The sequence below is a fragment of the Podarcis pityusensis genome, assembly GCF_964106645.2.
Source record: "Podarcis pityusensis genome assembly, chromosome: 13".
Classification (NCBI taxonomy): Eukaryota; Metazoa; Chordata; class Lepidosauria; order Squamata; family Lacertidae; genus Podarcis; species Podarcis pityusensis.
In genome coordinates this window covers 24,276,315-24,417,613 of record NC_138038.1, presented here as the reverse complement: position 1 = coordinate 24,417,613, position 141,299 = coordinate 24,276,315, and the positions used below count along the sequence as shown (strand labels likewise).

Sequence of the window (141,299 nt, the reverse complement as noted above, 5' to 3'; positions counted from 1 at the left end):
TTGTTCTGTCAGCCCCGCAAGTCCATTTAACCACTCCTTTGTTACACATTGCACTTCTCTCCAAGTCCGTCTTCCACAGAAATATGCTGAATATTCTTGGAATAAAGTGAGTGTGCTTCATGAGTCACACCTATATTATTATTATTATTATTATTTATTTATTTATTTATTTATTTATTAATTATTTGTACCCCAGCCACTCTTGGCGCTTCCAACAAAGATTAAAAATACATAGAAATGTCACACATTAAAAACTTCCCTAAACAGATGTCTTCTAAATGTCAGGTAGTTGTTTACCTCTGGGCGTTCCACAGGGCGGGCGTCACTACCGAGAAGGCCCTCTGCCTGGTTTCCTGTAACTTTACTTCTTGCAGTGAGGGAACCGCCAGAAGGACCTCGGCGCTGGACCTCAGTGTCCGGGTTGAACGATGGGGGTGGAGATGCTCCTTCAGGTATACTGGACCAAAGCAGTTTAGGGCTTTAAAGGTCAACACCAACACTTTGAATTGTGCTCAGAAATGTATTGGGAGCCAATGTCGGTCTTTCAAGACCAGTGTTATATGGTATTGGCGGCTGCTCCCAGTCACCAGTCTAGCTGCCGCATTCTGGATTAGCTGTAGTTTCCGGGTCACCTTCAAAGGCAGCCCAACGTAGAGCGCATTGCAGTAGTCCAAGCAAGAAATAACTGGAGTATGCACCACTCTGGCGAGACAGTCTGGCTGGTAGGGTCTCAGCCTGCGTACCAGATGGAGCTGGTAGACAGCTGCCCTGGATACAGAACTGACCTGCACCTCCATGGACAGCTGTGAGTCCAAAATGACTCCCAGGCTGCGCACCTAGTCCTTCAGGGCACAGTTACCCCATTCAGGACCAGGGAGTCCTCCACACCAGTGCCCCCCCCCCCCGTCCCTCAAGAACAGCACTTCTGTCTTGTCAGAATTCAACCTCAATCCATTAGCTGCCATCCGTCCTCCAGCCGCCTCCAGGCACTCACACAGAACCTTCACTGCCTTCACTGGTTCCTATTTAAAAGAGAGAGCTGGGTATCATCCGCATATTGATAGACACCCAGCCCAAACCCCCCTGATGATCTTTCCCAGCAGCTTCGTGTAGATGTTAGAAAGCATGGGGGAAAGCAAGTGAGGGCCCAGGGGTCTGAACACTCGTCCCCCACACCACTTTCTGGACATGGCCCAGGAGGAAGGAGACAGGAACTCAGCAGTAATATAAACTAATATTGTACTTTGCGTCTCCAATATGTAACAGAGGGACAGCAAGAAGGGCTCACATTTGCAGGGGTGGCTGTAAGTGTTTCTGAGAAAATATGTTTGACGCTTGAAATGCATGGTGGCTGTCATTGTTGCGTGTTTGAAATTCCTTTTATTTTTGGCTTGTTGTCCCACCCCGCTCCCTATCCCACTGTGCCAGGAATCAGCTCAGGAATATCGTGAGCAGGTGGCGGTGGGGAGGTCTTGCGAAGCACAGACTGCTTTTCTCCGAGCTGCAGAGCAGCCATAGGTGTTTGGGGGGAAGGCCAGGACTTCCTCAGCTTGGGATACGACTTCCAAATGAGATTGATTTCTGTCCCTTAGGGTAAGAAATTAAATCAAACTCTCCACGCACAGTGAATAAGTGAAACTTCCTGGTGCTGTGATCTTATTCATCCCATGCACACACACACTTTTTGTTTCAAAGCCGTTTCCGTTTCTGTGCAAATCGCTTTCTTGCTCTTAGCTCCCAGTATGTTCCTGAAGCCTCAAGCTCTTTTCCCTGCTTCATCAAAGAGCTTGTTGCCAACCTGCCAGGAGAATCTGGGGACCACAGCAGCTACATCTAAATACAAGAGATGAACAAAGAAATTAATCTCTCCTTTTGTTTGGATTGATTTTTGAGGCCAGAACAGAGAGGAGATCAGAATTATATTGTGCTATTATCCTCTTTTTAAAAATAAAATAAAATAAAATCCAACAGACCATAGTTTCTTATTGAATGTCACGCTGCCTCTTTGAAGGAATGGACTCTTCTTCCCTCTGATTCCCCCATCCTCCCCACTGTGAAATGCCCTTAAGGGGTCTGACTTGGTATTATAACAGATAACTTGATGCTTTGAAAAAACACTATTGGCTTCTGACCTGTAGGCTTCACAGGGACTTTTGTGTTGGCAGCCACCTCAGTTTTGCAGGAGCATTGTTGTAATCTTTGCAGTGCTCCTCAAATGAGGAAAGCTGCATATTAACCCTTCTAGGGAAGAAGTGGAATGAGGGAACTCAAAGAGTAGCATATGAAGACATTCCTTTCCTGGATCTATATACCAGGCATACATATCCTGCGATCATGCTGCAGAATTATAGAATTTATCACAGAGCATATAATACCACCAACAATCAGTGTTTGAAACTAACAAGGCACGTTTTCCTACTGGCACAGGTCAAATTGCAACTATGTGGAGGTTTCTGGGCACCAGGTTGGTGACCACAGTTTAAAAACCTCTGCCATAGTTAATACCATTTCTACTGTGTATGTTTCTCCATCTTGCTTACTGGGACAAGTGAATTGTTGTAAGAGCAAGCTACAGTCAAGCAATGAACAGTGGTACCTCGGGTTAAGTACTTAATTTGTTCTGGAGGTCCTTTCTTAACCCGAAACTGTTCTTAACCTGAGATACCACTTTAGCTAATGGGGCCTCCCACTGCCGCAGCACGATTTCTGTTCTCATCCTGAAGCAAAGTTCTTAACCCGAGATACTATTTCTGGGTTTGCGGAGTCTGTAACCTGAAGGTATGTAACCCGAGGTACCACTGTAGTTGAAGTCACAGAATCATAGAATCGTAGCATTGAAAGGGACCCAGGGATCATCTAGTCTAACCCCCTGGCTGATAAACATTCAGTTGTGGTGACAGTGACCTAAGTTTAAGGTGCCATTTGGCACCTAGCTTATGTATCTAGTTTCTAACACTGCCAACAATCCTAAAAATCTTGGCTTTCGTTAAAATCCCAGATGGGCAATTTTAGCTAAGCTGCCTTTGAAATAGCGGGGTAGATAGAAGAAGATTTGATCAGCCTTCTTGTGGTCAGGGTTTTTATATTCTAATTTTATGTCTTGAACTGCCCTGAGATCTGTGGATGAAGGGTGTGGTATACACATTTAATAAAAAAAGATGAACTACGAAACTCCTTTCCCCCCTCTGTGACGGGAACCAGCACAATCACAGCTAAGAAAATTTACTGTGTATTTACATTACTTTAAGTTGCAGAACTCTGCTTTCATAGCAAAAGAATTTTGAGTTTAAAAGAGAAATGGTAAAATTTAGAAGCGCCTCCTTGTAGATTATGTACGTAGCTGGCAGGGCCAGGCTCCAAGTGGTAAACACAGTGGTGATGAGGTAGACAAAACCTCTTGGGCGAAAGAGCAAGCCAGAGTCCAGAAAAACACAGGGAAATCTAGGATGCAGATGGAATTGAAGCTAGGCGGGAAGCATGTGCTATAACCACGCATGTTTGCTGTCAGAATCTAAGCAGGAACTAGAAACATGGAAGGAGCTGGCCAAGGGCAAGCAGAAGATGAAAAGAAATGAAAAGTCCCTGAAAGTAACTCCTACAAGGCTGTTTTCAGGGCAGCAGCAAAGACAGTAAAGCCACAATGGGGTGAACATGACTGTGAAATCAAAGTTAGCCTCACCTACCTCACAGGGTGGTTGTGAGGATAAAAAAGGGAAGAGAGTGAACGAACAAACAAACGAATGAATAGTACTTCTGTCTCCCCTGCCCAAGGCAGCACCATTAATCCTCAGGTATTCTAACTCACCGGAGGCATGGGTTAAAATCACTTGGCTGCCAGCATGAGGACTAGAAACGTACTTTTTCTGTGGAAGTTAAATTTTCTGGAATTCTGCTGAACCTGCCTGCCGTGTTCCACACTTCCCTAGGAGTTATGGTGCCATGCACAGGCTTCTGGAGCCTCCCTTGCTTTATGCTTCAGTCAGCACGGACGGTGCCGCCTCTAGGCTGCTTTTGTCTGGCCAGCTTGAAACGGCTACCTCGTTCTAGAGAGAGAACAATAGGCTGCTCACAGTCCACCGTCACATGTTATGTTGCGGTGCCTGAAAAGGGAGCAAGGAAGCCCTGTGGGGTTTTGGTTCTCCCCAGCAATTAGAAGGGATGTTTTGTTTGTGCAGGGCAATGGCAGCTAATTTCAACTCCCAGCTTCCACTTTCTAGCCCCTTGTCTTGTTTAACTGTTTTGAGCTGGCTGGCTTAGGTGCAGCAACCTGTGAGTTTTTCTACACAGCTCAGGGACACCAAACAGGTTTGTGTGTGAAGTAATTTAACCTCACGATGATCCTATTCTGCATCTTACCTTCCTATTCCTGCCACCTTAGATCATGAAACTCTTGACATAGTAAAAGTCTCTCTGAGTGTCTGAGAGATTGACTTCACTTGCTCTGAATGTCTGTGATTTCATAAAGTGTCACATACAGCGTTTCATACATATCCAGTGTATGGTTTTTAAAACCTGACTTGTCCAGAGCAGCGGGCAAGGGGGAAGCTGCAGAACAACAACAACATAGAGGAGGAGGGTGTCTTTTTTGGTGCAAGATCTTTAAAAAAATAAATAGGGACAAGGAATTTGCTGTGCAGATGTTCTCAGCAAGCTGCTTTTTCGTTTTCATGGAGCTACCAGTTTTACCCAGTGGGAACAGTGCATGGATCTCCTTCAGCCAGGTGGCAGTCTCTCTAAGCAAGGAGCCTCTTGCCTTTGCTTGGCAGTGGCTGCTGCTAACAGCTGCTCCCACACTGCATATGTAGCTAAGATAAGCTGTGCATGAGTGTGGGCGTCGGGTGTGGGAAAAGTTGACCCTTTCAGGGAGCTTTGGCATATCTCATCTGCTTTTATAATGTGCGCATGCTCTAGCTTATTTACCAGCTTTTGCATGGGGTGGCTGGAAATCTCTCCCCAGAGATCTAGTTCCCTGTGGAATTGGACAGACTCACTTGATTGCATGCTGTATGCTGATACGCATGGTTTTGTGGCTAAGGCTGACCGTAGCAAACCACAGGCGACTAACTTGCTCCCCCTCCAGATGTTATTGGACCCCAGCACCCATCTGCCCTACCAGCATGGCCAATGATCAGAGGTGATGCAAGCTGTAGTCTAATGGCATCCAGAGGGCTGCAGGTTCCCAACCCGTGCCTTTAAAGAATTTGGAACCTAAGGAAATCAAAAGTAAATGTTCAGAATTTCTAAAATCATCAGCACTGGGTTTCTAGGTGCCATCCCTGTGCAGGGAGAAAAGGGTTTAAATCGAGCCATTTCTCAGCAGTGGGGCTGGGCCAGATCTTTTGATGAATCCACAGTCTGGTTAGTGCCGGGAGTTCTGCTCCTAGTTGGCTTGACAATCTGCGGGAGGTACTCCTTGAGGTATTTGCCTGGAAGGAACAGGCTATTGTTGCTTCTCAGTCCTGGTGTCTCTTCTAGGTCTGGATTTCTGATTCAACTCAACCCTTGCTGGAGACAAGGGGGAGGAGGGAGGAAGCTGGAATGTGTTTTACAGAATAGGATAAAACTCTTGAGTTCAGCTGTCTCAGCATGTCCATAAAAGGAAGCTCCTTGGTTTAGTCAGCCATGGGAGTTTCTTCCCTTCCTTTCTCCCCCTCCCTCCCTCTCCACCCACCAATCCCAATCACTGACCTGATTAATCCGAGCTCCCCCATTGGAATATGTAGAACCAGGAAGCACTGTAATTCCCCCAGGTGGTTCTGAAACCAGCTTCCTGAATAAAGGAGTTGGGCCATATCTTACAGCTCAGCCTGGAATGAGGAACAAAAGTCAACAAGCCTGGCTGTCTTCCTCTTCCCAAGAGGACCCAATCTGGTGCCCTCCAGACGTTGCTGGACTACAACTCCCATCACCCCTAACTCTTGACCATGCTGGCTGGGGCTGATGGAAGTTGTAGTACTACAATAGCACCTGGAGAGTGCCACTTTGATACCCCTGGTCCAGATACTTGGCCTTTGCTTTTCTCTGTCTCTTCAAAAGTGCATTACACCCTGGAGGGTGTAGCAAGCCTGCTGAGCCTCGTTGCTCTTTTGTGTCTTTGCAAGAGGGTGCCACTAAGGCAAAATGGCCTTGGTCCAAACCTCACACATCTGAAGGCGATAAAGCAACCCGTGGCCTGCAAAAGTTTGGCAGTACAGTGGAGGATGAGCTGGGTTTTTAAATAGGTGAGAACTTAAAGGCAAGGGGGTATGCAAACCACACGCCAGGACTGCTTCATCTAACTTGAATAGCTCAGTTGGTTGGGGTGTAGGGCTGATAACACCAAGGTTGCAGGTTCTAAGGCGACAGCTGCATTTTCCTGCATTGCAGGGGGTTGGACTAGATGATTCTCAGGGTCCCTTCCAGCTCTATGATCACCTCTCACATAGGCAAATGTACATAAGGACATTCTGCTGGATCAGAACCATGGTCCATCCTGTAGTGTTCTTCCGTGATGGTCTTAAACTTCTCTTTTGAAACCATTTTGGACTTGCTGTATTACCATTGCCGAAAATATCCTTTAAATTTGATGAAGGAAAAGTGAGAGGTGGCTGTTTCCTTCCAACAACTAATAACAGCTACGGTTTCTTAAACTGTAAGCCGTTGCATACTCAAGACAAGGCATGATAATAACAGCAACCTTCCAGGCTGCCTGTGTGCCACAAATAGACAGTCCAGATATATTTGTGGGTAGGCCAGCCAATAGTTTTTGAAGGTTAGTAACTGTGGATTAATTGCAAAACCACCCAGTGCTATCTCATTCAAGTACATCACAAAAGTGCCTGTTTGCAATACTTAAAATGTAATCAACCTAATGAATCGCTAAAGCGTAGATGACTTTTTCGAAAAATAATACAGATACACATGGGAATTGTATTAGGGCTTCAAAAGTATTTTTGGGGCTGATCCGAAAATGGGCTGTCTCATGCTGTTCTCTTCTTCAAGTACTCTACAGTGTTGGCCGCTCTGTGTTGTCGGCTCTTGTTGCATTCTTGTTTGTGTTTTGCACGCCAGGCAAAGGTAGATGTTAAAAATAGCCGTGCTGTACTTAAACTCCCATTTTGAAGGGCCAGAAACATTAGAAATGAATTGGCTTTTTATATACAGCTGGTAAGCATCTGAAGCTCTGGAAAATGAAAAATTTAAAATTCAGCTATGAGCTCTCTAAACTCAAGAGGGAATTGTTTGTTAAGCTAAACCTTGCCCCCCCCCCCCCGCCCCCCGGTATGCTAGGATATGTGCTTGAAACCTGTCCTTGAAACCTTTAGGTATGTAATGCCTGTAAGTCAACTAATGTAAGGCAGCATTTCTTCTCGGAGTCTAGCGTTACTTTATTCCCTCCCCTTTTTTCCACTTTTGCAAACTGCTGATGCCGTTTGAAAATGGCTCGGGAGCTCAAAGCGCTACCCTGCAACATGGCTGAGTTTTGCTTGGTGCACAGCTTTGAGATAGTGAAACACCCGGAAGAAATGGATTCTACATATCTTCTTGCCAAGGGCTCATTCTTTATGGGGCAGATCCAGTTGGTTAACTAGCTGCCATATGGCTCCCGTACCAGATGAAGGAGAGGATTTACCTGCGGGAAGAACATAACTCTTTACGGTTTTAAAAACTAATTGCATAAACTGGAGAGCTAGGGACAGAGTGTCAGGTTTGGTTCTCATATTGGCTTTGTGTGTGTATGTGTATGATTGCTGCTGCCGCCGCCACTGTGCTAAACTATGTGGGAACAGCTTCGCTATGGGGTGTGGTGATTTCAATCATGTCAGCACAACTACCTGCAAATGAGTGGCTCTGCTGACTTGGTTAAAACTGCCCTACCCCCACATCAGAGCCAGTTACTACATGTGCTGAGGCCTGTGCACAGCTCCCTGTGTGGTTCTCCCTCCCACCACCTTCATTACAGCAGCAGCAATTAACACCACAAAGAGAACCTGCAAATCGAACTTGGAGGTGGACTTGTGAGAATGAGACAAATTCATGGAGGATAAGGCTACTAGCCACAGTAGCTTGGTTCTACCTCGGAAGCAGCAGCAGTTACTGGAAATTGTAGGAGAGGGCGCTGTTGTGCTCAAATCCTACTTTGGGGCTTCCCATAGGTGTCTGGTTGGCCACTGTGAGAACAGGATGCTGGTCTAGGTGGGCTATTGGCTGATCCAGCAGGCTCTTACGTTTTTGCAACTCTGTGTGTATAAAATATATGTGTACACACAAAATATATGTATACACACACACACACCATACATTCCTTTCGGTGAAAGGCCGTGTGTGTACATGTCATAGGCGCCAACTCTATGGGGTGAACTCCCCCCAAAGTATGTGGGAACAGGGCTGAGCCCCCACAATCTTGAGGGGCCGGGCCTTGCTGGGTCTTCCTATGACAAGCGCCCCCCCCACCCAGTGTTGCATGGAACTTGACGCCGCTGATACATGTGGACAGGTGGTTAGTCTGATGCACAGATGTACTTTTTGCATTGATGTTTGTTTTATGGAATACACATTTGTTAATGAATTATTGTAACCCTGAGTTTCTTTTCATTAAGAGTGGGTTTAATTTTTTTTAAAAAATGGAAAATATTGTGACTACAACTGCACACATGTCTGTATTGCTGCATGTAGGTTAAGCGTAATTGTAAAACCTTGTACCCCTTTTGGAAGCGTTTTCGATATAGGAAAGCAAATAATGCTTGAAGTGGCCTGGAAGTGAGTGGCTCAGGGGCATCTAGCAAACTTCACAGCCAAGAAGTTACAGTCATACCTCGAGTTGCGAATGTGATCTGTGCGGGAGGCACGTTCGCAACCCACAGCGCTGTGTCTGCGCATGCGTGTGATGCAATTCGGCACTTCTGTGCATGTTCGTGACGTCATTTTGCGGTTCTGCGCATGTGCGAGAGCCGAAACCCAGAAGTAACCCGTTCCGGTACTTTCCAGTTTGGCACGGTCCGTAACCCGAAAACATGCAACCTGCAGCGTTCGCAACCTGAGGTATGACTGTATCTGGACCCGGGTGGATATTTCCATCTTAGCCCAGTTCATTATATAGTGAATTGCATTGACCTGCCTGGATGCTGGCAAAGGGAGTGCCAGGCTGAGAAGCTCCTTTCCCCCAGGAATATGTCCTCCACTTTTCCTCATCTCTCTGCACCTGGAGGGAGGAACCTGCCTGACTGGCTTTCCTGGAGAAGGAGGTGGCAGTTCACCATCATTCCTAACGTGGGTGTGGTGTGGTAGCTGTTCTTAACTTTCTGTTTGAAGGGAGGCACCTTCGCTAACCACAGACGTAGCATAAAGCTACATTTTGCTGGTGTGCAATCCAGTTGCTTCAATACCAGAGTTTTACCTTGTTCTATCAGTGTTCTTAGTAGGTATTGGCCATGTTTTATTCCCAGCCAGTTTGATGATGCACATACTTAAGAATGCAGTTATGTTTAGCAGCCACAAAAAAATGTTGCATTTCTGCGAGATCCCCTTCCCCCCCTCCATCTGAATTCTCAGCATTGCTGCAGAACTGTGATCCCCATGTTTCTTTGGGAGAAGTAATGACAGTTAAGGACAGCTGAGATTTATGACATACGTGTTCCTGTCTTGTCTGTGGTGCTGTCAGTTACTAGAATTGTTTTTTTACTTAAGGTCGCAATCGGCAGAATCAAGTGTTAAAGCTTTTCCTGGACTTAATCATTGCAGACAGGGAGTGGGATTGTTTGCCTGAACTCTCCCGCCCACAGGAACCAGACTGAACAAAAAATAAGTGGGAGAGAGCATGCTAATTTTCAGCCTGCGTAGTGTATTCGTGGGGAGAATGTTCAGATATGTGAACTTTGCTTCCCCCAGATAGTGAGGTTGCCTAGATCAGCTTGACCGCACAATCCTGCTAATTGCATCCGTTGACTCCTAGGCTGCGTACTCGCCATACATTTTAAAGCACATTACTTCCCCTCCTCCAAAGGATCCTAGGAACTGTGCTTTGTTAAAGGTGCTGGGAATTGTAGCTGGGGGGGGGGTGTAAACTGCACCTCCCAGGATTCTTTGTGGGGAAAAAAGTGCTTTAAATGGATGCTGTGTATGCAACCTTAGACCCTGGTTCAAGCCCCTGACAGATAGCCATTGCGTGAGGCAAGTCAGTCCCTCTTACAAAATGCCTGTTAATCACGATGGCTCTTCCTGTTTGTATCACAGCATTGTTGTGAGGCCAGAATGAGATACAGGCATGTATCATGCACAGAGCTCCTTGGAGGAGGGCCAGCATTACAGATGTGGGGATAATAATTATGGATACTGTGCTGGTTGCAGCTCTGGATAGGATTGGCAAGATGTGACAACTTTTACCCTGTGATGGAGCTGGAAGATAAATATCTTTAAGGTCTTACTGTCGTGGTCCACTAAAATAGTGGCTCCTTTGATTTTTGATTTTTTTAAAAATCCAGTTTTTCTCACACAAGAGTCTCCCTTGGATATTCATCTTCAGAAAGCTGTTTCTCAGGCGCTCAGCATGTAGTCGTGATTAACCTAGCATAGCAGCTGCTATTTAGGTCTCAAGCTTCCTAGCAGTTCTTGCCACAGGCAGCCAGTCAAGGGTTTGTGAGCATGGCTTACGTGTGCTGCCCCGAAACTTGATGCTGGGCAGGCAGTGGGAGGCACATCTGCAATTTGACTGCATCGGGGTTTTGCTCAATTTATTGTACTTCCAGGTGTTCAAATACACAGGAGGTTTTTCTTTGCAGGGTGGCAGCTGTTGGAAATGAATGACATGTACATAAATTAGTATTAGCTGGGCTGCAGGGTAGGAACAAGGAACAGTGCAAGACGCTTCAGTCTTTCTGCCTGCTCGCATCCCCGCTTCTGGCTTCTGAAAGTTTGCCTGCACCCCTCAGGCTTTTCAAAAGCAAGAGCGCCGAAAAGCTGTATTCTTAAGATACGGCATCATTTGCCCTCCAGATGTTCTGGGCTGCAATTCCCATCATGCCCGTTCAGCACATCTGGAACATCTGGAGGGCACCAGGTTGCTGAGGCCTAGAGAGAGTTTTTATTTATTTTGCTAGGTTTTGCTGGCTTGAAGCAAAACAAACGTGCAATACACTGCTACTGTGCAAAGTGTTAGGAGAGGGGTTGCCATTTTGGAAAGAGGTGATCTGATTTGTCATGGGCACTTTTTGGCTAGTGCCTGCTGAGCAGCAGGAGGAGCTCTTCCGCCCCTGTCCTCCCCCCAGTTCTCAGATCAGGCTGAATTCTGTTTTAGGGTCATAACATATGTAGAGTGAAGATGGACCCTTCTCAAGGCAGCATGTAGCAAAAAGAAAAAAAAGCCTCGTCTGTTATTTCCCCCCCTTTACGAATGTCCTTACCCATATCCTCACACCCACATGAAATTCATGCACAGGAGAATAAAGAAACATTGGCTTACTACATGAAATGAAAGACAGGATATGTGGATGTTGCTTCAGGCAGCAGCGTTATAATATTAGCAGGCAACAAACCTTGACACCACAGACACACCTTGATCGAAAGAGTAAAAGAATCCCTAACTATTCCTGCTTTGCAGAGGCTTGGATTAGATGACCCTCGGTGTCCTTTCCAACTCTGTGATTCTGTGAGCGGTTGACACTGACAAGGCTTTAGGAATACTTTCCCCTAATAGCGGCTGTCGAGTCTCAAGTGCGAGTCTCCTCCTCCACCACCGCATTCAGTTGTTTTCGAAAAGTATGCACACAATTCCTTTCATAAAAACCGTGCCCCCCCCCCCCGTCAGTATAGAATGCATTCCGGCCTGTCCTCTTTGGTTTGTTCTTACGTGTTGTGTGGTCAGGAGCATGGCAGCAGCTCCCTCCCTTCGCAGCAAGGTCCTCTCCTCTCCTCCCACCCTGCACTAGAGGTCAGGTTGACTTTTGAACTGGCCCCTGCTGGGTTCTCCCAGGCAGGCTGAAGATGCATGAGGATGCTTTGAACAGATTGGCTGCATGGGTCCTGCTACTCCCCCGCCCCCAGATGGTGAAGCCCGTCCAAGATACTAAACATCTTGCCTTCAAATTGCACGGGGAAAGCACTCTGCCCAGCCTCACTCGTGATGACTCAGCTGCACATACCCACACACCCCGGGCTTTGTGGAAACTTGAGTTGGTGATTTGTGCATGTACCTCCTTTCTCCTTCAGATGTGATGCATGTGTTGACTTGCACAGCGTTCATTCTCTTTCTCATAGATACACTCACTCACTCTACTTTTATCTTGGTAATCATCCTTGACTGTCACCCTGGCATCAGCGCTTCCCTCTCACATTCCTATCCTGTAGAATTAGCATAGCGCTGCCTCAGAGGGCGAGGTTACTATCTTCTTTTGGGGGGGGGGTGACTTAACAGGTATTTCTCTAGCATCACACCCTTTCCTAGGAAAGCAGGCGGAGTCTGGAGCAGGCTTCCAACCAGCCCTGTCTCCAGACTTCCAGGGCAAGCTTCTTGGGAGAGGCAGATACCATCTCGGTGAGTGGTGTGTTTATGCCTTTCGCTTCCCCTCTTTCCAATGCCCCCCCATGTCTCCTCTGGCAATTGCCCATGGCTTCCAAAAGCAAACAAGGCAGAGGTACATTCCACGGTGTATGCTTATTTTTAGGCTTTTGGCTTGGCTGGGCTAGAGATGAGTTCCTTTCCAGAGTGCTTTTGTTGTGCTACCTTTCAAAGCCTCGTTCTTCTCTCGGGGTGCCTTGGGGTTTCTCTGCTTTAATAAAAGAGCCACATTTAAAGGTTCCCCCCAGCGTGCATAGAAGCTGCTCCATCTCCTGCCTGCAAGGGAGCCCATGTCAACTGGCGTATTCTCGGTTCTTCAAACCCTGCTTCCTTCTCTCTTGCCCTCCCTTGCTGCATACTGTACAGGCCAGGAAGTAGCAGAATCTCTTGAGTTCCCTTACCAAAATTGCCTTCCTGGCTGCAGACTCCTCCACATTACGTCTCCGCATGAGCCTCAAAGTGTACAGTTGTGAGGATCTGCCATATAGTCGTGGCCTTCTGCATGGCCTCTTCCCACCCTCCTTTAAAATATATATAATTTCCAGGAGAACTTCATTCTGAAAGGAGGGAGTGGCAGCGGGCTTAAGTGAAAGGGTGGAAAGGTGGAAAGAATGAAGATCTAGCCCTTTTATTTACTGTCAAAAAGTTAAGGGTGCAGGTTAAAACAGTCCCATGGAGTAAAGTAGACATTGTCATTACATGGTTTCTTTTAATCCTACGTGGCATATTTGAAAGCAAGATGGGCGCAATAATAAAAAAGGCACAGACTCCTACTTTGAGGAGAATGCATGTTTAAAATAAGATGGAGGCAGATCGTTTATTCCAGTGCAAAAACAATATGATCCAACAGTAGTATGCACTACAGTGGTACCTTGGTTTATGAACTTAATCTGTTCCTGAAGTCCGTTCTTAAACCAAAACCGTTCTTAAACTGAGGTGCGCTTTCCCTAATGAGGTCTCCCGCTGTCGGTGCCTGTACGTAAACTTTGAAAGTGGACATAAAGGCTTTTTGAAGAGTTTTATGTTCCTGGAAATAGCTTTGTGTGTGGATGTTTCCCTGGATCCTTGTTGCGTTAAAAATGTCAGAGCCCTTCCTGAGCCCAAATAAGTTTGACTATGGGCTTCTTATACTTTAGTTAGTCCTTGGTGGTTTGTTTTGCAATCAGTTGATATAGTCCTTACATGGAGTGGTTCCACATTTACGTCGCATCGAACACACATTTAAACCATATAACTTTCCCCAAAGAATCATGGGAACTATAGTTTCCCCTCACAGAGCTACAGTTCTCAGCACCCTTAAACTACAGTTCCCATAAGTCTTTGGAGGAAGTCATGTGCTTTAAATGTGTGTTGTATGTTCTTCAAAGGTATGGTGTGTATCTGCATGGGGATTCTGTTGAATGTATAAACTATCTCCCTTAAAGGACTGTGCTGGAGTTGGCATTTGGTGCCCGTGAAAGATCTTCCTGTGATGATTTGTGAGGTTTACCTGCATATGCAAATCAAGATTTCATGATGTCACACCCTCTGTGAGTCTGTATCCTAAACTGTGTTCCCTTGACCCTAGACCCTAAAATTCAGCATTCATAAGGCTTCTTCTTCCTTCTTATATTGACTTGCGGAACACTCTGCCACAAGGAATAGCAAGCATGTTACGGTGTACCGTATACAGTAGTTGAGTTCAAAAGAGAGTGAGGCAAAACTGTGAAACATGGTCATTTCAGAGAGAACTCCCATCAGGTAAAGGTCTACAGTGAGAAGACAGCAGAGCATTTTCCAATTTGTATCTGCTGTTCCTTTGTGCCACGTGGTGTAAACACAGCTTGTGTCATCCTGTATTTGGTGAGCAAGAGTGTGTTGCCTCTACAAAGCTTGTACATTTGCCCAGAAAATGCAAAAGCTGTGGGAACGTGCTGTAGATTTTTGTCCTGGTGTTAATATGCAAAATATATAGAGCAGCGCTGTGCAGTACACATATTAAGGCCAAGGAACTGCTACATTCTGAAGGCTATCGTGAGTTCTAGAAGTTATCCTTGTTCTAATAAAAAAAAGTTGGAATTCATTGGATGTGGTGGACAAAAGTATTTTTGGTGGGGTGGGGCTGTGTGACATTACTTCTTGTATGGGGAATTCCGAAGCTAAATGTGCAGGTCACATACTCTGTTAGTTGATTGCAGTATGAAGAGGCACCCAAGTTTGACTTACTTTCCTGAACTTGATACAGGGGGATTTCAGCTGTTGGTGTGACTCATTATGGCTGTGGTTTAACTCTGGTGGATCTTCTTGCAGAGCAGCCATGGAGGTGGTGAACATGATGGAGCAACCCATCAAGGTGACGGAATGGCAGCAGACATACACCTATGACTCGGGCATCCATTCCGGGATGAACACCCAGGTGCCATCGGTGAGCAGCAAGTGTTTGGTGGACGACGACGACCTGTATGGCAAGCAGTACACCATTAAGAAGACCACCACTTACAGCCAGGCTGGAGCTGGGCAAGCCCAAGCCCAGGCACAAGGTGAAACTTTACTTATATGCTTATTACGTGAATCCTACATGATGGGAGTCAATCGAGTTTCTATTGAGTCAATCTGCGGTTTCTATTGAATAACAAAAGGAAGTCTCGCATCTGGGTACTGACTCAGACCAGCTTAGCTTGAGCAAGGCTGCTGCAGTGGGAGACATTTCAGTGGTGCTCTGTGCAACACTCAAATTTGGCGCCCCCACCTTTCACACTCTGTTCTGAATCGTTGTGGTTCCCTCCAGCAGCCAGTGTTACAAGCTGGGATAGTAAAGCCAGGAGCCAATGGCTTCTGGGACCTGGGTTATAGGCTCCAAAACAGAATGTCTAGTCGCCATTTGGGGGGGGGGGGTTGGCTCGGCAACACTTTTTATTTTTTATTTTGATAAGCATGAACTAATACACAATTCACATAAGTGACACATTGTTAATTTCACATTTTTAGCAGAAATTGTGAATACGTGTTTAATTTGGTGTTTCCAATAAAAATATTGGTACCAAACTTCAAAACACTCTACCCTTCATTGTTAAACATAATTTCTATCCTTAACATATTCTTTGATGCTTCAAAGCACATATATTTCAGTAATCCTTGAATGTCAGGCAGGCTCAAAAAGTGGCTTCCAGATTTTTTGAGGTGCTCACAAATGAAGAACCTTTAGGCGCAAAATGCACCTGGCACCCTGCTATTTTTGAACCCTGCCTGCAGTGTGGAGCCCAGTGCGACTGCACTGGTCACCCTACCCTAAAACCACCTCTGGTTGCTGCACCATGAACCTTCAGGCCACGCCCTTGCCTCAGGTCATGTGATGAAGCAGCGTTGCATATTGCCTCTTCACCCTGTTGCGTCTCCCGAGGAGGTTTACAAGGCAAACACGAAATACAATACTGAAGTCACCTCCATTGTAAAAGAGAGAGACACAGACCGGGTGTTATAGTGCCAGATTAAATCTCACCAGCACTGTATCCGAACACTCTCCAGACTCCAATGCCATTTTTTTTAAAAAAAAGCCAATAAGAAGGGGGGCGGGAATTGGGAGCTAAACTTTCCAACCGCATAGGTAGGGAATCTGAAAAACAGGCACTGCAGCAGGGGGAAAAGAAGCTCTGCTGTTGGTAACTGACAGCCTGGTTGCAGAAAGCATAGGTGGTTTGGGTGATATGGAAGAAGGCATTCCATAAAGAAGGTAGGCTCCTCAGAACTGGACCTACCTTTTTCTACCATAATTTTTGTATGGGTAGCAGCGCTGCTGTTGCAACCAACCAACCCACCCTGGCTCAGGCTGTAACTCTTTACTTTATGATGATGATCGTACTAAAAATTCTTACTTGCCATCAGTGGGTCCCAACACTAGTGTGCTCTAAGAGGCTAGGACTCTGGATGTGTAGGGCTTTAAAGGTTAAATCAGCGCTCAGAAATTACTAACACAGACCCAAGAGACGCCTTGCTCCAGCAGGGCAGTATATCCAGACAGTTCTTACATTTTTGCAAGAATGCCGCTTCTGTGTGATTACTTCCTATGCTGTGATTAGTTCCCATGAGAGTGCATGTTAGTGGCTAGTTTAACCACGATGTTGTCACAGAAAACAGAACGTTTCAGTTCATTCCACATGAACTGGTGGCATCTGAATCTTGGGACGTGACCTCACTGCTCGTGTAGCATAAGAACTGGTCCTCAGCCTTGTGAGCTGGGAAATCTGGATTCAAATCCAAATTCTGCCATACCGTAGTCCCATTGGGTGGGACAAGTAACATTGCCTCAGCTGTGGTTCTCTGGCTATGAAATGGAAAGAGTACCTCCTGGTAGGATGTTGTGAAGGTGGACTTGGACAAGGATGGAGAAGTCTGTAGCTCAAGGGTGTTTCCACAGTAACCCAGAGAAGCTAATTCTTCTTTGTTCTTTTCACTTTGCTACATGGGAACTGCAACTTGAAGTATGAACAAACCCATGCCTATTGAAAGTACCAAAGGGTATGCATTTTTGTGATTTTTTTGCAAAAAAAAATACATACTCTTGCTCAGGCTTCTTTGGGGAAATGTTCTTCTTTTGCGAAGAACGCATATTGCAAGTGACTGACATCACAGATTTTGCAAAACAAATTCGGTGCCTGTAAAATTTGGCAATGTGATTTCGGTAAAATGGAAGAGGATCAGGAAACGGGGAGAGCAAATTTTGTCCTGTCTTTTCACTGAGATAAATACAGAAGAGACTTGTAGGAGACTGCAGCGAGACAGTCACATCTGCAGGTAGAGGCAGCAAACGGCTGTGATTCTCTGCGTAGCACAGCAATCCAGGTTGCTGCAATAATTTAGGCACGTCAACACCCCCCCCAAATCCCTGTGTATATTTTTCCAGTGCAAACCAGTCCCCATTTCCCACCTCCCTTTCATGTTTTTAATTAAGCAGCTTTGTGTTACAACTGCCTAATCGCACTGGCTAATTAACTCCTGCCTTATCTCTTGGCTCACATGTGAGGACTCCTGCACCTCGCAGAGCTGAAGCAGTTTCATGAACCTCCCTGCGAGGTGGATGGAAATCCTGGTTGGGATTTCCTCTGTGCTAATCCTGTCCCGCTCACCCTCTTTTGCAGCGGATTTGGAGTCCCACCTTGCCATGACCCGTGCCCAGCGCGTCCGGGCTGCCATGTACCCGGAGACGGTAGAGGACCGCTCCCTTCTCATCACCACCCAAGTGGAAGGGCAGCAGACAAATGTTCAGCGACTGGCCGAGCCCTCCCAGATGCTCAAGTCGGCCATTGTGCATCTCATCAACTACCAGGATGATGCTGAGCTGGCCACCCGCGCCATCCCCGAACTCACCAAACTCTTGAATGACGAGGATCCGGTAAGGCTCTGGACCTCTGCGGCTTGTTGGAGTCGGTTTGCCTAGCAGAGTGGGTGGTCTGGAGTGTAGTTGGCATGTCAGTGATCCCATAGATGAAATGGTGTATTCTGTGCTTCCACTGAAATTCTGCAACTTCTCTGCACCGGAGTCTTCAGTTCCAGTCTTCTTCAATTTACCACCCCACAAAAAATTACCAAGTGTGCCTAGGTCTTACAACTGCAAAGTTTTTGGCAATCTCTGGTGAAATCCTGGAAGCCCAAGAGGCTGATGAATAGCATTGTTAGCACATAGAACTACTTCAGGACCCTTGACACCCCCCCCCCCCATGACTCGCAGAAGCGGACTGGATCATGTAAAGAGATAAATGATTCTGATTTGTGTAACTAACACAGGGTGCAGAATTCAGCCACGCTTAGTGTTGAACGCTGGAGCTTTTAGGGCTGTCATCATCACCAGCGATGTGTAATATGCAGCATAAAGAGAGGAGTGTCATTTTTAATGTAAATAAGTATATAGGGAATTTTTAATTTTGTCTGCCGCGTCCGCCCCTTGGTGTTGATGTACTACATCTTGTCTGGTCTTTGACTGCAATAAAGATTGATTGCAGCACAATAGAACTGGGTGTTCGGCAGAACTCACTGCAGCTCCCTGTTTCGTCCTTTCAGCTCACCTCTTACCTTCATTCCTTTTAAATTCATTGCCTCCATTCCTTCCAGGTCGTGGTCAGCAAAGCAGCCATGATTGTGAACCAGCTGTCCAAGAAGGAGGCCTCGCGCCGTGCTCTGATGCAGTCCCCTCAGATAGTCGCTGCCGTGGTCCGAACCATGCACAGCACGAGCGACCTAGACACAGCCCGCTGCACCACCAGCATCCTCCACAACCTGTCCCACCACCGCGAGGGCCTGCTGTCCATCTTTAAGTCCGGGGGCATCCCAGCTCTTGTGCGCATGCTCAGGTGAATTTGCAGCCCTTGGCGCACCCCATGGATGCCTTTAAAATCATAGGAATGTGGGACACTGCCCTATGCAGAGTCAGACCCTTGGTCCATCTATTGTCTACACTTGGCTGGCAGCAGCTCTCTGGGCTTTATCCAGGGTTCTGTCCCAGTCGTACTTCTAGATGCCAAGGATCCAACCTGGGAGCTTCTGCATACAAATCAGATGCTCTGCTGTGAACTACAGCCCTTCCCCAACCCTACAGGACTTTCTGAATTTCCAACACTTGGCAGAGCTTGACCCTCACTTCCCCCATTTTTGGAAGAGCTTTTTCCAAGAGTAAAGCTTGGAAACAATATATAGGACGCCTCTCTGGGCTGCATTTGCACTAGGTATTCAGCTCAGGTTTTTGGTGGGTTGTGGTTGCAGAAGTTTAGGGTGGTATTCAACTAAGTTCATGTGCTAGCCCAACAGGATTTCTTTTCCCCCTGCACCACTCCCAGATCTGCTCTGGTAGGTCAGGAGAAAGTCCAGAACATATTTAAAAAGGTGTGGGAGTGGGGAGCAGAAATCCTTGCACTGATGGAGCATCAACCATAGCAATACTTTAAATCTTTGGTTTGTGCCAGGGCTCAGCCCTGAAACCTGTCCTGTCCCATTGTGCATGTACATAATCCTCTATATTACCAACAAGTAATTACAAGCAACCCACCCACACCTGATATTACAGGGCAGGGCCATATTTACTTGATCCTTCTCTACCTCTTAGCTTTACAAATAGCTGACCATGTCCCGGTGGCCGGTTAACTGTCTCTTGAGTTGCGCAAATAGAACTAAAGCGTACTAACTTCAGCCACCCCCAAATTCCCAGGCACACCTGAGCAGTATGCTGCCAGCCGCGCTCTCTTCTCTTATGCACGTCCTGCTATTCCTTTGCTATGCAAGCCTTGCTAGGCACCTGAGCTGCCGTGGCAGCTTGCCAGGTGAACGTCCACACCCAGCTGGCATAAAATGGAGCTGATGAGCAGTTGCCTTAACATGGAGGCGTTGCCTTTGTTTTTTGAAGCACAAGCCTCGGCGTGCCATAGCTGAGCCTTGCTCGGTTTCCACTACTGCTTTTCCAGTTTAGAAGTCCTGCAACCACTGCACCCTCTTCGTACCTTGGCACCTTCTTTAATAGCCTCTCTGTGTGCCACGGTGGGACCGCCAGAGCACAGGGCTTCATCCTCTGTGGCAGCCCCACAACTGAGTTGGCAGCAAAATGGTCCCATCGTCTTGGTGTTGCTCTCAACTGAGCACCCTGAGAAAGGAGAGGAGAAGCCAGGAAGTGGGGATATAACTTAGGTGGCTGGCAAGTGCATAGCTTGATGGCAGAGCATATGACTGCTAAGCCAGCGGGCTTTAAGTATGTTCAGTGAGTCCCACTCTTTTTCCACTGCAGTTCATGTATGAATCATTGCCTGTCTTGACCCCCTTTGGCTGGGAATTCAAATAATAGAATTTTTTGTCTTCCAATGTTTCCCACCCCTTGACGCACAGCTCTCCCGTGGAGTCAGTCCTGTTTTATGCCATCACCACCCTTCACAACCTGCTGCTGTACCAGGAAGGTGCCAAGATGGCCGTGCGCCTGGCAGATGGCCTTCAGAAGATGGTTCCCCTGCTGACCAAGAACAACCCAAAATTTCTTGCCATCACCACCGACTGCCTGCAGCTGCTTGCCTATGGGAACCAGGAAAGCAAGGTAAAGGGGGAGCCGTGCCACTAAACTAGGATGCTTCTCTTACATGGAGTGCAGAGCAGGAGAGACCCTGGGATCCAGTAACATAGGGCCTGAATTGGTGCTCAAAATATAATCAAGTCTTCCCTACTCATGTTTGAGTTTGGGTTGCGTCAGTTCTGTCTACAAACAGCAAGGAAAAGGCTACATTTCATGGGCTTGGGGGGGGGAGGATGAAATGGAGAAAACATGCCCTAAGATCTGGGAAAACAATTGAATGGACAGGTGCCATTCTCTGTGCACGCCCAGAGAAGCAGGAGATCATCGCTCTGTGTGTTTTCTTCTGTAGCTCATCATCCTGGCCAACGGAGGCCCCCAAGCCCTTGTTCAGATTATGCGCAGCTACTCATATGAGAAACTGCTGTGGACCACCAGCCGCGTCCTCAAGGTCCTTTCCGTCTGCCCCAGCAACAAGCCAGCCATCGTGGAAGCCGGTGAGTGGTTACAGTGGTGGAACGCTTTGTTAGGAGTCTGGAAAAGGGGTGGTTCATCTGGCGTCACACTTTGCCATCTTCAGCAGCTGATGCCTCAAGAGTGCGCTGTGGCAATTGGTTCTCTTCATTAACTGTGCAAAGTATGTTCCCTAAATTTGCACTTTGCATTTGAGAACGTGCAAAGCGATACAGGAATGCTCAGCTTTCAGTACCTTCCCAGGAACTAGTTCAGCATGTACAAATTGATTAGAGGATACTGTTTCTTTAAAAGCTCAGAGCAACCATGGGTCTTGCAAGTGGGGTTTCCCAGGCACTGATCAGGGGAACACCATCGTTGTTTCATCTTTGCTATAGACTGGGCAAATAGCTAGCCTTTCAGTTACAGTAAGACCTGTGCACGGTCATTCTACTAGTAAGCAAAGAACATCACACCACCGTCTAGTGCTAAAAGAGTTAGACTTAGAACTTGAACAAGATCTTTGCCTTCCACATTCTTAAATCCTAAGCCCCTGTGGGCAGGACCTGACTTCTTACTTGTGTACGGTGCCTGGTTATTGTAAGGATTTTAACATAATGCAGCATTTGGCAAGTCACTTCGCTAGCCTTGGTTTCCTTACCTGTATAATTGAAAAAAGCAGTGATCGGACTTCCTCTTGAGCATAGTCTTGAACACACAACAAAGATTTGTGTCAAGGAAATGCTCTTAGTGTTGCTTCATTATATATATCAACCCGCAAAACATTAATTAGAGCTGTCGGACTCCCTCTCGCAGCTTGTCTTGGCAGTTTGTGCCGTGCATGATAGCATTGCTGCAGCTGTTCTGTGAGCTACATCCAGCTTCCTTTCCAGGAGGAAAGACAGGGTTTAAATGCTAGTTATTTAGTGGTGGTTTAACACTGTTTGGACACACACTCCTGCTTGTCCAAGTAACCAAAGTAAAAATAAATAAATTACAATTTTATATCTCTTTTCTTCTTCTTCTTCCTCTCCCCGCCCCCCAACACATCCCAACAGGAGGCATGCAAGCTCTGGGAAAGCACCTGACCAGCTCCAGCCCAAGGCTTGTGCAGAACTGCCTGTGGACTCTGAGGAACCTCTCAGATGTGGCCACAAAGCAGGTGAGCAAGACTGGGCAGGGCCTCATGCATTCTGCAGCAGTCTATTTTCCACGGGCACCTTTAATTTGAACCACGCGTAAGCCCCACCCAGTAATTGTGCCTAATAGTTGCAGAGTCATGACCAGTAATCTGCTTCTGTTGGAGGATCACTTGGAGAAGGGAGTGGAGGAGTGGGGAATAGGGCAAGGCTCCATCCCCAAAGGGCTGCGGAAAAGCCTCGATGATCCTTCACTCCTCTTTTTTGCTCTTGCGTTAGCAACTAGGGGGCCAAGTGACATTCCTCTGTGGCCATATTTGGCTTAGGGGATTCCAGCAGACGACCCTGGCCTTAGGGTCTAGCTAGCTTCTGATCTGGAGAGGTTGTAGCAAAATTTCATGACACTCCTGTTTGAGAAAGGGGAGTTTGAGAGACAAACATGTTGGAATACTTCTCCCCACACTCCTTTCTTCCCTTTAACAAAATTGTCTGGCCCCGTGGTGTCATCTCATGACCTTTTCTATCCCACCCACAGGAGGGTCTTGATGGTGTCCTGAAGATCCTGGTGAACCAGTTGAGTTCGGACGACATCAACGTGCTGACCTGTGCCACAGGCACCCTCTCCAACTTGACCTGCAACAACAGCAAGAACAAGACCCTGGTCACCCAGTCGAATGGAGTGGAAGCCCTGATACACACCATCCTCCGGGCGGGAGACAAAGAGGATATCACCGAGCCGGCTGTCTGTGCTCTGAGGCACCTCACCAGCCGGCACCCAGAGGCTGAGATGGCCCAGAATTCCGTGCGGCTGAACTATGGCATCCCCGCCATCGTCAAGCTGCTTAACCAGCCCAATCAGTGGCCGTTGATCAAGGTATGAGTGGAGGGAGGCCATTGGCTGAGCAGTTATGCATATACATACATAGTGTACATTACTTCAACCGTATCAGGCTCAGATTGCTAAAGCAGTGGCTTTTCACATGTTCAGGGAAACAGTCTAGCACAGTCCTAGGAGGCTGTGCCACGTCAGAAAGGGCGATCATGGTTAAATCTTTCTCCATGTCAGAAACTCTCTGACCATCACGGAAAGCTACTGTATTAGGGATTGTATTAGTTTAGCTTTCTCCTATGCGCTTCTCTCTTGACTGTGCCAAGAGGTTTCATCAACACCAGAGAGCATTTGATCACATGGGTCTCCAATATTTTTAAAATATCATTTTTTCTTTATTGAAAGTTTAAAAAGTACGTAATCACAAGTGCACAGAGGAAGATAAGACGTAAAAGAAGAAGAAGAAGAAAAAGAAGCAGCACCGATGTAGAAAACAAAACAGAGTGGGAGTGGGGGATTTGCATACATTACAAGAAATGGTTATTGTAGTTAACCAGACCATAACCTATTACGGTATTTATATTGTTGATTTTGTCCATGGCAAGTTTATGTTTCTACCCAACCTGTTCATGTGTAGTGAGTTTGTACTTATCTTCAATCTAATTGTGGAAGGGAGCTGCATTTTTATTTTTCCAGTTCATCAATACCCGACTTTTTGCCGCAGTAAGGGTGCAGAGAGTCAATTCATATTGTCCCTTTGTTAGATTCCATGTATTGGGTTTATAATTCAAAATCACATGGTCTCCATTAAGGTGGTACAGCCCGCCTAATACTACTTTCAGCTAAGCTACAGGGGGCTCTTTGCCGCACTGTGGAATTTGAATTTGTGTGCTGGGGAATGATGCTGTGGATGTAGGAACGATGGGAGCAATCTGCTTAGATGTCCAAGTTGGTATACCGCAGTGGCTAAGTGCATTTACCTGTTCGCTAGGAAGGCTTTGCTTCCAAATTGCAGCTCAGCTGCAAGATAATTGGGCAGCCTTCGACAGAGCAGCCTCCTCTGTAATATGGGGGTGATGAATAACACCAGCCAACCTTTCATGCTGGTTGTGCCGATTGCTTAGATGACGCAAGTGCTGAAGGACGTGGTGCTTTTCCCTTATATGATCTTATAGCAGGCATGGGGTCTCTAGGTGCAGATGGGAGAAGAGAGTCTTCCTCCTGGAAGAAGGTTGAGGGAAGGGGGTTGGTGGGTATGAGAGAGAGGAATTGCTCTGTTGGCTAGCCTAATCCAGTGGTGCTCTTGTGTTTGGTATTAATTGGAGCAAAGGCACAGGGACTGCATTTTTCTGCTCTGTTTTCTGACTTCAAATGCCAAGGGTGGGGTAGGGATGGCGAACACCAGCACCTTGCAGAACTACCTGGTTTTGCCCTTGGCCAGCGTCCTCAAGGTGTGCCTCTTTCCTCCTTCTCCATGCTCATAGGCTACCATCGGCCTCATCCGCAACCTGGCTTTGTGCCCAGCCAACCACGCCCCCTTGCAGGAAGCCGCCGTCATCCCGCGCCTGGTTCAGCTGCTGGTGAAGGCTCACCAAGACGCCCAGCGCCACGCAGCCGCCGGCACACAGCAGCCCTACACGGTGAGAGGCCATGGAGGGTTCTGGCTTGGGCATGGGAACCTAGCTGACTGAAAGCCCCCTTAATACAGCTGGTCCCTGTTTTCGTTTCATTTTGCACCTCTGGAGCAATAGTTACCTTCAGTGTAGCAATAACGTGGGGTGCAAGCCAAGGAGCAGGCTGCTCTGCATATCCAGCCCCTAACAGATTTCTTTCTCCTTCAGGATGGGGTAAAGATGGAGGAGATCGTGGAAGGCTGTACGGGGGCATTGCACATCTTGGCTCGCGACCCCATGAACCGAATGGAGATCTTCCGCCTGAACACCATCCCGCTCTTTGTGCAGGTGGGCGCATCCAAGAGGAGGGGAGGAATGCCATAGGGATGTGTGGGTGGGACTTGGCACCCTTGAGTCGGGTAAACTAGACTTGGAGCAGAGAGAAGCAAATCCCCATGAAGCTTTCTTGGTGGCTCTTGTCCAAATTGCCCACCCCCCCATCTCAGCCTAGTGTTTCCTGCATTCTAACTTCCATTTCCATTCTAACTTCCTCAAAAGAAAGGCAGGATACTTGGGTGATGTAATCATAAGGTCCTTTGAAAGCACCACCTGTATTCTCCTTTCAAAAAAATATTTTTTATTTGGTTTCACTTTTAACATTTGCATTCATATATAAATCATGGTCATATACAAATAGGATTCTCTGAATCCCTAGAGTTCCCTTCACGGGTTCCATAGTTACCGTATTTTTCGCACCATTGGACGCACTTTTTCCCTCCTAAAAAGGAAGGGAAAATGTCTGTGCGTCTTATGGAGCGAATGTGTGGTCCCTGAGCCAAATCGCTGTTGCCCTGCGCTGCTGGGGCACTCTTCGGGGGTGGGGGGAGGAGCCACGGTGCTCTGCCGGCAGCCTCTGCTTTCCCCTGAAGCTCTGACAAGGTTTGCAAGCAGAGGGAAGGCTGTGCGCCTTTGCCCCGCGCTCCTGGGGTGCTCTTTGGGGGGGGGAGGAGCCACACTGCTCTGCCTACAGCCTTTGCTTTCCCCTGAAGCTCTGACAAGGTTTGCAAGCAGAGGGAAGGCTGTGTGCTCCTGGTGTGCTCGGTGGGGGTGGGGGTGGGGGTGGGGAGCAGCAAATTGCTGTCTCTCAGTGCCTCCTAATTCAACTGCAAAGGATTGCCTAACTGGATTCTGAGCTCCATTTGAAGTTTAAAAATATTAAGTTTGGGGATTTCTTCAAGTAGCAGTTTTGCAGAAATAGTCATAAATACATGCAAAGCATCTCCACAAACCAGTAATAGTGAGTTCAGCTAGAACCGAGCAGGCATCTGGCTCAGGAACAGTTTAAACTACACAACTATAACCGGACATCCTGTGTGTTTGTGTGTGGACCATGTTCCTAGCAGCTAATCTTTATTGCTGAAAAGAGGCACTGATATTCCACTCCAAATCTATAATTTATTATACAAATTCTTACAAGTACAGTCCACCTATATACCAAACCAAAAACATTGTGTTCTCTTGTTATTGAATGGAAGCTATTTATCTGCCCTCTTTTCCTCCTCTGTTCTTTGCTGAGTAACCCCATTTTGAATCTTCCTTTCAAAACAACCATGCCTGTTTTGAGAAAACTTCAGAGATTTAGGAACTGGAGCACAATCATTTGATCTCTTTGCTGTTCCTCCATACTCCAAACACTTCTCATTTGCACAGCCCTGGTTTCTCTCCCTGACTATTAATATTCTTGATTAATAACAGTAAAATGCTCAAATTTTAGTTTTTGTGACTGCTGCCAATACTGACTTCCCAGTGATAATGAAAACAGCTACATTATAATGGAATGTCTGTCCTTTTTCCATTCTCTTCATTATATACCGTGGCTCGCTTTAAAGCAGCAAAGTGGACAGGAGCCACACACTTTGCTGTTTTAAATAGTTTAGTACAACATTTGAGTCAGATTTTTTTCTTCTTATTTTCCTGCTCTAAAAACTTGGTGTGTCTTTTGGTCAGGTGCGTCCTATGGAGCGAAAAATACGGTATTCTTTTTTCAACTGCATCGTATAATGTTCTCTGTATTTCCTTAAAACTCAATTGTTACCATAGTTCTTGATACATTGCAAGTGTTGTTAAAATCCTGCCAATGTTTTTAATCGTTTATAGTGTTCTTCTAAATAGCTTATAAATTTCCCCCATTCTTCATTGAATTTGTTGTCTTCTTGGTTTCTGATCTTCCCAGTCATTTTTGCCATTTTGGCATAGTCTGTCATCTTTGTTAACCATTCTTCTCTAGTAGGGACTTTGTCTTCCTTCCGTCTCTGGGCCAGAAGTAGCCTCGCTGCGTACATAAACAGTCTTTTCTGCTCCTTTGGTATTTCTGGACCTAACATTCCTAATAAAAAAGCTGCTTCTTTTTTTACAAAAGTTATTTTAAACTTTTTTTCAACTCATTATAAATCATTTCCCAATATGCTTTCGTTATCTTGCACGTCCACCACATATGGTAGGATGCGCCTTCTTTCTCTGCATTTCCAGCTGATATTTGTAGCTGTTCTATATATTTTTGTTAATTTAGTAGGAGTTAGGTACCGTTGGTACCTAGCATCACCTGTATTCTCAAGGCCTTGCTCATCTCCCTATCTTGCTTGTGTAGTTTGGCTTGAATCAGGTTTTTTTTTGTGTGTGTGTGTTCTTGCCATTTAATAACAACAACAATTGAATGTTTGCCATGCACCCACCGCACCTAGGCATTGTACGTAAAGTAGGGTTTCGTAGTCCTTTGCTAGCAGGGACACGATACACAAGGAACGTTGAGGAAGGGCAGGGAGCAAAACGGAATGAAATAGAAAACATTCTCTTGCTTACACTTCCTGCCTTTGTTCGCTTCCCCCCTGACCGCAGCTCCTGTACTCTCCAGTGGAAAACATCCAGCGTGTGGCAGCTGGTGTTCTGTGTGAACTGGCGCAAGATAAGGAAGCAGCTGACGCCATTGACGCAGAGGGGGCCTCAGCACCGCTGATGGAGCTCCTCCACTCCCGGAATGAAGGCACAGGTAATAGGCTGTGTGCGCGCATTTCTCCCTCTAAGATACAGAGTTCTGTGTGGTTCCCTTTGCTGTTGCATGCTCCAGCTTCCTCCATTCAACAGTTCAATTAGCTTAATTACCTAGTGTTGATGCGTTAGAACAAACATTACAAGAGTGATTAAATGTGTGAGAGTGGCAAATGGTTTGGGGTTTGTATATAAAAGGCAGCATGGGCTTACTCAGAGTTAAGTGATTCCAAGCAGGCAACTGTTTCCTCTCTGAGAAAGGAAAATGCAGCATTTGACTTTTCCAGTGAAATGGAATCCATTAAAAGAAAGATGAACAAGGACTGTGTTGGAGCTCAAGCTCGTCCGTAGTTTAGCACGACACAGACAGGGCCAAACAAATTCCAGCAAGCCTTAGATTGCATGCTCCCCTTTCTCTCATCCTCCTTCTGAGTTGCTGGGAGGAAAAGGTTTGGAAGCTTTCACTTCAGCTTTTGCATAACTGCTTCCTTTTGTCCAAACATGGTATTGTGGTTAGTATTAACTGAAGCAATGATTTCAAGTTGGCTTATTACAAACAAGCTATAGTTATTGTTCACATTGCACTAAACTATGGCTTAGTGTGAAGCCTGAATACAGCCAACGTTTTTTCTCTGGGAACATGTCCAGCTTGGAGAAAAACAACTGATGAAAGTTGTTCCATGGTCTGGTCCAGTCCTATTTTATTCACTATTTTCGTTGGAGATAAAAATTGGAAGAGACTTGTTGGTGACCAGTGATCTTTTTAATGCGATAAAGGATCCAGGAGTTATGCAAGGATTTAGCTGGGTGACCTCATGAACTGAGCAATAGAAATTTGACAGTGAATAGTACAGAGTATGAGGGTGTGTATTTTATGACAGTCAGCTGGCTGAAAAGTCAGATGAAGAAAGGATATTGGTTGCAAAATGCCTGTGAGCTACTGATGTGATGTAGCAGACATTGAAGGCAGTTCTCGGATTCACTGGGCTTTTCTAGCAAGGATAGATGAGGCAAAGGAAAAGGAAGCCGAGAAAATTAAAAAGGAATAACATCCACCAAGGTGGTAAAACACAGCCATTGCCAACATAGGTGTTAACAAAATGGGAGATTTGCTAAAGGGCCTCTTGATTTCACCCCCTCTCTCCCTCCAGCTACATACGCAGCAGCTGTGCTGTTCCGCATCTCGGAAGACAAGAACCCGGACTATCGGAAACGCGTCTCTGTAGAACTTACCAATTCACTCTTCAAACACGATCCTGCCGCTTGGGAAGCAGTGAGTGTCTATAATGTTTTGGCAGGGAAGGGCTAGTGTGACAACTTGGAGCCAGAGCAGACCTTGCCCCCCACCTTCCCCCAGTCTTCTTACTCACCTTCAGTTTGCTTGCAAAATGTATATTCTTATTTTGGACATTTGATGAATGACTTCTGGAAAATCAAGGTGCGCAGAGTACTTAAAGTTGATGGTAGTGTTATAACATTCAGTATTGGGACTTTAGGAATAAACTACCCCACAGCATTCAAAACTTGAAGATATTTTGGAATCTCAGGCACCTGAATCTCACTTCATACTTGTGCAATTTGGTCCTAACATACCGTATTTTTTCGTCTATAAGACACCCCCTATTTTTGGGGACTCTGATTTAAGAAAAAATATGTGTATTTTACTATCCGTGTATAAGACACTGTGTATAAGATGCCCCCAAATTTTTGACATTATTTTTTTTTGGGGGGGGACCTAGACTTATACACGGAAAAATACGGTAATTGGTCATAAGAGAACCGGAAGGGGTTACTGGGTCATCAAGACAAACCCTTTGCCTGTTGCAGGGACCCTGCTTCAAGCAGTGTTATTAGAGAGAGAGAAATGCCCCACCTCTTCATGTTCAGTGGTGTTAACAGCCTTGGACAAGGGTTCAAAATTTAACTTGTGTTTGGCCCAAGACAATCGCCTCATGAGGTGACTCCCACCATAGCAGTGTTGTTCCAGCTGTGTTCTAGGAAAACCTATATTTGTTCCTGCATCACTCTTGGGACCAAAGAACACATTTCCCAGGAAACTACCTTTCGATCTAGCGATTTATTTATTTATTTTTAAATTAAGTCCAGCAGTGGTTTCGGGAGGGAGGGGTGTTGGGTGCTCTCCTCCAGGACAAATGGCGCCTGTGGGAGCAATTTCCATCAGGAGAACAGCATGAGAGTAAAAGGCTTGCCCTCCTCTCCTTTCCCTCCACCAAACTGCTTCACTGCTCCAATCAGTTTGGCACCTGCTCTTGATTAGAAACTAAAATGCTAGGCCATGCAGCCATAGCTGCCTGTATGACATGTGAATCAGCCCTCACTTCACATGGGCCAGCGGCAAGACATAAAATACCCTGGTCAGCATCCCATGTGATCTTGAATGTACCCAACTTCCTTAAAATAACCTAGTTGGATGTTTGATGTTTGCCCAACCCATTGTTTGGTGGCGTCCAGTGACCTGTTGTCATCATCCTTTCCCTGAAGCTCTTGTTTCCGTGTTTTGTTACCCACTAAAGTTAATGTGTTTTTTTCTGCCTGGCGAACAATCTAAACCTGATTGGCCAAGTTCAGGACAGTGGTTGGAATCATTTTAGAGAGCTTCACTTGCATGAATAATTTGAAAATGGTCAAAGTGGCCAAAGGGAGTAACAGTACATTAAAAACAGTCAGAGAGGCCTGCTCATGGTGGACCACTTGCTTAGCAAGTATAGCCTCCAAGCCTCTACCCCGGGACAGAAAAGCCTGTGTCTCTCTATGTTACACCCATCATGCCTGATCATTGACCAGCCATCTGGGGCTGATGGGAGTTGGAATCCCATCTGGAGGGCACAAGTTCCCCACCTCTGCTGTATCCCATCAACTCTGGTTTTGGGATGGTCACTTACTCATGGGCTAGGAGTTCAGCAGACTGGGTTTTCTCTCATCAAGCATTTGTGGATCCAGGGAATCCACTCCCACCCTGGTTTCTGGGCACGGGCAACCCAGATGTTTGCAGCTCTCTCAGTGGCACAAACTCAGCTAAAGAAGATACTGGCCCACAAAGTGGTTGTCCTGAGGTTGCCATGGGAAACCTGAGTTTAGAATACCCCAAGAGCATCTTTGGGTTAACTTGTGGTCTCAGCAAGGCTTCTGCTACCATGTTGTGTGAACATCTGTCTCTTCTCCACAGGCCCAGAGCATGATACCCATTCATGAGCCATACGCAGATGGTAAGTACGAGCTGCCAGCCTTCCTGTCCCCAGGTCCCAATTTCTAGGAGGTGGGGAGGTGGGAGCTGGCTCAGAGCAAAGGAAGCTTGGTGAGGCACTGCCCAACTTTCATCAAAAGACCAGCCTTCACTGCCTGCTCTCCTATAACATTTAAGCACATGGGACCTTCTCCTTTTCCGTTGCAATAGAGCTGGATGGAGGTTACCGCAGCATGTACCCCTCCGACATCCCCATGGATCCTATGCATATGGACATGGACATGGACGGGGACTATCCCATGGATGCGTACAGTGATGGCGTGCGGGGCGCTTACCCGGACCATGTTCTTTCCTAAGGTGCTCTTTGGGCAGGGCTCAAGGTAAGAGCATCTCCAGATGCATTTTGGAACCGGACAGTGAGTTGAATCAAAATCCAACAGAGAATGGAGACAGTATGCTTGTTCCTGGGGGAACAAACACTCTGCGCCCTTTTTATTTGCCTGCAAAAATGACTCTCTGTTGTTGTGTTTTCTCTGCTCCAAATGAAAATTGATAACCTGCAGGTGTGATTTCTCTAGAGAGGCCTGGAGAAAATCCTGAGCTAAAATCAAGGGAGACACGAGGATTAATTTTTAAGCCCAGTTCAAATGGCATGGTAAATGAGAATTCGTCTAGACTCACTCACACACACCATTTTTCTCCTGTGCAACCGCAGCAAGAAGTTTGAAGTTTTTGCTTAACCGTAGCATGTTGTGTCTTCTGAACCAAGAAACTACCGTATTTTTTGCTCTATAAGACTAACTTTTTCCCTCCTAAAAAGTAAGGGGAAATGTGTGTGCGTCTTATGGAGTGAATGCAGGCTGTGCAGCTATCCCAGAAGCCAGAACAGCAAGAGGGATCACTGCTTTCGCTGTGCAGCGATCCCTCTTGTTGTTCTGGCTTCTGAGATTCAGAATATTTTTTTTCTTGTTTTCCTCCTCCAAAAACTAGGTGCGTCTTATGGTCTTGTGCGTCTTATAGAGTGAAAAATACGGTAAATGACATTGACTATCATATGTTTGAAACAAGTCAGCTTCCAAATGTGGCACATGAAACTTGGCTTGCTCTGCAAACCTTGGTCAAACGTTAGCCGCAGTTGTTAGGATTCGGATGTAACACTAAACTGTGGTTAACTGAAATTGGAAGGAACAGCTTTCAAGATCCTGCTGGCTATGCTGGAGGGGAGAAGAAAGGAGGGGGAGCCTTGGCTTGTTTCCTGTCATGGTATCCAAGCATGGCCTTTGTTTGGTGGTCTCTCCCCACCCCCAATTCCTAGACAAAATAAAGCTTTGCAGGTTTGCTACAAGCAGAATATTTTGTTGGGTCAGACCAAATGTCCGCCTGCTCCAACCATTTATCTCCCAGCAGCCTCCATCCAGTTGCCCCTCTAAGACATGGTAGGGCTCCTGCGACTTGTCCCTAGCTTCTAGTACGAAGAGAAATAAATACTGCTGTTTCACTTTTGGCTGCTGTGGCTAATGCTCATTAGTAGACAAGTCCTTTGCAAATTTGTCCAAAAGTTCTCCCATTGTGTTGCCTCCAGAGTTGCTTATTTTCAACACCTACTGGTGGAACGGCTATTCCGAAAGAGAGAGAAATCTTTGCGCCTGAGATCTAGAAATTTGCCAGTGCCTAAAAACAAAAGGGGTTGTTCTTGATAACTTGACTGCCAAACTGTCTTCCTGGCAAAAATGGAGGTTGCTACTCAATTGACAAGGAAGCAAGAGACCTTTTGGTCATCAGACAAGGCTACTGGGCTTGATGGACCAAGCAGTTTGACCCTGATATATAAAGCAGCTTCCTATATCACAAACAGAGACGTGCTCTCTAGCATTGCTGAGTTCTTTGTATCTTGCAAATCTGACATGCCCTTCTCTCCCCCCCCCCTTTCTCTTGCTCCACAGATGTTTTCTTAACACAGAAGAGGGCAGCCTCAGTGCTCAACTCCGGGGCACTTGGGAGACAGAAGTGCCTGAGAAAGATGACAAACTCTTCCTTTCCCTGCGAGGAGGTTTTATTTTCTAAAACGAAACCATTTCCCCCTCCTGTGGGCCTATGGGAAAGACCTTCCCCCCAGACCCCCCTACCCAGGACTGCTTCTAACAATCTTGTAATAACTTTTTATCGGCAGTCAGCTCCTTTCCCCCCGACTTTAATCAACCTCTCCCGTTTATCCCCTCTGCCGCTTCACCAAACTTTCCCTAAATCTGGGAAGCATTCTCAAAACTGCCATTGGGTCCTTATACGAGTATTTTTCAAGCACACACACACACACAAACTCCCCTCACCCCAGCCATTTGTGGTGCAAAACTAACTCTTTGCCATTTTAGATATATATATATATTCTCCCTTGTTTGTACTTCTAATGCGTTGTCGGCTAGGAAGTGAAGAAAACAATTTCCCCTTTCTCTCTTCTACTTTTTTTTTTAACTTTCTGGGTTTTATTTTTAAATAAAGAGCAGCCAATGGGCGTGAGAGTTTGCCAAGAAACGAACAGCTTTGCATTTCCCAGCGTCTTCATTTGTTTTTTAGCCCTTGACAAATGTCTCTGTGGGCTTTGGCGCCCCAGCTGAAGAATCTCTTAAGCCCTCCTGCAAAGAGGAACAACTAACCATTTTAAGAAAGCTGTCCTTCTACTGACCATCTCTTGCACATTTTTAACCCTGAGTTGTCCTCCTTTTCCTCTCTCCTCCCCTCCCCCCACCCTTCCTGGTGATTGGCGTGTTTCTCTTCCTCCTCCCCCCTCCCCCAACCCCCAAGCCTCTTCCTCCTTCTAATGCATTTTTAAAAGCAGCTCTCTCAATGTGATGGCTTAAGGCTTCCACTGGAAAAGGGATCGATGTAGCTGCAAATGTACTTCAGAAGATTTTATTATTATTTCTCTAAGGGATTTTTTTGTATAGACCAAAGCTTAAAAAACAAATAAAAACTTAAACCCAACCCTGCAATGCAAATGGGCTTGATTTCTTTGTGTTAACATTAGCTTCTGAGTGGCAGACTGGGATTCTGAAGAGGGGAAGACGGCTGAGTGGAAGGAAGGGAGAAAGGACAATGGAAGAATATGCCCGGATGCAGTTTATAAGTGCTCAGGCCCTGTTTCATTGGGGAAATGTAGGGTTGGCCCAACAGCCTAGTGGAAGAGGCGACTTTGAGGAGAGAGAACTAACTAGGATTGTAATAGATACATATATTGGGAAGCTGATCGACTTGCTTGATTAGGCCAGGGGAAATTTATTGGAGAGAGAATGAAAAAAAGCATGGGCCTCTCTGAATGGTGCGCTTTGTGTGCGAGCTTGTAAATAGTTTGAGTTTCTCAAAAATAAATCAACATTGAGGTTTGGGGCACGCTAAACATTCTGACTTTAACTGGTTTTAAATGCAGGTTAAATAATTTTTTGGGTGCATTGGCTTAACTCGTCAGGTGTGCAAGAGTAGAACTTTCAGAATCAGAAGCAGCTGTTGGAATATGTGAATTTTCTTTTTTCACGTAATCGACTTTAGTGGTAACATTACCTTCCTGAAGGTGGAGTTCCATATAGCCCAAACCACACTGGGACTTTTTTTATTACTTTTAATTCCATCAGCTGTCCATAAACCTTTGCACCAACCAACCCTGTTAACTGTTCTTCCCAAGGAGAGGCTGTCAATTAAAAATGTGTAAAGTTGGTAAGGAGGGGGAAGAGTTTAACAAGGCCAGGTATCAGGGAGGTCTGCCTGTTAATCCTTAAAATAAGCAGGATTTGGTGACTGCAGCAGTGAGAGAAATGCATGCCGTTCACTATGCATTTTAGGATTCAGCTCTTGATGCTGGAAATGGGGTTCAAGAGCTTGGCTCTGCTGATGTCCTTGGGATACCGTTGAAGAAACTGTGTGTTTAGGCTTCCCATAAGAATTGTGTCACATATATAGAACAAAAGTTGCTACACCAGTCTGCACCTTGCAGTAGTATGGTTGAACGTTAACCAGTCTCCTGGTGCCCTGCCAACCTGTGAAGTCATCTGTTTGATTGTAGTTCTGGTCTCTGCACACCATTTCCGGAGCGATGCTGGCTGAAGGTCATCTCACTCCCTTTCCTGTTCCTGGCCTTAAAAGCCATGGTTATTTTTTTCACTTTTATCCACTCTTCCATGTTGACACTGGATCTCCCACCCAGTGCAGGTATGGGTGGACTAGATGCTACACTTAAACCACACACCATAATTGCCCACTAAAGTTGTCCAAATCCTGTGTCACAGAAAGAATTCTACAAACCGGTACAAAGGATGCAAATGAACAGATGGGTAGGCTTGCTTGGCATAGTTTTCTGCCCTGAGATCTTTTGATGAAGGGTGGATAGGAATATAATAAATAAAAATAAAATAGTTTATTATGCAGAGCTCTTTGTCCCATAACTTACTCGCCCACGGAAGGTCCCACCTCCATATCCCTGAAATCAGTCTGTTCATATAGCTGCGACTTCTGAAACTTCACCAGACATTCCTCGCATAAATCTCTGGCTCTACACCTGTCTCCAAGCAGCGAGTGCGAGTGGCGCCATGCTTTCGCCAGCAATTGCATTTTTGGGGTGGGTGGGAGGAGACACATGTACATCTAGCAGACAGTAAGGATATACATCTTTTGCTCACACTTTACAAACACCCAGGTAAATGCAGGGGGGACCACAGGTGTTTCGGGGTGCTATTGCTTGTGCTTTTGTGGCGTTTGCTGCCGGAAACAGCTATTTGTGGCAAACGATTGCGTAAAGCGTGGAGCTGCCATTACCCTGTGAAAAACCACCACACTCGAGTGGCAACTGTGTCCACGTTTAACAAGGTAACATCCGCTAATAATAAAAATAAAAATTAATTTATTATTTATACCCCACCCACCTGACTGGGTTTCCCCAGCCACTCTGGGCGGCTATCAACAAAAAAATACAACAAAGCATCAAACATGAAAAACTTCCCTAAACAGGACTGCCTTCAGATGTCTTCTAAAAGTCAAATGGTTGCATATTGCCTTGACATCTGATGGGAGGGTGTTCCATATGGCAGGCGCCACTACCGAGAAGGCCCTCTGCCTGGTTCCCTGTAGCTTCACTTCTTGCAGTGAGGGAACTGCCAGAAGGCCCTCGGAGCTGGACCTCTGTGTCCGGGCTGAAGTGCCTCTGCTGCATTAACCCAGGGGTCAAGGCAGTCTAGCATTCTGTCTGCTGAGAAGCTCACAAAGGAGAGCAAGAGAGGCAAATACAACAAAGTTAAGTGTGTGCAGACTTCTTTGTGGTTGGGTATTTACCTGCACTTAATTCAGTGACCTGGTTCTTGGGATTAAGCGTGAGGGTGCTGATGCAGAGCCTCCCCCCGTCTCCCAACCAGCTCCTCAGCTTCTTATCTCCGCCTCCCCAAGTGCACCTTATTCCTCAAGCCTGCTGGAGCAAGTTTTCCCCCCTCCATATCCTGTGAACTCCTTAATCCCTGCAGCATGGCAGAAGGATGGAGTTAGGATCAAAGGGAGCTGGAGAGTAAAAGCTGTCTCCATGCATGCCTTGTTTTCCAGCATCAAACGGCTTTCCCTCTGTCCTGCCGGCTTTCTAGCATGAATGGGATTTGATTTTGCAGAGAGTGGATATGGGTGTAACGGAACAGGAGGAGACGAGCAAGACGAGTAACAAAAACGAGAAGGAACGTAGTTGGGGTTCCTTCTTCAGCTATGAAAAAATGCCAGATGATGCTATAATTATGATGCTAAACAAAGTTTTATTTATTCTATTCCTTATGAACCAGACATGTAAACACCTTAAAAAAAAAAGTAAGATTTCAAGGTCAGATGAAAGTGACGAAAGTATACCACAATTTTGTTGGCACACAGAAAAATCAGTGTCATGCAGGAGTGCAGAATTCGGCTTAATACCAATCTCTGCTTTGACATAACAGCAAACTGCCAACTCTTACGACTGCAGAGATGTGTGTGAAATGAAATGTCAGGAGCCAGACAGGTGACTCAATGAGATTTCAAAGGGTTGAGGAGGGAGGGGTGCCCCACATTCTTTCTTAATTCCTTTCCAGCAGTAGCAGAACCAGCAAATTAGTGTGGATGCAGAATAAATTGCAGAATAAATTAGGCGACATTTTTAAGAAGTTACCCACTTCTTAAAAGTGGGTAGGTCGTTAATGCTGCAACCCAGTTGAAGGTGGGTTAACTCTCCAAGCTGGGTTTAAAATCCACACTTAAATAATCTTCTTGTCCTTGATTAATTGTTGGGCTAGCCAACAAGTAAAACTGGGACTGTGCGAAAGTCCCAGCTCTCCAGTGTTTTACATTTGATTTGATTTGATTTTTTAAAAGGAATGGCTTTTTCTTCCACCTTGTATCCCAAGCCAGTGGATGATAGCTTCACCTTGAAAGGAAAAGTAAGGGTGACATGGGCACATATCAATGTGCACTGTAAATCAAGACTGGCTTGTCCTCCAGATGTTACTAGACTATTTTCTATTATCCCTCACCATTGCCTTTGCAAGCTGGGGCTGATGGGAATTGGCATTGTGGCAAACATATGGAGAGCCACAGATGCCTCGTTCCAGCTGTGCATGAGGTTCTGGCTTGAAGCTGACCTCATGAACCAACTGGTGAGAGGAGATACCCCATTCCTAATGTCAAAGCAAGATTCAACTCCATCCTGAGCTGGCCCCGCTGCCTGGGAGTCCCACATCCACTGCCTTGCGTTTGGGTGAAGAGTGGCAGAATGTGAAAGTGCTGGTAATAAATATATTTGCACAATGTTCTGTTTTTGAATTAGCGGGGCTGTACCTAGACTACCTTGCTAACCCGAATCTGCAATAGCATCCTCTAGCCTTGCGCAGGACTTCAGCTCGTTGCCTTGGCTGTTCTGTTCTGCCCTGGCCTGTCAGTTAATACATTCTTCTCCTCACCTGGGAGACAGGACCTGTCAGTTCCTGTTAATCAGGCTACAGCAAGGCAGAGAAGGAGAACTATTCCTGGCAGAACGAGCAACATGTTGTCCTGGTAGAAATAAGGTGCTGTGGATGAGAAACATTAAAATGGTGCATGAGTGCGATGCTGGAATTCATGGACCCAGATAAAACTCCCCGGCTGCTTGTGTTCCGCGGCCGATAAGAAGGTTGGAAATTAAACTTGCAGGGAGATCCCCTGGGGAAATGAGCTTTCGCTCCCCAACTTGGGCACGTGCTCGTTCTCTGGGTGGCTGCAGGTGCTGCCACCCACCTGAAGCGAGCATAAGTGTATGTGTTTACATCACCTTGTTCTCTTTCCCTAGGTGAAACGAAGCAGTTTCCATTCTGCCTGCCAAAACATTGTGAATAGTACAAACCTCTTGTATGCCTTCCTGCCCACAGTCAACTCTGGCAGGCCTAGTTAAAGCAGAATTTTAAAAAGCAGAATGTTGGTGCTTTCATGCAGCACTTGGCACCCTGAGAAGTTTATCTCCAGAATATATTTTTTTTCCTCTCTGGAACAGAGACCCTCTGTAGGGTGCTTGGGAGCAGGCAGAAGCAATGCCCAGGACCATAGGTGTGCTTAGCACATTTCACGTGCACCTAGGGATTCTAAGGCGAACATTTACTGAACACAAACTCATACTCATAAATGACATTATTTTTATTCATCCTCACCAGAATCCCTGGTTTTTTTGGGACATTGGGGTGTATGTGGGCACACCCAGGACACCCTGTGAGGTCACCTATGCCCAGGATGATGAATAAGAATTGAGACTGTCCAGAGAGGAGGGGGGCAGGAAGAGAAGATAGGGCAATGGCCTAGAGCTTTATCCTTCTAGTGATGGATCAGGAGAAAGAGAATGGCTCTCCAAAAGCATGTTTGGGTTAAAGGCGCGTCCCAGGCTTGAAAGCAAGATTACAACTGGGCCTTAGCCCAGTAAATTACATACCTTCCAGCATCTGGGGGATCCAAATTGGCATGCTCGCTTTTTTGGTCCTGATATCTTGCAGGAACCAGCTGACTCATGCCGGACCAAAAAATGGGACATTCCAGGATCCAGTCAGAAACCGGAATGCCTCCTGTAATAATAATAATAATACTAATAATTTATTACTTATACCCTGCCCATCTGACTGTGCCTCCCCAGCCACTCTGGGCAGCTCCCAGCAGATTATTAAAAACTCGATAAAACATCAAACATTAACAACTTCCCTAAACAAGGCTGCCTTCAGATGTCTTCTAAAAGTCAGATAGTTGTTTATCTCCTTGACATCTGATGGGAGGGCGTTCCACAGGGAGGGCGCCACTACTGAGAAGGCTGGTTCCAGGATGTCCTGCTTAAATCAGTACGGTTGAGGAATGTGAATTAAAATCAATCTCACTGCACAGCTATCACTCTCACATAAGCCCAGTTGAAAGTGAGCAGGCTTCCTCCTGAGCGACCTCAGGCAAACTGGTATTCTTCCCAGCTAAGAATAATTTTTAATAATAATTTTATTATTTATACCCTGCCCATCTGGCTGGGATTCCCCAGGCACTCTGGGTGGCTTCCAGAACATATAAAATAATAATAAAACATCAAATATTAAAAACTTACTGTTACAGGGCTGCCTTCAAATGCTTTCTAAAAGTTGTATAGTTCTTTATCTCCTTGACATCTGATGGGAGGGTGTTCCACAGGGAGGGTGCCAATGCTGAGAAGGACCTCTGCCTGGTTCCTTGTAACTTCACTTCTCACAGTGAGGGAACCACCAGAAGACCCTCAGAGGTAGACCTCAGTGTCTGGGCTGAGTGATGGGGGTGGAGATGCTCCTTTAGATATATTGGGCCAAGGCCTTTTAGGGCTTTAAAGGTCAACACCAACACTTTGAATTGTGCTCGGAAACGTACTGGGAGCCAATCTAGGTCTTTCAGGACCAGTGTTATATGTTCTCGGCGGCCACTCCCAGTCACCAGTCTAGCTGCTGCATTCTGGATTAGTTGTAGTTTCTGGGTCACCTTCAAAGGTAGCCCCACGTAGAGCACATTGCAGTAGTCCAGGAGGGAGATAACCAGAGCATGCACCACTCTGGCGAGACAGTCCGTGGGCAGGTTGGGTCTCAGCCTGCGTACCAGATGGAGCTGGTAGACAGCTGCCCCAGACACAGAATTGACCTGCGCCTCCATGGACAGCTGTAAGTCCAAAATGACTCCCAGGCTGCGCACCTGGTCCTTTAGGGGCACAGTTACCCTATTCAGGCCCAGGGAGTCCCTTACACCCACCCTCCCTCTGTCGCCCCCAAGAAAAGTACTTCTGTCTTGTCAGGATTCAACCTCAATCTGTTAGCCACCATCCATCCTCCTACCGCCTCCAGACGCTCAGCTTCACCCCTCTGTGTTATAATGGCGATAATAATACTAGTCACCTTCATACAGAAGCAGAGTGCTCTCCTTTTAGCTTCTTCTATGGAATGGAACCCCCATCTTCAGAGATGGCATGGCCTTTCTGGCAGATGCCAGGAGACCAACAGCAGCAGGAGGAGAAGGGCGGGCGGGCGAGGTTGAAGATGAAACAGGGGGTGCCATTTTTCCTGCTTCTGTATTGTTCAGAACAAACAACAGGCGAGGAAGGAGCCCATTAGGCATTGTGCAAAATACATAATTTTGCGGTTAGATATTGAAGGTTCTTAAAAACACACAAACTTGTAAAAAAAAAAAAAGGAGAAATACAGTAAGTAATCTGCTGGGAAAAGAAATGTTAGCAAAAACTTCATTTGTGAAAGAGACATGCTCGCATGAAGGGGGAAGGAAAAAACGAGAGACAGCATTTTCTTCTGATAATCTGGTTGATGCAAAGCTTGCTGTTGCCACACAGTGGGTCCTTTGGAACACAGCAACTGAACTAATCAAATAAGTGCTTTCATTTTGAGGGTTTTATGGTAAGGAAATAGCACAGGGAAGAGCTTGGGGGGGAGGTTGCTCTTCTTGGTATACTTTTTCCCTCCCCAATGCCAGGGCACCAGGAATCAACTTGAATACATGTACCTTATGCCACTTCCAGAAGATGTACAGCAGGAATGGGTACACCTGTTTGTTCAAGAGTATAAAGGGGAATTTCCTGGATGTCAAGATGCAGGTTTGGGGCAAATGCTTTTTGGTGAGAGGAGTCCAGCAGAGATTAAACATCACAAAATATGCAGCCAATTAAATCCTGAAAATATAGGTTGTTAGACCTTTAAAATATGCCCTTCCAACTTTCTTCCAAAGTTTCCCACTTCCCCTAGCACAGAGGAAAAAAGAGCACACATTTGGTAAGTTAAAAAATGGTTTACTTACAAACTCTTCAAAGGTCAGGTTCATGGGCTTCAGAAAAATTGCACAGGCAGTAAAACCTGGTTTCGTTACAAAGTGGTGAAAGTTCAGGACAGAAGGCTATTTGGAAAGGGAGAAGGGTGTGACAGGGGTTTATAACATTATGAATGATTGGCTATATATTAGATTTTTGTGGGGACACCCACCATAATTGACTGTCAGGATGGACAAAATAAAGTAGTTCTTCACAAAGCATATAAATACCAACATATGGAGTCGTCAAGTGTGTTGAGAGTCACTAGCTTAGATGGCTTCGAAAAGGGATTAGGCAAATTCACGGAGAGCAAATCTATGGCGGGCTTTTGAAAATATTTGGCTTTTGCCAACTGTTTCAGTAGATTCCAGATACTATTGCATTGCTTGAAAGCATCAGAACTCCTTCATGCAGCAGGAAGTAAGGGCACTTCTAGACAAACTGTTAATCAAGGCTTCATCCCTGTCCATTTGAGGGGAGACTAGATGATTTCTCGTCAAAGCAATTGTCGTCCCACACTTTCTGCTGCATTTCCCTGTCACTTTCCTTATTGCAAAATCCTTTGGGGAATCTTGTTTGTTGCACGAGACCTCTCCATCCACTGCAACTGACAGCCCTGAATCTGCCACTACGTAACTGAATAGTGACAGCCTGGACGTGCCCCAAGTCCCGCGAAACTCCGTTCAGAGTACAGTGGTACCTCGGGTTAAGAACTTAATTCGTTCCGGAGGTCCGTTCTTAACCTGAAACTGTTCTTAACCTGAAGCACCACTTTAGCTAATGGGGCCTCCTGCTGCTGCTGTGTTGCCGGAGCACGATTTCTGTTCTCATCCTGAAGCAAAGTTCTTAACCTGAGGTACTATTTCTGGGTTAGCGGAGTCTGTAACCTGAAGCGTATGTAACCTGAAGTGTACGTAACCCGAGGTACCACTGTTGTCATGCTGGGGCTGTGAGTTGCACTGCCCGACCCACAGACACCTTCTCTCAACCTCCAAAGGGATGTTTCCCCCCCATAAGTCAGGTGATGCTCAAAATGTTGGAAGCAAAGAACTAGAAAAAATAGAATATGCAGCAGTAATAGATAATTACTTAGTGAATTGGTTGATTATGTGTATTGTATTTTTCCCCCTTTTAAATGTATTGCATTTTTTATTTTTCTGTTTGTGTTTATTTTGGATAAATAAACAAATACCCAAAATCTTGGAAGCAAGCTTTCAGTTTTGACAACACTCAGGAAAGGTGTGAATGCTCAAAAGTAAGAAAAAGCACCCAGGCAAAACACGATGCTACATGCACAAACCAGCAACACTGAATATTCTTTAAAATAAATATTATAAATACAGATATGGGAAATACTGGAGGTGGGGAGTTTGTATTAAAAATAATAATATGAAAGCATTTTCCTGCTTGACAGGATCACAAACTCTGTCACTTACCTGACCCTCCCCCCCCCCCCCAGCAAAGCCAGATATGCACACGAACAAATCAGAGGTTCGAGGAATAAGGTTCCAGCTAGGAACGATAAATAACCTCGTTTGCTCCCGTCTGGACTACAATTCCCAGCAGGCAGTGGGGCTAGCCCTCTCTGCCTTCGCACCTGCTGGAGGAGAGGCTTTGTTCACCAGGCTGGAGGAAAGAGAAAGGAGAGGCGAAAGTTTTCAGCAGTTCATTCTGGGCTGTATCTGGCGCACGGAGGAGAAGGAGGAGAGCTTCGGGCACAAGAAGTAAGTCAAATTTGCTTAAGCTGTGATTTTTTTATTTTTTGCTAAAGCAACTAACTTGCAAGAGAAGAAGGGAAGAAGAAAAGGGATGGGTGTGTGTGTGTTTTCATAACGGCAGGAAGAGAGATGTACATTGCTGCACACTGAATTTGCAAGCATCCCAAGGGCCTCGCCTAAGTTTTAGGCTGGAGGTGTGTGTGTGTGTTCAAGTGGGACCCTCTGCCTTGAGCCGCAGCAGGACGGACAGGAATTCAACAGGTGCAGCTTCCCCATAACTCCCCATCGCCATGACGGGACAGCGGTCGAGGAGCTGTCTTTCATGTTGGCTATGAAAAGCACGGGTAATCTTCTCGCATAGAAATAAAAGAGGATAAACCCTCAACCTTTTCACAGCCTCTCCCCTCCACACCTTAGGATCTCATCACTCGACAAAAGTTCTGCAAACTTGTATGGAATACATAGGAGAGAAACTCGGGGAAAGTGAGGATCTGTGAGCTGTAAGAGATCAGCAATATTTGGGTTGTTCAGATGTCAGCGCTATAACATTCCCAGATCCTCGCAGCCACCCCTCCACCCCAAATGCACACAAAGAGGTTTTTGCCTTTTCTTTCCATTTATGCAAAGCAGCAATAGAAAAGAAGATAGTGGAAAATGTCCTGTTCCCCTTGGCTATCTCCTTCCTGCGAATTAGAAATGCTTCTCCTAATTTTCATTAATCTGTCTTAACTTTTTGAAAGGGAGAGAGAGAGAAAGCAAGAAAGAACAAGTTTGCTTCCCTTTCCCTCTTGGCTAAAAAGTTTGATTAGCCGGGACGTAGTTAATAGCTTTTCACGGTTCATTAGTAGCATTCATAATAAGGCCCCGGGTGAAATATGAATAGGCTTGCGTGCCAGAGGATGTTTCTCCAATGGCGGGAGGGGAGGTGGGGGTTCACATTGGATGACTTTGGTGGGCGCTCAGCCTTAGCCAGCAGAAGTGGCTGCTGTGTCCCAGGCAGCCCAGAACTGTGTGGCAGAATCGATCCTTTTGGATCATTAGGAATGTTCGGAAATTGCCTTAATATTGAGTCAGAGCATTGGTCCATCTGGCTCAGTGTTTCCTACACTGGCTGGCAGCAGCTCTCTTTCAGGGTCTCCCCACCTGGAGATAACTGAACCTGGGAACTTTTCGGTGCACGGCTGAGATTGCAGCAGCGCATAGCTAAAAAGATGCCTCAAGTCCTTTATCAGATTGCCGTCCGTTTATGCTTGGATTCTGCAGTCCCGTTGCTGCTCTGTGCGTGGATAGAATGACTTATTTGTTGAAACACTCGGCATGATAACAATCTCTGCTTTCATTTAAAACCGTGTATATCAAGTTGCTAGTCCTTAGGATTACGGGGACCGACACAGAAGTATGTAGGCAGGGCACTGTGCAGTCTGCAAAATAAGAATGGGGCCACGCAGAAATTCCAGGTGTCAGTTGTAGGACTTCAGCATTCTGTACAACTCATTGTCTCTGTTCCCCATTTCTGGTGATGGCTCCTAAATCAAACTGGGGGTTTTTTGTGTGTAGCAGGAGGTCTTTTCCTTTTCTACTTTCACCACCCCCCTGTTTAGACAATGGCCAGGCATTTTATTCTGGGTGCAGTCAGCTTGGAGCTATTAAGCAGTTGATCTTTTTTCTGGCTGGCAGGGAGACTGCTATTTAGCAACAGGTACATTGGCTTAAGGGCAAGAAGGCTGACACCTGGGGATGGCTCCACGGGCTGAGCGCAAACCGCTATGTTGACACCAAGGGCGTCAAAGATGTCTATCGCTTTGAATGCTGCTAAAGAACTATGCAAGCTTTGCCGCCGCACAGAATTCTTCAGCAGACAGAATGGAAAAGCGTCTGCATCTTGGCTGTAGAGAAAGCTGATCTTTCCATTGCCGCACAGAATTCTTCAGCAGACAGAATGGAAAAGCGTCTGCATCTTGGCTGTAGAGAAAGCTGATCTTTCCATTGTTTTCATTGGGCAAAAATACACATACACATTAGGACAGAAAACAAAGAAATGCCAGGCTTTGTTATTGTTTAGTCGTTTAGTCGTGTCCGACTCTTCGTGACCCCATGGACCAGAACACGCCAGGCACTCCTGTCTTCCACTGCCTCCCGCAGTTGGGTCAAACTCATGCTGGTAGCTTCGAGAATACTATCCAACCATCTCGTCCTCTGTCGTCCTCTTCTCCTTGTGCCCTCCATCTTTCCCAACATCAGGGTCTTTTCCAGGGAGTCTTCTCTTCTCATGAGGTGGCCAAAGTATTGGAGCCTCAGCTTCACGATCTGTCCTTCCAGTGAGCACTCAGGGCTGATTTCCTTAAGAATGGATGGGTTTGATCTTCTTGCAGTCCATGGGACTCTCAAGAGTCTCCTCCAGCACCATAATTCAAAAGCATCAATTCTTCAGCGATCAGCCTTCTTTATGGTCCAGCTCTCACTTCCATACATCACTACTGGGAAAACCATGGCTTTAACTATACGTACCTTTGTCAGCAAGGTGATGTCTCTGCCAGGCTACATGGGGGCTATGCGGGATTTTTTTGCCCCAGGTGAAGCCTCCAGAGGAGCACCACTGAGGTTCCCAGCCTGTGTGTGTGCGCGCAAATGTTTGGGGTGGGTGGGTGCCTAACTGGGTCTTTAACCTGGGTGAAATAAAGCCTGGTTTTGCCCCTGATGCCAGGACTGTTCAGTGTTCACTGGCCCAGTTAAACCTCAGCAGTGGAGTCTCCTTACTCCTCAGTGAGCCTGACGTGGAAGTTATTCTAGAGTAACTCTGGCCTCCTGTTCTTCAGATGCTTTCTTACAGGCCTGACTGGCCTCCTTGCAGCAGGGATGCAGAATCTGCGACCCTCTAGACATTGTTGGACCACAACTCTCACCAACCCTAGTCAGCATGGCCAATGGCCAGGAATGATGGGAGTTGTAGTTTAGGGATGAGGAATCTGTAGCCCTCTAGATGTTGTTTGACCACAACTCCTATCAGCTCCAGCCTGCATAGACAATGGTCAGGGATGATGGGAGTTGTAGTCTAAGAACATCCAGAAAGTCACAGGTTCCTCAACCTGCCTTCCAGGTCTAGTAGTTTGGGCAGAGAGATGACGGTTAGTGGGTAGCTGGATCTTATCAGCACCAAGCTCTGACAATCCCCCCAATACTAGCATCAGGACTCTCTGTGGTTTCAAATCTTGTCACAACCTTAGTTTTATTTTGATTTTAAAAAAAAGATATATATTTATTAAATTTTCAGATATACATTTTCCACCATTCCACAACAGTACACCCAACGACTTCCCTTCTTATCCTCCCATGGTTCCTGTACTTCCAAAAGTAACTGCATATTCTGTTTCCTCCATCTATTTCTTTCCATTATATCTTAATCTACATTATGTTGTTGAATTTACAATAATCCCGCTAGCATATTCACTTGCTTACAATTGTTTTCTAAATACTCCACAAATAATTCCCATTCCTCTTTATACACCCGTTCTTCTTGTTCTCTTAACCTGCTACTTAGGCCTGTATTTCCATCAATTTGCAGCTGCCATTACTTCTTCCTTTGATATATATATATATATATATATATATATATATATATATATGTTTAAAAATCATTAATTGACTCTTTCAAATTGTGGATGAGCCTTGGGAGCTATATACTGCTCAGAATTGTGAATATTCTGACAACCGACTGCAGAAGGCAGATGTAGGAAGCCCACAGGAAAAAGCAATAATATACATAATTGCATTGTATTAGGGGCAATTGCTTACAAAAATGTATATGCTGGTCAAAACAGCATACCAAAAAAAAAAAAAAAAGGGGGGGGAAAAGTAGTAAGAGAAATTCATCCCCAAAATGTTGACAAATTTTGATAAGGGCTTTTTAAAAAACAAAACAAAAAAACCCCAACAACAACAAATTACTGTGGAAATGTGGAGAACTGAATTTAAGTTTGGAAAAATGAAAGAAACCAAAACCAACATATTCATCCTTAACAATGGCCACTGGTCAGCATTTGGCCAGATCAGTCACCAGCTCAGAAGAGCTAATACCCTGACCAGACTGTGCCATTTACCACCCTCCTCTCTGGTACCCCAGATAGATGTCTTAGCAGTGGGTGGGCAGCAAAGCAAGTTTCGGCTCCCTTCCACCATGGCTGCCCGTCATTTTAATTTACCCCAGATGTAGTGCTTTGGCCCACAGATATGCAAAAGTTGGTGTTGCTGCTTCTGCTGTGGCAGAATAAATGGGGCCCATTGGCAGCCCTGGCTGAAGGCTTCCCAGAAGTCTGGTGCCAGCCCTGAAAGACCAGGCCAGTCAGCCTCTGCACATGGTTTGGAAGGGGGGGGTACCATCTTGTCCTCTGCCTCAGGCAGCAAAATGTCTTGGGCTCTCCCTGCAGGCTGAGCGAACATGCCAACAGGAACCAGGCCAAGCAAAGCTGCAAAGCCACACAACACTGGCAGCCAAGGAATCTGAGAGCTGACTCACAGAAGACACCACCTCATTCCCAGGGGGAGACAGACACCGGAGCCTGCAGAGGCACAAGGAGCAGCTCGGTCTGTGCCCTTCCTTCTCCTTGAGCAGTTAAGATGGGGGAAAGGGAGGCTGGGAGGGAGGAATGGATGGGTAGGATGGACAGAAGCGAAGGAAGGAGACCGGGGAGAGAGGGGGGGGGAAGCTCTCTTCCTCTCTAATAGCCTTTCCTAGCAGCAAAAACAACTCTGCAAAGTTACAGAGACAACCACAGCTCAGGGGGCCGTGCAGCTGGGTTGCTGGCTATAATTTGGAACATCCAGTATGGCGGCCAATCGGTGGGGAACCTTCGGCACTCTAGACATTGCTGGACTACAACTCCCAGACCGTTGGCCATACTGGCAGGAGCTAATGGGTTTTAGAGTCCGACGACATCTGAAGGGCTGCAGGCTGTGCATACCCCTGAGGTGTGGAGTCCTGGCTTGTCCTGTTATCCCACCTGACAGCAAACGTCCCGCACCAAGAGGCTGGTTGGCTGCCAAGATTCCCATTCCTGAGGCTGCACCGTTTTCTCTGCCCGTGCAGCCCTTTTGCAGACAGGAAGCTCAGGAAGACTCCTGCCTGCTTGCTGCTTCGCACCGTTGGACGGGCTTTGCTGCAGCGTGCCCAGATCACGTAGCTGTCATTTTGCCCTTGTAAGCGAAGTCGCTGTGTAGCTTTCTAGGCCGCAGTATGAGGTGGGTCGGGGCAGGGTGGGGTGAAATAATTGATTCTTAAAGAAAAAGAATTGGAGGGGGGGAAATGTTTTATTTTAAAAGGGGGCAAATGGTATCTTTCCCCACATACAGGGTAGTGGTTAGAGTGTTCCATTAGGACAGAGCAGGAGAGAATCTTTTGCCTGTGGGTCAAATTAAGCCTGTTAGGACTCCCCTGTTGACCAATGAGGTCATTAGGGTGAATAGGTAAAGGTAAAGGGATACCTGACCATTAGGTCCAGTCGTGGATGACTCTGGGGTTGCGGCGCTCATCTCACTTTTTTGGCCGAGGGAGCCAGTGTACAGCTTCCAGGTCATGTGGCCAGCATGACTAAGCCTCTTCGGACGAACCAGAGCAGCACACGGAAACGCCGTTTACCCCCCCGCCGGAGCGGTACCTATTTATCTACTTGCACTTGATGTGCTTTCGAACTGCTAGGTTGGCAGGAGCAGGGACCAAACAACGGGAGCTCACCCCACTGCGGGGATTCGAACCGCCGACCTTTTGATCGGCAAGTCCTAGACTCTGTGGTTTAACCCACAGCGCCACCTGTGTCCCTTAGGGTGAATATATGACATCAAAGGTGGGACAGGTAAAGGCGGGGTTTTGGATGAAAGACACTTTGCAGGCACTGACGATCAGTGGGTGGGAGGTGCCTGCAAAGCACTTTGTGCAGCATTTTCCCAAGCATTGCCCACAGGACTTCCCAGGAGTCCACCGGCAGCTCATTCTCAATGCCTGGATAGCGCTGCACGCAAGACTTCTCCCAGGGCTGATAACCTGTAGAAATTTGGTGCTAGGAAGTAGTGCCTGCCCGATTTTATTTCAGAGCACATGGGGACGAAACAGGCCAACTGATGCCATTGTGACATCAGGTGATTGGCAGCTGGGTGGCCCCACCCAGATGCCAAAGAGGGCCCTGCGGAGGTGTGTGGAGATCAGGATCTGGTCCAGGGCTGGCCCAAGACATTTGGCCACCTGAGGCAAACCACAAAATAGTGACTCCCTTTCCCGGACTGGGAAGAAGGCATAAGTGAAGATCTACATTGGGAACAAAGTGGGAAGTAAATCACCCTTCCCTGAAGTTTGAAGTGGGAATCCAAGGCCATTGTGGGGAGAAAAAGGGCCTGCTCTGAATCACACCAGGTAGGTGCAGACCCCAGGAGTACCTAGAGGGCAGTTCCTGCCATTTGCTCCCTAGGGGTGGGAGGAAACCACCAGCACCTTCTCTTTCCCAAGAGTTCACTGTAGGGTCAGCATTGTGGGGGCTTCCAAGGAAAAAGAAGATCCAGGCTCCAAGGAATTTGCCACAGCTGTTGCTGCTACTGCAGCAGTGGGCAGTTCATTCCTTGGAAGCCAGATCTGCTGTCCCTGTGGCTCCTGCCGCCCGAGGCAACCACCTCACCTTGACTCATGGGTGGGCCGGCCCTGATTGAGTCTGCCAGCCAGATCCAATTCCTCACTCCTCGGACTGAGACCTGGGAGACCACCACTCGGCCATGAAGCTCCCTGGGTGACCTTGGGCCAGTTGTCATCTCTTGGCCTAACCTACCTCACAGGATTGTTGTTGAAGATGCAGTGGGAAGGTGCAGCTCCTGTGAAGAAAGGTGGGTTAGGAAAGTGATACCTAAAGGACGGCTGTGCCGTGCCTGCTATTGTGGACTCGACACAGTGGGATATACTCCCAGTAAAAGCACAATATCCCACCCAAGTGTGGAAGAAAGTCCATTGCAAACCCACTTGGTGCTGATGACAGAAGAGCAATTATTCAGTTTGCTCTGGGACCCTGGGAGCACACCAGGACTGCGGACTTAACAGTGTTCGGAATCTGTTGTTTAAGAACCTCGGCTTAGCTGATGGGAAGGCCACCTCTGCAACTGCGAGGGATAAAGGAAGAAGAAGGAATTGAAATTCAGCCGAAGTTCTAAGCGGGAGACAGCTGTCTGAGAGCATCTGATAATAACCTACCCTGCTGATGATGCCTTGTGGCTCCAAACGGCAGTCACAAGGCAGACGAGGAAGAGGAGCGGCTGTTGGCTTGGATAATAAACAAACATGATGGGTTGAGGCCTTTGTGCCCTAGGAGAGAGTTTCTGTCAGGGAGTTGCCCTTGTCGTAAAAGGCTCCTTTATTGCGCTTCTCCAAATATAAGCAGAACACGTGAGTTCAGTTGAGCTCTGAGGAGAAAAGCTTGGGTTCCCCTTTTGGTTGGCTAGCGAATCTCTTTGCCAGGGGCTTCAAGCTTTGAAATTGGGCCCAGAGGCAAATTGGCAGCCAGTGCAGCTGCTTCGAAACAGGTGGAAACAAAGGGAAAGAAGGCAAAGCCCCGACCAGATTAAGTTGATGGATTATGCCGAAATGGCAAAAATGACCAGAAGAATCAGGAATCAGGAAGACCAAAATTTTAATAAGGAATGGGGAAAATTGATAATTCACCATAAAAACCATTGTAAACAGTTAAAATCATTGGTAGAATTGGAATAACACTTGTAGTTTAATGGTGAATTTTGGATATGATGGAGATGTAAAAGATTTGGATTATTATAAAAGAGGAAGGAGGAAATGATTAATAATAGGACCCACAAAAGGGGAGGAGAGAAGTCCAGCAGATTCTGTGGAATCTTGTTTTTATGTTGTATGATGGATATGTGATTGTAAAATTCTAATCTGAAAAACCAAATAAATAAATTTATTAAAAAAATTAAAAAGATAGATGGAAAAAAAAGATGGGTCTGCGTCATCCGAGGCCCTTCTTTGTGTGTTTCCCCCTTTATGGGAGGTTTGGATAGATGGGCAACGCAACAGCCTTTTCAGTGGTGGCCCCTTGCTTGTGGAGTGCTCTCTCCAGGGAGGCGTGTCTGATGGCATATTTATTTTTAGGCACCTTTACCTGGGATTCTGGGCCTTTAATTTGAAGGGTGGCATTGTGGCCTTTTATCTGCATAGCTGTGTTTTTGTTTAACCTCGCAAGTAGTTTAGTCCTCAAATCTGCTTGCTCAAGACCCCAGCAAGGAGAGAATGAACGGAATTGGGGGGAAGAAGTGCTAAGGTATGATTTAACTCAGTAGCTGACACTCCCCTCTAGTTCCTTATTTTGATCTGTATTGTGATGCCTAGCTCTCTGGAGCCTCGTGACCTAGGGAGGAAAGTCCACCTTCCTTCAACCTTGCCACCTGGTACGTGATGTTTTACGCATCTGCAACAACCCTCACTCCCACGTCACACCCACAGCTGTTTGTGCTATAAATCCAGCACAAGACCAGCAATAAATCTCCAATGTTGTGCCAGTGTCCAAGCGAGCACATCCTAGCCAGGAAAGCAACCTCAAACAGCTCATTTCGTTTTGTTCCTATATAAAGAACTGCCAACCTAGCAGTTCAAAAGCATGCCAGTGCAAGTAGATAAATAGGTACCACTGCAGCGGGAAGGTAAACGGCATTTCTGTGCGCTCTGGTTTCTGTCACGGTGTTCTGTTGTGCCAGAAGCGGCTCAGTCTTGCTGGCCACATGACCCGGAAAGCTGTCTGTGAACAAATGCCCGCTCCCTCGGCCTGAAAGTGAGATGAGCGCCGCAACCCCATAGTTGCCTTTGACTAAACCGTCCAGGGGTCATTTACCTTATTTATATATATATAGAGAGAGAGAGAGATACCAGGAGCACCTTGGAAGAGGAAGAACAGGATGCCCTGCCTTTGGTGCCTTGAAAGTTTATCTTGATGAAGTGACAGGGAACCAAGTCGATGTCATGCTCCTGGTTTATTATTTTTGTCTGCCTCTCTGTCTGTTCACCTGTCTTCCATTTAAGGCATTCATTCACTCAAGGGATTCCCCAGGGTTCAGTTCCCTGCTTTGGAGGAATCTCTCTGAGCATTGGAGAGGTCACTTTATTTTGTCTTTGCTAACCACATCAATCAGAGGCTGAACACAGTCACGCCATATATACAGTGCACATTTTCTCCCCCCCCCCTCAAGATTCCTGGGAACTGTAGTTTGTTCAGTGTGCTGGGAATTGTAGCTCTGTGAGGGGCAAACGACAAGGGCCAGGCAAAAACTTTCCTCTACAACTAGGCCTTTAACTACCTGTGGCCTTTTGGAAGTGAGTGGGATGTTTTTAATGTATTTATCCCCCCTCCACTGGTTTTAAAGTATCTATGTGAATTTTTTTGTTTGTTTGTTAGCTTGCTTGCTTGGTTGTAAGTCACTTTGGGTTGTTCTGGGCAAGGTAAAGTGACTAATACATTTAATAAATAATAATACTAATAAAACAACCAGGCAGTTGGTGCTAGAGCATGGTGCTGATAACACCAAGGTTGCAGGTTCGATCCCCTTAAGGGACAGCTGCAGATTCCTGCATCGCAGGAGATTGGACTAGATGATCCTCAGGGTCCCTTCTAACTCTACAATTCTTTAATCTCTAAAAAATCTATGAACTACAGTTTCCAGAATTCTTTGGTTGGGGGAGGGAGAAATGTGTTTTAAATGTAGGGTTGCCACCTGTACTGCATAATACAGGATTGTCCCGTATTTCAATGTAAAATGCTACATTCTGTATTGATGCAGTTTTGTCCTGTATTTCAGGTCTCCCCCCCACCCTTTCTCTGAGGCAAGTTGGGGATCTTCTCTAAATGCATGTCTTTGAAAGCGTGTGTGAAAGGTCATTCATTTAAGCTCTGGGTAGCCAAGCACAGACAGATTTGCAGATTCATGTGTGCGTGCATGCGTGCATGCATGTGTATGTGTGACAAATTCCTGAGGGGCCATCCTGTTAGGCTGCAATAGATTGCAATGGCTTGCTCTGAAGTCACTTCGCTACATCGCCGCTTGGAACGAGTGCCGGCTCATCCTTCTCTCAGAGCTCAGCGGCAATGGAAATAGGGACATTCCGGGTTCAAATCAGAAGCTGGGATGATAGCTTTCATAATTCTGGGACTGTTCCTGCAAAAACAGGACACTCGGAGGGTATGCTAACTCTGCTTCTTTTCCTTTCCCCAGGTGTGGAGCAGAGGTAGAGTCCTGCACCATTCTCCCTTACGCACGCCTGGTACTGTGTGGCGCACGTGACAGCTACATCCTGCCCCACCCCTACCCCCCGTGACACCAGCCAAACTGGACACATCAGCTTTGGAGCAGGCACAGCCAGGCCGGAGCCTTCCTGATAGTAACCAGCCCGTTTTCCTCCTCAGCGAAGCACCGGCAGCTTCTGCCTCAACCCCGGATGGGCGACGGAAGCAACATGATGCAACCACCCTCACTGGTGGGTACTGCCAGGGGAACAGGTTCAGGGGAGCACGCCTGTATTTTGACAACCAACCTCTCTTCACAGGGAACTCTGGGAATTGCAGCTCTGTGAGGGGAACAGGGGTCTCCTCACAACGCTTAGCCCCCTTAACAAACTACAGTTCCCAGCATTCTTTGAGGGAAGCCATGACTGTTTAAAGTGCTATCAGAGAGTGCTTTTCTTTCCTCAGGGAATTCAGGGAAATGTAGTTCTAGAAGGAGGGCAGTGCTAGAGATGTACAATAAAGGATTCTTAGAAGCCTCCTGAAATTCTCGGTGTGTGTGTGTGTGAGTGTGTGTGTGTGTGTTGGAAGAAGCCTTAGCTGTTATATGAGTATAAATTCAATATACAGTGGAACCTTCTCAAATGGCTTAGTTGACAAACAAATCAGCTCCCGAATGGTGAAAACCCGGAAGTGTTTCGGTTTTCAAACGTTTTTCGGAAGCCGAACATCCAATGCGGCTTCTGATTGAGTGCAGGAAGCTCCTGCACTCAATCAGAAGCCGCGCCTTGGTTTTCGAACAGTTTCAGGAGTCAAACAGACTCCCGGAACGGATTACATTCAAGAATTAAGGTACCACTGTAAAGTTGTATATGCCCTTTAAAAAAGTACTCAGAATAACTCCTATTTTCCTATTTTAATTGAACTGGAATAGTTTATTTTGCATGTGTTCTTATTCAGCGCAATCTTATGCATGTCTACTCAGAAGTAAGTCTCCTTAGGGGCATTCACGTGAAATGTGTTAAGCCACTCCTGTTGCATTTGGGGGGGGGGCATCCTGCTCATTCTTCTCAGTGGGGCTCAGGACATCGATCCGATGGTACCACCGCAGCCAGAAATATTATCTCACACATTATCTCACGCATAAAGAGGAAGGTCCGTATTATTATCTTTGCATTGCAAGTTCAGGACTAAGGCTGAGATAACAGCAACTCGCCTAAAGTTTATGCTCGGGGTGCAATATGAGCTAGGGACTTCCTGGTTCACAGCTTGCCCACTTAAACTCTCCACTATTACACAAGCACTCTTTGGGAATGGAAGGGCATTGCACTGTCTTCAATTAAGGAAATGAAATGATGCTTTATGGAAATATGACCTTTCTGCCGACAGCAGGGACAGTCCCAAAGTTGGGGTCCTTATCCTATTTGGCCCATGCACCAATGCAGAAAACCTGGAATCTAACTTGATGCCCACTGGAGAGACCCTTCCCCCCATGGCAATTTCTGTCCACTTGTAAATACAATGGCAACTAACTTAGAAAAAAGACCACCCTAGGCTGCTGCTTTGCCTTGTACAGTAGCTTTATTGACAGCAAGGATGGAGGCACTCTGGATCCTGCTGGACTTTTGTCCAATGCTGACCGGCGTTCGTGCCAATTAGGGTTGATTGGAGTTCAACAAAACCTGTAGGTTGAACTTGCAACCTCCTCAACCCTGTTTTACAGCATGGAGATTGCGTCATTGCCTTCTGCAGTTTGCAGATCACTACACAGGAGAAGTGGCTGACTTAAAAGCAGCTGTAAAAAAAAAAAAAATTGCAGCTGTAGATGTAATGCACCAGGATAGCAAAACAAGAACTGTAGAAGCAAGAACTCCAGCTCTTATAAGCCACACCTATTTCACAGAATTGTAGAGTTGGAAGGGACCATGAGCGTCATCTAGTCCTGCGATGCAGCAATCTTTTGCCCAGCATGAGGCTCGAACCCACAACCCTGAGATTAAGAGTCTTGTGCTCTGCTGACTGAGCCAGCCCAGCTTTAAAAGGGACTTTAGAGTTGGGTAGGAACATGGCTTAGGACTGTTTCTAAGGGAGGCAGAATTTAGTGGGTGCAACATTTCCCCTGCACAAAGTTGCAGCGATGGGAAGTCTGTTGAATTTCTACCCATTGTGCAACTGTTAGAGATACAGGAACCTTGCTAGAGTGAAAAGAAAGTTGGCAGAGAGAGACAGTCCTGCCTGTGGGCATGGGATTCGCCAGAAAATTTTGCTCTGGTTCCAGCAGCTGTGGCTGCTCTCAATCTTTGCCACCTTAAAGAAGCTCTGAACAATTTCCTGTAGGAAAGGGAACCCGTTGTTGGGATACTGCCAGGGAGATAAAGTCCATCATGGCCCCCAAGCCGTGTCCGGACGTCCATCGATCTCCCGTAGACACGCAGTATCAGCAATTAGCGACATGAGCTCCAGAAATAGCTTGCCACAGTTCAGAGCTCATGCACGCTCTATCAGCAGATAATGCACATCGAAAGTTGCACGCAGGAGAGCATTATTTACAAGTTTTATTCAACGTTGATCAGAACAAAGAAAAACATGACTGCCTGCTTCAGTGTCTCCAGACACAGAGAGAGAGACGAAAGCAATAGAAAACATAAACTTCCTGTGAACAGGAAATACGCAGACTCTGTGACTCACAAAGCCTGCTCCCTTTTAAGGTGGAACGGAAATATCCTAACACCCAGATCCCGAGAACAGTCTTCACAAGTACAGGCCTGCAGTTCTCCAGGAGATCAGACTGCGCCACTCCCTGCAAAGATAGCTGGTTTGGCTCCAATCACGCCTAAGCAACTTCTGATTAAAATGAAATCGAACCATCGTGCCTGGGTGGAGCCGATATGAAAAAAAAAGGATGCCTGTTTGCCATCGGGACTAGTGCTGGCAAGCACAATGGGCTGTGCTGAGTCTGTCTTTCAGTTCAAGCTGCCCTGGTTTCCCCAATGAATCATTCTCCACCGGCTGCCGCCTGTTACAATGAGGCTCCCAGGATACGGGACAACTGTGGACCTTCCTTCTGTGTGGATTTCTAAGGTCTCTGTGTAGCAGGGGAAGGTACATGTTGATGCCAATGAGATGGAAGGCACCAGCTGGCATCTGTGGTGGCTGCTGCACAAGGCAGACCTTCTCTTCCTGCTGCCTCTTGCTAAACCAGTTTTGCAGCTTTTCGGAACAGTTACAAAACCTTGCAGCAGCTGCTTGACGGAAAACAAGGCTGGATGAGTGTTCACACGCAGGAGCAGCAACTCCTCATTCAAACCAACTTCCGTCCCTCTGGAATAGTTGTTACCTGACTCCAGTTCTCTCCCTCTGAAAACCTCCAGTTTCTTTCTCGCCGCGTTATCTACCCACATCCGCCCACAAGGAGGCAGCAGTTCTCTTTCAGTCGGAGAGAAAGCAGCGGTTTATTGCTGGTTCAAAGAGGCAAAGAAGAAGCAGAGCTGCTCTCTTTGCAATTGCTAGGCTAGAGACTCTCGAAAAAGGGGACGTGTGTGGCCCTTCTGCACACCCTCACGCTCCAGGTTTAGCAAGTGGGTCAGAATTAGTATTGTGGATTCATTACATTGCAGAAAATTTCCGATACCATGCTAATTATTCCAGATCTCGAGCAAGTGAGTCAACTCACAAACTGCAAAGGAAGCCAGCTCCCCCACTCACAAACCCCCAAAAGTTCTTTTTTTTTATTTTAAAAAAAGACCTCCATATTTTTATGGAATGTATGTATGCATTACATTTATATCTCAGCTTTATTTCAAGGAGCTCAAGGTAGTGTCTCTCTCCTTTCCCATTTTATCCTCACACAACAACCCTGTGAGGTAGCTTAAGATAAGCACCTGTGACTGGCCCAAGGCCACCCAGGGAGTTTCACAGCTGAGCGGGGATTTGAACCCTGGTCACCCTAATCTGACACGCTAACCACGCCGCCACACTGGGCTAGATGATTCTGTATGTTCCGCAGAGCCACTGGTGCAGCCACATACCTGCAGTATGGACTCCCCCAGTTGGATGGTGTTTCCCAGGTAGAATAGCCAGGTGACAGGGTTGGGTGGGGAAGGGCAGGGTTCCTGCACACCCTTTTATTTGTTGTGTAGAAAGGGGGGGGTTTAGCAAGTCCCCTTATCCTCTCCGCTCCATCCCTGGCTACCCTAATCCCAGGGCTGATATTTTAATGGAGATATGGGAGCAATCACTTTGGGAAGCAGCAAAAGTGTGGGGCCCTGTCTCATTCCTGCTTCTGCTCTGCCTCTCTTTGTACTGGTGAGCTAGTCCAAAACAGGGGTGCATGTGGGAAACCTCACTTTGGGTGTGTAAACGCTTAAAGCTGGCACTGGGGCCACATATGGTGGTTCTATCTTTGGCAGTGGGGAACCTGTGGCTCTAGCTTCTTTCTTGACTACCATCAGGCCTGTGACTGTTGGGACTGGGGAGTCCAGCAGCATCTCAGAGAGCCAAAGGTTCTCCAGGGCTGATCTGTCAGACTGGAGCTGATGGGAGTCAGAAACACCTGAACTGCATCAGGTTGGCAGAGGCTGATCTGAGGCAACCCTGGGCTCAAGACCCCTTTTCTGCCCTTCCCAACCCTTTTTGGCTGAAGCCATAATATTTCTTTACTCTTCCCCACAGAGCTCTGCAGTAGCACCAATGTCCCCGAGGTTGAAATCATCAGCTTGCTGGGAGAGCAGCTACCCCTGTACCAACTCCGGGCAGACACCGTCTTTGGGTACGATCACGGTGATTGGATTCACACGCCGCTCGTCGCTCTCGACGCTGCCAGCAGCCTCACGCCGCAACAGACTGAGGAGACCCTGGAGTATTTCTGTAAGTGACCTTCAGGAAAACCGGGACCCTAGGGGGCGTACGCACACTGTGGGATAATGTGAACACAGTACCGGATGCAGGCGACTTTTCGGGGTACTGTACGCATGATCTCACCCTCTCCATGTCAACCCTGTCCCGGTTATTTGTCAATCTAAGGCTCATTCTGCTGGAATGGCTATAATTTGTCTGGTGCTGAGAATGCCCTCACTGCCTCCATGTGTATGCAGAGTGCTTTCTCAAGCCACTTCCTGGTAGGGCAGACCTACTGGCGCTGCAGGGATGTGCCACTCCCCCTCGCCATGTTTAACTCGTCTAGGAATCGAATAGGCAAAAGAGGAAGCAGGACAGTAACTTGGCCACCTCTGCAAAATACAGACATGGTATAGATATGAAGGTCTGTGTATACGTGCATTGAGGGGATAGGTTGCACACTACTGAAAACACACCTCCCCGTGTGTACAGACAACTCTTGAGAGCCTGTGTGGTGCAGTGGTCAGAGGGTTGGACTAGGACATGGGCAGGCAAACTAAGGCCCGTGGGCCAGATCCGGCCCAATCGCCTTCTAAATCCGGCCCGCAGACGGTCCGGGAATCAGCATGCTTTTACATGAGTAGAATGTGTGCTTTTATTTAAAATGCATCTCTGGGTTATTTGTGGGGCATAGGAATTCTTTCATTCCCCCCCCCCCAAAATATAGTCCGGCTCCCACAAGGTCTGAGGGACAGTGGACCAGCCCCCTGCTGAAAAAGTTTCTGACCCCTGTACTAGGATCTGGATAGGCCAGACTTCAAATCCCCACTTGGCTCAAAATTTGGAGAAATGTGCATTTCAAAAGATGGCTGCATTTTGGTTTGCATATTCTTCTGGTAAAATGCGAATTTGGTTGGTTGGCCTTTAAATGTGAACTGAATCAAATTTCTCCCTAAGCCCTAGACACTTTTCAGTCTGGGTTTGGCACTGAAATGGCCTTGCTCCCTCTGGTTGATTACCTTTACTGGGAGGGTGTGACCTTGTTGATTCTCCTTGATCCCTCTGTGGCTTAGGGTGCCATCGACCCATGGCTTCATCCTGGATCCGATCTGCTGGCTTCCACATATTTTCCACAAGCTTCCAGCTTGTTTCCAGGGCTTTTCAACATCTCTGTGTGTGCAGCTGCCATCCAGGTGTATGGAGTGTTGGCAGTACGAAGATGATACCCAACCCTATCTCTCAATTCCACCTGAGTTGTCGTCGTTGTTTAGTCGTTTAGTTGTGTCCAACTCTTCGTGACCCCATGGACCAGAGCAGGCCAGGCACTCCTGTCTTCCACTGCCTCCCGCAGTTTTGTCAGACTCATGTTTGTAGCTTTGAGAACACTGTCCAACCATCTCGTCCTCTGTTGTCCCCTTCTCCTTGTGCCCTCCATCTTTCCCAACATCAGGGTCTTTTCCAGGGAGTCTTCTCTCTTCTCCACCTGAGTTAGGAAAGGCCATTCAGATGCAGGACCAGTGTCTCAAGGCAGTCATGGGGGCTTTGAGACTGAATCCCAGTGGCTCCTGGATTCAGGAGTTGGGTAGGCAGCCTTCTGTGGATAGAGCTGCACTTCTCCTGAAGAACAGGTGTGCAGCTTGGGGGGGGGGTACTCCCTGAACAGGTTGGTGGGGAACCCCTTCTCAGCCTGAGGGCCACATACCTTCATGAACAATCTTTTGGAGGCCACATGCTAAAGGTGGGTGGGACCAGAGACAAGACCAGGCATGGCCAGATGAAAAAAAGGAGCACAGCAATAGCTGTGGCTCTTAGCTTTGTACAGCAGGTACCATCCCAGCTATGAACAACTGAGAGGTTTCTCCTTCTACTTGCCAGCCCCTGCTTTGAGATCTGCAGAAGAGGCACTGCTTGTGGTTCCACCAGTGGGAGTGATCCATAGGGTGGTGGCACAAGCCAGGGCCTTTTCTGTGGTGGCCCCTATATGTGGAACTCCCTCCCTGGGGAAGTCTGCTTCTTCCCTCTCCCTGATGGCTTTTCAGTGTCAATTAAAAGCATTGTAGTTTATTCAAGCCTCTGGCACGTAGTTTGAGGAATGCGAGTCTACCCAGGTCTGACTGCTAGATATTGTGCTTATGTTTATACGCAGTGGATTCTGCTATAGGTTTTTAACTAATGCTTTATAGTTTTCTTGTGATGGCTGCTTAGGGGTGGGTGGGATAACTTTGTGGGCGGCTCTGAGTTTCCACGGGAGGAAAGGTGAAAACAAGGAAGCCCAACAAATGAATGGATATTCACTAACATATGCCTGGTTAATTCCTTTGGCTAGCCTCTGGTTGGAGATTCTGAGAAGAGAACTCTGGGCTAAAATGGTGGTCCAGAAGGAGCTGTTCTTATGTCCTTGCCTAGGAAACTCGTTCTGAGGTGGAAGCGCCCCCTCCAGCTCAAATGAAAGCCAGCTGGACAGCTCTGCTGGTGGCCCTAAATCAGTATCCACCCTACTTACCCTCTGGACAAGGTCACCGAGAGCTAATCATGTCTTAACAAGGTTGGCCAGGGAGATTTCCGGACTCCTAGAACATCCCTGCTATTTCTGAGTCTGAGCTGTGGCATCTTCTTACTATCAGCTATTAAATACACACACCCCACCACCCTCCTGCTGCTCTGCCCTTCCTGATTCCACAAGGGACTAGGAAATTACATTAAAGGGGGGAGGGCGCGCTCTGAAGGACAATGAACAAGCGGTCCCCCCTTCCCAGCTGTCTAAAGCACTCTCCCCATTCAACAAAGGTGGCCTGCCTTCCTATAAATGGAATCCCAGATAAGCATATAACGGTAGGTGGGGTTTAGCAATGTGTGCCTGGACTCTGCCACTGTGCTCACATGAATCATAGAACCATAGAATTGTAGAGCTGGAAGGGACCTCAAGGGTCATCTAGCCCAACCCCCCCCCCCCCTGCAATGCAGGAATCTCATTCAATCATGTGAGCAGACTGAAGTGGCACAACCCAGGCATGGATACACACGGGACTCAGCTGTACAGCTGCAAATAGAACGTTTTAAGTGTGTTTAAAGTGCATTATACAAATGTGACACCAGATGGTTGATGGTGAGCTAATGGCAAATTCAATATAATTTTTTTTTTTTTAAAGCATTTTCACAGTGGGGTTTTTTCCCTCATGTGTCTAGATTCAGCCACACACCCCTCCCCATCCCTGTCAGGGAAAAGGCTGGAAAACTCTGCTACATTACTGTGTGCGAGGACTTTTTTTTGTACTAGAGGGTTTGTTTGGAGGATACTTTTTTTGCTTTCGCTGTGACATGACCTCCTACCGGCAGTCTCAAGTAGTACAGCTCAGACACAGACTGCTAGCTGTTGCGTTTTATATTGTGAACTTCCCTGAGAACTGTGGGTACAGGGCGGTGTTCAAATTTAATAAAGAAGGAGGGGGAGGTTGAGGAAGAGGAGGAACGGCTTGAATTGGCATTAGCTTCGCATGTAGGATCCATTGTTGCCTTCTTACCATTTGGGGGGCTGTTCACGCAGCACTTTCCGCATCCGCATGAGCAGTTTGGGGGACTTGTTCCTTGGGCGTAAACTTGTGGCGTGCAGAGAAAACATGTTGTGTGAACAGCCCTCCACTTACAGGTATGGTCCAGCACCATAATAAAGATCTGCTGCTTTCTCCAGTTGCCGCAGTCACCAGAATTGCCACCGGCTGCCTCCGTACCGGGAGGGTTCATGTTCTGCTCTTCAGCCGAAGATGTATTGCTGCCCTAGGCCAAAATTACCTTGTTCCTCTCTTTGCGTTATCTTTAGTATGCTGTGTGTTCTTTCTCTCTGAGTGGGTGGGCGCATTTGAGGCTGTGCATGTGTAGGATCATGTGCTCGAAAGCATGGCTTGCATTGTGACACCCCCCTCCCCAAACTGAGCTCTCCAACTAATCTTCCTCTGCAAAGATCCCCTGGGTAGCTAAGCAGATTGCACGGTAACCGAAACAGTGCAACTAATTATGGAGGGGGATTACCTGCCTCCTGTGCGCCACTTACCTCTGTCCATATTTGCTTCTATCTATAGCTGTCTCAGCCACACAGGGCCTTCTGCTTCCCTTCTGTGCAGTGCTGGGGAAGGGTTGTAGCTCAGCAGGAGAGCATATGCTTGGCATGCAGAATGTCACAGGTTCAATCCCCGGGGAAGTTTATCTGGCACCTTCATTTTTGATCCCCTCGAAATCCAAACCTCCTTCTAAAATAGAGGGTGGCTAACCCATGGCCCTGGATCCACATATTATGGGACTCCAGCTCACATCTGCCTTAACTAGCAGAGCCCAATGGTCAGGGATTATGGGAGTTGTAGTCCACCAGACACATGGAGAGCCACAGGTGAGCTGCCTCTTCTCTAAAATGCAAACCTTGGTGATGTTGCTGTCTTTCCTGCTGCCCTGTCATTCTCCACAATCCTTGGCAAGAGCTCCCTTCCTCCTTCTTCCAGCAAAAATGTCTTCCATTATTAAAGCCCCTACGTAAATTATTCAGGACTCCCTCGAAACCTTTTCACGCTGCCTGAAATGCCACGTCTGATGGAAGCTCTGTAGCTGCCAAAACCCTTCGCTATGCAATATGTAGGTGACCTGGACATAGGGGACTGGTATTGAGCCAACAGAACCATATAAAGTGATAGCAGCAGTACTAGCAGTTCCCCAAGGGTGGGGAAAAACTGATCATGATGGATTACTTTTATACAAAAAGGTGGGGGTGCTTAAATAATTCCTAGCTAACTCCAAAGGCAGATTGTTGGTGAGAGTCTGCCTAGGGTTTGCACAATGGGCTGCAGCGAAGTTGCAGCAACAAGAACACCAGCTTGACATGAACAGGCTCTTCCTAGAGACCCCCGTTTAACCACTTCTCAAATGCTTAACCTGATCAGACTGGGATCCGCTTCAGTCTCCTGTAACTGTCCCTAAAATACATCACAGGAAAGTCCCAGTCATGCCACACTGACTTATTTCACTCCCCACAAAGTGCCTATGGAAATCTGATTGCTCTCTTTTTAGAAACTACCCTAGTCCCTCTAACACAGATTGAAATCCTTCTCAAGAGGCGCTGCCCGTATGCTGTACTGTTGTTAAGTACCACACCATGCATTCACACCAAAGTTAGGGTCACCAGCTTTTTTTTGTTTTGTTTTCTCCAGCTCCTTTGCCTTTAACAACAGCCCAAACTGCACGCAGTAGCAGGTGATAATGCTGATCAGTATTCCATTAAAGGATTCCTCCACATACAAGCCCAGGAAGGGCTCAGAGACTGGAAACTACTACCAGATCTCTAGTCCTTGACAATTTCTAGTAAAGGCAGACTGCCAATACCTTATGTGTGTAAACATGCTTACATAAGTCCTTACACACTTTCCAGCCTCCTTTGCTCAGACGCATGTAACACTGAGACGATTAAATATGGCTATCTATCTATCTATCCTTCCCCTCCCCAATGTATTGTTATGCATGGGGCAAAGATTTCGACTGATCTATGCTACTGAGTACAAAATCAGCGTGTGGCGGTTATTTTGGGTGAATTGATCCAGAGAGAGAGAGAGAAAGCGTGTCTGTGGTGAAATAGCTGAAACCACACCAACCCACACCCTCCCATTCAGAAAAAAATACTGCATAAAGATGGAGCTGGGAGTGGGATAGACCATTCTGCTGCATAACAACAGGGGGAGGCTGGCTGCTTCTCCCCCCCCCGTCCCCCGCCCACTCCCCATTTTCCATTTGCAACTCTACTACCCAAGCTTCGGTTCTCAGCTAGCAAGCTGCGCCCTCTGTGCTTTGCGCCGCTCTTTTGACGAGATGCTCTGAGCTATGCGAATAGTCTATTTCCGCCCCTCCCTCCCTCCTGTAGACCCCCCCTATTTGTTGAAGCCACAGTGGACTCTTCCCAAGCAGGTGGACAGCAGACTCTATAAATAGGGGTGGTAGGGGCAAGTAGAGGCTGCATTGCAAAACAGCGCAGGAGGGGAGCGTGGGTTGGGTCTGTTGCGCTTATACACGCGTTTGCAGCCCCTCTGCTTGCTTTGCACAACTGTTTGGCCTCTTGCTGGGAGGAAGGGAAGAGGCGCGTGTCCTCCTGTTAGATTCATGTTGCCCACGGAGGTCGGGGAATTGCTGGTCTCGCAGGGGATGGAATTCTGGACCAGCCCTGCCTCTTACGACGAAGTCAACGGGAACACGGAGCTGGCTGATAACACGGACTTGATATCCCAGGAGCTGGAGGAGGGTAAGAAGGCAGGGGGATAAATGGGAGGTAGGGTTGGGAAGAGAGGGCAGCGCGGGTGCGAGGCTTGGGCTCGCAGATTGATGTTGCGGTCTCTGACCTTCAGTCTCCTTTGAGCTCCTGAAGATGTTTGTGAGCAGACGACCTGACCTGGTGGTGGTGGGGAGATTGGAAAGCATTGTCCAATCTGCTATAAGCATTGCCCAGATGCTATATGGTAGGGATAGACGATGGGTTTCTGGTGGGTATATATATAAAAAATTCTTTATCCACCTGTGTGCTGAGATGGAACAGAGTTGTTGAAAGGCTTGCCTGTTATTATTTTACTTAATGGACTTACGCATCACTTTTTTTTCTCCCTTTACAAAATGTAAAGCGACTTACAATATAATGCAATGCAAAAATTAAAAGCGAGATGAAACCAAAACAAAAGGAAAACTAAAAACAGTGATAGACATTTAAAAAGCAGGCCAACAAATCCGAGCCACCCAGAGAGAGGCTGCAGTGTCTGGACCCTGCTCTACCTGACTGCAATAGATGCTGGGCAAGTGTGTGTCTGGGAGAAGCTGTCAGTTACTGCCTGTAACCCACTTTTCTTCCAGAAGGTTATCAAGGAAGTGTGACTGTTCTTTTCCGCTTTCTGTAGGGCTGGCATTCCCAACCCCACCCAGGCTCTGCCCCTGTGGCTTCAGCATCCACCTGACACACACTTGCAGGTGTGTGCTTTCTTCACCACTTGGTTGTCACAGCTGAAATAGCCTCCCTGGTTTTGTTCCTGCTTTTCAGGGATGCTCTTGAAGGCCCCAGGAGCTCAGCCAGTTTTAAGGGACAAAGCTGGCTCCTAGCTCGATGGTTTAATCCACTTTGTTGGAGCTTGCCTCTTCAGGCTGAGAAAAGAACCCAGAAGTCCCGACTGACTCTCACTTTACTCCTCTGAGTTCTTGCTTGTTTTATTTAGCATTGCACTTCTATCCCACTTTTCCTGCAAGGAGCGCAAGGTGGTGCACATGGCTCTTCCCCCCTCCCTGTTTTCAGCCTCGCAACCATCCTGTGAGGGAGGTTGTATAGAGAAACAAGGCCTGGCCCAAGGTCACCCAAGTGGCTGAGTCAGGATGCGAACTCTGGTACCCCAGGTACTGGTTGGACACTGTAACCGCTACACTGACACCTTCCTCAGTTGGGAGTAGAGGGAAATCTAGAGTCTGGGATCACCATTGTAGGTAGATGGTCTGTCCTGCCTTTCAACAGGTGAATTAGATCAAATGACCTTTGCAGATTTTCCCATCTTAATTCCCACTTCGTTCTCTTCTCCACTCACCAAAGTGAAGCTGGAAGTGAAACTTCATGATATTTGGAGTTTAAGATCCCATGCAGACAGTTAAACAAAAATTCTATGGGTGTGTGGCAATTCATAACTGTTTACTGGCATCTCATAGGGAGGAATGGGGCAAGGCCTGATAGTTTAAAGAGCTCTGGAAGTGTTTTTTTTGGAGTGAGGGAGGAGCAGAATAGCTGTTTTCTTCCCCTCAGAGTTGCCTCTCTATTAAAATGACAAAGAAGTGTTCCTATTAGACCCTTGTTTAAATGTAATTAAGCATGGTGATTTTGAGGGGCTGGGTGGTCTCCCTTGTGTGAAAAACAATGAAATGTTTGAGGTGAGCAGAGGGTTCCCTGATCTATAGAGAGAGTTTTGTAAATAAGAGTTTTAATCAACATTTCCTTTAGAAGAATGTTGGCCCTCTAAATGCAGGGCAATCAAGGACAACAGACTTCGAAAAGGGAGGCGCTTCGTTTTCTGTTAAAAAATAAATGAGGCGTCTGAGGATCTGCACCATCGCTGGGCCTCATATGTTCTTTCATACATATTTGTATAGGAATAAGACCTGGCTTTCGGAGAAAAATGTATTATGCAGAATCACTTGCTAAGAGAACTGGGGACAGACTGTAGTTCCTTTTGTTGTTGAATATATACATTTTTTTCTGTGTTCATATACAAAATTGCCATGTGTGCAATGGGACGCTGGGAGTTCAATAGAGCTGAATTAACATATGCCTCTCTTGATGACTCACCATTAGATTTCCTGCACCTGCACTTATGGCTGCCTTGTCGGAAAATAAATTATCTTGTGGTTGAAAGGATTCCAGGTGATGGGGGAGTACCTCCTTTGAAGTTTGAAATGCAATGGCTCTTTCCCACATGCAATGCCATGGTTGGGTTATGATCGAACCGTTGAACTTGCTTGTGTGAACTTGGCTTCATATTATTTTTTCCATGGGTTTTTAATGAACTTGGGGGTAGAAATGTCCACTCGATGATTCATAGGAATGCTCTGCAAAAAGCAGGTGTCCTACCAATCGTGTGGTGGTCCCTGGGCAGGATAAGGTAGACCAGCCTTGCAAATAAGACCATGAAACTCACTAGTCGAAGTCTTGGGTAATTTGTCTGAATGTGCTGCATTGTTTGTAGGTATTGTAGTATATCAGCCTTGGTGTGACCAAGGCCCCTTGCACCTCCAGTAGTTTAGCATCACTGTTAGGCTTTAATAGCTGGCTTCTTTCTTTCAATTGGTGCTGGCTGGTGTCCTTTGGGGACAGGTAGAGCAGAAGACAGGGAGAAGGTGGAGCTGGTGCAAATGGGGACTGGTAGGGTGGGAGGCAGGGAGACCAACAGTAGGGGGCGCCAGAGCTAATGCCACCACTCCTTGATTGGTTGCAAGAAAGAAGGTAGTCAGGTAGGGGCTGGCTGAGCCTGAGAACAAACTCAGGTGGGTGGGGCAGGCTCTCATTCACTCTAATGCACCATCCTTCTCTGCTAATTTGATAGCATGCGTGTGTAAGATTGGTCGCTCTTTTTGTGTGTGTGTAAGATGCCTTGGCATTCTATCTATATCATCTCTGTATCTATATATATATATATATATATATATATATTAGACTACACTGTACTGTTATTATTTTCTAAAACATCATTGGGGCAGTGTTCATGAGATCAGCCAATACGCTCATACCTATGTAGGATCTGGAATATCCACCAATACTTAAACCAACATCCAAACAATTCTGTTCCCAGCTACCTGTTTCCTCCTTTTCCTTGCGGCTTTTGTGTCTCGAGTCGACCTGCTTCGTGGGCCGAGATTTGGGTTGACCGTCTGGCTGTGAAAGGGATCAAGGGTGCCTTCTGCCCGCATCCCATTTTGAAGTTTACCTCACGATAGCTGCCCATTGTTTCCTTTATCACTATTAAGCTCCTGGATTAAGGCCTAAATAAAGGCCTTAATCCGAAAGCTCAATAAAGATAAAATGAATACTGATCATTTATCTTCCTTCTGAAGTATTGAGGGGGTATTTTCTCTCCAAGGTATTTCAGGACAGTTACAATGAGGGACAGGAGGACAATATTTCTGTTTTAGAGCTTATTGATTTATTTTTTATATATATAGAAAATGTCAGTTTTATTGCTGTGTCCTGCCCTGAGATCATTTGACAGTGAAGGGAGGAAAGGAAGTTTTGTAAATAAACTAAAATAATGCTGAAACAGAAATTGATTTCCTTTTGGGGAGACCTAGTGGCTGTGTTTTGCTTGATGCTTAAGAATTCTAATTCTGCTTTATGTGGGGTGAGGGAGTCATTTTCCTTCCAGCACACTGACTCTGGGTTTGGGGCTGCAGATTTTTCTTTCAGCTTGCCGTTCTTAAGCCTATTGAAAGTTTCCTGGCTTGCTTGAACTGTATGGTGTTATGTTATCTTGTGCTGTGTACTATATAGATTATTTGGTGTGATGTATGCGATGTGTGTGTGTAGGATTTAGCCCGGAGGCAAGACTTGAACTTGTTGATCTGAGCTCTGTGGACCCACTGGAAGCCATATTCCACCATGGCTGCAAGGATTTCACCTGTTTAAAAGCCTTGATGAAGTGCTTAAAAAACAATGTTATTCATTAATCACTTAAACATGCCCTTCTTTCAGGCTTGGACAGTTTTCGAAATTCACCAGGTGCATTTTGCAATTGCCATGGGTCCAAATGTGACCACATGAAAATCTCTCGATGCCAGGTTGCCAACTGGGGAAAGCAAAACTTACCTAGAGAACCTGAAATTTTTTCCTTGAAGCTTGAACTAGTTTTATTCTGGATTGTTTTGTTTAATGTTTTAATGTGTTGTAAACCACTTTGAGATTTGTTCCTTAAAAGATAAAGAGGTATAGAAATTAGCAATATTATCAATATTCATCCAGCGGGGAGGGGAAATGGCACCTGGACGTTCCATAGGGGCGATGGTGCCTAGCTTATATATCTGAGTTTCTAGCACTGCTATTTGGTGATGCCAGGGGTTGAACATTCCCACATCCTCCTGCAGACTGAGTTGTGATCTATGGATCATGAGTATTGCCAGCATTCTGATTCTTGTTCATCAGGTCACTCTTATCTCCCCTGTGCACCAATCACACCAGAAAGGGAGCGACTTGTAATAGCAAAATTGTCGGGAGCAGACATGTCTGAAAGTTGGGGGTGTACCAATGTTTAGAGTAAATAATGGAAGCTGCCTGATATGTGTAATGACCCACCCTTTGACAACAGGGTGCTCTCCATGCGCTAGCTATAATGTGTAGACCAGCCTTTCCGATGGACGGCAAAAAACGGAAGCGGATAAAAGTGAAGCATATTAGCAACATGCCCCTAAAGACTTCAGTTTTGGAAATCCCACTAGCAATGGCGCTTCACATGCCTTGCACTTAGTGATCCTCACCACACCCCTGCAAAGTAGGTCAATACTGCTTACTTGAATGTTACGGCTTATAACAGGAGGCTGCCTGATGTGTTTTCAAAGGGAGCATATTTTGTCATGCTAGACCCGGAAGACTGGAATGTCCGAATCCTTAAAATCTTGGACACTGACTTGTTTCCTGTGTTTGTTGTACAGAAGTAAAGGAGATGGTAGAACTGCAAGTCCTTGCTGGCTATGCACGGGAATAGCTAGGTGAACAAGGGCCTTGGGCGTCTACGCAGCTGTCTTGTTTATCCCTGCTCTGCTGGAATTCATGCTCCAATTATTTCCAATTATGGCTCACATGGATGATGAGGTGCCAAAGGGAGGGGGTCCCCGTATGGCACAAAGGGGGCTGGGCAGGCAGGGCGGCATGCCGACTGCAGGACCATCATGGCGTCTCCCCGCTGTGCAGACATGCCACTAGGCACGCACGCAAGAAAGGAGGTGGGGCTAGCTGGCTGGCTTGATTTAATGGCAGCCGGGCGGGGAAGGACTGGACGTCCCGCCTGGCTGGGTGGGGGAGTGGACAGGCATCATAACTGCTTTGACTGTGGCCCGACTCCATTGCATAACAGCCTCATCTGAGAAGTGCATAATGGGATTTGATGTCGTCTCTGATAGTTCCAGCTAACCTACTTTCCTTGCGTCAGACGGCTGTGGCTGGGAACAGATAGGCTTAGCTCTGCAGGGCAATGATCTGCACTTGCTTGAACCCAGCAGTGTAAGGGTGAGAAGCCGAGGTGAGCAGGAGGACTTATTTGGGACCGTGGCTCTGAGGGAAACCTTCGGAGCGTTCTGGATCTCTGGCGTCCCCTTGCTTGGACATTTCTCTGCTCCCTTTATTTCAGACTACAGTGGTACCTCGGGTTACATACACTTCAGGTTACATACGCTTCAGGTTACAGACTCTGCTAACCCAGAAATATTACCTCGGGTTAAGAACTTTGCTTCAGGATGAGAACAGAAATCGTGCTCTGGCAGCACGGCGGCAGCGGGAGGCCCCATTAGCTAAAGTGGTGCTTCAGGTTAAGAACAGTTTCAGGTTAAGAGAGGACCTCTGGAACAAATTAAGTACTTAACCCAAGGTACCACTGTATTAGCACAGTGCATAACTCCTGTTGGAACGGTTGCAGGGGCAAAAGCCCCCAAGCAGGGCAACGTGGTTCCTGGATCTTAGATCTCGATTTGATCCGGTGGAATGTGAAATATTCATTTCCCCCACCTACAGAAGATTGTGCTTGAACAAAATGGAAATTTAGAGGCAACCGTTTACAACTGATTTCCTAGTGGGACGGGTCGTATCTCTGAGTTGGATCACATGGTTTGCCTGAATAAGGTCCCAGGTTGAACCCTGGTGTTTCCAGGCAGGGCAGCGAATCACTCCTGTCAGTCTGCATAGACCATAGGTGGCCAATGTGTTTTCCTCCAGATGTGGTTGGACTCCAGCTGCCATAATCCCTAGCTGTTGGTCATGCTGGGAGTCAGAAGACCAACGTCGGCAGGACAACAGCTATCCTTGATATAGACAATATTGAGGTGGATGGATCAGTGGTTTAACTATGCTTAAGGCAGCTTCCTAATACAGCCTAGATCTAGGCCCTCGAGCTGCGGTTCCCCCATCAGATTCATCCAACATGGCCGACATCCAAGAATAATGGAAGTTCTCCGCCATTGTGGAGAAGGTTTCTCTCAGAGTTCCCTAACTACTACTTCACGCATGACCTTGAGTGCCTTTTAGAAACAAAACAGCTTACTATTGTGCTGAAAATTTTGGAGAGCAGGTTGAATCACACTGGATGAAGCATTCATCAGGCACTTCAGCCCAACAGGCCATTGTGGAAACATATTCTTTTTGTTTTCTTCTGACAAACATATGTTGAATTCTTCCTGTCCCTCATTAACATACATCCACAGAGTGGATAAAAATCAATGATTTAAAAAATAATAATAAGAAAGGATATTTTTGATTTACATTGAATTTTTTTGATTTGCATTGGACTTTTTTAAATTTAAATTGGATTTTTAAAATAAAATGCTTTTGGAGGAAAAATCTTTCTAAAGATAGTTTTCTCTTTAAGTTACATTATAGTCCAAAGGCTATTCATCAGGAAATAAGGATTTGTTTTAAGTTTTTCATGTGTGCTAAAACTCAACAAACATTATACATATGCTATAATGTTACTATTTAAATTAAATAAACTGTTTAAATTGTTTTTAAGGAAATGATTATTTTTCTCCTTCCAGTAAAGTACAGCAGAAAAGTTGTCCAAATATAAACAGTTAACTTATTAAACCTCACAATAATTTCATAATTATCTGTCAATGTATTTCTAAACTATAACCGAACCAGCAATTTTTAATATAACTGTGAAAACTACTCTGAAAATTTATTATTCCAAAAACGAAACCTTTATCTGGTTGTAAATGTTAAGATAATACCAGCAAGAATGAGTCTTTCTGTAAAAATAATTGATTTAATCAAGTCTTGCTGAGTAGTGATTTAAGTCAAGTCTTACTGACTAGTGATTTAAATTGATTTGATTTCAATCAAACCCACCCTGTACTTCCATAAGACGCCATACTTCTAGATAACCATTTTGTAATTGACATCCTGTTGTCAGTCCCTTTCAGTGGCTCTACTGTGCAGGTACTGGCTTTAAGAGGGGAGAGAGGTCACTTCCTTCAGTCTCTTGTATTTGGAGATGTCAGATTTTCCCTTGCAAAGAAAGACCATGAAGCCAACCTTAGCTAAGGAGCCTTGGGCAAAAGGTGTGTGTGGGGAAGTGATGCAAATCTGATTGGAACTGACACTGCCCTTAGAGAGAGGCTAAATAGGGCAAGATTGACTCTGTAGAGTAGCTTGTTTGAGCACCGGAAATGTCTCCTTCAATCCCATCTTGGCCTGGCTGTGTTTTTTCTTTTCTTCTCTTTTCCAGCTCAAAACAACATGCATTTCACTTAACACCAACACGCTTCTGCTTCGGAACGGGACGTTACTTGTCCCTGCCAGGAACCAAATTTAGTAAATGCAATTTATACCATCTACTTGGCCCTTAGGCTAGAGTGGAGTATTTTTACACACTACATTATAAAAACACCTTTGAAGCACTTCTTGTGTTGTATGTGAATATTGTTAACTCTGGGTTGGAAAGTGGGAAGAGAGTAGTTTAAAAATGGAGCGAGTCTTCTGGCTTACGTAGCTGACATTGTTGTGTTACAGATGTGGGGGAATGAAAAAGGTAATTGTTACCTGGAAAAAAGCTTAGGATCTGGCAAACCTGGGTTCAAATTCCAGTAGTCTAGAGGGTTCACTGAGTGGTTTTAAGCAAACAGAGAAAGTGGGAGTGTCTGTGAATGTTACTCCTTGCAGAAAACAGGTTTCCTGTAGTGCAAGTTTTACAGACACAAACCCTTTTTTTTGAGATGCATGATCTTGGCTAAAGAGGTGGAAATGTGGTTTGGGGTGAGTGTGTGTATGCTGTTATTGTTGTTAAAAAATAATTCAAAGGACAAAATCAACCTTCTAAGTTGAAACAAATGAGGCAGCCAATGCAGCTGGCACAATACTGGCATAATGCTAGCAGAATGCTTGACTCTGTTGTTTTCACAATAAATTTGTGCGCTAAGCTTTGGGGAGTGTTCCCTCCTCCTGGAATAAAAGTTATCTCATGGCTGGGTGTGTTCTATGCCAGCACCGAAAAACGACTGATGATGATGACTATTATTAACAACAGAATTCAGCATTCTGCAAATCTCCACTTTCATGATTTAGTTGTAAGTCTCTGTCCATAATGGCTGAAAACATATGCTTTGAATAGTATGGGAGGTGCCCGCTGAACAGGGGTGATGATGGTGCAAGTTTCTTAAAAAACTTGTGTCATCGCACAAATTTGCATTATATTTGCATCTGCTTCTTTGTAAGTGTGAATGCAGATTTGGGCTGAATTTCAGATGTGTGGGGTGGAGGGAACCTCAAACTCTGGCTGTTGTTGTCAGGGCATAGGAGCCAACTCCTAGGGGGTAAGGGGGCTTTGTCCCCACCTGTGGGTTAAACCACAGAGCCTAGGACTTGCTAATCAGAAGGTCGGCAGTTCGAATCCCCACAACGGGGGGGGGGGGGGCTCCCGTTGCTCAGTCCCTGCTCCTGCCAACCTAGCAGTTTGAAAGCACGTCAAAGTGCAAGTAGATAAATAGGTACCGCTCTGGCGGGAAGGTAAACGGCGTTCCCGTGCGCTGCTCTGGTTTGCCAGAAGCGGCTTAGTCATGCTGGCCACATGACCCAGAAGCTGTACACCGGCTCCCTCGGCCAATAAAGCGAGATGAGCGCCGCAACCCCAGAGTCGGCCACGACTGGACCTAATGGTCAGGGGTCCCTTTACCTTTACCTTAATAAAACATTTGAGGGGGCCGAACCACTCTAAAGATGATGGGCATTGCCATTCAAATGGTGTGTGTGTGTGTGTGTGTGTGTGTGTGTGCGCGCCACAATTATATGTGGCAGGGCTTACCTGCCCCCCCAATATTTTATTCAAGTTGGCACCCTTGTATCAGGGCTTGCTCTGATGAGCGATAACAGGCTTTTCTGAGCCCAGTGCATTGGATGTGGATTGGGCCCTCAGCCTTGCCTGAAATCTGTTGGCCACAACAGCTTGGGTACATATCAAACAAGCCTGGGCAAGTAAAGATGGCACATGTCTTGGGGGTCTCACTGGCACTCTGGTATGCAGTATGCACAACAGCTCTGTAAGCAAAGGTTGTTTTTTTAAAAGATCGTTTGTATTTGTGAGTGTGTTTTCAGTAGACTTTCTTCTGGTGAAGGGGATAGATAGCACAGCAGCTGAGCCACTGCTTTGCATGCAGAAGTCTCAGGTTTAATCCCTGGTATCTCCAGGTAGGGCTAGGAGAGACCAACCTCTTGCCTAATATCCTGGAGAGGTGCTGCCAGCCAGTGTCCACAGTGCAGAGCTCACTGGAACAATGGTCTGATTCGGTATAAGGCAGATTCAGGCTAGGACCCTCGTACCTACGGGACCGCCTCTCCCGGTATGCCCCACGGAGAGCCTCAAGGTCCATAAATAGCAACACCCTAGTGGTCCCGGGCCCTAAGGAAGTTAGATTGGCTTCAACCAGAGCCAGGGCCTTTTCAACTCTGGATCCGGTCTGGTGGAATGCTCTGCCTCATGAGACCAGGGCCCTGCAGGATCTGATTTCTTTCCGCAGGGCCTGTAAGACAGAGTTGTTCCGCCTGGCCTTTGGCTTGGAGCCAATTTGATTCCCTCCCCCTCTTTCTTTTTTCTTTTTCCTTTCTCCTCCTGTGATGAGGCTGCATTTTAATATTTTAATGTTTAAATATTTTAATGTTGTATTTTAATCTTGTTTTTAAGTTGTATTCATTCAACTTGTTTTTATTATTGCTTGTTAGCTGCCCTGAGCCCAGCCTTGGCTGGGGGGGGGTATAAATAAAAATTATTATTATTATTATTATTATTATTATTATTATTATTATTATTAGAGAATGAATTAAAGGTGCCTCAAGACTCACTTTTTTGCAGGAGGGATATAACTGCATTTCCAAACTTCAGGTTTGCACCTTTGAAGTGGAATAATGAAGGACTCTATTGCCCTAGTGCAACAAACCCACTTTAAAAAAATGACCGGACTATTTGCTGCATGGAAATGCTGATGGGGTGTGTGTGTGTGAATGAACGATTGACTGAAAGACACACAAACACCCCAAAAGCAAATTGGGACGAATGCAGGATGAATGTTCGTTATCGTGTAACTGCCCCGTACGGATGCTCAGTAAAGGCTGGATATGGTCTGACCTCGTTGTAAGCTATGCAGAAAAAATCAGGGTGCATGTTGAACAATCAGGCCATCTTGAGGGCCCTAACTTTTGCAGACTTAAGAAGATGCATGCAAAATATGTTTAATGTTCATAATTCATACGAATCATAGAATTCAGATTTACTTTGTTTAGGATTTTGCTCTTTGATCTTGATGCTTTGTAGCACGAGGTACACTGCCCTAAGTTCTTCCTGCCTTAACAGGATTACTGATGTACAGATGTCAACTAACTCTTTCCCCCTCTCTCTCTTTTCCCACAGTGCTCTGTTCTGAGCGGGTTAGCAGGATCACTAAGACCTACCATGACATAGATGCCGTCACCAGCCTCCTAGAAGAGGTAACCTTCCTTTGCTACTGACTATTTGAAGCTCAAACACTGCGCCAAGTCCTGTTCAAGTCGTATAGTGGGGTAGGAGAGGTGAAAGAAAAAAATGTATACATGTATAGAAAAATGATGTATAGATGGTATTTAACTCCAACTAAATTAGCTAAGGGGACGCGGGTGGCGCTGTGGGTTAAACCACAGAGCCTAGGACTTGCTGATCAGAAGGTTGGTGGTTCGAATCCCCACGACGGGGTGAGCTCCCGCTGCTCGGTCCCTGCTCCTGCCAACCTAGCAGTTCGAAAGCACGTCAAAGTGCAAGTAGATAAATAGGTACCACTCTGGCGGGAAGGTAAACGGTGTTTCCATGCGCTGCTCTGGTTTGCCAGAAGCGGCTTAGTTATGCTGGCCACATGACCTGGAAGCTGTACGCCGGCTCCCTTGGCCAATAAAGCGAGATGAGCACCGAATCCCAGAGTCGGCCATGATTGGACCTAATGGTCAGGGGTCCTTTTACCTTTACCTAAATTAGCTAAAATGTATAGAATGAGAAATAAGAATTGTTGGAAATGTAATGCTAAAGAAGGGGATTTTTACCATATGTGGTGGACATGCGAAAAAGTTAAACTATTTTGGGAAAATATTTATAATGAGTTAAAAAAAATGTTTAGGTATATCTTCCAAAAAACCCTGAAGCATTTCTGTTGGGTATGATAGGAGAGGAAATACCAAAAGTCGACCAGAAATTGTTCATGTATGCCACTATGGCAGCTAGAACTTTATTAGCCCAAAAGTGAAAACAGCAAGAATTACCGACAGTTGAAGAATGGCAGACGAAGATGATGGACTATGCAGAATTGGCAAAGCTAACGGGGAAAATCCAAAACCAGAGTGACCAAGTGTTCCAGAGAGAGTGGAGTAAATTTATTCAGTATATAGACAATCATTGTAAACATATAAAGACACTAGCAGGATTGAGATAAACCTCACAATGTTTAATAGAAGGAAGCTTCTACATGTGCTTAAAGACTAAAATAATATTAAGGGAAAAAGCTAGAATTGAGATGGTAGAAATGTGTGGAAATATGATGTAGGTATACAAAAACCAGACGATGGGATGGAGGGAAGTTGAGCGGCTCAGTAGAGCTAAAAATTTGTAAAAGGAAATAAGATGTTATATTAATGTTAAAAATGGAAAACCAATAAAATATATATAAAAAGAAAGAAATCACATCTGGCAATCAATGTGCCCCTTTAGTTTCAAATAGCACATGGGTAGACGAGTCTAAAAAGCCCAGGACACAAATTTTCACATGCCCATCTAGCTATAGTGGGTCATTTACCAGAAGTAATGTATTCAGCATTTACTCTGGAGGTGTATACTCAATTCTGACCAAACTAAGCCTTCTGATGTATATTTTAATCTAGGAGGCTTAGTGCTCTGACATAGCTCAGTTGGTAGAGCATGAGACTCTTAATCTCAGGGTCATGGGTTCAAACCCCACATTGGGCAAAATATTCCTGCATTGCAGGGGCTTGGACTACAGGGCCCTCTTGCTCCCTTCCAATGCTACGATTCTACAGCTCAGCCTACCCATGAAACCCAAGGGGCACATTGGTTGCCGGAGGTGAAATATATTTGCATTATGTTCAGCTCTCCTACCCCACTAATAGAAGTGATGGCAGTCCCCAATAGATGAATAAAGTCATCTGGCTATTCAACAGTCAGGAAAAGTCCCCCAAGAAGGATCTTGATTTGGAGTGGCATGGGCAAGAAGGGAATAATAATAATAATAATAATAATAAATTTATTATCTATACCCCACCCATCTGGCTGGGCTTCCCCAGCCACTCTGGGTGGCTCTCAACAAAATATTAAAAAGACAATAAAGCATCAAACATTAAAAACTTCCCGAAACAGGACCGCCTTCAGATGTCTACTAAAAGTCAGATGGTTGCCTTCAGATATCTTCTAAAAGTGGGTTAGTTCTTTATCTCCTTGACATCTGATGGGAGGGCGTTCCACAGGGCGGGCACCACTACCGAGAAGGCCCTCTGCCTGGTTCCCTGTAACTTGACTTCTCGCAGTGAGGGAACCGCCAGAAGGCCCTCGGTGCTGGACCTCAGTGTCTGGGTAGAACGATGGGATTGGAGACACTCCTTCGGATATACTGGACTGAGGAGCTCTTGAAAAGTGGATGTTTCAGAATCAAATCTCAGCAGGCAGCATGGAGCAGGGAAGGGAGAAGGAGGAGGCGAGAAGCCTGCTCTGTTATAACTGCTCCTGTGCTTTCCCCCCATCCCCACAGAAGGAGCATGACCTGGAGCTAGCCGCCCGCATCGGACAATCGTTACTGAAGCAGAACCGGAGCCTGTCGGAACGCAATGAACTCTTGGAAGAACAGCTTGAATTGGCAAAGGAAGAGGTGAGGAAGCCCCTTCCGGTGTCTGTTGCTGACCAGGGAGGAAGCTGACACTACGTATGTGTACATGAAACGCAGGGAGTTTGCTTGCCCCTCCACCCCACTTGGGGTGAATAGAAAGTGGAGAGATAAGCTGGGGGTTGGGAGAAAAAGTGAGCTGGTTGTGTGTATAGCAGTAAATACAGGAAGGATGCGTGAAGGGAATATTTTTCTGTTGGGTGCATTGGGTATAGGACGGTGCTTCTCAAGCTTGGGTCCCCAGCGGTTGTTGGACTACAACTCCCATCATCCCTGACCACTGGTCCTGCCAGCTAAGGATGATGGGAGTTGTAGTCCAACAACAGCTGGAGACCCAAGTTTGAGAAAAGCCGGTCTGTGAGCTGCATCCAGCTGAAGTTTATTCAGAATAGGACCACTGAAATTAATGGAGCTAAGTTGGCCGTGTTGGTGGGTCTGCTGTTGAGTGGAACTAGCATTGGTTAACAATGCTGTAACTTACAGCAGGGGTGAGGACCCTCAGGCGTAGAGGCCAAAGGTGAGCTCCAGGCCTCTCTCTCCAGCCCTTAGGACTCTCCCTAAGGGCCCGCCCCTCACCAACTCTACTTTGCACCCTCCTTGAGTGCTTTCGCTTGGCTGGAATGTGTCCTTCAACTGTAATAAGGCCTCTTTCTTGCCTGGATAGAGAGATGGGTGTCTGTGTATTAAAACTTCTGACTTTGCATGGCTGGAATGTAGCCTCCTCAATGAAGTTAGGATGTATAGCTCAGTCAGTAGAGCATTGGCCTCTTAATCTCAAGGTCAAGTTCCAAGCTGGGCAGAAGATTCCTGTATTAAACAGGTTTTGAACAGATGACCCTTTTAGTCCCCTCTGATTCTTTGCTGTGCTCAGTTTTGCCTCTGACACCACTGGTGTGCAGTCCCTGGAAAGTTGTCCACAAGGGAATGCAACCCCCACCTCTGAACTACTATAAGATCTGAAGTTAAGGGGTAGAAGGGCTTTCAGATTAGAAGGTTTAGCTTCTGCTTTTTTCTTCCATGGAACCCATTGTGCCTCTTCTCTCTCCCCCTCCCCACTTCAAGATAGCTCAGCTTCGCCATGAGATATCAATGCGGGACGAGCTTCTGCACCTCTACACCAACAGCACAGAGGAGAGCGAGCCGACCTCTGCCACCTCCACTCCGTGAGTATCTCAAGATGGGGTGGAAGGGGAGACCTTCTGCACAAGTCAAACCATTTAATTTCTGCTGCCGTCCTCCTGCTCATCCTCTCCATGTAGCGAGACGAATCCAATGTAGAACGAGGAGAAAGAAACCCCACCTAGAGTCTTTCTGCAGTTTACACTGTTCATGCCAGCAGATCCGAAAAATGGCTAGCATCTCCCCTGTGCTTTTCTCTAATTGCATTAAATGCAAAATTAAATCAGGAAGAGCCATCTGTTTGTAACACGGAGCTGTTGTTCCTCATTTAACCACCAGGTGGTGTGAGAGATGCAATGGCCTTGCGGGCGAGAGGGGAGGCGGGAAGAAATACCGTATTTACTCAAATCTGAGGCTCACCTTTTTGGGCCAAATTACTTTGCGAAAACTAAGGTGCGCTTTAGATCCGATGGCACATTTATATTCGCCAGCAAATACTTTCTTTGGTTTCAAGGTTCTGAAAATGGAGGTGCGCATGAGATTTGATGGCACGTTAGACTCAAGTAAATACAGTACAGTGGTACCTTGGGTTACATACACTTCAGGTTACATACGCTTCAGGTTACAGACTCCGCTAACCCAGAAATAATACCTCGGGTTAAGAACTTTGCTTCAGGATGAGCACAGAAATCGTGCTCCGGCGGCAGCAGGAGGCCCCATTAGCTAAAGTGGTGCTTCAGCTTAAGAACAGACCTCCGGAACAAATTAAGTACTTAACCCGAGGTACCACTGTACTACAGTTCTCATGTTTGAACTTGGGTGTTCCTCTCCCAACAATATCTCTTCTAGCTACATTGCCACTCACCTCAACTCCTGTGTTGTTGCTGTTATTATTATTATTATTATTTTATTTATTATACTGCCCTTTATCAAAAGATCCCAGGGCAGTGTCCAACAATAAAATCACATTACAAAGCACCAATAATATAAAGCACAATAAGAGACAGCAGAATAATAATAACAACCTGCTATGATATACAATCAAAAACAGTCAATATATATACAATCGATAACAGTCAATATTCAATCTAAGTATAAAATCATTAAATCCCTTTTTTCAAAAAAGGCATCGAAAAAAATAAGAATTTTTACCCTTCCCAATTCTCATGCACTTAAACCTAAATATTAAACAATTTATATATATCAATTTTTACCAAAGTAATTTTCACAAATATATACTTATAGGGGGAACACCAATCAATTTTTAAGCTTCACACTTTTGAGAGATCAATCTCCCACTGCAAAAAAGAAGTTAACTTCCTTTCTTCTTTCTTCTTGCCACCACTTAGGCTATATCCATACCGACTTCTTATTGAAGAAATACCCTCCAAATAATGCTGCTATACTGTCTAAATTTTTGTAATCCAATAGCTGTGTATTGTGTTCCCAATATTATACTCCAATTATATGGCCAAAGTTAATAAAAATGCTGATAGGGATTCCAATTATATCCAGAAATGTCCAAGGGGCACCAAATATATCCAGAGGTAGGAAATAAAAAAGAATTATCTACAGGAGTCTGTCCACAAATAATTGTAAAAACTCTCAGTCTCCTTATTTTGAAGTAATATTTTTAAGTTCAGATGTAAGGACAGTGATATTTTTAAGTTCAAATGTAAAGACTGAGAGAGAAGAGAAAAAGAAGGGTGATATTTAGTTTGACAGTCCAGACTAATCCAATAATGAAAAATGAAAAATAAAAATAAAACATAGAGGAGTGATTAATTCAGCTCCAATTTTCCTCGGCTCCAAATAAAAATGTCATACTGAAGACAGGCAGCTAGGCAGTTCTTTCTCAGTTCATTCCGCGGACTCACACGAAAGGACCAGGGTAGATAGCCCTCATTCCAACATAGTCCCTTTTTCTTTCCTTTTATATTTAAACGTTCAAATTTAATTAAATACAGAGGTACCCAATCATAGAAGAAAAAATTTTTTTACTGTTCAATATTGTCCTTCCATCCCTTTATTATATTTTTGTTTGTCGCTGGATGACTCCCTTCAACTTAAAATGGAGAAACAAAAGTTCTATTTCGTTGCGCAGTTTTTTCCCCAAAACCGAAAGTACCAAGAAGTAACTTTCTTTCTTTCTTACTTCGCTCAGACCGTTCGTTGTATCAAAGACCTTTTAAAGTCACAAAATAGTTACCCTCTGCTCCCTCTTTTAGTTATCCTCTTTTTCTGTAACTTTTTTTTTTAAAATAATTTTTATTAAAGTTTCAATAAAAAGTTGAACAGAAAAAACATAAAAAAGAAATACACAAATACACAATACAAATTCCAAAAAAAAGAAAACAAAAACAAAAAACAAAAAAAGAAACAGCACAATTAAAAACAATATCACTTTTTCATTTCCCTTTTTTAAATTTACTTATTTTCTGGACTTCCTCATACCTCCCTCTTTTGTATTCCAGTCCAAATTGTTCCTCCAGCAATTTCTTTTCCACTTTTTTAACCCCAATCTTTATTCTTAGTGTAATATAGCATTAAAAATTTACCTCTTAAGTACCAAATTTCCCTTTCCTTTAACTTGTTTACTCCTATTCTTTAATCTTGATGTAATATAGCATTAAAATTTCACCTCTTAAGTACCAAATTTCCGTTTCCTTAAACTTCTTTAGTCCTGATCTTTAATCTTAGTCTGTCTTATAATTTTATCCTGTACAGCTGGAAACCACTTATTTTCAATCCAACATCACTCTAACATTCCTTAATTTTGCAATATTTCTGTAAGTAGTCTTTGAATTTCTTCCAATCTTCTTTCATCGCCTCTTCTCCCTGGTCACAGATTCTTTTTTTCTATAACTTTTTGTTACTTTTGCAACAATTTATCTCCTTTTAACAAGTTCTCTGAGAGGGAGAAGTTCAAACCGCTTGCCGTTTTACCAACGTCCACTCCATGCTCCGCTCATAGTCTTGCATTCCTCTCTGATTGCAGTCAAAACTGACCTCTTTTTTATCTCCTCCTTTTTTTTCAAAGCCTTTCTTTCATACTCCAATTATAATCCAAGTTTGGCTCCGATTGATTGCTTTTGAGAATCGGTCACTCGCCCTGCAAGCCTGGGGCTGCGTTCTCGAGGGTGAGACAATGGCTTCCCGGTGCCTGCTTTCTCCGCCCACCGCTCTCTTCGCTCCTATTACGGAGTTACCTGGCAGCCGGGCGATCTGCAAATGGCTTCTCTGGGATCCTGACCCTCTGGTTTCCCTCCAGAGGGGTTCTGGGGGGCTATCGCGCCCTGTAGCACCCCCTTTTACCCTCGAGAACCTGGACTTTCTCTACCGAGAAAAAGTCCCGCTTGCGACGGGTCCGTGGCTCGACCGGAAGTCAGGCCATAGATTATTTAATGGCTAAATTCCTGGGTAAAGAGGAATGTTTTTGCCTGGTGGCTAAAGGCATGTAATGATGGCTCCAGGTACTCCAACCATCTGCAAAACGCCTCTTTCATCACTCCATGATTGTATCCAGGCCAGATCCAAGCTAGGAGTAGGCCAATGGAAGACTCTCCAGGTCAGAAGGCCTGGCTCCTGGGTGAGATTGAGCCCTGCAGTACCTCTGCTTCTAGAAATGAAACATTAATTCCAGGAGCCTTCTCAGGCCACTGCTGTCTCCCCTCCCCTCTGCTCTTCTCATGACTACATCTCTCCCCTCCACCTCCTCACAGGTTGCGGAGGAATGAATCTGCCCTCTCTCTGCAGCAGTGTTTTCAGTATGACACCCTACAGCAGAAGCTCAAAGGGCTGGAGGAGGAGAACCAGAAACTGCGGACAGAGGTGAGATTCTGAGCTGGGCTGGGCTGCAGGTGTATGTGATTTGTCTTCTCTATCTAATTGTCTGGGAATCAAGGAAAGATACTCGGCACATGCTCAGATGCTTTCGCTCAGTCGTATTACCAAGCTGAAATCCTAGAATCCAAACTGGAACGCAAGAATCATGCAGCGTCCAGCACAGGGTGTCTTGTGATTGCGACAATAGGCAGGAAAATCATCAAGTGGTCTGCGAAGACCGCCGGCCATTTTGAAGTGGTCGATGGGGGGCATAAAAAAGCTCAGGAACCACTGTCTTAGAAGGTTTTAGGTGCATTATCTCCCAGAGCGCTGCTACGTTTTCACAACGTCTTGGTGTAACATAAAGATAACCCCTTAATGTTACATATGTCTGTCTCTTTGAACCCAGGTCACAAGCATTGCCACGGAAACCTCTGAATATGAGGAACAGGAGCAGAAGCTGATGATCGACTGCGTGGAGCAATTTTGTAGGTTCTTAGTTTTGGGCAGGGAGCTTGAAATTTAAGCCCCATTAATAACAATAGAAGGCTACTTTCAGGCATAATTCCAGGACTGGAGGGATGGTTGGTATTTGGTGGGGGGGGGGGGGTTTCCTGGTGGGGTGGGGAGGCAAAGAATAACCCAGTCCTCTGTATCTGCTCTGACCTGCCTCCGCTCTGGAATTAAGTTTTAAAACAGTCCTCAATTATTTGTCTGTGTGTGAGAGAGAGGTGTTTGTGTGTGCGAGGGGCCTCCCACATATTTACACATGTGTCTTGCCCTGTCTTCTTCTGGCATGTAGCCCTCGGAGGGTTGGCAAAGAGGGGAGTATGGCTCTTGGTGTAAGCAAACAAAAAAAGGTTCCCCATCCCTGCTATACACACTTACCTGGGAGTAAGTCCCCTTGAGCTCAGTGGTCCTGCTTCTGAGTAGATACACTTAGGAGCACACAGCAAGAGTTTCCATTAAAACACATTCATGCATTTATCTCCCACCGTTTCTCAAAGGAGCACAAGGTGACACACACGACTCTCCCCCTCTTCACTGAATCCCCACGACAACCCTGTGAGGTAGTTTAGGCTGACAGGCAGGGACTGTCTCAGGGTCACACCCTGCAAGCTTTTATTCATGGCTGAGTGGGGATTTGAACCCTGGTCTCCGAGGTCCAAGTCTTAACTGCTACACCACAAAGCATGTGTACAAACTCCAAAAGTGAGATTCTGATCCCAACCACCTTCTGTGGAAGGAGACAATTCATACATGTTCCCCCTCTAGTACCATCATAACTAAAAAATACTTGAGGCATATATGAAAGAAGGTGGCTTTTGACGTGGGAAAGGGCGGCTTAAAATGACCTCTGATTACAGACGTCCCTGACTTTCAGGGATGCTTAAGGAAGGTGGGGCATAATAATTAATACCCTGCCCATCTGACTGGGTTTTCCCAGCCACTCTGGGCAGCTCCCAACAGAATATTAAAAACACAATAAAACATCAAACATTAAAAACTTCCCTAAACAGGGCTGCCTTCAGATGTCTTCTAAAAGTCAGATAGTTGTTTATCTCCTTGACATCTGATGGGAGGGCATTCCACAGGGAGGGTACCACTACCTAGAAGTCCCTCTGCCTGGTTCCGTGTAACCTCACTTCTCGCAGTGAGGGAACCGCCAGAAGGACCTCGGAGCTGGACCTCTGTGGGACAGAAAACATGTACGGGGGTAGCAGAGGATGAGTGGAGTGGGCTGGGGTGGCAGAAAGCTTTGCCCCACTTTCTGGTCTGCTGGATCCTGCTGTGGGCATATTGGAAGCTGCGCCCTGGTGCGTTGCATGCTGCTGGTGTCTCTTGAGTTGTAATGATCCTGTGTCTCTCTTCCTACTACAGCGGATGCTAGTCGAGAAGTGGTCCTGCTCTCTGAGGAGCTGGCCCGCAAGACGGAGGACACGGCACGGCAGCAGGAGGAGATCAGCCAGCTGCTGGCGCAGATTGTGGAGCTGCAGCAGAAGTGCCGCATGGTAAGCATAAAGCAAAGGGCCGGTTGGGGCCAGAATCGGCACCCAGAGTGCACCCAGAAACAAGGCTGCTCCTTTGTGAAGTCAAGGGTGCCTCAGGGATGTGGGTGTGATACAAGGGAACATTCCTAGCATATCTAGGAAGTCAAGATGAGCAGCCCTGTGTTGCAGTGGATGCGTCAATGTGTTCAGCACTTCCCTTTAATTAAAAAAACCCAATCAATTAAACTCTTGGATTATGCCGAAATGGCAAAAGTGACCGGGAAGCTCAGGAACCAAGAAGACCAAATGAATGAATGGATGAATCTTTATTTGCGCCAGCCATCAGCGATGGCAATAAAACAACAATACAACAGACAAAGAATAGAAATGAAAAGTCAATTATATAAAATATATTTTAGGGTTTTGAATCAATAGTTAAATAGTGGATCTTATTCGGATTGCCCCAGCTAAAAACCTTGCAACCTTTGCTGTCACCTGCTCATCTTGGTCTGCCAAGAGAAAGGACACTGTGGCAGTGGCTGGGCGACCCGGAATGGACAATAAAAGAGGGGTGATCTCATTCCTCAAGTCTTTATAAAGAGTGCAAGAATACCAAAACCTTAACAAAGAGTGGGGGTGGGAATTATAATTTATCTTGGAGACCACTGTAAGCAGACGAAAGTATTAGCAGGACTGCAATAACACTTGTAATGTAGCAAATACAATTTTGTCTCTGCTCCCGAATGCCTTGGGTGTTGAACGTTCCGGCTCACAAACGATCGAAAACTGGAAGTGAGTGTTCCGGTTCTTGAACATTTTTTTGGAAGCCGAACATCCGATGGGGCTTCCGCTATTGTTTCCAGTACGCCTGGGCATTAGGAAACTGGTCAGAAGCCGCGCCTTGGTTTCCGAACGTTTTGGAAGTCAAACGGACTTCTGGAACGGATTCCGTCGGATCCAAGGTACGACTGTACTATGGAGACAATGGAGTGTTACAAAATATGGACTGCTGAATAATATACAGTAGAAAGGGTTGACAATAGGACCCACGGAGAGGACGGTGGGAAGTCCAGAGATTCAGAGGAATCTTTAAATATGGATGTGTATTGCCATATTCTTATAATTGTAAAATCAAATAATTTTTTTTAAAAAAAACAAACCCCAAGGACACCGTGGATGATCCTGGTGGCAATAACTCTTATCTTTCTTCCTGCAGTATGGTTCAGAAGTGGAGGAGCTGCAGCAACATCTTGCTGCTGCCAAGGAGGTTCAGCAGCAGTTACGAACAGAGGTTTGTATCCTTGGAGACGGGGTGGCGGCAGGGGTGGTTGTGGTGGGTGATGGCTGGTTGCGTCTGTCCAGTACAGAGAGGAATCTGAACAACAGCAAGCAACACGTCAGCTAATAATATACTGGCAATATTTTTATAACACTATGCTGTTTCAAGATTCATAAACAGAAGACATATAATATGTGCCTGGAGTCACAAACTAACAGCAATCAAGTAAATGTTCCATGAACAGGAATGGTAGGATGCTAAGTCACTGTCAAAGATCACTGAAACGGAGGCAGAATGCCTTTCCCACAGTCAATATCCTACAGACATGAGATGGTGGGTGCTCCAAACATTGCAATAGGGTGCTCCAAGCACTGCAGCAGACAGTACAGTTCTTCCAGGATAACGAACTGATTGAATGATAAATCTTCATCAGCAAATTAATACAGTGGACACTCGGGTTGCGAACGTGATCCGAGTGGGATGCACGTTTGCAACCCGCAGCGCCATGTCTGCGCATGCGTGGGTCGCGATTGGGCGCTTCTGTGCATGCACAAGTGCTGAAACCTGGAAGTAACGCACAACCTGAAGCGTCTGTAACCCAAGGTATGACTGTAGTCCCCAAAGATACATCAAATGGCCAAGGATCAGCTATCGCTAAAAAGTATAGTAAGCTGATATGTTGCTTGTTCTTATTCTGAGTGTCCTGTTTTGCAACACGGGGGATTTTCTTTGGTGTACAGTACAGGGAGGAAGGCAGAGATAGAACTGTAGAGTTGGGAGAGACCACGAGGGTCATCCAGTCCAACCCCCTGCAATGCAGGAATCTTTTTGCTCAACGTGGGGTTCGAAACCATGACCCTGAGATTAAGAGTCTGATGCTCTACTGGCTGAGCCACTGCTCAGCTTCTGTTGGAGGAAGTGCGCTTCTGAAAACCAGTTGCAGGCAGTCACAGGTGGGGCAGACCGCCTTTGCACTCATGCACTCATGCACAGCTTGCCATCTTCCCCTAAGTATCTGGCCAGCCATGGTGAGAATGGGATGTTTTTGGACTAGCTGGGTCTTTGGCCTGGTCGAACAGGGCCCTGTATCCGTTTTGTGCCAGCCTGCTTTGGCTCTCCCCACTCACATACATTTCCCAGGGGTTCTCCGACGGAAGGGCATGACTGTTGAACAAGTTTTAATGCCAATAAATACCTATTGTAATGAAAAAGGGGGGGGGGTAAAAAGGTCAGGAGATCATCACTGTTGACTGATATCACAGCAAGTTCAGTCACATGTTTTAATTGAACCTGAACATGTAACTGGTGTGTTATTATTATTATTATTATTAATAATAATAATAATAATATATTATTTGTATTTGTTAATAATAATAATATATTATTTGTACCTCGCCCATCTGGCTGGGTTCCCCCAGCCACTCTGGGCGTCTTCCAACAAAGATTAAAAATGTCACACAGGGCTGCCTTCAGATGTCTTCTAAAAGTCAAATAGTTGTTTATTTCTTTGACATCTGGTGGGAGGGCGTTCCACAGGACGGGCACCACTACCGAGAAGGCCCTCTGCCTGGTTCCCTGTAGCCTTGATTCTTGCAGTGAGGGAACCACCAGAAGGCCCTCAGCGCTGGACCGCAGAGTCCGGGCAGAATGATGGGAGTGGAGACGCTCCTTCAGGTATACTGGCCCAGAGTTGCAGCAGAGTTAGGCACTGCAAATCAATTCTAGAGTAAAACAACTGCCCCTAGTTTCTCTTCTCATTGTGGCTTGGCCTGATTAAGATGAGATGCCTCTCCTCTTGCACTTTCAGCTCCGAGACCTGCAGGAGAAATACGTGGAGTGTGGGGCAATGTTGCATGAAGCCCAGGAGGAGATGAAAAACCTCCGGAATCGCAGCCTCCCCAACAGCACCATCCACCGTCACAGCTCCCCTACTTTTTTGCCCCTGGTAAGTACAGCGCATCTTGGGGTAGGGGGCTGCGTAAAGGAGGAGATACCGGGGAAACAGAATTGGTTTGTAAAAGAGAGTACTCTTGATAGGAGGCAGAGCAGTGGGGATGGCAGAAGGTGGTTATTTTAGTAGGAGGAGGCGAAGAGCATGTCTCCTTATTGGGAAGAGCAGCCAGGTTGCTTCCTTCACATTCCAACGGGTGCATTTCAAGCTCCTAGTCCTCAGCGAGGGAGGAGGGAAAAGTGGGATAAAGAAGGGCAAGCCTCGGGATTTCATTTTTTAAAAAATATTTTATTTTTTACTAACCACCAAAACACAAACAGTGAAACCCCCCAGGCGGCTGATACATTGGGTATGCATATTCAGTAATATACATATTCAATAATATTCAATAATAAAATATTCAAATCAACCATATGTACACTTCTATATACCTTAACACTTCTCCCTCCACAAGGTTTATTTAACTTTTAACATTTTAATTGCCCGCCTCGGGATTTCATTTGAGTCAGGACTGAATTATGGGGATTTGGTTTTTTCTTCAATGGGTTCTGTTCCATGAACCATGCTAACAGTGTCTCTGAGCATGCACAGTCCGACCACTAAGCAGCTCCAGCATGTTTTCCTCACTCCCCCATTCCCCAGTCTGACATTCCTGTCTGGTTTGAACACAGGCACAGAAGCCCCCCCCCCCCCCCCCGGTTATGGGTGAGGGTTTTACCCCGCCCAGTCTGCCCTGCTCTCTATTCCCACCTCCTGGGGAAGCACAAATGGAATGGAAGAAAAAGAAATTGATTCTGGGAATTCCCTGGGCATCTTTTACTAGTGAAAGACCACCTGCCCACTGTGACTTTTTGAATTGCAGGATTCCCTGGCTGCAGAGATCAAGGGCACGATGAGAAAGAGCGTGGACAGCTCTGGTTCCTCGGAGTGCAAGTAAGTGGGAAGGGTGCAAGATACCTGGTGTGTGTGTGTGTGTGTGTGTGTGTTCGTGTGTGCAAGCTAGACCCATAAAAATGAGTGGCGAAAGCAAGAAGTTCTCAGAGGATGGCATCGTGAATACAGCACAACCCCTGAGGCCAAATGGGGGAAGAAGGAGGAGCCTTTGGATCAGGAGGTGAAATTCAGAATGATGGCAGGGGGAGCGGCCCGTGTTTTGTTAGCCCAAAAATTAGAAAACGAGCAAGGTCCCAACTAAAGAAGAATGGCAACTTAAGCTGACAGAATATGCGCAGCTTGCAGACTTAACATATAGAATAAGAGAACAAGAAGAGCATACATATAGAGAAGATTGGAAAATGTTGATTGAATATATGGGGGGAAATTGTGTACACCGGAAAACGTTGGCAGCATTAAGATAATAAATTCAACAGTGTAAGTAAGTTATGATGGATGCAATAATGGAATACTGAATGGTATAGTTTCTGTAAAATATGCAGGGATTTATGATATGTAAAATGAACCATGGAAAGAGAAGAAGGGAAGTCATTGATATTTTAAGGATGTAAAAAGGAGTACTTTAAATTGTAAAACAGAAAATTTAATAAAAAAATTATATACGGAATGATGGCAGGGGAGAACCTGTGTGGCTCTTCAGCTGTCCTTGGGCTCCATTTCCCATCAGCCCCCGTCAGCAGGACCAGTGGCCAGGAAAGATGGAGGCTGGGGACAGCAGCAGGTTTCCCTATCCCTGGTTTAAAAACTTGGGTTGGGGGCAGAGCTAGGGTTAAAAAAGTTAACTCTTGGGGACCAGAGGAGGAGGAACCAGTGCAAAATTTAGGGTGCTGCAGATGGTTCCCCCACACAGGGTGCTGAGCTGAGGGGGCACAAAATAACATCAGGATTTCCCAAGCTTGGGTCTCCAGCTGCTTTTGGACTACAACTCCCATCATCCCTAGCTAGCAAGACCAGCGGTCAGGGATGATGGGAGTTGTAGTCCAAAAAACAGCTAGAGACCCACGTTTGGGAAATCCTGACCTATATTAGTACCATGAGAAGATCCATTTAAAAAAGCAACTGGACCAAAAGGAATTACTATGACAAATTAAGAAATATGGGAGGGGGAGGCATGCTAATTTTGTCCTTGCTCAGGGCACCATATTACCAGAGTCCTGCCCTGCCATGACCTCCCTTTGTGTCCCACTACTGACCCCGTCTCTGCCTTGTATGTTAATCTCAGGGGTGTCCGTCGGGTCTTTGAGACAGTGAAGGCTGTGAACCAGGTGGCGAAAGCCAGATCGCGGGCAGAGTCTCCCCTGAGCCTCCCAGTGTACTCTCCCAAATTTTCCTCGCTGGGCTGCAGCCGCCTGAGCACCCCGCGCACCAGCTTCTACGGTTCAGACAGCCCCATTGCCGGAGGCCTGGAGGGGCACGACGGCCATACTTCTGAAGGGCCGGACGAAGCACGGTGAGTCCTGCCAAGACACGGTATAGGCACCTTGCCACAACCTATTTTCAAATGGTCGTTTCCTCAGGGCGGAGACCTGTCTCCTGTACAACGCCACAGGCCTTGGTGGCAGCGGGGATCAGCGTGGCTAATTCCACCTCCTGTTCTTTGGTTTCATTTAGCCGGCGCGAGGCTGGCACACCGGGCACGCCCGGCCGGCACGACTTGGAAGCTGCCGTCCGGTGCTTGTCGGCCCGCCAGGAGAGCCACAGCACTGAGCGCTCGTTCTTCGAGATGGAGAGGGAAAGCAAGCTGAGGCGGCTGGCGAGGGACGCCGAGGACTCCAGCGGGTTCCTCACGCCCAACGAAAGCATCACATCCACCGGCACCAACTATTCGGGCAGCTCTGGCGGTTCCGGGTTTTCTCTGGGCTCCTTCTCTTGTTTCCCCGATAAGCTTCAAATCATCAAGCCTCTGGAAGGTCAGTGGGAGACGGCAGTCAAGAACTGGGGTGGGGGGTGCTCCCTTGGGCACACCATGGGCACACTTTGGGCTATATTTTGCTGAATTTATTCCGATGCGTCCGTCTGTTGAATTAGCTTGCAAGTGCATAGGGACTGGAAGCATGTGATGGTTTTTAAAAAGTCATTTGGCAGTATTCATTCATTTATTTTTTACACTTTACATACCACTTAGGGTTTAAACAAATCTCTAAGCAGTTTTCAACATAAGCTGAAACATCTTAAATCAGTGGTGGCCAAACTTGGCCCTCCAGCTGTTTTTGGACTACAACTCCCATCATCCCTAGCTAACAGGACCAGTGGTCAAGGATGATGGGAAACGTGGAGGGGGGAGTGAAATCTAGTTAAAGAATCCCCATCTGGTGCGCCGAGGGGCCGAGGCAGTTTCCCCCTCAATTATTTTTTTTAAGGGACTGAGCCCCTCAATATTCAGGGGGTGTTTGGCTCGGCCTCCTGGCTCCTCGCGACATTGTGCAACGTTGTGTGCATGATGTCATGCCATTGCACAGTGTCGCGCATGAGCCCCCTCAATCCTATTAAGAAGGTGGCGCCTCTGATCCCCATAATCCCTTGCCCTGGAAAAGGGGGAAAGGGAAAACGGGAATTGCAAGGAAGAAGTGCCTGTCCATTGCTCTGGGATTTGCTTGAGGAAAATCACCGTTTATGCAGCTTCTCAGTGCAAGAGTATTTCCAGTTTTAATGGGATGGATTGGGGCTTGGGGGAGATCTGTACCTTCAGCATCAAAAGTACAACTGGCAATTAGCCAAGTCTATGTTTCTGGCTATGTTTCTGAGATCCAGCACCGAGGGCCTTCTGGCGGTTCCCTCATTGCGAGAAGTGAGATTACAGGGAACCAGACAGAGGGCCTTCTTGGTAGTGGTGCCCGCCCTGTGGAACGCCCTCCCTTCAGATGTGAAGGAAATAAGCAGCTATCTTCTCTTTAAAAGACATCTGAAGGCAGCCCTGTTTAGGGAAGCTTTTAATATTTACTGCTGTATTGTTTTTAACACTTGATTGGAAGCCGCCTAGAGTGGCTGGGGAAACTCAGCCAGATGGGTGGGGTATAAATAATAAATTATGATGATGATGATGATGATGATGAAGATGATAATGGTGATGATTATTATTCTCTGGCTCTAAAGATGTGGGGTGCAAAACTTAACTCCAAAGAGCTGGACCAGTCCTGTTGCAAGGTGTTTGATAATCTTGCTTCTGTCCAGCTTTGCTAACCTTGGCCAGTTGACTTTAAACGCAAGTTACTTGGCATCGCTTGCATTCCTGCCTATGTCCCTTTCCCTCCTGGTCTCTCTTTAGGCTCCATGACCCTCCACCACTGGCAGCAGCTAGCCCGGCCTCACCTGGCAGGGATCCTGGACCCTCGGCCAGGTGTGCTCACCAAAGATTTCCGGCAGCTTGACACAGACCTGGAGGAGGTCTACAACCTGAATGACCTGGAAGAAGACGATGTGGATGCAGGCTCCTTCCCGGCCCTTGCTACCTCGACACCTGCCAAGGCCAAGGAGAGGCCTAGTGGTGAGTCAGTTGGTTCATTTCTAAACGTTGTGTGCCAGTAGGAAAGCTTGGGGAGTGTCCTGGACAAGTTTCTGTCATATGGCATCCCTGTGGTGTGATAACCACATCCCTGAGCATGTGCACCAGATCCTAGGGGCTGAGGGACTTTTGGCCCCCACAAGGTCCTTTTTTTGAGGGGGGCATTGAGCCCCCCTCAGTGTTCAGAGGGCCTTTGGCTCCACCTCCCAGCTCCTCGCAACGTCAGGATGTTGCATTGGGCCCCCTTAATCATCTTGAGAAGTTGATGCCTCTCTCCCTGAGTCACACTACTTTTGCTTCAAGTCCACTGGCAGCCATTTTGTGAACCAACTGTTGAGGTGCTCTGTAGCAAATTGGCAGCTGTTGTGTGTGTTTGTGTCTTGCCCTGAACTGCTCGGGGCTCGCAGGCTGGGGGGCTGCTGTTCTAGTGACCCCCAGTTCTGCCAGTCAGTCCCGTCTCCCCTGTCAACTTGGGAGCAGGGATCCTACAAACAAAACACCCATTTTTTTTCCTGTGAGGTATACCTAGGTGGTGGTTTGGCAATCTCGTTTAACTCTTCACGACTCCCTCAGTTTTTAAAAACACATATGAAGAATAAGTTCCACCACCTCAGGTTTGTGTGTTTTAAGGCGATTCCGGAGGCTTCAAAGCTGACGGTTTGATTTCTCCTTAACCACCAACCACTCGCAAGCCATGAATTTATAACTCTTGCAGTTGCCCTTTCTAATTTGAAGGTGGGAGCAAAATAGTATTTGGGGGCACAGGTGGTGGGGGGAGAGAAGAGGAAAATTCAGGAAGGATGGGGAAAATACCCTGCTTACATTGTCAAAAAACCCAGTGTACTTGCAATTTCCTTTCATTTTTTTTTAATACTTCACAATAACTAGCATAAACATGGGGCAAGCAGCCATTGCTAAGACCTGACCTCTGCAAAAGCACCTAGACCTTTGGGTTTGTATTCAGCTTACGGCCCACTCCGTTAAAATGGAGATATGGGGACCATTTATTTGAGGGGGGTCTGTCCTGAGTAAAACTTAAGTTGAATACAGCCCACACAGTCCACAAGTTGATGGTGAGGGATGTCCTTTCCCACAGGAAAAGCATTTCCTGAAAATCACCTTGAACAACATGAAGGGGTTGGGGGTGGAGGCAGAGGGAGAGGGCTTCATCCCTGTCGGCATTTACGAAAAAGTATTCCTCCATACCTCTCCCTTAGATAACCTGGCATTTGTCTCTGTCTGTCTCCATGCCCCACCAACACCACCCTGCCCCACTCATTAACCCTCCGTTTTCCTGTCCGTTTCAGTATTTCACTCCGTTAACAATCTGCCCCAGACCCCGCCTACTTTCACCATCACCACCTGTTGCTTCTCGCACCCTAGCAACGAGGTTACCATGGTGACACCCAGGTAAGCATCCTTTGTGGTCCTCCCTTCCGCCAGCTTTCCATCATCCTTTTGCTTCTGCTCCTCCGTCATCGCCATAAGGAGGATTTCCCGCTGTGTGTGTGTGTCTTGTCTTCCGTTTTTAACCTGCAATCTCCCTCCCCACCATTTTGGATCCTAGGCACAGCTGACCCCGGTATGGGCATCTCCTGCAGCCCTTGGCGTATTGATGGGGTGGGCTCCGAAGTAAGAAATCTCTTCCCTGCCTCTTTTCTCTCTATCCTACCTGGGGAGAGCTGGGCAAGGAAACCTCCCTCACCTGTTCACTCTCCTTCTTGAGCAATGCTGGCTTGAGGACAAGGGATCCCAAGGCCCATCTGCTGATGCCTGCAGAGGAGGCCTTTATCTAGGAAAACACAGGCACCCAAAAGTGGTCATGTGGCTCCTTCTCAGGAAATAGAGGTGCTGTGGCTCAAACAAGTTCACCTGCGAGACCTTGAGGGCCCTGCCCTTTAATATAAGGCACTGGGGAGGGGGCCTTGATGTTCAGAAGGAAAGGCACTCTGCACATGGTCAGAGGAACACTTGCTCCACATTTCCTGGATCCCAAGCTGTGGCATCTTAAGAGCAGCTGGGGTTTGAAACCTTTTTGTTGTTGTTGTTGCTCTGATCCACATTAAGCCATAACCCAGAGGAGTCATTGAACATCACAATGGCTTAAGAAGTGGGCTCCTCCCAGGTGATGTGGAGCCTTGCCTTGAACCAATGTCAAATCTCGATGTGTCTGATAAAAATATTTCCACGGGACCCTTAGGTCAATCGGCAGCTGCTGCTGCAGCAGCCTTCCTCCTCCACTTGTCTCTCAGCCAGCGGGCTTGTTTTTATGAAGGAGAATGGGAAGTTTCCTGCCCAGGGTTCAGAGGAATCAGAGGTTGAATGAGCTGGCCCTCCCCACCCAAAGGGAATCCAAGCCTTCTTATGTGCTCTTTTAATGATAAGATAACACTTGCAGCAGGATTCATTCACTTTCCCGAGAATTCAGGGTGACTAACAGCAATAATTTTGAGCAATACGAGAATAACAGAAAGAAAGAAAAGCGGCAGCCTTATAAACGACACCTTCAAATACACTCTATTCATATACTAGTTATAGAATCATAGAGTTGGAAGAGGATCCCCAAAGGTCATCTAGTCCAACCCCCTGCAATGCAGGGATCACATTGACCTGTATAACTGGAGAACCTTGTAAGTAACAGCCTTAAGGTTTGTTTGTTTTTTTATAATATTAAAGCCCACATATCATAATATACAATTCCCTTTTTTTAAAAAACAAGCTGTCCAAAATTAAAAGCCTTTTTAAAGTAGCTGTTTAAGAAAATCTCCAGCTTTTTTAACCCTAATAATAATAATAATTTTATTATTTTTATGCCACCCATCTGACTGGGTTGCCCCAACCGCTCTGGGCGTCTCCCAACAAAATACTAAGAGCGCGATAAAAACATTGACCATTAAAAACTTCCCTGTACAGGGCTGCCTTCAGACAACTTATAAAAGTCATATAGTTCTGTATCTGTTTGATATCTGGTGGGAGGGGCTGTCCACAGGGTGGGGCAGCCCTACTGACTTATGAATCGACTTCCCTGCCCCAAACCATATGCTACAGGCCATTGATGACTTATTACCCTTTCTTTCAAGGGTAGTATCCATTCTTCTTCCTCCTCCCCATTTTATCCTTACAACAGCCCCGTGAGGGTAGGAGAGGCTGAGAGGTAGTGACTGACCCAAGGCCACCCAGCAAGTATGGTCTAGAATCCCCATTCTCCCAGCCCATCACTCTGACCACTGCACCGCACTACCTTGCTTTGAAGAACACAAAAAGAAGAGGATTTGACGGTGGGGACAGGCAGCTACATTCAGCCACTGGGCACAGCCACATCTATTAACCCACTAACCTTTCTCTCTAGCCTTAGCACTAACCCATCTGCTTTGCACAGGTTAAATGGGCACTAATACTGTGGGGTCAGACCCAAAGGCGGCAGGGGCTGCCTCCCTTACTCCCATTTCCTTGACTGCACAGAGGAGTAGGGAGAAGGGGGTAGGTAGAGGAACAGACAACTAACTGGTGTGACTGGTTTATAACATGAACTTCTGATAACGAGAGCGATGAACGGCAGTGTTTGTGAGCAAAGAAGTTATGGCTCAATGTGTCTCTGTCCACGTGCCGTTTTCAACCAGCAGGAGGCAGTGTCGCTACCTGTGCCTGCCCTTTTCTCCAGTCCCCTAAAAAGAGATTCACACATTCAGAATCTCTGGGTTAGTTCAGGTGTGGCACCCAGCCTGTTAGCACCTGTAGATGTGCTGCAGGGCCAGCTCAAGGGCAGCTGCCAGCATCCTGGTGCCTCCCAGTGTCATTGTGACTACAGTTCCCATCATCCCTGGCCACTGGCCGTGCTAATGGGAGTTGGAGTCCAACAACGCCCGAAAGGGTCAAGGATGGAGAAGGCTGACGATGGCAGTGCTCGGGCAAGGAAAATCCAGCCGGCACATTGCCCGCCCCGCCCCCTGCTTTCTCTCAGTAATAAGCAACGGGTCACAGTCCACCAGGGTAAGAAGAAGGTGCAGCCCCACTTGTCCCTTTATTGGCACTTCTGGGTTGTTTTGTCGGGCTGATGACCAGAATGAGGCCTATGGGGCTTTCCCCACAGAGATTACAAAGAGAGATACCACTCTACACCCAATAGAGAAACATGGTCCATAGTGGCTTTCAATTTTAACCCTGGCAGTTCCAAGCTATGTGGCATCTGCATCTCCCTCTCTGTGCCCTGAAGATGGATCAGTGCAAATCCCTACTTCCTGCTGGATTGGGTCCCAATAGATAGATCAAATCCCTCTGGTTCTCAACCTGCCCAGGCTTAACGGCAACCCCAAAGTCACAGCCCAAGGCAGTCACATCATGGGGATGGAGCAGGAATAAATTCAGGAGTCAACTCAAAAGGATTTGCACCACAAACAGCTTGTGATTTTTAGCGAGAGAATGCTGCATTCAGATGGAAGTGGCTCCTCCGTTTATTTGATTTAGTTCTGGTCTCTTGTGCTCTGAATGGCAGCAAACTTGGGGAAAACTGCCTGTTCTCTGTATGTGTTCTCTTAGCTCAGTCTCTTGGGTTGCCAGCTTCCCACATATAGCAGGAGGTCCAGCATTTTCATGGCTCTGCTTGGGGATTTTCTAGTGAGCTGTAATGTCAGCCTGAGCCAACTTGCTTGGCCACCGATGCGGCACATTAAAGAATGCACCTGCCGTTGCAGAAGGAAGCTGAACTTGTTCCTGAGCGTCCTATGCGTGCTTTTAGTGACTGCCTCTAGTCCATGGAACTGAATCTCTCTCCTCTTTTTTTGGTTTTTGTCTTTGTGTCCACCCCTTCCTCTCCAGTCTTTATAATACAGTTGTGCCCTCTTGTGGGTCCGGCACGGGGCTGAGCCCCCCTCACCCTCCCCAGCTCCCCCTGCAGGAAGAGCCCAGCTGTGAAGAGCAGCAGGAGGAGGACCCCCCTCTTGGACTAGTGACTCTGCTGACGGAGCAAGGCATTTCTGCACAGAGAGGGGCGGGGGCAGCCTCAGCCTTGGCCCTCTTCCCCAGAGGCTCAGGCACCCTGTCTTGGCTGTCTCCTCCTTTGGGCTCCCTGTGGCGCTGCCGCTGGAGCGGCCTAGGGGAGTGGGCTTTGGGATCGCCTCGGTTGCCGCAGAGGGAGGAGGAGGAGGACAAGCCCAGCATCTTCAGCTTGAACCTGGTGGAGAAGCTGCAGCAGCTGGGGCTGGACAAGGTGGTGAAAAGAGGGGAGGCCTCGTACGCAGCTTCACACCTGCAGGGGCTTCATCGGAGGAAGAGGTGTCTGTCGTGAGGACTCTGCAATTTTGTGCTACCCTCCGCTAGTGGGGCGTCTGTGAGACAGAGGGGCCTTCATGCGGACTGCCTCCTGGACAAAGCCCAACTGTGATCCTGAAGTTTGGGGTGTGGTTGTGGGGAGGGACCCTGCAGGGCTTGGCAGCAAACAGGGGGTCTGCCAACCACAGTGCCCTGTTGCCATTCTGTCCTCCACTTCCTGTGGATCAGGAAAGTTGGGGAATCATTGTTTCAATGTCTCCCCTTGCTGATAAAGCTTTTCACAGCTTCCTTCTGCCTCCATCCTAGGAACCCTGGGCGTTGTGGTTCTGTGGGCCCTTTTTTCTGTGGGGCCCTTTTGCAAAACTGCAATCCCCAATGTACTTTCTCTATGAAGGCTATGGGGCATGGGTAAGAGGAATGAGCCCTGTGGAAAGAGCTGACCCAAAGTCCGAAAAGCACACAGCTCCAAGTTCATCTTCATGGACCATGACTCTCCCTGCTTCCTGCACTATAGTCACTGCCTTCACTGCTAATTCCCTTAAGAAATGCACACCTTCTCTGTCTCTCTGTGTGTGTAGTACGTAAAGGCAAGTAGTGGTATAGGCAGGACTTGTGGGAGTAATAGGTTGGGCTTTTTGCATGCATGATGGGCTTGAGAGGGGATGTTTCTGTCCTTTACCTCCTGCCAACTTCAATTTTCTTAGCCTCGGGCAAATGCAATAGTTGGGTCTATTTCTCATCTGGATCCAGTGAGGTTTTCTCCATTAAAAGACACCGTCTCAGTTCATTGAGGAAAAGGGACAAAGAAAGCTGACCGGGATCCTCTTGTGCCCTCCCCCCACGACACTCCCCTGTGGACCCATTTAGTGCCCCTTCCTTTGCCAACACTTAGCCACCCAGAGCTGGCTTTGTTCGCCCCACACCCTGAGCTCTCCTTTTGGGGAGGCAAAGGTCTCCTCTCTTTGTTGTGTTGCTGAGAATTCTCCCGCACTTTACTCTCCTCCTCCCCCTCCTCCTCCTCTACTCTCCACTGAAGTTTTTAATACTGCACTGCCCCTGCGGCCACGGAATCTGCCTCGTGTCTGTTTCATCCTTGCCGGAGCAGGGCAGCTCTGTTTGTCTTCCTCCAAAGCGTCTTCTAACAACATTTACGGTAATTCTCAGACTTGGGCAGCTGTATGGCTGGTTTCCACAGATTGCTCTGTTGTGGGTCTCCCCCCCCTTCAGTGGGCGTTCGTATTTTCCCATTTATAAATGTTAACTTAAACGTCCCACACCCATTCCTTGCACGCTCCTGTATGTGTGCTGCACAACACTTTGCATAGCCAGCCCCTCATTTTGACACATGTGTATTCCTGTTACGTTCCTGTGTCTCCTTTCGGTGAAATAAACATGGTGTTGCTGTTGCTCCTGATCTCTGTCTCTTGTGGTGTTTGGCTGGGGTACAGTAGCTCTGCTGTTGCCTCTCTCTTTCCTTCTCGCCCACCTCTTCACGACAGCCTGGGCTTGGTTTTAATAACCAGCTGACTCGCATAGCAAAGCTTCTTTAAAGACCCAAACCGCTACAGGCAATAGGGGTGAGTAACAGGGTAGTCATCAAGGGAGCAGGGAATGAATGAAACTATAGCAACGATTCCTGATGCCGAATGAAATTGAGGGGCACCAATGCAAAGAATGAAGGTGGCACCACGCAAACACTGCGGGGAGCGATTCTTCTTCTGCGTCAAATACCATAGTGGTCAAATGGAAAGTAAGGTTATATCTAACTTTCCTAACTTGTGGCTGTTGGATCAATCTATCAGCCTCTGATGGATGAGAAGGATTGGGTCCGACATTACTTTTGCCGTGCATGTGTGCCAGTATCCATATTTGGTAGAGTCACATCTCAACGCAGCTCCTTCCTTGGAAGCATCTTGGAAGGGGTTGAAGGTACACACAGTAGGCAATAAACACTCATGGAAGCCATAAAGAGTCAGTCAAGTGTAGAGGTTGACTTGACAAGCATAAAAGCACATTGGTAGCAAATATATACAGACATTCCCCACTGGTCAAGGCATGCTTAGAGTCCAACAAGAGTACAAGACACACTGCTTCTCTCACTGCAAGGCGCAAGCAAGAGATTCACAACAAGTTGCACAGAACCATTGTTAATCAGTACTTCATGTCACACTGCGCATGTCCAAAGAACAGTTCCCACAGAAAACGTCCTTGCATAGACAAAACAGTCTCAGCCTTCTGCTGCTTCTTGAAACTTCTTCTCTGCTCTTCTATGTTTCTGGAACAAATGGTTCTCTCACACACAGAGAGAGAATATCCAACAGTGGCTGGGTGTTTCTATGCAGCCCCCGCCACCTGCTTCAGCCAGTAGGTTTTGTTGACTTCCAACAGGTTTTGTGCTGCCTCTTCGCTTCCTCGTTTCATAACTATTTGGAGCAAGGGTGGGGACCCTGTGCTGCTTCAGGCATCGTACTCCCTGTCGTACACCATTCAGCTCCAGCCAGCCTGGCCAGTGTTCAGGGGTGATGGGGCAACAACTGGAGGACCACAGGTCCCCGATTGGTGGGGATAGCCTTAAAATGTTGTATTAGGCTACCATCTCAGAACTGGTATCCTCATAGGGGAGCAAACCAGGTCCTGTAGGTTTTTTGCAGTCTGTTTGTGCATCATACAGAAACAGGACTGGGCTGCGGTCTCGTACATGCACACCAACTGGTGGATAAATCCTGCAGCTTTGGTCCATTTCTGCTAGAGCAGTGTTTCTCAACCTTGGGTCTCTTGCTGTTGTTGGACTACAACTCCCATCATCCCTTAGCTAGCAGGTCAAGTGGTCAGGGATGATGGGAACTGTAGTCCAAAGACAGCTTTGGGAAACCGTGCTAGAGGCTGAGTGTCAATGTGTTTAGGGCTATTCTTGGCCTAGAGGCAGTGGGATAAGGGGCTGCAGTTACATGGTTTTTCCATTAGAGGTAGGAATTGGCAAGTGGGAAAAGCTGAAAAGCAAGCAAAGGGGGAAAATGGGAAGTGAAATGGCTTCATCTGACCACCAGGTGGCTGCAGAGATTTGTGGCAAGCACTGCCTGCATTGTGGAATGTTCCTTCCTTACTCAGTGGTACATGAATGTCCAGTCCAAATGCTCAGAAGCCCCCTTGTTGGATCCCACTTCATGCATTCCAGGTTGAGGTGTGTGTGTTTTAAAATAAATGGTTCTAGAATTCAACCCTGGGAAGCATTGATTTAAATTAGGCACAAACTAGTACACCTCTGTACATGCACAAGACCTTTGAGGATCAGACCAGCCTCTATGCCCTGAGCCACTTGAAATTGGTTTGTAGTAGATGCGTGCTAGCCCAATTTAAATGTTGCTTGATGCCTTGCAGCTGAGCATGGGCACAGACAGCACTGAGAAGAGTCGGGTCCTGGAAGTTCTGTCCGTGGTGCATCCACAGTCAGAAGTCATTTCCTTCATGTGGTTGATTAAAATACGCATATCTTGCCCTTCGGCTCTCATGTCTGTTCAGGGTGTTACGTGTGAAGCTGCCTGTTACTGCTCCGCAGGGCATGGGAGCGGCCCACACAGACTTATCATGGTGGCAAGTTGTCAAGTGTTGAGTATGGGCTCAAGACATTTTGCTGGCTGAGCAAAGTGTGGTTGCTGCCCCCAACTCCATTCCACCTACTGAATGAGATGGGCAGTTGACTCTTTGGTGATGAGGTAGTGCCCTCCATTACAAGGGTGCATGTAGGACCCATTGCTATGTACGCCAGCAGAGGGTAGGAGCTCAGGAGATGGCCATTTCTGCCTGCCCCCTCAGGATCTGCTGCCCAAAGCAGTTACCTCATTCCTCCTGATGGTAGGGCTGGCCCTTCCCCACTGCCTGTTGTGCTACAGCAAGGGTGGCCATCTTGGCCGACCCATGCCCACCTGCCAATCACCTAACTATATGTTACATATGGGGCGGGCCAATATGCGGGAGGCAGTGGAAGACAGGAGTGCTTGGCGTGCTCTGGTCCATGGGGTCACAAAGAGTCAGACACGACTAAACGACTAAACAACAACAACAATGGGGCAGGCAGCTACAAAAGCATCTGCCCTGGAGTGGCTGGCTGACAGGTGGGTTGCCCTGCTGTCCACAGGAAGGGAATTACCGTATTTTTCGCCCTATAGGACGCACCGTCCCATAAGGCGGGGGGGGAATAAAGGGGACCCCAGCCCCCTTCCCCCGACCCCAGCCCTCAGAACAGGCAACTCTCCGCAAGCTGTGGGAGCCCAGCGCCAGGCTCCTAGGCTTGCGGAGAGCTGCGCAAAGCCTGGAGAGCGAGAGGGGTCGGTGCGCACTGACCCCTCTCGCTCTCCAGGCTTCAGCGAAAGCCTGCATTTGCCCCATAGGACGCACACACATTTCCCCTTCATTTTTGGAGGGGAAAAAGTGCGTCCTATAGGGTGAAAAATATGGTACTCGCATGGAGTGCTGCAGACAAATAAACAACAACCCCTGTATCACCACCTGTCTATTGATGGGGACATCTGGAGAAAGGCATTAGGAGATGAGCTGAATACCTGAGTGGCCTGAAATGGGAGCAGGCATCCCTTTATGTACCTCTGTTCCAAATGTTTAGTGTTTTATAGGTAAGCAGACTCTGCCCAGAAGATATTGTAGATGTCCTATCAGCCAAAGCTCTTAAAAAGCACGCTAAGCCACCAAATCTGCTTGGGCCTCAATGACAAAACTAGATCTAGGAGCACACTCAAGCTGCACAGCATCCCTTTTCTGAGGAACTTCACCTGGAATTAGGGAATTGCTCACCTCCCGAACCACCATCTTGTCAGGATTTAATTTGTTGACTGGGCCTCAACCAGGCCATTACTTTTTATTATTATTATTGTTTTATTGATTTGCACATAAGCCCAAAGTTTAGAAAAGCAAAATAAATAAATATTAATACTTTACTGATAACCCCAAAGAACGGCAAACACCAAAATGACAGGTTGGACTTTGGCAAACTTAACTGGATTGACCGTCCTGGAGAGGGGGAAGTGGGTCTTTTTTGTAATTGTTATATATTGGAAATCAGTAAAACTGTATTTTGGAAAAAAAGAAATCTCCCAAAGTATAATACAACATATAACAATATAACAAAAAAGGCCATAAGTATATTGTATGTTTTTTGTAATTGTCAAGGGAGTCAACAAACATTAATAACAGTGTCCCCTGGTGTTTTGAAAAGAATCACATAGTCTCTAGTCTGTAACTGATTTGGAGGGACCATTCGGCCCACCCACTGCCTTGCTTGACTTACAGTGTCATGCTATAAATACCTCCTCAGAAATGGGGCCTAATCCCACATAAGCAGGAGTGGGTAACAAGGAGAGACACAGCTGGTTGTTGTCAGCATTCTGGTGACACATCACTTCTGGACCTAGTTTGTAGTGTCTACCTGGCCCCTACTGAATTGGCCAAGAATGTCTTTTGATTGAAATCAGGCTGGTATACCGGTAATTCCCATCTGGAGATCCTAATTGTTATGTGAGGAGGGCTGTTAGGTGAGAAATCCACCTGTTGAGTTTTGTTATTTGGCCGGGTAAAAAAAAAATTAGTTGAAAGGCGATTTGTAATTATCTTCCTTTATGTGGGGGAGTAAAGGGAGGGGGGACCCAAAAAACATTTGTCCCTTGAAATGTGCTTTAGGAAGGGCAAATAAGGGGGTTTCAGAGGCAATTTTTACCGCAAAATTCATTTCAGTGCAGTTTCCCAGCATACCTACCTGCCTCTTGGTATAGCACACCCTCGGTGCTTGTGGTTGCAAAGACTCAATTCTAGTGCCTATTCACACACCCACCTTGCTTTTTCAAGCACAATCTCGTCAGAGTGATAATTTCATGGCTTGCCAGGGGTCATAAGCCCCTCTCCATTCTGCCTGAGTTAATTAGCGGACCCCATGGCAGAAAGTGGCAAAATCCATCATGTGACCTTGGCAAACGGAGGCAGTCGAAAGTTAATGTTCCTGGCACTCCCCTGAGAATTTTAATGAAGGTGGCCCCAAGTGGAGAAATGGAGGGGATCCGGTAATAATTGCCTCTGGTCGCATTGGAACAGGCCAATCCAAAGGTGTGAGGCCTTATTGATTACCAGTGGAGGGATTTTTGTCTTGGGGTTCAATAGAAAGGACAGCACGTCCAAGAAGGAAACAATTTGGTCCTGTATAGAGCTTTCGCTCCCTCAGTCCGCTTCTGGCCTCGTCTGGAAGTTTCCTAAGCTAGGCCGGCCCTACCATTTGGCGGGTGCTGCGGGTGCAGAGCAGCGACACAGTGTCAGAAAATGGAACTGTCTTTAGTGTGCCCTGCACCCCCTTAACTTTGACCCTTGCTTCTCATTTCCCACCTTTATCCACAATGCTTTGCGCTTTTTTTGTGTTCTTTGTTTTTATTATAACCAGTCTCTTTAGTAATGTTGAGGTGGCCAAGAGGCTCCAGAATTTGGGTTCTCCTTTCTTTCCGCTCAGCGTTTCTTTCCTTTGCCCCGGGACCTGGCATCTCGGCTCTTGCTCCTCTTCCGCCTCCCCCAGGAGCAGGATCTGATGAGGGAGATAATCTTGCTGGGCTTCCGGCTTGAACCTGCGGAGGAAACAGGAAAAGGAAGTAGACACAGGACTCCCTGGAGCACAAGGGCCCGCTCATGGACACAGAATGCAGGCAAACAAGGGAGAGATGGAAAGATCAGGCAGGCAGGGTTAGGAGCCTGAGTTGAAAAAGAGAGACCCATTAACTTAAACTGAGTTAATAGCCATTTCCTCCTCTTAGAGAAATATGGGAATTGTAGTTCTGTGATGGAGAGGAGGGATAGTGTAGGCCTAATCCAGGGATGGGAATCTTGCAGCCTTCCAGATGATGTTGGTCTCAACACCCATCATCTCAAGCCAGAATGGCCTAGTGGGTAGAGAAGTCAGAAGCTGGGGGCCACCAACATCCTCAGCATGTGAGAAGGTCTGAGCTGGTTGCTCCAAGCTCAGACCACATGGCTTTAACAAGCCATTCTTGTGTTCCTATACCACTTGGCTTCTGTAACCAAGCCAGGCTTTCCTGCCTTTGCAACATTTTCTGAATGCTGTGTGGAAGAGCACATGAATCTGACCTTCAGAGAGTTTGTAAGTAAACCATTTTAACTTACCAAACGTGGTCTTTTTCTATGCTGGGGGAAGAGGAGACTATTTTGGATCTCACAAGGGCATGTATTAAAGGTTCAACAGTATATATATCCACGTTTTCCTAGCTGCATATTTTGTGATTTTAAATCTCTGCTGGGGTTCTCCCACCAAATAATAATTGTCCCGAGCCGAGATCTAGGCAGCCAATGAATTCTCATTTTATACCTATTTTTCCCCCTTGTCACCAACAGGTAGGGCGTAAAGCAGGAGGCCAACAGTAGGGGGAGCTAGATCCAATGATGGGCAGAGCCAACTAATTCTGGTTTTGCCTCCATCTTCACCCCTGCTGATGTCTATAAGGACAACACTGAAACTAAGGAGGAGGAAGCTGATAGGAAACTGGTTGTAAGTAAGAAGGCAAACAAATGGAGTCTTGCTGAAGACAGACTGAACATTTAGCCTAAAGCAGCCTTTCTCAACCTGTGGTTGAGATGTTGTTGAACTACAACTCCCATCACCCCTACCTAGCAAGGCCAGAGCTCAGGGATGATGGGAGTTGTAGTCCAACGACATCTGGGGACCCACAGGTTGAGAACCGCTGGGCCCTAAAGGATCAGCCTCCACTGTGGGGCTTCATAGTGGCTTTTGAAGGGCTGCATGGCCCAGGTCTGGCTTGAAGAAGAAGAAGCCTAAGAACAGAGACTTGATGTCGCCCATCAGCAGTGAACACCTGGGCAGCAGACTGAACCAGGGGCACTGGTCACACTATGGCGAGATGCATTTCTCTTTAAGCAACCATAATGACAAAACTGTGGCCTGTTTTATCCTCATTTTTGGCAATGCAAGAAGTGGTCATCCTAAGTTCAGAACCTAAGCAGGGCTGGTTATCAGCTAGAGTAGGAAGGTGATTGATAGGAGCCACCAAAGGGCAGAACTGTCGGCTCTCGACAGGCATTTAGCATCTCTTACTTCTCCGGGGAGACTTCCTTCTGCTACTTCTGCTCTTACTGGTTTTCCTGAAACGAGAACAGCCCGTCAAGACCACTCCATCCAGTGACACCTCATAATTCCCTATGGCCACTGTGGGAAATTTTCCCAGCTTTGGATCCCTGGGCAAATTTAGTTACCTTGCAATGTTATTTTTTAGGATGCAGGCAGGCTTGCCTTCAATACCCCCCTTCCGGTCTCTTGGTTTCTTAACCCACTAGATGCATGCCCACAACCAGTAACATATGTATACTGGAGGTGAAAGCCACCTAAAGGTTGTCCAGACTTCCTTTCATGCCATGTTTGCAGGCACAGATCCAGACTCTAAAGCTCTGTGTTGGAACGGGTGTTTTTTCGCCCTATCACTTTCCCCAGGAAAAACTACATTTTACCACTGAGTAGGAGCAAATGGCAATCAGGTTTTCTGCCAGTTGCCATTTGCTCCAATTCAGCATTAAAATGTGGGTTCTCAGGGCCTGGATAGCTCAGTTGGTTAGAGCATGCATGGTGCTGATAACACCAAAGTTGCAGGTTCGATCCCCGTATGGCTCAGCTGCAGATTCCTGCATTGCAGGGGATTGGACTAGAATGATCCTCAGGGTCCCTTCCAACTCTATAATTCTATGATTCCATGAAAGTGCCGTGATAACAACTGCTTGGACAGGGAGCTTTAAAGTGCAGGCCTGTGCCTGGAAAGCATGGCACAAAAGGAAGTCCAGATGAACGCTAAGTCCGAAAATCAGTTTCAACATTTGATGTATTTCAATTTGGGGTGGTTGAAACTCAGCTTTCAGGGGGTAACCAACACTGAAATCTGTTTTCCAAATTGCAGAGCTGCAACGCTATTTGTCAAATCCAATACTGAATAGCTTTAATTCTGTTCTAAAAGTTGTGTTTAGATGTTGTTAAGACACCCTGGTATCTGTATGTGGAAGGGTGGGACAAAAGAAATAATAATAATGAAAATAAAAATAAGCAATAAGCAATAAAATACATTTCACCGTTTGATTAAATAACAAATAGATACTGGTTTGCTAATCCCCAATCATTCCTAGTCCAACAACATCTCAGAGGCTTACAGGTGCCGCCCTTCTCCATTTACAGGCTGACATGACTTGCATCTTCCAGGTTCCTAAAGGGTTTGGTTGACTGCCAAGTGATGGCAGTGGCTCTCTGTGGTATCCCCTGCCCCTGCAATCTTTGCAGCAACTTTATGGTTGCGTACACGCAGCATACATTTAAAGCACGTTGCTTTCCCTCAAAGAACCCTGGGAGCTGTAGTTTGTGAAGGGTGCTGGGAATTGTAGCTCTGTGAGAGGTAAGTTGCCATTCCCAGGGGGTGCACATGTGTCCCTAGGGAAATGCGCTTTCAATGTCTGCTATGTACGCAGCCTCTGTATGGCGCCTGGCCCCAGGGCACTCAGATCAGCTTCACGGTCGGGTGGGGATTTGAAGCCAGGTCTCCCACTGTCCTGGTCTGTTGCTCTGACCATTACACACCACTGCCTCCCAGGAGTTGCTTGCTCTCTCTCTCTCCTGCTTTTCAAAACAGTGTGTTTGAGCTGGAGCCCTGCAAATTCCAGCTCCCTCCCCTCTCCCAAACAAGCCCTAACCCAGTACCTGCTCATCCTAGGGCTCCTCTCAGTCTCGGGCTGACTGCCCCGACTCCTGGTGCTGGGCGGGCGCTCCAATGGCTCTGGCACCCCCAGCTCCTCAAACTCAGTTGTCCTTCCTTCGCTTTCAAATGGAGAAGGGCTGGGGGCTCTGGAGCTGGGCTGGCTCCCCATGGAAAAAACCAGGCTGCGCCTGCTCCTGACGTCCTCTTGGGCAGGGCTGCGAACTTCAGCGGGTGAATAGATACTATGGATGCTCACAGTTTCTTCTAGGTTTAAGGATCCCAGGCTCTGGGGCAGACAGATGGATCAGGACCGTTGAAAGCACCACCAAATAATTCTAACCCTTATCTTATTCTCACACTAACCCTGCCAGGTAGGTTCGGCTGAGAACCAGTGGCTGGCTCAAGGGAACCCAGCGAGCTTTGTGGCTTTGGGACTGGAACCCAGGTCTCCCAGTGCTAGTCCAACACTCTGACCAGTACACCACACTGCCGGGGTCTGGAGTGGGCTGTAGTCTTGGAAGCAAGGTTCAGATGCAGCATTTCTGTGGGCCCACTTGGCACATGAGGGTCCACACACTCCTGCCTCTTCCTTCACCATACTTATGGCTATTCCACCACTTGCCATCAACACCAATGGGTGGAGCAGCACAGAAAATATCCCAGGTCTTTGTGTGTGTGCGCATGCGTGTCCCTTTTCCACCAGCCATCCCCACCACCCTCCACCCAGCTTACGGAATCAAACTGCCATTTGCTCTTTCTTTAAAAAAGCAGAAATGTTCATACAAATCTGATTTAACAGACTCCTGCGAGAGCTGTAAGAGAAGCAACCCGATTTGGGGGCTGCTTCGTGTTCTTCGTGAGATGTGAGTGCATGTACCAAGCTGTTTGTAAATTAAAAGATAACTCCTCTCTCTCTCTCTCTCTCTCTCTCTCTCTCTCTCTCTCTCTCTGCCTTCTCTCCAACGGATGTCCAACCAGCTTAAAGCATCCAAGGATCGAACTGTGTTGCTAAGAGGTGGGAGGGGAATCAAATCAGTTCTGAGTCTCTTCTTACTGCTTCTCTCTGTTTTTCCCACCCCAGACCTCTCTCATGAGCTTCCTGCAGCATCAGAGATATTGGTATGGGGCAGCAAGGGGGGCATGGAGAAGGAAGAAGGCAGCAAGGGTAAGGTTACCAGACATCCCTGTTTTCCAGGGACAGTCCCCGGATTTACAAATCAGTCCCCTGGCAAAATCCATCTATTTAGTAGGAAATTGAAAAGTGTCCCCAGATTCATTGGAAAAACAATCTGGTAACCTTAAGCAAGGGGGCATGGAGACATGGGGAAGGGCTGTAGCCCAATAGCAGAGCATCTGGAGAAGGTTCCAGGTTTGATCCCTGGCATCTTCCTGGAGGCCTGGGAGAAACCCCTCTCAGCCATCCTGGATAGCTGCTGCCAGTCCGTGTAGGCAATTCTGAGCTAGATAGACCCGTTTCCTGTGCTCATGTTGCCCTGCAAAGTGTCTTGTATAGCGATTACGCTATATAAACAGAAAGAGTTGCACACCTGTGTCCGATCGGTAAGGGCCTCCCCAGACCCCCCCGGGTCTTCGCTCTTGCTGTGCAATAGGGGCCCTTGGTCCGAGGGTGGCCGCAGCATGTTGACCACCTTGACCCACAGTTTGAAGACATCCTCTTTCGCGCCAGGCTGGGGGCAGAGCTGCAAGTAGAAGGTGCGGCCGCTCGCCAGCTTGAATCGCAGCTGCTTCTTCTCTGCGTTGTGGAGCGAGATCTTGACAAAATGAAGAGGGATAAGCCTGCAGGCGGTGGAAAGGAAGAATTAGGAGCGTGATTCAGTTTGGACGCTGATTCTGCACATGCAAAAACAGCCCCGATTTGGTCCAAACAGCTTCAGAAGGTGTCTGATTCAGTTTGGGGTCCAAAGCCGAACCCCAATTAAGAAAGACATGAAGTTTTTGTGCCTCCCAGTTCACTATTAGTGAGGAAAATGAAGAAATGGTTTTAGCCTCTCTCTTGTTCTCTGTTTGGCAAAACTGGATGAACTTTGCAAGCATAGCCTGGATGGATAAATCCTGCCAAATTCTAGACAAGTAGGTCCAGGGTTCTTCATCTATTTAAAAAAACACAAATATTTCTGCACTGTCAGGCTGCGCTCTGCAATCCCTTTCAAGCAAGTGAGGCTTGTCTAGTAGCCGGTAGCCAACAACCATCAAGACCACTGAGTAAACACCTAGCAAATGATACAAAACCCTCCAGAAATGTACACAGTGCACATTCAAAGCAGGTGCTTGCAACAATACAAAATTGGCTCTGTTTTTCCTCGCTTTTCCATACAAAGCTGACAATACACACACACACATACACACACGCTCAGCTCCACCTGCCACCTTCCATTCCTAGATGACCTTGGTTGCTCATTGATCAGCATTCATTGTTAGTGGCCAGCCCACCAAGAAGGATTGCAAACCCTTCCAAGAAAAGTTGGCCAAGAGGGGTGGGAGACAGAGATCAGTGTAGACAGTCCTGAGCTAGACGGACCAATGGTCTAACTCAGCATGGCAGCTTGCTGTGGACTTGGGGACTGAGGAATCCAAAGAGGACAGGAAGCAGGGCTGAACTGAAGCCACGCTCAGTCACGGAAGCTGTCAGCAGTGCCAAAGCTAACAGTCTCCTACCTGCCAATAGCTGTCTATCTGCCCACGGTCCTTGCCTGCCTTTGAATCTGAGTATTAAATGGGAGCTGTTAAATTAAACCAGTGCTGTTCACCCCACTTCTCCAAGCAGCGAGGATGTTCCAGAGATGTAGTGCTTGCCTGGGTTCAGTTTCCTTTAGGTCACTTGTTGTAATATATATATATATATATATATATATATATATATATAATGTACAGGTTGAGCATAGGTGGAGGAGGAACAGACAGCCAAAACTGTCCTTCTCCAGTAAGGCAGTTAGCACCCCAAAGTTCTCCTAAAGTTTTCAGCTCAGTTCTCTCTCCCTCACCCCATTCTGTCTCATTCAAAATTTCAGTCTGTTGCCCAAAACGCTTGTCCTGTTCTCCACTCACACATAGCATTCCTGCTACCTTTGACTGGAGGGGGGATGGATAAGGATAACACAACTTCTCCAAGCATCACCACCTTGGACAAGTTTCCCTGTCCAAAGGATGAGCCTGACAACTTTGCTGCAGTACATAGAATTATAGAGTGGGGCGGGACCATGAGGGGCATCTAGCCCACGGGTCAGCAAACTTTTCCAGCAGGGGGCCAGTCCAGTGTCCCTCAGACCTTGTGGGGGGCCAGACTATATTTTGAAAAAGAAAAGGGAAAAAAATGAACGAATTCCTACACCCCACAAATAACCCAGAGATGCATTTTAAATAAAAGGACACATTCTACTCATGTAAAAACATGCTGATTCCCGGACCGTCCAGATATAGAAGGCGATTGGGCCGGATCCGGCCCCCGGGCCATAGTTTGCTTACCCATGATCTAGTCCAACCCCTTGCAATGCAGCAATCTTTTGCCCAATGTGGGGCTCAAACCCACAAATCTCATTAAGAGATTAAGAGTCTCATGCTCTACTGGCTGAGCCATGAGCCGTGATAAAGGACCCCACCATCATAATAAGTACTGTACTTTTCCGTGTATAAGACTAGGTTTTTTTATTTTAAAATTATGCTAAAAAGTGGGGGTCGTCTTATACATGGATAGTGCATAGGTTCTTGCTGTGGCTGTCAGCAACTATTGGGCGCGTTATTGGTTGCATCAATAGCTGGTGTTGATTGGCTGACGCTGCGGCAATTGGGCGGGTGATTGGCAGCTTCTGCTGGCGAGGGGACAGACGAGAGGCAGATTTTGCAAGGAGTGATTTTTGGCATCCCCCCCCCCAAAAAACCCAACTCTGTGCCATCTCCCCCTTGTTTTCTTAAATTGGAGTCCTTCAAAATAGGGGGCGTCTTATACATGGGGGCGTCTTATACACGAAAAAATACAGGGGGGAAACCCAGTAGGTCCCAGGGCGCCTCACGACAATTTAAAGTTCAGGATTAAAAACAGTTAAAACAAAATTCAGAAGTCATAGTGTGGTCATTTAGGTTTTACAACCCTATCCTGTCCATCCCTACCCCAAACTCACCCTTGTAAGATTGCCAACCTTTTAAAAAAGGAATGCGAGAGTCTTCAGTCCAGGAACAGCTGTGGCGTAACAGGCAGAAATGAACAAGTGAAGCTTTTTTTTAACAACCTAGAGATACCATGAACACTTCACCTATGAGTTTGACCTGTTCAAGTTGCAGCATCTCCATCCATTAAAAATGGTGGCCTGTCTTACGTTACGAAGCCTCGAAAGGCATTGCAGCATCTGCAGGATTTTCTGTATGGAGCTGGGAGCTGGGCTTACCTGGTGAGCTCTAATCCCAGTGACGAGGAAGACTGGCGGAGCAAGGTTTTAAACTTCTGGGGTGTCTCTTCGGGAGGGCAGGTGGGGCGAGCCAGAAGCAGCACGTTGGGGACCGTCATGCTGGAAGAGGTGCAAGCAACCCCGACAGTCACAGTCTGGACTTGGTTGTGCACGTCAATCATCTCTCCTCGTTTGTTAATCTGCAGAGAACAGGAAAGGGCAGTGGCAGATATACAGGGCCTCATTCAGCAGAATGAGCAGGCACTGATGGTGTATCACATCATAAGTCTTTCATAAGACCATCTCAAGAAGGGCGGTGCCTGAGACCTCACTGTGCAACTCAGAATGCTGTTGGCATCAACAGAGCATAAAAATAAATTCCTGGAATGTTTTGTTTCCTCAGTTTTCTGACAGGCCAACTCAAACAAACTTTATGAAAGCTGCTCAGCCTAAGCAGCCAAATCCCAGTTGTTTTGGGTTGTTCTTGTTTAAATACTGTGTGGAAATCACCATAGAATCTGAATCTTTGGTGGACATGAGTGTTTTAAGAAGTCTAGTTTATGAATGGGATCCAAAGGATTGCTTCAGATATGACCAAGAGACTGGCAATTATGCCCAGTGAAGTTGACCTCTTTTAAGCAAGTTGGTGCTTCTCCCATATTACAAACCTTATGAGGAATGGTTGAGGGAGTTGGGTATGTTTAGCCTGGAAAAGAGGCGAATGAGAGGAGATCTGATAGTCATCTTCAAATATCTTAAGGGCTGTCACATGGAAGGTGGAGCAAGCTTGTTTTCTCCTGCTCTGGAGAGTAGGATTCAAACCAATGAATTCAAGTTACAAAAAAGGAGATTCCGACTAAACATCAGGAAGAACTGTATTGACAATAAGACTCCCATGAGAGGGGGTGGACTCGCCTTCACTGGAGGTTTTTAAGCAGAGGTCGGATGGCCATCTGTCACAGATGCTTTAGCTGAGATTCCTGCATAGCTTCACCATTAATTTCTGGGGGGTAGAAGATGTCAGATCGATTGTGTGTCATTTATGTTTTAAGTAACCTTAACATTCAGTATGGCAAGTTCCATTAAAAAAGCGATAGAGGAAAGATAGAGGACACACTGCTTACTATTGGCATTCTTCAGCAGATATTTGCTGAACAAATAAAATCTTACAGATTAATGAAATGAGGAATGAAATTAAGCCAGACATGAAGAAATGGGAAAAGGGATTATAAATGATATAGATGCTCTAGACAACGAAGAACTGGCAGGACAGAGAGACGAAACCATGGCAAAACTAGAAAGAGCAACTGATGAAATGGAAGAACCCACTATACAAGTGTATGGGAAAATGAAGCAACCAAATGAGAAAGCTGAGATTGTGGAAAACAAAAATAAAGTTATAAATGGAGAGATGCGGAGTTATCTGGATAATCTGACATCAATGGAATTGAGAGAGAAAGAGTTCTACCTGTGATTTGGAGTGGTGATCCCAGGGGATAAAGCTATTAAATCTCTGGCAATTTTTCATTTCTTATTTGGAAAAATAATGGAATCAATACTAAATAAAGCTGGATAAATATAGCAAATGCAACATGAAGTGGAAACTGAAGATACAGAACTGGGTGTGGACCAATGGATAATAAGAAAAGGGTTATGGAATATTATCTCAATATATGATCACAACGGAGAGACTTTTACATGAGCAAATAGGGAAAAGTTTGTCATTAGTTAATAAGGAGGCATGGTTGCTGAAATTGTTGGAGGCAAAGTTGATAGGTCTTTCCTACAGAGGAAACCAAAGAGTGCTGCATTCTCAAACCTATTTAGGCCTCTCTTGTAGGCAGGTTTTCAATTAAAGTCTCCACCTGCTTAACAACATATGGAGTGGTCTTAATTTGGAAGCTCTCTTTCCACAAGGAGCATCTGGACAAATTTCAGTGAGTCCTGCCTTTAATATATATATATGTGTATATATATATATATATGTGTGTGTATATATATATATATATATATATATGTGTGTGTGTATATATATATATATATATATATATATATATATATATATATATGTGTGTGTGTGTGTGTATATATATATATAAATGTGCTTGAGAAAGAGAGGGGAGCTTCTGAATGTAACAACAAGCCGAAGCTGATATGCTTAAAAAGAAGAAGAATCAGAATAAGGAAATCTAAGCTGTTTTGCAGAAACATAACACAAATTACTCTTGTCCTGCATGTCAGGCACTCGCTCTGAAGTCTGAAATTGCTGCATAGGATAATAAGGGCCTATAATGACTGCCAGTTAACTGTTTTTACATCTCCATAAGAACGGGGAAGATAATTTAAGGGATGTGAGTAACGTGCCACCCTACATTTCACAAATGAAAGCAGGGACACACTTGGAAGAGGACGGCTCTCGCTGAGTGGGTAGAGCACCTGCTTGGCATGCAGAAGGTCCCGGGTTCAATCCTTGGCATTTCCACATAGGCCTGGGAAAGGCTCCCTTTCTGATACCTCAGAGAGCGGCTGCTAGTTGCTATAAATAATAACTACCTGGATGGACCAGTGGTCCGATTTGGTCTATTATTTGATTGATTGATTGATTGATTGATTGATTACCTGCCCTTCACCCTAAGCTCCCAGGGCAAGTTACGGCATAAAAACACAATATAGAAACAATTCAAAACAACTAGCAACCATAAAAATAAGTTGGGTCTTATTTTGACGCCTCAAGTATCAAAAGCTGAGGTAAAAAGGCACGTCCTTAGCTGTATATAATGAAGGTGATGCACCTTTCACACACTTTTCTCTGATGAAAATAGAGACATCCTATTCCATCATAATAATTTTACTATTTATACCCTGCCCATCTGACTGGGTTGCCCCAGCCATTCTGAGTGACTTCTAACATATATGAAAGCATACTAAAACATTAAGCATCACAAAGATTCCCTATACCCTCTGCCTGCCTTCAGGTGGCTCGGGGATCGGGTAACTCCATACCCTCCAACATTTATCTGATGAAAATAGGAACATCCCAAGGAAAAGTGGAATATTCTGGGATCAAATCAGAAACCAGGACAGCTTCTGTAAATCCAGGACTACCCCTGGAAAATAAGGTAAAAGGTACAGGACCACTGGACAGTTAAGTCCAGTCAAAGGTGACTATGGGGTTGCGGCGCTCATCTTGCTTTCAGGTTGAGGGAGCCGGCGTTTGTCAACAGACAGCTTTCTGTGTCATGTGACCAGCATGATTAAACCGCTTCTGGTGCAACGGGACACCATGACAGAAACCAGAGCTCACAGAAATGCCGTTTACCTTCCCGCCGCAGCGGTACCTATTTATCTACTTGTGCTGGTGTGCTTTCAAACTGCTAGGTTCGAAGATTTTTTAACCTATTTTCCCTGGAAAATAAGGATATTTGGAGGGTCTGACATCTGTGGGGAGGGAGTTCCATAGTTTGGGGGCTGCCGTAGAGAATATCTTCTCCCAAGCTGCCACTCTCTCCCCACCCCAAGCAACAGAACTACTAAGCGGGTCCCCTCTGCCAGTCTCAGCACCTAAAAAGGTCTATAGGGAAGGAAGGCCTGAGCCCCCAAAGCAGCTTCATTTCTATAAATTTGCGGCTGCCATATTCCCACACAGAAAGTACCTGAGGTATTGCCACAGCTCTCAACTCTGCATTGGTTTTTCTTTTTCGTTTTAAACCCAGCTATAGCTGGTTTTGCACTAGCTTCTAAAGCAGGGCTTGTTAGTAAACTGATCAAAGCAGTGTCCCTTAAACAAACAAACAAGAACATTTTATCTCCCGTGGATCTGGCCGTGTTAATTGCAAAAGAAATTACAGTCAAACTCATTCAGTGGCAATCTGACAGGTGGTTTTGTGTGTGGCACCGGGGGCAAGCAGCGGCATTTTGTATCCAGGAAGAACCGACTTTGTCATAGCCTGGATCTAAGTCCTATCGTATGATTTAATATTAAAATCACAAAGATGTTGCACTAAGGGGAAAACATCTCATAATTGCTGTTTGTGATAAATGGCTGTGTTTTGTTGTTCAAAACAGGCTTCCTCTTTCCTTTTCTGAGCCACAGTTCAACATGAATTGCATCAAATGCAAAGTGGGAGACAGTGCGCTCGATGTTGCCTTGGTGTTTGTGCATGTGCGTCTGCAGGCAAGTGCGCTAGGGATATGACTTCTAGAGTTGTGGGAAGGGAGTTCCATAGCTTGGGGGCCACCCCAGAGAATGTCTGGTCCTCTGTATATCACACACACATCACACACACACACTTCACATCCTGGTTGTGTTGTTCAGCAGGGATGCTAGCAGCACCAGGAAGCAGGAGGGTGGGATTAGGGGCTGCACTGAGGAAGGAGAGTCCATGGGCAGAGGAGGCTGGTCCATTTGGGTATAATAATAATAATAATAATAATAATAATAATAATAATTAATAACAATAATTTATTATTTATACCCCGCCCATCTGGCTGGGCTTTCCCAGCCACTCTGGGCGGCTTCCAAAAGAATATTAAAATACTGTGATACATCAAACATTAAAAGCTTCCCTAAACAGGGCTGCCTTCAGATGTCTTCTAAAAGTCTGGTATATGGGGCACTGCCCCCCACCAACCTCAGTCTGGCCAGACACCAGCTGTATATCAGTTTCTTTCTCCTTAGTCTCAGTGCTGCCGCTTTTGGAAGGGTGGAAGAGGGGCAAATATATAATTAGTTGATTCTGCCTCTCATTGGTTCTGGCTCATTAGCACCACTTACTGTTGGTCTCCCTGCCTTCCACCCTATCGGTACCAATGGGCATCAGCCATTGCAGGTTGTGGGTTCTCCACCTATATTCTAGTGGTTTGTCATTCAGGAACAGCAGAAGGTAAAGTTAGGAATAAAAGAGGAACAATGGTTTGTATGGGAAGGATGTCAGAATAGGAACCATCCCTAGGATTTAAGAGTCATTTGGGCATCTGTCATATCAGCTCCTCTGCTGTAGACCGCCCCTTTCTTGATGTATGTATGATGTATTGGGGGGTGGTCTTGGGCTACAGGTACAGTGGTACCTTGGGTTAAGAACTTAATTCGTTCTGGAGGTCCGTTCTTAACCTGAAACTGTTCTTAACCTGAGGTAACACTTTAGCTAATGGGGCCTCCCGCTGCCGCCACTGCATGATTTCTGTTCTCATCCTGAAGCAAAGTTCTTAACCCAAGGTACTATTTCTAGGTTAGTGGAGTCTGTAATCTGAAGCGTCTGTAACCCGAGGTACCACTGTATAAGAGCTTACACACCTTTGTTCTGGGTTCATCCTGCATGTGGTGAGTGAGGACCCTGTTGCAACAGTTCAAGAAAGATCAGACTTACTAGCTGCTTTGCTTCTCAATATTCTCTGGTTGGCCTCTGTTATTTTCTCCTACCAGTAGGGAACCCACTTAAGGACTCTGTACGGGCTCTTGGGTACCCCATAAGGGAAAAGGAGCAGATTTTGTTTACATCATTGTTAAGACTGCCAGCTTTCAAACTCCTCTTGTAAACTATGCTTTTAACAATCGATTACCCTACAATAGGTGATCATGCTTACCATCTCTTATAAAGATTCCCTGGCCATTTTCTGAAAGTCACGCCTGTGCTAAAAGCTCAGAAATTGTCTTAGATGTTTGCTTACTTTTTAAAAACTGGTCATTGGGCAAGCCTATTTATTTTCCTGTCAGTTCTCTGTGCAAAGGCAGAAATTCAACCAGTGAAGCTTTTCCTGGCCTGGAGAGGCAACAATGAGAGAAACTTCATCCATTCAGGTTCTGCCTGCCCAGCAATTAAAGGCCCGGGAGCTGCTGCTGCTGCTGCTGTTGTTTTTAAAGGTGCAGCCTTAGAGGATAAGGAAGGACTGATAACACTTGCTAAATGATCAATGCCTAATAAAGAACAACCATTTCATGCAGCCTTGAGCCCCAGAATTTCTCTCTTGGAAGACGAGAAGCTGCCTTATAATGAGTCAGACCATTGGTCCATCTTGCTCAGTATGGTCTACTGTGACTGGCAGAAGCTCTCCAGGGCTAAAGACAAGGGTCTCTCTCAGCCGTCCCTGTCAGGGGCTGAACCTGGCACCTTCTGCATGCCAAGCATGTGCTTCACCACAGAGCTACATCCCTTCCCCTATTACCTGAGAGATTAAGTCATCAGGAGAGATGGGAAGGGGGGTGGGCCTAGAGTGGCCATCTTCTTCCTCTTCTTTTAACTTGCTCTGTCCCTGTGCTTTTAGGAGCAGCCTGCCAGGAAGGAAATGAAGCAGCTTCGGTTCTTCCTGTCCTTTTTAATCCCAGCGCTCAAGAAATGGCTGCATCTGCTACAATTCTGGGCAGAGAAACACCTCACACATTTCCAGGGTAGGCCTGAAGGGCAAAATGGCGCACACAAGCCCCTTTCCGCGTACAGAAGCCAAACAGACAAGCAATTTAATACTAAATAATAATAATCAGAGCCAGATTAGGACCCTTAGAGGCCCTAAGCACTTAAAAGATTTTAGTGCCCCCATATATATCCAACTCAAAGTATAAATAAAATAAAAAGATATTTTTGAAAATGGAAAAAACCCTACAGTAAGATGGAAAATGATTTTTTTAAATATATATGTATACTTCTACTTTATCTATATTTGAAGTTTTTTTCTCCTACTTTTTCCTAATTGGAAAGTCTTTGATCAGCTCCTCAAAACTAATCTCACATAACTCATCTGCTTCTATACTTAGTAGAGATAAGGCTAGCCGGCCAGCTTTGCTTTGTCGCATAGTGGTTCTGCTGGGATTTTTTAATAGGCTTCAACTGAGAAAATGAATGCTCAGCTGAGCAATCTGTGACCATTCATGTTAAAAATCCAGCCATGGAAAATCTCTCTGTCAACCCCCTTCCCTTGATTCCCTAAACTTGTGCTTATTTTGCCTAATGGTTAATCCAACCCTAATACCATATAGGCCTGTATATAAGCCACACCTGAATATAAGCCGCAGGTTGAAAATTGGAGGGGGGGGGGAGAGAAAAAACGAAAAAACACCCGAATATAAGCCACTCCATTCCTCGTTGCTCTTGGCTGCATATGGGGGGTGGGCACTGTGTTGCCAGCATCCTTTCTCCTTCCTCACTCTCTCCCTTCCTGGCCTTGGGGGAGAGGACGGGGGACTACACATAGGGCTGGTGCCACTTTGCCACAGTCCTGGTGCTGTTTGCCCCGCGCTCCTGGCTGCATACTATAAGTTTGCGAATATAAGCTGCACTTTAACTTTTCACAGTGGGAATTTGGGAAAAAGTGAGGCTTATATTCAGGCCAACACGGTACTACCACTACTACTACTACTAGTAGTAGTAGTAGTAATGTTGCTGGTTGGTTTATTAGCTGTCCTTCACCTTCCCTGTGAGGGAGGCTTGCGACAATTTAAAATGTAACTTTAAAAACAATGTTACCCAGATTACAACCGCAAGTGTAGGGTGGGTCTTAAAACATACATTGCAGGGGTCAGAGGCAAGGGCGGAAGCGAAGACACTTGATTCAGGCAGTGGATCTGAGACTCCCCCCTCCCCTGTCTTTGTACTGCTGCTGTGTTGTGGCTGCAGCCAGCACAGCCACAGGTGTGGTGATGGGGTTGGCAGCAGTGCCAGGGCAGGAACAGGGTGGGGGCCTGGATCTGTGGGGTGCGGTGGGTGTTGTGGGGTGGAGATGGCAGCACTGGGGAGGGGGTGGTGTTGGGGCCTTTTGCCTACAGCAGCAAAATGTCTCAGGCCAGCCCTGGTCAAAGGCCAGGATGAAGAGGTGCGTCTTCAGAATTTGCTGGAAACTTCCATTGCTCTGGCACCTTCCTACGCCCCACCACTGCTTCTTGCCACCTAATATCCTTCAACTGACTCAGGCGTCTCACTTGGCAACAGCAGGGCCCACTTTCTAGGGAAGAGGTGCCCTTGGGGGAAGGGTGACGAGAACAAAATTCACCTGGCAACCAGAAGGGTTATTTGATCTTGCTGCAAGTTACCTGCACAAAGTCACTTTCCAACATGGGAGCAAGCCTGAGTAAGGCGTATTCCCCTTGACTAAGCTGGCTCTGCAATGGTCCCATCTCCCTGTTGAAAAGTCCTTTGCCGTAGTCGCCTCCCGCTGAGACGCTGGGCAGCTGGGATCTCAGCGTCTTCCCTCGTCCTGAACCCACAACGGCGTGCAGTTGGGGGAGAAACAGGGAGGAAGAACCTCTGTGAGTTAGACATGCTAGGTAGGCCAATGACCAGCGGGCGAGACAACTGTGAGCCAGTGTGGTGTAGTGGTTAAGGGACTGGAGTGGGGACCTGCGAGACCAAGGTTCAAATCTCCACTCAGCCATGAAACTCACTGGGTGACCTTGGGCCAGTCACAGCTTGCCTACCTCACGGTTTTGGTTGTGACGATAAAATGGAGAGGGTGAGGAACTTAGATTTCAGTTTCACATGCTTAGCTCAGGGGGGGAAATGGGGCTGGGAGCGTGAGGGAAAGCCATCAGCAATCTCACCCACTATTGCACTCAATCTGGGAGAGTGTTTGGGTACAACTGGACACCATTTTGAATCAAGATGGCAGGCGGAACCTTTCAAAACTGCACTGATTTTAATCACTGATTCCATAAGTGCCCAGATTTCTTTTTTAATTTCTGAGGAACAATTATAGTGCCATAATTAGGCACTATAATTCCTGAAGGTCATAAAAAATAACTACCGTAAGTTCTATTTCTGCCAGAGAGCCCATCTCCAGCTTTCCCAGAAAGAGCTGGTTGATTTCTGGAATGTACTACTGCAGATGACAGGGGGAGGTGCTATCTATGAACCAGCCTGCTAAAAACACCCCCTGCATTCTGTAAATGCAGGTGTAGAGTAATGGCTAAGAGACTGAGCTACCAATAATGAAGTTCCCTATTTGATCCCTTCCAATTCTACAATTATGTGATTCTATGAACTCACCAGGAGGCCTTAGGAAAGCCATTCTCTCGCTTTGTTTCTTCCAGAGTCCCTTCATCTGCAGTATAGGGAAATAATACTTCTTTATCTCACAGGGGTGTTATAAGGATTACAATAAGGAAATTCATGTGCTTTGAACAGCACTGTGCAAATGCTAAGTACATGAGGTTGAAGACTCAGTTGTAGTAGCACCCCCCCTCCCTTGTTTATGGAATGCTCCCCCAAGGGGACCTGCCTGGCTCCAACCTTGGGATGGTTTTGCATTTTCATTTTTCTGGGCAGCAACTAATGATTTGGAATTGTTATCACTGTATTGTTCTTTTTTTTTACTGGCTTATAGCCTGCTTTGGGACTTCTTAGTGAGAAGCTATATACAAATTTAATAAACCTAAACCTAATAATGAGGGAGATGGGGAGCTTTGAAAAATATGACCTCTTCTGCTGAAGCCCAGAATTCTCTGACATCTCATTCTGAGCTCAGTCATTCTCACCCAGGCTCAATTTCCCTTTGATAGAATAGACTGAAATGATGCACACTGCTTTGAGCTTTTGGGGCGAAATGCAGGATACAGGAGTCTTGTTTGGAGGGGTGTTTCAGTAGGCTCTAGAACTTCTGCTCCACCCCTTTTAAAAATGTAAAATATACTTTGCTTACAGGGCAGATTTCCCTCTGAAACTTTGCCTAAATTTGCATCTAAACTTATAAAGGAGCATATGCACAAATATGGCCCATAGTTCTGTGTCTTGATTTGTTTAAGGATCTTGCAATGCTCCTGGCAGGATAAACTACTGTTAGTACTGCTAATTGTATAATTTGCATTGATAGTAATACCATCAGCTTCTCAGTTCTAGGTGTTTTGATCACATGACCAAAAGTGGACCCTCCCCTTTCTATGAACAGTACACGTGCGCATGTCTGTCACTCACTGAGTGCAACATCCAAGTGGCGATGTGAATGACCCATCACAGATCAAATATTTCTGCCCCACCTCCCATAACTTCAGACGCAATGGAGTTTTCAATGGAGTTGGTTCTTGCAGGTTCAGCTCTGCTTCATCAAGGATTGTGTAATCAAGTGATGTGCACACATACACACTCATGTGAAGGGGCCCCCTGGGAAACTGTAACAAGCAGTGAGTTCTAATATCCTCAAGAGGACACTGGGAAATGCTCTCTGGTAAGAGAACAAATGTTTGTGCTTGGGATGTCTGTTGACTATTTCAGTAGCCTGGCACCTGTTTTACCCCATTTCTTGCAACTGTGTACACACCATACATTTAAAACATACGACCCTCCCCCCTAAAAAAATAATAATCATGGGAACTGTAGTTTTTGGGGTGTACTATGAAGGGGTAACCTGCAGTTCCCACGATTCTTTCAGGAAGTAAACGAATGGTGTGTATTCAGCCTCAGAGAGAAAGGCCTGTCCTTGCCGTTTATTTGTCTCTAGGGAATAGTCACCATTCATAGGACTTTACAGCCTCCCTTATTAGAGGATCATCTCAGGCAACTCCTTGTAGTAACCTTGGTTATCACCCTCCCTGCCTCTATCCCAGAATCCCGCCAAAAATCTCTAGGTCTAGGAGTCACTGACCGTCTTTTTGTAGCTTGTAACATAAGGTCTTCAATGTTAACTCCCCACAGCTGCTGCCTCTGTGCTTCCCCCTCCCTTGGCTTGGGGGATGAATGTTGTGATGTCATCATTGCCTCTATGACCTTTTTAGCCCAGGCCTTAATGGGTGGCTGGGGTAAAGAGGAAGGGGTTAGCGGCGAGGAGTCCGTCTCCACTCCCTGGACTGGTAGGTTCAGGATCTGGGCTGGTTCTCTTCATGACACATGGTGCGTATGACCTTAGTAAGTGGCCTTATTGGAATCAAAGCACTGGTCCATCTAGCTCAATATTGTCAACACAGACTGGCAGTGACTCCCTGTGGTTTCAGGCAAGGGTATCTCACCACCCCACTTGGAGATGGCAAGGATTGAACCCGGGACCGTCTGCATGCAAGGCAACTGCTGAGCCTTGGTGGTGCCTTTCCCTTCAACAAAGGCTAGAGTCAAAAAAGGTAAACAGACTGTGCTGCTGGAAAGCTGCAGCCAACGTGTGGTTTCCCCCTCTTCCCTCCTGGAACCCCAAACTTCCTCATCTTCGTAGTCCAACCCGCTTCTCTCCCCAGATCCCTTTCCTGCTATGGTGGTGATCAGGTGTGATGGAGGAAGACAGAGCTCCTGTAGCTTTGGCTAGACAAAGGGATGAAAACAGGTGCAGCCTTTATCCCCTCCCATTAGGCAGAATGAGGTCATAGAGTCATAGTCAAAGAATCATAGAGTTGGAAGGGACTACAAGAACCATCTGGTCCAGCCCCCTGCAATGCAGGAATCTTTTGCCCAACAAGATTAAGAGCCTTGTGCTCTACTGCCTGATGTGACTGCTTCAGGCAAATTAGGACCATAGGAAATGACACTGACACTGAGGCTGATCATTGGTCTATCTAACTGAGTATTCTCTATACCAATGAGCAGAGGCTCTCCAGGGTTTCAGATTTGAGTCCTGGACCTCCTCTATGCAAAGCAAATGGTTTGCCACAGAGCTACAGCCCTTCCTCAAAATGATTTGCGTGATCCTTGCATGTTTGTTTTCCAGCGTTGGGGAGAGGAGGGCTTTTCTGTCCATGGTACTGAAATAACTTGGCCAGCCTTGCTGTTCTGCCTCAGGCAGCACCTCGGGGCCACCCTGTGCACCTACCCAAATGCCCTTGGAATACCTGTAGATACAGAAACCTGTGCACAACGGGAGATTTTGCAAATGGTCTCTGAGAGCACCTGCTGCCCTAAGCCAGATGATGCTAAGGAGATCTGAGGAGAGACAGCTTGGGAACTCACAGCCTTGAGGTCCACGATGGAAGAAAGATAAGATAGAGAAATACTAGGTAACAATTAAGTAGAATAATCCTGCTGAAGTTATTTCCTCTTCCTTTAATGTGTGTTCAGATTCCTGAAGTGGAACCACTCCAAGAGCAACTTCAGCTGAAAGGCAGCATCAGATCCAATTGCAAATCGCTGCCCCTACCAAATTTCAAGGTGAGTTTAAAGCAGCCTGGGTCACCAAATAGGCAGCAGATTAACTAAGACAGAGCCAAAACCATCCCTTTTCCAAAAATATAACCCCTTGCAAAAATGGTAACTGCTTTTCTGCTCCTTTGGGGGATTGACCAGATCAATTTATCTCACTTGGGGTGGGTGTGTTGCCACTTAACTTATTGAGGGCTTATCCACACTTCATTTTGTCCCACTGTTTCCCTCCCCCCACCCAAAGGTGGGGGAAACTGCTCTCTAGCAGTCAATCGGAGCGGCAATATGGGGTTTTACCCAGGTTGATGTTTACTCTGGTTTAGAGCCAGAGCTAAAGAGTGGGTCTTCCCTTGGAAAGGAACCGGGCAAGGGGGACGACTGCTCAGAAGCATGCCTAGAAAGAGCAGTTCAAGTGGGAAACTGCTCAGACTCATGCTTTCTAGGCAGAGGATAAGCAAAAGTGTGGACGGGCCCCTAGTCTCTTGTCCGTAAGTTCAGCAGATGGAAAGCTGTAGATTAGGGAGTCTCATGTGTGGCTTCACTTCCCAGAATGCCTTGGGAATGATGGGATGAGATGGCAGCGCTTCCTAAGCCTTCCAGGAACTGTACCCCGTGGGAAGCAGCAAAGAGTGTCTTTTGCTGCTGTTACCAGCTATGGACATTTTTTTTTAAGTTGAAACAAGCAAGGGAAAAATGGGAGATCGTGGACTACCTTGGTGTTTTGTTTTTTGTTTTGGTTAAATAATTTTTATTTACTTTTACATTTATATCATAGTAATGTTCAATAACATAACGTACATTTTCTAATTCCCCCCCACGACTTCCTCTTCTGTTTTTTTTAACATATAAATTTCCTTGCTTATTTTGTTAACTCTTGAAATTAAACTTAACTTACATGTTATTATCCTCTTACCATTCTAACATTAGTTTCTATTTTCTATATCTATATTTATTTTGTCCATTGTAAGTGTTTACTCAAACCTTCCTAGTGAGTCCAGTTCTTTACATTGTTTCTGTAAATACAGCATGAATGGTTCCCATTCTTTTTTAAAGTCTCTATTGTCTTTGTCTCTTAATCCTTTGGTTAGCTTTGCCATTTCCACGTATTCCACCAGTTTTTCTTGCCATTGTTCTTTAGCTGGTACAGTGGTGCCCCGCAATACGAATGCCTCGCAAGACGAAAAACTCGCTAGACGAAAGGGTTTTGCGTTTTTTGAGTCATTCCGCAAGATGAATTTCCCTATGGGCTTGCTTTGCAAGACGAAACGTCTTGCGAGTTCTTGCGAGTTTGTTTCCTTTTTCTTAAAGCCGCTAAGCCGTTAATAGCCGCTAAGCCGCTAAGCCGCTAATAGCCGTGCTTCGCAAGACGAAAAAACCGCAAGACGAAGAGACTCGCGGAACGGATTAATTTCGTCTTGCAAGGCACCACTGTATTTCATCGCTTTTCCATCTTTGGGCCAGTAATATTCTAGCCGCTGTTGTCGCATACGTGAAAAGTCTCTTCTGATCATGGACTACCTTGTAAAGCTAAGGAAGGTAAGTGAACATTTCAGAAAAATCCCCTCTCCTGATTTTTCAGGAGAGTTTGATTTCTCCCCAATCACCTAATGAATAGTTGAAAACGTCGGTCTTGGAATTTTCAGCACAGCTCTAGTATTAACTATACTCATCAGAGCAGAGCTTCTGCCATGTCAGGTCCCGTGGTTAAACTATTATTGCTGGATAGCAAAAGTCACCTTTCCTGGCCACGGAAATGATTTCAAGTCCCCTCTCCTCAATATGCCTTTGCTTCCCCCACACCTCCACCTCCTTGCTGAAGTGAGCATCTCATTCTCAGCAGCTAATGAAGAAGAAAAATGCCTTGATAGGAAAATAGTGGAGAGAGAGAGATTGGCAGGCAGAATCTTGAGTAGAGATGTAATTGACCTGGAATTGAAAAGGATGAGCACTGTCTAGGCAAGGAAATGGGGTGGAGGGAGGCAGATGTGGCTGGTTTGAAAATTATGATACTACAGAAGGCAACAGGGCTGCTCTGAAACTTTTTTCCCGAATCAGCCAGGGACAAACAATATTGAAGAGGTATTACGTGACTCTGCAAAGAGATTGGCCACTCTTCCCCCCCCCCAAAAAAAACAATGTCTTTGTGCCTTGGCAGGTGCATGACAGGCAGGAATTCAACAGGCAGCACACCCATCACTGCAGCTGGGAAATCAATGCCTGGGAAAGCATTGCCTGTTGAATTTCAGCCTGTCACAGAGCTTTTAAAAATAACAGATCTTCCATCTGTGTTGGAGAGGACCAATTCTAATCAATCTGGCTGGTGTGTGTGTGTGTGTGTTTTGGAGGATATTGGGTGTCTGGTGTTTTTCCTATAACAGGAAATAGAAAAAGGTAGGGTGGAGGGTGGGGGAAAGGAACCATTTACCTCCCAACATCTATAAGTGGCAGATTTTGTTTATTGTAAGTTAGTTATCACCCTACTTCCTTTTGCTATCTGAAAAAGGCACTTATATTGACGCTTTCCCAGCATGCAAATGTATTTAAAAGTAATCAGTTGGTGAAAAAGACAAATTAGTTGACTGAAATTCTTCTTAGCTGGCTGGAAACCCGGAACATATGAAAGGCAGGTGAACATCCTGTGGTCCGTATGCTGGCAGGAACCCCTCGCTTCAATAAGTAGGAGGGTGCAGGGATGGTTAGGAGGGGAGCCTTTGACTGCAAAGAAGCGGAGGTGTTTTGAAACAGCAGTTTGAGACAGTCTGCTGCGGCTCCATCCCTGGTGCATGACCAAGGACGCCTTTCAAGCTGATCCACCTGACACCATGTCAAGCAATGCAATAGGCAGGAGAGACAGATGAAAGCTGAGGAAGATGTGGGTTGACAGGATGCAATCGACAATTATTAAGCCCCGCTGGAAGATTCCGGGGGGAAACAGGCACAAGGTTGCTGAGAGCTGAGGAACCCGCTTACCTGTCTCATCTTTCTGTAAAACGGCACATTTGTACAGTCCCCGCCGCTTTTCGCTCTGCAGCCCAGTTGGTTATATCAATTGTGCCAGAAATGTAGTAAATGCTTCAGCTGAAAGGCAGCATTCTTTTCTGCGGAACCTTCCAGGGACTTCATGGGCAGGGGCCTAAGGCAACAGTAAGCTGCGCAATGGATGCTACGCTTACTTTTCTACTCTTCTAGTTACATAAAAGGTAGATGTTTCTGTACACACACACACACACACACACAACCCCCCCCCCCCGCTACCTCCAGCCATGCAAGCAAGAGATATTGCCACGGTTCAAGGGCACATTCCAGCCAGGCAAAATCACTTGAGGAATGGGCAAAAAGCAGGGCCTGTCAAAGGAGTGGCCTGAGGAAAATGGGATGCAGAGAGGTTGAGGGAACATTCTTTCACATGTGGTAGACTTGTAAAAGGGTAAAAGAGTATTGGGAAATAATCCATAGTGAATTGAAAAAAAATGTTTAAAAGTACCTCCCCCCCCCCCAAAAAAAATCCAGAGTCCTATTTGTTGAGGATAATTCAGACTGAAATTCCCAGGTGCCAAAAAAGGTTATTTATGTATGCCACTACTGCGGCCCGTGTTTTGTTAGCCCCAAAATGGGAAACGAGTGAGAAAAAGAAAATGATTCTGGGAATTCCCTGAGCATCTTTTACTAGTGAAAGACCACCTGCCCACTGTGACTTTTTGAATTGCAGGATTCCCTGGCTGCAGAGATCAAGAGCACAATGAGAAAGAGCGTGGACACTTCTGGTTCCTCGGAGTGCAAGTAAGTGGGAAGGGCACAAGATACCTGGTGTGTGTGTGTTCGTGTGTGTAAGCTAGACCCATAAAAATGAGTGGCGAGAGCAAGAAGCTCTCAGAGGATGGCGTCATGAATGCAGCACAATCCCTGAGGCCAAACAGGGGAAGAAGGAGGAGCCTTTGGATCAGGAGGTGAAATTCAGAATGATGGCAGGGGGAGCGGCCCGTGTTTTGTTAGCCCCGAAAATGGAAAATGAGTGAGGTCCCAACTAAAGAAGAATGGCAACTTAAGCTGATGGAATATGCACAGTTTGCAGACTTAACATATAGAATAAGAGAACAAGAAGAGGCCAGGGATTGAATATGGGACCTTCTGCATGCAAAACAGATGTTCTCTTCCTGAGCTGTGGCCACCCCTCCCTTGAGTGGGGCCCAAGAAGAGGTTTGCATCACAGTCCCCTGCTAAAACTGAGTCGTCCTCCCCCCCCCATCCCCTCATTGTTTTACCTGCGCAGGACCTGTTGCTCAAACAATGCCTCCATCGTAACGGGGGTTCCATGCAAACTCCTTCCTGAAACAGAAAGGGATGAACATTGACATCTCTTACTAAAATGGATTTCTGTCCATTCTTTTAGCAGGGGATTCAATGGAAGCCTGCATGGAAACCCCTGCCGAAAAATTGGGAGAAAAGTCTTTCACGGCGACTCTGATGCACACCCCTCCCTGAACCAGTTTGAATCCTGCTCGGTTTGATTGCAGGCTCCTGTTCCTCCCACCCCTCCTGTTCATACTGCCCACCTCACACCAACAAGACCATTTCGGCCTCAGCCGTTGAAGGCAAGGAAGAGGCAGGTGGTGATGATAGAGCAAAACAGCTAGGGAGCTGCAAAGCCTGTCCTTACAGTTCCTCCATCACTTGGGCCTCTGTCTCTGTCTGCGTCTCCCTCCACTCTCTCCCTTCTCATCCGTGTGCAATGTGGCTGCAATGGCGAAGCAGCGCTAGGAAATCTGTGGTGATACTGTGGTGGTAAAGTGAACTGCAGTGTGACAACAGTCTTACAGGGCCTCTCCTCCTCCCAGAGGGGAGGGGTTGTGAGTGGGAACAGCTTCCCACTGGGGCAGGGAGGCGTGCTTGCCTGGAATATGTGTGCTGTGTTGGAGGATTGGGTATGCACCATCATCTACCCCTCCTCTTTTGGGTCTTCCGTTAAAGGAATCCGGCGGTCGTGGATCCTGTCCGATGCCCTGCTGGTGGCAAGGGCCATGGCACAACCCCTGGTGACGTCATGGGGGAGCTTCCAGTTGTATTTGCATCAACAAGCTCCTCCCATTGGTTGTTAACCCTGATATGACTCCTGGCTATGCGGGGTGGAGTCTGGTATTGCTGTTTCATCCAACGCCTAAGCCAATACTACTCACATGCTGTAACCAATAAAAGTTGTGGCCTAATTTTGCCCATTAACCTAAAATAATGTGTCTTTGTGTCTTACTGTACTCCTATGCAGGGACGTGGGTGGCACTGTGGGTTAAACCACAGAGCCTAGGACTTGCTGATCAGAAGGTCGGCGGTTTGAATCCCTGCGACGGGGTGAGCTCCCGTTGCTTGGTCCCTGCTCCTGCCAACCTAGCAGTTCGAAAGCACGTCAAAGTACAAGTAGATAAATAGGTACCATTCTGGCGGGAAGGTAAACGACGTTTCAGTGCGCTGCTCTGGTTCTCCAGAAGCGGCTTTGTCATGCTGGCTACATGATCCGGAAGCTGTATGCTGGCTCTCTCGGCCAGTAAAGTGAGATGAGCGCTGCAACCCCAGAGTCGGGCACGACTGGACCAAATGGTCAGGGGTCCCTTTACCTTTACCTTTACCTTTATACTCCTATGCGGGTGGCGGGTCCTCGACTCACAGAGAGAGAGAGAGGGAGAGGGAGAGAGAGAGAGAGAGAGAGAGAGAGAGAGAGAGAGAGAGAGAGAGAATGAGAATCATTTCCTATGAGAACTCTCTAAACCATTTACTAGATTTAGATTTTTGCGCGCGCGTGTGCACACACACACACACACACACACACACACAGAGAGAAGCTTTCTGGTAAGCCTGTCTCCATGCATACCATTTCAGCTGCTCATTGCTGGGGGAGGTCTGATGGGCAAGAGGGCGACCTCCAAGAGAAGACTGCCCTGGTGCGATTGCCTGCGTTTCCTCTTGGCATCGCATGCTATGCTGCTTCCGAGGTTCCAGTGATACCCTCTGGAGCTGCAAATCAGCAAAAGAGTTGACTTCAGCTTCTGTCCCACAAGATTTAGTGCAGGAGAGTCACTCTATATTTGTAGGAACAATAACCGTGATATTTATAGGACAAGCCCAGCCAAAATGCTTTGGTTTCTCTTTTTTTCTCTCCCTCCCCTTGCTTGGCAGAACTGGAGAATCTCATCTCTTTCCTCATTCCCACGATTCCACCATCAGCTGCTGCAGCTGGCAAAATTTACAACTCCTGAGGAAGTGCAAGCAGCAAGGGGAAGATGAACGGTGTCTTACCTGCCAAGCAAGCTAGCCAAAGGGATCCATGATTGACTGCCACAGTCGGCTGCCTCTTCCGACTTTGCTCCTTTTCTCAACAGCATCCACAAGTAATGCTCCATCCTAAACATCTGCTGTTGAGCAGCGGGAATCAAAGGCACCCGGCCAACATTCTGTGCTTCTGATCATGTGCAGAGTGCATTTCCCTCATTGCTCAGGAATCACAGCTTTTAATCTATTTTATTATTTAGTAACAATCTATTCTTTTGTTTATTAAAAACCAATGTCCCGAGTGTTTTTCAGAAGAAATTCACGGCGGCTATCATCAAAGCCAACAGTCATAAAACAATCCATATTTCAAGCAAATTGCATGTTGAAACAGTAACTCAGAAACCATTTTTGTGATGATAATTGCAATTTAAGAGTCCCAGCTAGAGCCAACGCTGAGAGACTTTGTGAGCTCCTTGTGGGATCAGCTCAGATCTCCATAGCCCAATCTGCCCAGATCATGTCTCCATATTTCTGGAGCTCCACATATTTTTTTTGCCTCAGACGTTTCAGGCAGGTGGTTGCTAGCAAATTGTCAGTCAGAGGAAGGGCTCCTCCGGCTGCATAATCCCGAGACTGCTTTGCCTGGGTTAATTAAAACTAAATATAGACCCTGCCGGCTGGGCAAATTGCAAGGGGAGTTTCAAAGTGTCTGAGTATTTCTTCCACCTACTTTCACCTGGAGCAGAGCTCTTTGGGATGCCGTTCAAAAGTGTGAGGGGGGAGAGAGGAAGCAGGGAGAGATTATTCTGGGATGCCTCTGCTCTAAAGCAGGGTGGAGGAGAGGAGGGCGGATGCAGAGCCCTGTAGGAATGAAATTATGTTGGGTGGAGAGAACCTCTTGCTGCCTTCTTTGGCTAGTCTTTGGCCGGGCAAAATCCAGTCCCCTGAGGAATGAGGACTGGCTGGCCTACTGAGGGCAAGGCCTTTCCAGCAATTGCAATTCCCCCAAGTGACATTGCTTACTCTCTTTTAGCCCTTAAGAAGGAGGCAAAATCCATGGCTGATTTACTTGCTTGCTTTAGATTTAGATTTGCTCACTCTGCCGTTTTGTATAAGCTTGACTTTGATTCAGTTTTAATTAGCACTGTTATTTCATTGTGATATATATTTATCTAATCTTTTAGGACAATTTTATTGCCTCGTGGACCCAGTTTGGGATACAAAAGCATGATAGGAATGTATTTCAGATTAATTGGCCAATATTGGTGTGCTGTTCTTATCATCAGGTCGTAGATAGCTATGCATCTGATTACTGCATTTTTAGGCAGAGAACGTGCCTCCCTCCATCAATTGCTTATTGGAGAAGCCTCTTCAATCTTATTTATGACTATCAACCTAGAATTGTTTTTAATGTGTGAGGTTTTTTTAATGCTCAGTGTTTTATGGTGTTTTTATATATGCTGGAAGCCGTCCAGAGTGGCTTGGGCAGCCCAATCAGACGGACAGCGTATTATTATTATTATTATTATTATGTTTTGAGTCTCTTTGAGGTATGCAGCGATTTTTGTAGTTAATATCTTTTAAACAAGTTCCTAATCTCTTCTTTCTTGCATTTCAAGTCTTTCTTTAATAAAAAAATATTTTTAGAAAATGTCTAGAGCTAGAAAGTAGCAAAAGGCCATCTATTCGAAAGGACTACTTGTCCAAAGTGTGAGAAATGGGGGTGAGCACCCACCCTTAGCCCCACACAACCTTCAGAAACTGGGCAACAGTGTGTCTTGCCAGCACCCAGTGATCAGTAATCTCTGGGCTGGTTGCAGTCATTCAGCAGTGCCGGAAGAATCATTCTGTACCTGTTCAGGAGTAGTCAATATGATGAAGTGGACCCTAGTCCACGAAAGCTTGTGCTATAATAAATCCATCTGTCTTTAAGGTTTCCCCAAGGCTCTTGCTTGTTTTTCCTGTGAAAAACTAACAGTGCTGCTCCTCTGGAAATATCACAAGTTTCAGGGCTAAAACTGGCATTATAAACAAACAGATTCTGGACCTGAACACCTGAGTAAATAGAATCCATTCCTTCATCAAAGTTTTCACAGCATGGTTAGAGTTTTCTAAGCTTGATGCTGACCTATCAGGGATACTGTGGTTGATTTTTATTTTATTTTATTTTATTTTATTTTTTTATTTTATTTTATTTTATTTTATTATTTTATTGCAAGGGGGTTGGACTAGATGAACTTCAGTGTTCTTTCTAACTGCACAATTGTAAAATCCTGCTTTTTGCCCTGTAGACTTTCTTGTGGCATGATCAGCTGTCCTGCCGTGTCCTGGAAAGCATGCCTGCAGGTGCGGCACCACGGACAGCTCCGAGTGAGCAACTTGCTCCAGCAAACCCAGGGGCTGGATGAAGGCCTTTTATGCCTCTAGTTTGCCCCTCCCAGACTCCGCCCCTTTCTTGATGAATGGAGGGCCTTAAAGGGGCAGGCTCTCAGAAAACACCTTCCTAGTTTATGGCCTGCATTGACAGGCCTACTTGGAGGTGGTTCCCTTGTGTAGAGGGGATTGCTTCCTCAAGGGATTCGTATTCTGAGGGTCCAGGTTCTGAAGATCCCAATTTAGGGGTCCCTGGTGCAAGGACCACCAAACCACAAGGTTCTAGAGCGTAGGCCCAGTTGTGATGATGAGCCCATGTTGGTTTCTAGCGCCTCTGCCTCCACTGCCCTTGGGCTGCTGGATTTGGCTGGATCAGTCAAGCCAATCCAGTTTATTGAAATGAACTTGACAGCTATTGAATGCCCTCAGCTAGCTGGCCGACAGTTCAAGGATCTGTTGGAGTTAGTGCTATGAGCTGTCCATCTTATGCTCAGTTGGTACAGATGTGCAAATAAACCATGTGTCACTCTGACAGCATTCTCCTTTTAGAAAAAGGGGGGGGTGATCTCAAAGTTGCTCACTCTCTTTCAGTTGGCATCTGGGTATTAGCTACTGACTCGGATGGGGTTAAAGAGCGCTGGTTGCACCTCATGCAGAAATAGGCAGAGACTATGCTTTGGGCATCTTATATTTGTTTTGTATTTTATTTATTCACTGGTTCATTTGCACCATTTTTAATCCTGCTGAAAAGCTGGAAAACTCCCACAAAGCAGCTTGCATGAGATAATGAGCACATAATAAAATCCCTGCTCTCAGGCTTACAGTCAAAAAGGTGTGGCACAAAATGAACAAGGGATGAAGAGGGAAGAGGAAGACAAGCAAACTCAAGCACTGGTTCTTAAATGTACAAAACTGTTCTGAGCACCACCAGGGAAGGGAAACCGTTCAGGTACGTAAGGTAAAAAGGTAAAGGACCCCTGGATGGTTAAGTCCAGTCAAAGGCGACTATGGGGTTGTGGCGCTCATCTCGCTTCAGGCTGAGGGAACCAGCGTTTGTCCACAGACAGCTTTCCAGGTCACATGGCCAGCATGACTAAACCACTTCTGGTGCAACAGGACACCAAGACGGGAACCAGAGCACATGGAAACGCTGTTTACCTTCCTGCCACAGCAGTACCTATTTATCTACTTGCACTGGCATGCTTTTGAACTACTATGGACTGAACTACTGTTCAGGGAAGTTTTTAGTATTTAACGCTGTACTGTTTTTAACACTTGATTGGGAGCCGCCCAGAGTGGCTGGGGAAACTCAGCCAGATGGGTGGGTATATATAATAAATTATTATTATTATTAGGTTGGCAGGAGCTGGGACAGAGCAACGGGAGCTCACCCCTTTGCAGCGATTTAAACCGCCGACCTTCTGATCGGGAAGCCCAAGAGGCTCAGTGGTTTAGACCACAGCGCCACCCGCATCCCAGTTCAGGTAGAGGAGAAGCCAAATGGAGCAGTTCTTTCAGCAGAACTTGACAGTGTGGTCCAGTGCTATAGCCTGAAAGCAATTTTTGGCTGCCAAATGACAGTGACACACTACAGAACAAATCAGAGACTGTGTGTGTGTCAACCCCAAGTTGCATTTTAAGACTTCCACTCGTTCACACCAGATGCTGCTCTGGAAACAAAATCCCCTTTTAAAAACGAGTTCCTATAAGCAGAGGAAAGAAACCCGGGACGCTATTTAAGTAGCATGACCAGGAGCCGAACAATACGACACAGTGTAAATTTTCATTATTCTGCTCTGTGTGCAGAATTCATTTGCATCCCCTGCCTTGCTTGCTGCTGGCAGAGGAACAAAAGGACGGCTTGTAAAAGGAGGCCTCTGTGGCAGGTTTAGCAAAGCTTAATTTAATCCTTTGGTAAGTCAAGGTGGCCTAAGGCTTTGTGTGACAACAGCACAATTAGGGGTGGGGGGAGTCAGATGTCAACCCTGGAGTGGCAAGCATGGAGAGATCAGCCTGAAAAAGATTTGCCTGGTCTGGGGCTTCCTCCTCCTCCGCCTTCTCCTCTGCCTCCTCACTGGAGATCTGCGGCCAAGAGTTCCACTGCTCACAGAGGCAGAGATGCAGGCCAAGGTGATGGATGGAAGCATCCATTCTCCTAGCCTGGCGAGGCAGGCTTTTCCTCTCAAGGGGACGCCTGGGTAATTAGCACTGAATCCTAAGCACTTTTAATTAAACACTAAAGTTCTCTGAGCCATCTGCTTTCGCCACAAATTTGCTCACTAGTCAAGTCGCTGGTAGCAGGGGAGGGATTTGTAGTCTTATATATTTTTTCTTTAGACAGCGAAATCGAGCTTTCTAATTCTCTCCGTGTTGAATTGCAGCCAGGAGGACTCGCCGGGTCTGGCTTAGACTTGAATATTCAAACGCTAGAGTTTGCTGCTAAAACAAATGAACTCGAGGAGAGCAGAAATGAGCATGTGCAGAGTGTACCTTCCCTATCAGGTCTGGATTCACAACCAGACACTTAGACACTCTGGGCTTAGAGGCAAGAGATACTGAGGTGGGGTTCCAGGCAGGCTGAACAACAGTATTATTGTGGATCTGAGATATATATATCTCAGTTGCTTTAGGCTAAAGATGGCCTTACTTTTGCTCTGTGAACTGTCTTAAGTGTCTCTTTTCCATATAATACCCCCCCAAATTGTTGAAGGATCAGCTTTCTGGGGGGGGGCGGGGTACCCACTATGTGTGCGTAAATTGCAAATTGCTGCAAAATGTGGACAGCTGAATTAAAGTTTGGGAAAACGAGAGACAGAGAAAACCGAAATGGACAGCTCCTTCCATCTCTACTCACGAGTGTTTGAATCCTCCTTCCTGTGGGATCCACCTGAAAGTGGGGGCAGGTGGGTGTATGGAAGGCACATGTCTAATGTGACACCATCATGCATGTTGCGAGTTTCCTTGCCCCCGGAACCATTTCATTGGCTGCCACTTGCAGAAGTGGGTGGGTGGGGCAAGTCTCATCGCAGTGATGTCATGACAGCACCTCACTAGCCATTAGGTGGGTGAGAATGAGGAGATATGGGGCAATGGCTTCCTGCAGTGACCGAGAATATGTAAACCCCTGAGGTGGCAGGGATGGGGGCCATAGCTGTCAACTTTTCCATTTTCTTGCGAGGAATCCTATTCAGAATAAGGGAATTTCCCTTAAAAAAAGGGAAACATTGACAGCTATGATGGGGACCATGAAGCCGTTTGTGCCTCGTCTACATATTGAACTAGCTCCCTTGACGCACAACAAAGAGAACGTGGCCTCTGCTCCTTCCCAGATATGAGAATATAGAGATAATAGTTGTTTGCTTTGTGTTGTCTTTAGTATTCTAGCCCTTGCTCTCTCTTTCTCTTTCCCTCTCTGGACTTCTGTTTTCTCTGCCTTGCCCTGGGAGCTGATCTCTCCAACAATGGGAAGCTGCCCTTGTCTGGCTCCACCAGACAGCATTGTCACTGTGCTAACACCTTCCGGCGTGACCTTTGCATTCTATATTTTTATCAGGATGCGTCTTCATTATCGTGGAAGACGAAAATTGCTATGGTAACTCCTCCAGTGAGCGAAATTTCAGGCACACCCTCCAAGAACACCAGAGCCCTGGCGGATCAGATCGAGGAAGTCTTGTCTAGCCCAGATTCCTGTTTCCAACTCATGACCGGTCAAATGGGCTCTTCAGACATTAGGTACGGCGGGGGGGGGGGGAGGGAGACATCTGTCTGTTGAATTTCTCCTCTTTTGCTTATCAGCGTTAGAGCAAAATAATTTGCTTTCCTGGATCAGACAAAGGACCGCTGTCTCATGAACAATTTGGGGGGATTCCGATTCCCATCAGCTCCAGCCAACATGGCCCAATGGTCATGGAGGATGGGAATTGTAGTCCAGAAGCATCTGGTGAGCCACACGTTAGTCACCATCATTTTAAAGTTTGTTTGATTTGAAATAAACAAGGGCAGACCTTGGTGTGACAAAACGCATCCTTCCGGCTGAAAATAAGCATCGTGCCTATTCCAGCCCCCCAATACACCCACATTTCTCTCTCTCTCTCTTCTGCCATAGTTTCACAGCTGCACCTGCTTTAACAATGCTCTATTTTTAATCCATGCGCAACTTCAAATGATAAGCTGTGGAACATGGGAGATAGTACCAGTAAGCTTTGGCTCCATTTCCGCCGGGATATTCTTACGAATATTATGAATATTATGCAAATCAGCACATTGACGTACTGTGCATATCATGCAAATATTATTCGCGTGCCGCCGACATGACATTTACGCAAACTGTTCTGACATCTAAATAGCATTTGACTTTAAATCACCTTATGCTAATGTATAAGATTAAATGCTTACCTTGAAAAGTATACAGTATTGGTGTGTGTACCACACAAGCTTTAACAAAACAGAGAGAGGAAAGCAAACTTAATAATCTATAAAGTTAAGTTTGCTATGGTGCCATTCACATTCACCGCTAATTTTACGGATGCTACCAGTGGCGTAGCATGGGGGGCACAGGGGCTGTTGCCCCGGGCGCAAAATTGTTAGGGCCACAAAATTTCAGCACCCAATGCTGCCTCAGTACAGCCTCATGCTTCCATCCGTGGACTCCGTTGAAACCGGCTTCTCCTTGTGAACCAGGAAGTGACCTCTTCACACAATGGAAGGACTCTCCTCATCTCTGTGGATACAATTTCCTGGGTGATGCAGATGCTGTTAGGCAGTCGAATGCGCATGCGTACTCCATCTGTTTCACTCCCTCACATCCACCCCCCTCTGTGCAGCCCCAGGCACTGGCAACCCACGCTACACCACTGGGTGCTGTGTGTCAATTCTAGGAACATGGGAGCATACGAAGCTGAGTTATACTGAGTCAGATCATTGGCCCACCTAGATCATTGTTGTCTATTTCAGGCAGGAGTCTCTCCCAGACCTACCTGGAGATGCCAAGGACTGAACCCAATACCTTCTGCATGCAAAACAGTTGGCCCACCACTATGCTACAGCCAGCCTTCCCATGCCAATTGCAAAGCAAAGAGCACATGGGCAGAGTCCTTCCCACCTGATCATCATTTGGTTGGGTGAATGGGTAGGATGCATCCAGCAGCCACACAGATGAATTTGCCCATGTGGTTCCTGTATTCAGAACTGCAGAGGAAGATGCCACAGAGAAGTAACACCTCTGCTGCAAGTCATAACTGGAAGTGAATCCTTTGACTTGACAACAACACTCTTGCATGACTATGATTTCTTTTATTTTGATGGCATTTTCACGGAAGAACTTCCTGGCGTGTTACAGAACCCTGCGGGTCTGGTCTGCCTGTCTCCCGGTCTGCAGCTCCTCATAACTCCCTGAACCCACCTTGTCTCATGGCAGGTTCCACCTCTGGGTCTGAATCCAGCTGATAAATAATTTGCATTGATGAATCCAGGCAGCCTCAATTAATATGTAGCTCTGAATGCAGAATCACACAGAGCAAGCCTGTTGTCCCCTGCATCTTATTAACTGATTGGCTCATGTTTGTTCACTTATTTGTTTTGTTCTCCAAGAGAGAACAATTAAACTTTAATCAGCCTGTTATTAACTTCCAGCACGGAAGACTCTTTGAAAACTCCACCCGTGGTCATATCTATTAGCAATTATTAAAATACACAGCGAGGCAGCCGTGGAGACAGTGATGGCATTTTGCTGCTTTGGAAGAGACTTTGTGAAATAGCCTTTGTAGGCTGTCACAGTCTCACAAATCAATAGGCAAGGAGGGTGGTGTGGGGAGAGGGAACGAATCCCTCCAGGGTTTGGGAACTCTGCGTGAGACATTTCCTGCAGCCTCCAGGCTTGGTGGATGTTACTGAGTGAGGAGATTTCACCCCTCCCATACACAAGAATCTCCTGATCATCTCCTGATGGTCTCTGCTGACTCTCCAGAGAGAAGGAGGCGTGTCCTGCCTATCTACTTATTCTGCCCAGCAACATATCTGTGTGTGTGAGTGAGAGACAGTCAGTCAGTGTATCGGAGAGAGTGAGAGTGTTGGAGATCCTAGAGATAAGATTGCTGTTAGAGCAGCTGCAGACTCTCAGTGTAGCATTGATTTATGCTTAGAATATTCAGCTCTGTATATAGTTTTGTATCATAGTTGTAGTTATAGAATAAAAGGAAGATATTCTACAGAGCTGCTCTCCGAGTGGTTTATACTCTGCAAGACTCTGCAAAACTCTGCTGCGCAACGACTGTATTATTGAGACAGTGAATCCGGTGCTCTCAGCTCTGAGCTGTGAGTCCACAGCACTGTGACCGTTTCCTGTGAGAAGGAGGTCTCTGGCGGTGCTACCCAGCTCGCCTAGCCCAGTCGGGGTTGAGGTGCATGAGTCCAGTTGGTGCACTGGCTCTAGGGCGATGCTGACATCGGTTATGGGCCCAGTCGTTGTTCCAGTCGTCTGACCTGGCGTTGTTCCAGTCATCCCAGGCGTCCCAGTCGTCCCAGTCGCCAGAGGTTTCTGTTGCTGATTGCCGGACGGTGGAACGGACGCTGCATGCTGGACTGATTTGCGGTGCCCAGAAGCAGAGCTGTTTTGGAGCAGAGTGTTCAAGCTGCCGCTGTTGCTGTTGCTGCTGCTTGATTTATGGAGGTATGTTGCTGACTGCCAAAGAAAGAAGATAGCATCCCTGTTTGCCTGTTAATTGCGCTCTGAGTGGGAGAGAGAGTGGCTGAAGGAGTCAAGGCTTTATCTGTGTTGCACGAGGGAAGTGTCTTGCTCTAAGTAATAGCAGACATGGCCTGTGCACATTCTGGCCAGATGGCTCTGTCCTTTCCTCTCCTCACGCCTGAAACCTATGCAGTTTGGCAAGTAAAGATGAAAGCGCTTTTACAGAGGGAAAAGCTATTTCACACGATAGAAGATGACCCTCCAGATAAGGATGATGATGATTGGGCTGAGTGGCATGCTGCAGATATGAAAGCCCGAGGGACAATTGTTTTGAGTGTTTCAGACCACTTGCTGGTGAACTTAGAGGGTCAAGAGACTGCACAGCTGTTTGGCATAAGTTGAGAGATATGCATCTTAGACAAAATGCTGGTTCCAGTGTGATTTTCTTTAAGAAGCTGTGCAGGCTGCAGTTGGAGAAAGGTGGTGATTTGCCTAGCCATCTGTCTCAATTAAAGCGTCTCAGACAGGACCTTGTTCAGCGAGACCTGGCTATTTCAGAGGCTGTGTTTGCAATGCTGATGATCAATAGCCTAGATGAGTCTTATGATGGAGTAGCTGCCCAGATTTCCACAATGCCTTCTGACCGGCTAACAGAAGATTATGTGTCTAGCGTGCTCTTGAATGAGTGGGATCGCAGACAGGCTGTTAAAGAAAGCCGGGACTGTGCTGTTAAAAATATGCTTGAAAATGTGCCTGAGTCTTCAGCAGGGGAAAGTGAAAGTGAAACTGCTGCTGTTAAAGCTTTGAAATTGAAGCGGTGCTTTTCGTGTGGAGCACAAGGCCATTTGAGTTTCCAGTGTAAGAAGTCTTCAAAGAAGAAGGGAAACTTCAGAGGCAGAGGGGGAGGAGGAAGAAATCCCCAAGCACCTGCTACTTCAAAGGCCTTGATCTCTCGCTGTTCCAGTCAACGTGGGCGGAGTTTCTTCGTGGTCGACTCTGGCTGTTCAAACCACGTGGCCAAAGATAAGAATCTCTTTGTTCAGCTTGAGAAGCAAGAGAAAGAAATTCATCAAGCAGATGGGACAGTTCTCACAAGTATGGCTCAGGGAACTGTGTTCTTAAAGAGCCTGAATGCAACTATTAAGAATGTCCTGTATGCGCCTGATATTCAGGACAATTTGTTGAGTGTTTCCCAGCTTGATCGTCAAGGGTTTAAGGTGGTGTTTGCTAAATCTCGCTGTGAAATTCTTAGAGATGGCAAGCTCATTTTGTATGCAAAATGTGTAAATGGATTGTACCAATTGCCTTTTGTTTCAGGTACAGGCACTGCAGAAGCAACTAAGAAAGAGTGTTGCAATTTATCTGTGGATAAGAATGAGAAGTTGCATGACCAATGTATTCATTATTACCATCGCGTTTATGGTCATTTGAATTTCCAGGCTGTGGCAAAAATGCCTGATATGGTTCAGGGTATGAAGTTGAAAGAATGTCCCTACCACATGAAATGTGTTTCTTGTGCAGAGAGTAAGGCAAGGCAAGCTCCCAAAGGTACAGAGTCTGGGAGAGAGGCCAAGAAACCATATGAAGTCATTCATGCAGACTTAGTGGGGCCTCTAGCGCTCTCTAGAGGCAATTCAAGGTTTTTCATGGTTCTGATAGACTCCTATTCGAAATATGTTTGGGTCTATATGCTGCAGAAAAAGTCTGAAGCCTTTACCAAGTTTCGCCAGTTTTGTAAATGGCTCAGAAATGTACATAATGAGAATGTACGTTTTCTTTTCACAGACAAGGGTGGAGAGTTTTGTTCAGAAGAGTTTGAGAGTTTTCTTTCTGAACAGGGCATTGAGCATAGGACAGCCATGCCCAGATCACCCTGGCAGAATGGTTTATGTGAGAGAGTAAACCAGACCCTGCAGCAAGGAATCAGAACGCTGTTACATGATTCGGGGCTGCCCAATCCTTTTTGGGCTGAAGCTCTTTCGTTTTTCTGTCATGTGTATAACAGGAGGTACCAGTCTAGTGTAAATTGCACCCCATATGAGATGCTTCACGGAAGAAAGCCATGTGTAAAGCATTTTAAAATTTTTGGTTCGGAGGTTTGGGTGCACACCTCACAGGGTGACAAACTGAGCAAGCGTGGAGAACATGGTATTTTCCTAGGATATGAGAAAGGGTCTTATCGTGTTCTGATCACAGACACGAAAACCATAAGGCTGACCAGGAGTATTGATGACAATCCACAATGGGACAGAGTTGGCGTTTTTCAGTATCATCCCATTTGTGATGATGGTGCAAAAGGGGCAAA

General features: G+C 46.5%; 4 protein-coding genes across 18 annotated transcripts in view; 3 read left to right on the top strand and 1 right to left on the bottom strand.

Annotated features, from left to right (window-relative positions):
- The window catches only part of JUP (junction plakoglobin), a 60,420-nt gene extending 26,608 nt beyond the window's left edge, over nucleotides 1-33,812 (top strand). Inside the window, exons 1-15 of one of the 2 annotated variants that reach the window (XM_080978288.1) lie at nucleotides 12,396-12,508; nucleotides 14,822-15,051; nucleotides 17,647-17,900; nucleotides 18,617-18,855; nucleotides 20,375-20,576; nucleotides 20,902-21,046; nucleotides 22,061-22,164; nucleotides 22,677-23,015; nucleotides 24,455-24,610; nucleotides 24,812-24,931; nucleotides 27,479-27,629; nucleotides 28,780-28,901; nucleotides 30,816-30,855; nucleotides 31,044-31,213; nucleotides 32,777-33,812. In XM_080978288.1, coding sequence (XP_080834414.1) covers nucleotides 14,829-15,051; nucleotides 17,647-17,900; nucleotides 18,617-18,855; nucleotides 20,375-20,576; nucleotides 20,902-21,046; nucleotides 22,061-22,164; nucleotides 22,677-23,015; nucleotides 24,455-24,610; nucleotides 24,812-24,931; nucleotides 27,479-27,629; nucleotides 28,780-28,901; nucleotides 30,816-30,855; nucleotides 31,044-31,189 — 2,241 coding nt within the window. In that variant the 5' untranslated portion in view covers nucleotides 12,396-12,508; nucleotides 14,822-14,828 and the 3' untranslated portion in view covers nucleotides 31,190-31,213; nucleotides 32,777-33,812. Of the gene's footprint in view, nucleotides 1-12,395; nucleotides 12,509-14,821; nucleotides 15,052-17,646; nucleotides 17,901-18,616; nucleotides 18,856-20,374; nucleotides 20,577-20,901; nucleotides 21,047-22,060; nucleotides 22,165-22,676; nucleotides 23,016-24,454; nucleotides 24,611-24,811; nucleotides 24,932-27,478; nucleotides 27,630-28,779; nucleotides 28,902-30,815; nucleotides 30,856-31,043; nucleotides 31,214-32,776 lie in introns of those variants that run through there. The other variant, XM_080978287.1, reaches the window with a different exon arrangement.
- A 29,933-nt stretch (nucleotides 33,813-63,745) lies between these two features.
- On the top strand, nucleotides 63,746-98,905 carry LOC308461060 (trafficking kinesin-binding protein 1-like). Of its 4 annotated transcripts, none has more exons than XR_013978788.1 (16): nucleotides 63,747-64,229; nucleotides 75,100-75,176; nucleotides 77,471-77,587; nucleotides 78,665-78,765; nucleotides 82,444-82,552; nucleotides 82,956-83,034; nucleotides 84,428-84,558; nucleotides 85,754-85,828; nucleotides 87,624-87,761; nucleotides 88,630-88,700; nucleotides 89,944-90,171; nucleotides 90,333-90,631; nucleotides 91,987-92,205; nucleotides 93,531-93,633; nucleotides 93,791-93,855; nucleotides 97,039-97,103. XR_013978788.1 is itself a non-coding variant. In XM_080977655.1 (15 exons), the coding sequence occupies exons 1-15, from the start codon at nucleotides 64,091-64,093 to the stop codon at nucleotides 97,505-97,507; spliced, it is 2,355 nt and encodes a 784-aa protein (XP_080833781.1). In that variant the 5' UTR covers nucleotides 63,746-64,090; the 3' UTR covers nucleotides 97,508-98,905. The 4 variants fall into 4 exon arrangements, 1 of the variants encoding a protein (XP_080833781.1); XR_013978787.1 differs by adding an exon at nucleotides 95,351-95,501 and having other exon boundaries at nucleotides 63,748-64,229; nucleotides 93,531-93,805; nucleotides 97,039-97,149; XM_080977655.1 differs by lacking the exon at nucleotides 93,791-93,855 and having other exon boundaries at nucleotides 63,746-64,229; nucleotides 97,039-98,905.
- A 4,989-nt stretch (nucleotides 98,906-103,894) lies between these two features.
- LOC308461074 (Golgi-associated RAB2 interactor protein 4-like) lies at nucleotides 103,895-122,291 on the bottom strand. Its single transcript, XM_080977675.1, has 8 exons — nucleotides 122,204-122,291; nucleotides 120,613-120,667; nucleotides 119,661-119,824; nucleotides 111,641-111,840; nucleotides 108,788-109,037; nucleotides 107,243-107,526; nucleotides 105,605-105,651; nucleotides 103,895-104,105 (listed from the first exon to the last, which is right to left on the bottom strand). The coding sequence occupies exons 2-8, from the start codon at nucleotides 120,665-120,667 to the stop codon at nucleotides 103,990-103,992; spliced, it is 1,116 nt and encodes a 371-aa protein (XP_080833801.1). The 5' UTR covers nucleotides 122,204-122,291; the 3' UTR covers nucleotides 103,895-103,989.
- Nucleotides 122,292-122,344: 53 nt separating this feature from the next.
- LOC308461075 (uncharacterized protein) lies at nucleotides 122,345-137,451 on the top strand. 11 transcript variants are annotated; one of them, XR_013978790.1, is made up of 5 exons: nucleotides 122,345-122,463; nucleotides 122,550-122,672; nucleotides 123,598-123,687; nucleotides 127,388-127,458; nucleotides 129,844-131,419. XR_013978790.1 is itself a non-coding variant. In XM_080977678.1 (5 exons), the coding sequence occupies exons 3-5, from the start codon at nucleotides 125,188-125,190 to the stop codon at nucleotides 129,977-129,979; spliced, it is 234 nt and encodes a 77-aa protein (XP_080833804.1). In that variant the 5' UTR covers nucleotides 122,485-122,672; nucleotides 123,598-123,687; nucleotides 125,140-125,187; the 3' UTR covers nucleotides 129,980-131,419. The 11 variants fall into 11 exon arrangements, 3 of the variants coding, with proteins under 3 accessions (XP_080833804.1, XP_080833802.1, XP_080833803.1); XR_013978791.1 differs by having other exon boundaries at nucleotides 122,380-122,408; XR_013978792.1 differs by having other exon boundaries at nucleotides 122,383-122,448.
- The last annotated feature ends 3,848 nt before the right edge of the window (nucleotides 137,452-141,299 follow it).

What these genes read in the sequence shown, in the direction of transcription:
- LOC308461060 (XM_080977655.1), top strand. Translation starts at nt 64,091, where the DNA reads ATGTTGCCCACGGAGGTCGGGGAATTGCTGGTCTCGCAGGGGATGGAA. An exon ending in ATCCCAGGAGCTGGAGGAGG is followed by an intron (nt 64,230 to 75,099) that starts GTAAGAAGGCAG and finishes CTTTTCCCACAG; the next exon opens with TGCTCTGTTCTGAGCGGGTT. An exon ending in CCCCTACTTTTTTGCCCCTG is followed by an intron (nt 87,762 to 88,629) that starts GTAAGTACAGCG and finishes TTTGAATTGCAG; the next exon opens with GATTCCCTGGCTGCAGAGAT.
- LOC308461074 (XM_080977675.1), bottom strand. Translation starts at nt 120,667, where the DNA reads ATGAAGGGACTCTGGAAGAAACAAAGCGAGAGAATGGCTTTCCTAAGG. An exon ending in CCCTTACCGATCGGACACAG is followed by an intron (nt 107,527 to 108,787) that starts GTGTGCAACTCT and finishes TGTCTGCCCCAG; the next exon opens with AGCCTGGGATCCTTAAACCT. An exon ending in AAGGAAGTCTCCCCGGAGAA is followed by an intron (nt 104,106 to 105,604) that starts GTAAGAGATGCT and finishes TTTCCTCCGCAG; the next exon opens with GTTCAAGCCGGAAGCCCAGC.
- LOC308461075 (XM_080977676.1), top strand. Translation starts at nt 122,817, where the DNA reads ATGGAGGAAGACAGAGCTCCTGTAGCTTTGGCTAGACAAAGGGATGAA. An exon ending in AGACAAAGGGATGAAAACAG is followed by an intron (nt 122,870 to 123,607) that starts GTGCAGCCTTTA and finishes AGATTCCTGAAG; the next exon opens with TGGAACCACTCCAAGAGCAA. An exon ending in TCTGGTTCCTCGGAGTGCAA is followed by an intron (nt 127,459 to 135,862) that starts GTAAGTGGGAAG and finishes TATTTTTATCAG; the next exon opens with GATGCGTCTTCATTATCGTG.